This window comes from Rattus norvegicus, chromosome 8 (genome assembly GCF_021556685.1).
Source record: "Rattus norvegicus strain SHRSP/BbbUtx chromosome 8, alternate assembly SHRSP_T2T, whole genome shotgun sequence".
Taxonomy (NCBI): Eukaryota; Metazoa; Chordata; class Mammalia; order Rodentia; family Muridae; genus Rattus; species Rattus norvegicus.
In genome coordinates, this window is record NC_141541.1 from 31,233,406 (window position 1) to 31,367,132 (window position 133,727).

At 43.6% G+C, this 133,727-nt stretch overlaps 1 long non-coding RNA gene across 2 annotated transcripts; it reads right to left on the reverse strand.

The window, feature by feature from the left end:
• Positions 1-7,908: 7,908 nt before the first annotated feature.
• LOC148004000 (uncharacterized) lies at positions 7,909-67,321 on the reverse strand. Of its 2 annotated transcripts, XR_015627085.1 has the most exons (6): positions 67,190-67,321; positions 42,074-42,142; positions 38,929-38,986; positions 36,910-37,039; positions 24,874-25,017; positions 7,954-8,870 (listed from the first exon to the last, which is right to left on the reverse strand). It is a non-coding gene; the product is annotated as an uncharacterized LOC148004000 (long non-coding RNA). The 2 variants fall into 2 exon arrangements; XR_015627086.1 differs by lacking the exons at positions 36,910-37,039; positions 38,929-38,986; positions 42,074-42,142; positions 67,190-67,321 and adding an exon at positions 26,697-26,879 and having other exon boundaries at positions 7,909-8,870.
• Between the last annotated feature and the right edge of the window lie 66,406 nt (positions 67,322-133,727).

The window sequence follows — 133,727 nt, forward strand, 5'->3', positions numbered from 1 at the left end:
GTCTAATTGGGTGGCTGTATATGTATGGGCCACATGTGGGGCAGGCTCTCAATGGGTGTTCCTTCAGTCTCTGTTTTAATCTTTGCCTCTCTCTTCCCTGCCAAGGGTATTCTTGTTCCCCTTTTAAAGAAGGAGTGAAGCATTCACATTTTGATCATCCGTCTTGAGTTTCATTTGTTCTAGGCATCTAGGGTAATTCAAGCATTTGGGCTAATAGCCACTTATCAATGAGTGCATACCATGTATGTCTTTCTGTGATTGGGTTAGCTCACTCAGGATGATGTTTTCCAGTTCCAACCATTTGCCTACGAATTTCATAAAGTCGTTGTTTTTGATAGCTGAGTAATATTCCATTGTGTAGATGTACCACATTTTCTGTATCCATTCCTCTGTTGAAGGTCATCTGGGTTCTTTCCAGCTTCTGGCTATTATAAATAAGGCTGCAATGAACATAGTGGAGCACGTGTCTTTTTTATATGTTGGGACATCTTTTGGGTATATGCCCAAGAGAGGTATAGCTGGATCCTCAGGCAGTTCAATGTCCAATTTTCTGAGGATCCTCCAGACTGATTTCCAGAATGGTTGTACCAGTTTGCAATCCCACCAACAATGGAGGAGTGTTCCTCTTTCTCCACATCCTCGCCAGCATCTGTTGTCCCCTGAGTTTTTGATCATAGCCATTCTCACTGGTGTGAGGTGAAATCTCAGGGTTGTTTTGATTTGCATTTCCCTTATGACTAAAGATGTTGAACATTTCTTTAGGTGTTTCTCAGCCATTTGGCATTCCTCAGCTGTGAATTCTTTGTTTAGCTCTGAACCCCATTTTTTAATAGGGTTATTTGTCTCCCTGCCGTCTAACTTCTTGAGTTCTTTGTACATTTTGGATATAAGGCCTCTATCTGTTGTAGGATTGGTAAAGATCTTTTCCCAATCTGTTGGTTGCCGTTTTGTCCTAACCACAGTGTCCTTTGCCTTACAGAAGCTTTGCAGTTTTATGAGATCCCATTTGTCGATTCTTGATCTTAGAGCATAAGCCATTGGTGTTTTGTTTGGGAAATTTTTTCCAGTGCCCATGTGTTCCAGATGCTTCCCTAGTTTTACTTCTATTAGTTTGAGTGGGTCTGGTTTGATGTGGAGGTCCTTGATCCACTTGGACTTAAGCTTTGTACAGGGTGATAAGCATGGATCGATCTGCATTCTTCTACATGTTGACCTCCAGTTGAACCAGCACCATTTGCTGAAAATGCTATCTTTTTTCCATTGGATGGTTTTGGCTCCTTTGTCAAAAATCAAGTGACCATAGGTGTGTGGGTTCATTTCTGGGTCTTCAATTCTATTCCATTGGTCTGTTTGTCTGTCTCTGTACCAATACCATGCAGTTTTTATCACTATTACTCTGTAATACTGCTTGAGTTCAGGGATAGTAATTCCCCCTGAAGTCCTTTTATTGTTGAGGATAGCTTTAGCTATCCTGGGTTTTTTGTTATTCCAGATGAATTTGCAAATTGTTCTGTCTAACTCTTTGAAGAATTGGATTGGTATTTTGATGGGGATTGCATTGAATCTGTAGATAGCTTTTGGTAAAATGGCCATTTTTACTATATTAATCCTGCCAATCCATGAGCATGGGAGATCTTTCCATCTTCTGAGGTCTGCTTCAATTTCCTTCTTCAGTGTCTTGAAGTTCTTATTGTACATATCTTTTACTTGCTTTGTTAAAGTCACACCGAGGTACTTTATATTATTTGGGTCTATTATGAAGGGTGTCGTTTCCCTAATTTCTTTCTCGGCTTGTTTCTCTTTTGTATAGAGGAAGGCAACTGATTTATTTGAGTTAATTTTATACCCAGCCACTTTGCTGAAGTTGTCTATCAGCTTTAGTAGTTCTCTGGTGGAACTTTTGGGATCACTTAAATATACTATCATATCATCTGCAAATAGTGATATTTTGACTTCTTCTTTTCCGATCTGTATCCCCTTGACCTCCTTTTGTTGTCTGATTGCTCTGGCTAGAACTTCAAGAACTATATTGAATAAGTAGGGAGTGGGCAGCCTTGTCTAGTCCCTGATTTTAGTGGGATTGCTTCAAGTTTCTTTCCATTTAGTTTAATGTTAGCAACTGGTTTGCTATATATGGCTTATACTATGTTCAGGTATGGGCCTTGAATTCCTATTCTTTCCAGGACTTTTATCATGAAGGGGTGTTGAATTTTGTCAAATGCTTTCTCAGCGTCTAATGAAATGATCATGTGGTTTTGTTCTTTCAGTTTGTTTATATAATGGATCACATTGATGGTTTTCCGTATATTAAACCATCCCTGCATGCCTGGGATGAAGCCTACTTGATCATGGTGGATGATTGTTTTGATGTACTCTTGGATTCGGTTTGCCAGAATTTTGTTGAGTATTTTTGCGTCGATATTCATAAGGGAAATTGGTCTGAAGTTCTCTTTCTTTGTTGTGTCTTTGTGTGGTTTAGGTATAAGAGTAATTGTGGCTTCGTAGAAGGAATTCGGTAGTGATCCATCTGTTTCAATTTTGTGGAATAGTTTGGATAATATTGGTATGAGGTCTTCTATGAAGGTTTGATAGAATTCTGCACTAAACCCGTCTGGACCTGGGCTCTTTTTGGTTGGGAGACCTTTAATGACTGCTTCTATTTCCTTAGGAGTTATGGGGTTGTTTAACTGGTTTATCTGTTCCTGATTTAACTTCGATACCTGGTATCTGTCTAGGAAATTGTCCATTTCCTGAAGATTTTCAAGTTTTGTTGAATATAGGTTTTTATAGTAAGATCTGATGATTTTTTGAATTTCCTCTGAATCTGTTGTTATGTCTCCCTTTTCATATCTGATTTTGTTAATTTGGACGCACTCTCTGTGTCCTCTCGTTAGTCTGGCTAAGGGTTTATCTATCTTGTTGAATTTTTCAAAGAACCAACTTTTGGTTCTGTTGATTCTTTCTATGGTCCTTTTTGTTTCTACTTGGTTGATTTCAGCTCTGAGTTTGATTATTTCCTGCCTTCTACTCCTCCTGGGTGTATTTGCTTCTTTTTGTTCTAGAGCTTTTAGGTGTGCTGTCAAGCTGCTGACATATTCTCTTTCCTGTTTCTTTCTGCAGGCACTCAGCGCTATGAGTTTTCCTCTTAGCACAGCTTTCATTGTGTCCCATAAGTTTGGGTATGTTGTACCTTCATTTTCATTAAATTCTAAAAATTTTTTAATTTCTTTCTTTATTTCTTCCTTGACCAGGTTATCATTGAGTAGAGCATTGTTCAATTTCCAAGTATATGTGGGCATTCTTCCTTGATTGTTATTGAAGACCAGTTTTAGGCCGTGGTGGTCCGATAGCACACATGGGATTATTTCTATCTTTCTGTACCTGTTGAGGCCCGTTTTTTGACCAATTATATGGTCAATTTTGGAGAAAGTACCATGAGGAGCTGAGAAGAAGGTATATCCTTTTGCTTTAGGATAGAATGTTCTATAAATATACGTTAAGTCCATTTGGCTCATGACTTCTCTTAGTCTGTCTACATCTCTGTTTAATTTCTGTTTCTATGATCTGTCCATTGATGAGAGTGGGGTGTTGAAATCTCCCACTATTATTGTTTGAGGTGCAATGTGTGCTTTGAGCTTTAGTAAGGTTTCTTTTACATATGTAGGTGCCCTTGTATTTGGGGCATAGATATTTAGGATTGAGAGTTCATCTTGGTGGATTTTTCCTTTGATGAATATGAAGTGTCCTTCCTTATCTTTTTTGATGACTTTTAGTTGGAAATTGATTTTATTTGATATTAGAATGGCTACTCCAGCTTGCTTCTTCCGACCATTTGCTTGGAAAATTGTTTTCCAGCCTTTCACTCTGAGGTAATGTCTGTCTTTGTCTCTGAGGTGTGTTTCCTATAGGCAGCAGAATGCAGGGTCCTCGTTGCGTATCCAGTTTGTTAATCTATGTCTTTTTATTGGGGAGTTGAGGCCATTGATGTTGAGAGATATTAAGGAATAGTGATTATTGCTTCCTGTTATATTCATATTTGGATGTGAGGTTATGTTTGTGTGCTTTCATTCTCTTTGTTTTGTTGCCAAGACGATTAGTTTCTTGCTTCTTCTAGGGTATAGCTTGCCTCCTTATGTTGGGCTTTACCATTTATTATCCTTTGTAGTGCTGGATTTGTAGAAAGATATTGTGTAAATTTGGTTTTGTCATGGAATATCTTGGTTTCTCCATCTATGTTAATTGAGAGTTTTGCAGGATACAGTAACCTGGGCTGGCATTTGTGTTCTCTTAGGGTCTGTATGACATCAGTCCAGGATCTCCTGGCCTTCATAGTTTCTGGCGAGAAGTCTGGTGTGATTCTGATAGGTCTGCCTTTATATGTTACTTGACCTTTTTCCCTTACTGCTTTTAATATTCTTTCTTTATTTTGTGCGTTTGGTGTTTTGACTATTATGTGACAGGAGGTGTTTCTTTTCTGGTCCAATCTATTTGGAGTTCTGTAGGCTTCTTGTATGCCTATGGGTATCTCTTTTTTTAGGTTAGGGAAGTTTTCTTCTATGATTTTGTTGAAGATATTTACTGGTCCTTTGAGCTGGGAGTCTTCACTCTCTTCTATACCTATTATCCTTAGGTTTGATCTTCTCATTGAGTCCTGGATTTCCTGTATGTTTTGGACCAGTAGCTTTTTCTGCTTTACATTATCTTTGACAGTTGAGTCAATGATTTCTATGGAATCTTCTGCTCCTGAGATTCTCTCTTCCATCTCTTGTATTCTGTTGGTGAAGCTTGTATCTACAGCTCCTTGTCTCTTCTTTTGGTTTTCTATATCCAGGGTTGTTTCCATGTGTTCTTTCTTGATTGCTTCTATTTCCATTTTTAATTCCTTCAACTGTTTGATTGTGTTTTCCTGGAATTCTTTCAGGGATTTTTGCGATTCCTCTCTGTAGGCTTCTACTTGTTCTCTAAGGGAGTTCTTCACGTCTTTCTTGAAGTCCTCCAGCATCATGATCAAATATGATTTTGAAACTAGATCTTGCTTTTCTGGTGTGTTTGGATATTCCATGTTTGTTTTGGTGGGAGAATTGGGCTCCGATGATGCCATGTAGTCTTGGTTTCTGTTGCTTGGGTTCCTTCGCTTGCCTCTCGCCATGGGATTATCTCTAGTGTTACTTTGTTCTGCTATTTCTAACAGTGGCTAGACTGTCCTATAAGCCTGTGTGTCAGGAGTGCTGTAGACCTGTTTTCCTCTCTTTCAGTCAGTTATGGGGACAGAGTGTTCTGCTTTCGGGCGTGTAGTTTTTCCTCTCTACAGGTCTTCGGCTGTTCCTGTGGGCCTGTGTCTTGAGTTCACCAGGCAGGTCACTTGCAGCAGAAAAGTTGGTCTTACCTGTGGTCCCGAGGCTCAAGTTCGCTCGTGGGGTGTTGCCCACGGGCTCTCTGCAGCGGCAGCAACCAGGAAGACCTGTGCCGCCCCTTCCGGGAGCTTCAGTGCACCAGGGTTCCAGATGGCCTTTGGTGTTTTCCTCTGGCGTCCGAGATGTGTGCACAGAGAGCAGTCTCTTCTGGTTTCCCAGGCTTGTCTGCCTCTCTGAAGGTTTAGCTCTCCCTCCCACGGGATTTGGGTGCAGAGAACTGTTTATCCGGTCTGTTTCCTTCAGGTTCCAGCGGTGTCTCAGGCAGGGGTCCTGCCGCTCCTGGGCCCTCCCCCATGGGAGCCCAGAGGCCTTATACAGTTTCCTCTTGGGCCAGGGATGTGGGCAGGGGTGGGCAGTGTTGGTGGTCTCTTCTGCTCTGCAGCCTCAGGAGTGCCCACCTGACCAGTCGGTGAGGTCTCTTTCCCACAGGGTCTGGGAGCAGAGAGCTGCTGCGGGCCGGGATCCGCGGGCGTGGGACCTCCGGCAAACACAGGACGTGCCCGGTCCTAGATGAACTCTGCCTCTGTGTGTCCTGATCTCACCAGGCAGCTCTCTTGCAGCAGACAAGTTGGTCTTACCTGTGGTCCCGAGGCTCAAGTTTGCTCGCAGGGTGCTGCCCATGGGCTCTCTGGGGCGGCAGCAACCAGGAAGGCCATTGCAGTTTTTATTGAGAGTTCCAGTGGCTCGTCACTTTGACATAAAGATGTGTTTAGATTTCTTGTGTTAACCTGCTGTCTTGTAAACTAGCTGTAACCGTTTCTTAGTTTCAGGACTTTCTGGTTACCGATTCCTTGTAATTTTCTACATGGATATTCGTGTTAAATATGGATGAAGTTTCATTTCTTACATATATATATATATATATATATATATATATATATATATGTTTTCTATCTTTTTTCTTGTTTTATTGCAATGAGATTTCCAGTGCAGTTTATTGTTATTGTTACTTTTGAGACCAATTTTTAATTATATTTCTTCTTTTCCTTTCCTCCTTACAAATCTCCCCATACTATTATTTCAGGCATATAAGTATTTGGATTTATATACATGTCCCCAAATATAACCTGTTGAGTTACATAATGTTACTTGAACCTATGTTTTCAGAGCAAACTCTTTGGCAGTGGAAAACCAATTGATGTGATCTTCCCTCGGGACGGCCATCTCTCCCATCTCAGCTTTACTCAGTGCCTGAAGTTCTTTGTGTAGGGTTGATGCCTTGTGGGATTTTTCTCATGAAGTTTGGCGTAATTGTCTTCTCTTTATTCAGCTCACATTTCGTTGGTCAGGTAGGTGGATTTTACAGGTGCAGCTTCGGATGTTACTAAGAGATACAATCTCAGAGCAAAACTCCTGATCCTCTGGCTATTACAATCTTTCAATCCCTCTTCTTTGATATTCCCTGAGGCTTAGGTGTGAGAGTTTTCTATAGCTGTATCTGTTGGTACTGCACTCCATAACTCTGCATATTGGTTATAGATGTTTAAGTCTTCTCTGTTGCAAAGAGAAGATTCCTTGATGAGAGATGGTGACTACACTTAGCTATATGTATTAAGACAAATCTTAATAAAGTGTTGTTAAAGATTATGCTGGTTTAGTAAATTAGTGATTGTAGATTATCTTCCAATAATCATGATTTCATTAACAAGTGATTAATTAGCTAAATTTCCAGCACCAGACAGGGTTTCCTGCTTGTTGAGCAGATCTTAAGTCCAATTAGAGATCTCTTGGTTCCAGTGCACTGTGAAAGCAGTAGTGGGAGAGACATTTTACTCCTGCTCCTGCTACTAGTAAAAAACCTTCAAATTTATCATCATTGCATGGAATGTTGACAGTGGGTTTTGTGTCGTGTCCTTGACCCCATTTAGGAACTTCTTGCTATTCTTTATTTGGTGAAGATTTTTATCATGATGAGATATTAGATTTAGTTAAATTCTTTTGTTTGAATATTTACATAATCATATGAATTTTCTTCTTTGGTACTGACATGATGAATTCCACCCATTATTGCCACATGTTAAACCAACCTTGCATGTATGAAATATGTTCAGATTGGTCATGGTATATTTTTCTCATATATTGCTATATTAAATTCATTAATCTTTTTATTGAGAATTTTTACATGTATATTTGTGAGGTGTACTGATCTGTAGTAATGTCTTGTAATATATTTATCTGGTTGAATATTAACACGATGCTCTCATTGTACAATGAGTTAGAAGTACTCAGCCCTCATGTTTCTAGATTCCACGTGTATGTGTTAAGCTGAACTTATCTTGAAAATATATGAAATGGGCTGGACAAATAGGTCCATGGTTTAGATCACTTGCTGCTCTTACAAAGTAACCAAGTTCCATATCTAATACCTACCTACATAGTAGCACAAAAACAAGTATAACTCAAGTTCTGAGGGATCTGAGGCCTTCCTCTGACTTCTGCAGTTACCAGGCATAGACATACATACATACAGGCCAAACACTCGTGCACAGAAAATAAAATAAGTAAGTCTTTAAAAGATGAAACAACGAACATTCCGACTGAGCTTGTACAGGTGCATTTCTTGTCATTTTAAATATCACAGCACAAACAGCTCACATGGCATTCTGCTACACTTCTCTTTGTCTTCTTTGTTTGTCTTCTACGGGTCATGTGTTAGTAGCATGGTCCTAAATATTGAAAGAACCCCTGTAGTCATGGAGGAGGACACTGCCTTTGAAAGTTAAGGGAAATAATTTGTTATAGAGTTGCTAGCCTAGCTAATCACACTCCCTGGCTCTCCTTGTCACCATGTGATCTTGTTTTCATATGAACAGTTACCATGATATAACCTGACATGAAAAGCAACCAAGGAAACCCTCACTAAAAGTACGACCATGCCTTTGAAAACTTAGTCACTACTACTTTGAGCTAGACAGAACTCTTTTCTTTGTGAACCATCCAGCTGTGGGTGTTTTATTTATTATGGTGAAAAAAAAGTGTATATTTAGAATTAGCCATCTGGACTCACTTTCGATGATCCCAATCTTGTTGACAACATCTAGAGCATCATAATCAAGGGCCAAGTGAACATGTCTTCTTCTCTCCATCAGGCCTTATCAGGGTATTGACTTTGGCCACATCAAGGTCATAGAGTTTCTTCATGACCTGTTTGATGCTTGTTGGCCTTGACATCTACAATGAACACAAGCGTGTTGTTGTCCTCTATTTTCTTCATGGCTGACTCGGTGGTCAGTGGGAATGTGATGATAGCATGGTGGTCTCCTGGGTGCATTCTTTCAAGGATATTTTGGTTGCCTTCAGTGCCGCAGGGTCTTGGGCCACCGGAAAGTGGGTGACGTTTGCATCTTCTTCTTTTTGTGGCTGTGGATGGCTTTCAGCACTGCCTTCTTAGCTTTGAAGGCCTTGGCTTTGACTTTAGCTTTTGAGCCATCTTGGCGAAAAGCTGTGGGTGTTTTCCTACACCAAAATAATGTATGCTGCATTAGTAAGGGTTCTTACAGCAACACACACACACACACACACACACACACACACACACACACACAATCTTTCTAGTAAAATATAGTGAGAATTTTTACATGTGTATTTGTGTGGTGTGATGGTTGTAAAAGCTAAGACTAACATTCCAGGGAATTAGAGGAAAGCCAAATATACATTGCAAAAGGGTATTTATTAGACTGGCTTATAGTATATGGTACAGGCAGTCTGATAATGGTTGGCTCATGACAGAAAAGCAAAGTGTTCAATAGTTGTTCAGTCCACAAGGCTGGATGTCATCATGAATGTGGATAAGGGGTCATCCATTGCTAGAAGGACTGAAAATTGGTACAGCCCCTATGGAAATCAATAGGGTTGTTCCTCAGGAAAATGGGATGATTCTACCTCAAGATCCAATTGTGCCAACCATTCTTTGGCATATACCAAAGGATCCTTCATCCTACTATAAAGACACTTGTATAACCATGTTCATTGCTGTTCTATTAAAAATAGCCAGAAATTGGAAATACCCTACATATTGGTCAATAGATGAATGAATAAGAAAAATGTGTTATATTTACATAACGGAACATTACTCAGCTGTTAAAAAATTAAATAATGAAGTTCACGGGTAAATGAGTAGAACTAGAAAAAATCATCCTGAGTGGGGTAACTCATATCCAAAAAGAAATATGGAACATTTTCACTTACATGTGGGTCTTACCTGTTAAGTCATTGATAAGCAAGCTATAATCTGCATAATTACAGAGGTTAGGTAAAGAGCAAGAAACTGTTTAGGAGGGAGAGATATTTCTAGGAAGGGGAAATATAGTAGATAGTTATGGATGGATTTGGGGCAGGGGCCTGGAATTGGAGGCTCAGATAAGGAAGGGGAGGAAAGATGGGAATGAGGGAGGGAATATAGGGAGGGAGAGCTAAAATTAAGGGGCATTTGAGGGATCATATCAGAACCTAGTAAACTAGAAGCTTCCTAAAATGTATACATTTATGGACTATCTAAAAGAAATTGTCAAATAATAGGGTAACATATCCCCAACTGAACATCTTTCAGCACAAAATGAAGCTTCCAATACCAGCCCCAAATAACCCAAGTTATTGCCTAGGCTATTGAAAGCTCTTCACAAACTAAGGGTAAGGCCCTATTACTGGAGGCAACACCTACACAATTCACTGAACATGAAGAAGTCAAATTGATGCAAACCTTCACCCCTACTGACCACTTCATGGTACTGGAAGGTACTCTGCATGCTACCAAAGGAGAAAAGTAAACACAATCCCAGCTACACACCCTGTGATCTACAACAGTGACTTGACTGCAAGATATGTCAGTAATCATGGCTAAAGATTGTGGGCGTGACCAATCAATATCTGATTTGACTTAAGGCCTGCTCCATGAGAAAGAAACCATAGTCAATACTGCTTGGGTATCCAAGCATCTAAGACTAGATAGGCCAGGGAGTCAGGGGGAAACAAAGTACTACTGTTTTACTAAAGGAACATAGCAATAAAGTTACTCCTGATGACGTTTTGCTGTATTCATAGATCAGTTCCTCGCTCAGCCATCATCAGAGAAGCTTACTCCTGCAAAAGATGGGAACAAATATAGAGATCCACAGCCAGACATTATGCAGAGAGTGAGGGACCTTGGAATACTCACTCCAAAACGGGATATTTGCATTAAATTCCTCCCATCAGGGCTCAGGGTATCTTGTGGAAGAGGAGACTCAAAAAGTATAAGAGGCAGAGGGAATAATGGACAGCAGGGAAACAAGGCCTTTTAAACCCTGCAGGACTGATGAGCATGTGACCTCGTGACATCTATAACAGCATGCCTAGGCCCTGCACTGGTCTGCACCAGATGGATTCATAGAGCTAAAAGGAGAAGTGGATGCATGCCCAGAAGCTATCTCCAATTGATAGCCACTTGCAAATGAAAAGAAAAAAAATTAGCCTTCTCCAAGGAAGTCTCAATGGGGAAACAGAGCAATCTTAAGGCTAAGCCCCACACCCAGCAGTAGATGGCCAACACAACAGCATCTTTCGAGGATCTTTGTCTCATAGTGTTAGTGAGGGCACTGAGTACATAGAACGGCTTCGGGTTTTGTGTTTTTATGAGATGTCTCTGTGTGCAAATGTGTGTGTCTCTGAATCTCTATGTGTTTCGTGAGCTTTGGCTGTTGTTTGGCTCTTCTTTTTGTTTGGTTGTTTTGTCCTATTTCAATCTGTATATCTTCATTTTATTTTATTTTATTAATATTCCTTGGATGCTTATTTATTTTCTGAAGAGAGACAGAATGGGTGCAGATACAGACGAAAGGAGTAGGAGGAACAGGGACTCTATTCAGAATATACTTCACGAATATATATTGAAAATATTTTTAATCATATTATAATAATAAAAATACTGGATGTCTCATTATTCCCAGCGGGGCACTTTGAGAAGACCTGGAGATCTTCAGTCTATGTTGAATTCCCTAAGGTCAAGGCAAGTAGGCAAAAACCAAAGTTTCTGTCTTGTGTGGCATTTTATCTGAGCTGCAATCACAAGGTAGCACCCACACTTAGGCTAGGCCTTCATGCTTCAAATAGTCTAAGAAAATATTTGGAGGAGTGGCCAGTACCTTGGGTTTTAGTTGATTCCAGATACAATCAAGTTGACAATCAGGATTAGCCATCACGTAGATGATACTGGGTATTATAAGTGACCTATAGATGTTCTGAAGTGCATATAGAGATGTAAGTTATATAAATTATTGTACTGTTCCATGTAAAAGGTATGAGCATCCATAAAATCACTCCCACATAGCCTCACTTCCTCTCATGATAACTGCTCTAATCCTTTCTGAGAGTAGCATTCACAGTGACCACGTGACCACAGTCAAGACTAAGCTTCCAACATTAATGTTAGAGGACAAATAACATCTCAACCATTTATATAATTGTAATACTCTATAATATAGGATGTGTCTTCTATATAAATGCAGTTTTGTCTCAGGTTCATGTGTATGAAACACACACACACACACACACTGTCTTCTATATAAATGCAATTTTGTCTCAGGTTCATGTGTATGAAACACACACACACACACACGTTCTTATCTGATATGAGGGATTTGTAACTATTCTGTTTCTCTTAGTTAAACTAGGAGCATATTTATCAATTTCATTGATCCTGTGTGTGTGTGTGTGTGTGTGTGTGTGTGTGTGTGTGTGTGTGTGTGTGTGTGCAGGGATCCTAGAACCACCACTAACTCAATAGAATGGGCATCCAGATTTATTTCCTAGAAAATATTGCAAAGACCTAGGATGATTTTTTTCTTAAACATTTTGTATGTTTCCCAACAAATACTCTAAGCTTTGTGCTTTCTGTTTGAGGCAGAAGGCATAATTGTTCAGTTCTAATAAATATGTACCCAGTTAAATCATCCACTTCTTCAGGAATTTGGGTAAACTCTGTATCTCAATGGCTTCCTCAGTCTTACTTGCCTTTTCAAATTTGATTATCTTTTAACCTTTAAATTTTCAGGGATGAATACAAATGGTTTCCTGCTCTTGTCTGATATGAGGGATTTGTAACTATCCTGTTTCTCTTAGTTAACCTAGGAGTGTATTTATCAATTTCATTGATGTTTGCAAAGAGCTGTCTTTGGTCCTGTTGGTTGTCTCTATTGATTTCCCACTTTAAAAATCGTCGAGTCTTGTTTTACTGTTTACACTTTGCTGTTAATTTACTTTGAATTTTCTCAATTTATTGTAGCTTCCTAAGGTAGATGCCAAATGTATTAACCTTGAACTTTTCTCTTGAACTAATGTATTCTGTACTAAAAATAACTCTCTAGCCATTAATCCCACTGGATCCCACAGATTTTGAGGAATGGTTTTAATTTTCATCACAATATCCCTTGGAGACTTTTTCTTGAATCCTGAATTGCTTAGGTGCATGTTTTTTAATGTTCAAGTATTTATGAAGAGTCCAGCTACCTTTTGTTGTCTTTTCTAGTTCTTGCTTGATTGTCTGAGATGATGCTTTGCATGGTTTGGTATCATTTAAATTTAGTGAGGTGTGGTGCTTCTGAAAGCACACAATGTTTTCTACCTGGGTACTCACTCCATTCAGCCTTGAGAGGAATGTGTACGTTGATTGAAACCATCTCCTGATGTCAGCTCATCAGATCTACTTAGCCAGTGGTGTTGTCTCCACATCCTCACTAGTCTCCTGCTATTAGATATGTCTATCGATGATCCAGAAGTACAGCCATAGCCAGATGCAACCTTTTCCCCTTGTACTTCTTTTCAAGCTTTATCTCCTTTTGTCACTGTTGTTAGGCACAGTCATTAAGAAGTATTATGTCCCCTAAGAGAACCAAGCCTCTTATCATTCCTGATGAACTCTTTTATCCCCATCACTTTGCTTTCTCTGTAGTCTGCTCTTCTGTTTAGAACAGTGTCAGACAGCCTTCTTCAGATTAATGTCAGCACATATCTCCATTCCTTTATTTTTAATTTCTCTGTGTCTTTAGAGCTAAACCATATGTCATAGAAAGTGTACCAACTTGAGCCCTATACTATTTTTATCTACCCCGACAGGCTTTGTCCTTTAATGGTACAGTTAGGACATTAATGTTCAAATGCTTCCTGACATTTTTATTAAGTCCACTATCTCTAGTGTGGGTGTGATCTTGCATGACTGCTATCTGAGCATTAGCAGGGAGAATATAGAAAAGTCAGCCAAATGAGCTATTATTTATCTGTTTCCTTGCTAATTTTTCTTAGTTTGGGATGATTTCTTGCCGTTAATTCATTTATTCAAAACATTTACCTGTCTCAGAACTTTAATTCTTTTCTCATTTAAAATATTTTATTTAGCATGAGTTAATAGTAGCACATGCCTTTAATCCCAGCCCTAGGAAGTCAGAGGCAGGTGGATTTCTGTGAGTTTGAGGCCCACCTGGCCTGCAGAGCAAATTCCAGGATAACCAGGACTACACAGAGAAACCATGTCTCAAAAAGCAAAACAAAACAAAATTTTAAAAAAAGATAGATAGATAGATAGATAGATAGATAGATAGATAGATAGATAGATAGATAGATAGATAGATTAGGACATCCTTTGAGTCTTGGATGCCAAAAGTAGGTTTGCTTGTGCAGACATGAGAATGATAGACAGAGTATATAGTGGATAAGAGACACTTTCAGGAGTCACTTTCTAGCGTGTTCAGGCTGAATATCTCTTGTTTCTCTAACATGTGGTACTCTAGTGTACCTGGCCCCTAATCTGGTTGATACTCCTGTCTCCACATCCCTTCTCCTGTAAGGGCACACTGGAAGTACAGAAGCTTGAGCTATGATACTGACTTTCGACATGGCTTCTAGGAGAGCTCAAGTCATCGTCTTTTCACCTTAAGCACTTGCCAGCCAAGACATTTCACAGACCCATGGGGTTTCTTGTTTGCTTGTTCATTTTGGTTTATTTGTTTGGTGCAAGGTCTACCGTGTAGTGCAGACTGTTCTCATACCCAAAGCAGTCCTCCTTCCTCAACTGCCTGAGGCTGGGATTATAGGCATGAGTCATCTTATGCCTCTTATTCTCTTTTTATACCCTTTCTAGTTTTGATAGTACATTCTGTATGGTTACATTTTTTATCTTGAAACTTTAATTATACTTTCAAACTTTTTATCATCTTATTTTAGACGTAAGATTTTTTTTGAGTCTCCATTATGCATTTATAGCTAGTTCTACCCCTTTCTCAACTTATGCCACTGCACAAGTTGTGCAAGAGCATTATGCAGAACATTCCCAATTCCTACTGGCATCCTGTCCCTTATCTGTTTGTGCATTGCTCACTTCTGTCATTCCAGTGACAAAGTACCTGACAGAAGCAACTTAAGGAACAGGGGTTTATTTTGCCTTGTGTATAAAAGGGACTACCATCAATTATGATTAGAAGAATAGGACGGTCTGAGTGTGAGGTGTCTGGTCATATTGCAGCCACAGGGATGGTGCCACTGGTGTCCAGCTGGTTCATCTCCCCTCAGTTACTCATATCTAGAAAATCCACCATATACATACCTCTAGTATGCCCTGGCTTAAATCCAGCCAGATTGACAATGAAGAGTTAACCACTACACATTGGTCTCATGCATTTCACTTATTCAGTGCTAGAACTATCAAATACATCTGTTGCTGTCATTAGTTTGCCTAAAGTGCTATTTATCTCATTAACTAAACCTAGGAGAACAAAAGGACTCTTTTACACATTCACTATTTATGTAGATCAAGCTCTCCGACGTTTTCTTTCTTTCTGAAACTTTTCATTTAACATTCAGTACAAGACAATCTAGAAATAAAAGCTTCCTTCAATTTTTTTCTTTGAGGATTTCTGTCCTTCTTCTTTTGAAGTAGTTTTTGCTGGATCCAGGATTCTAGGTAGGTGCTTTTCATTCGGGGCCTTAAATATATTGTTTTACTCTCGTCTTCCTAACACGGTTTCTGAAAAGAAATTGTGATGGTTATTGCTGCCAACTTGATATATCTCTAATCAGCTGGCAAGTGTCTGCCTGAGGATGTCTTCATTACATTAACTGACGGGGAAGACCCACCCACTGTGGTCAGTATTGTTCTTTGTCTGGGATGCTGGACTCCATGGAGAAAGAAACTGAACAGTAGCATGCATTCATCATTGCCTCTCTTCCTGATTACAGATGGGATATAACCATGTCCCTCACGCTCCTGCCACTGTGACAATCCCACCATGATGGACTGTAATCTGGAACAGTCGCCAAAATGAAACTCTCCATTAAGTTGCTTACTGGAGTATTATTACAATAGCCAGATGCTCCAGGCATAATTAAAATAGTTCTCTCCCTCCTTCTGCTAGAAACATAAATAGACTTTTCTTCTATCTTTACCCTAAGAATTTAATGGGCTTTTGGAACCAAAGAAAGTGCATCACCTCCCTACAACTATTCCCTAGTGCTGGAGACTTACCCCCTGACAGCAACCATACTAAACGCCAGCAATCTGTCAGTGTAACTCAGCTGTCTGCCTTCCACAGAGATTTGTGCCCTGCAAGAGCCTATCTGGATAGCATGGGTACACAAGTTTGTGTCCTCAATTCTTTGTTGGATCTAACAAGAGTCATAGATTTGATGTATGGTCAATTGTGTTCTTGTTAGGAGAGAGTGATGACTTCCAAGCTCCTTACGTATGAAAACAAAATTTGAAAACTGTTTAATAGATCTTTTATTGTAGAAGAATTTTGGACATGCAGACAAACCAAAAAGACTATGCAATAAGTTTCCATATACTTCACACCCCTGGTGTCCTCTTTGATATTCTCAGCTGTTACTATGGTTTGTGTGACATACAAATGACCTAGTACCAATGCATTACTAATCATAATTTCATAATTTCAGTTCACTCATAATTCCTCAATTCTCTACAATATTCTTTTTCTGTCCTAGAATCCCATCTAGTATGCTATATTACAATTTGTCTTCATATCTCTTTAGAATGCTTTTGTCTATGGAAATTTCCTAGATTTTCCTTGCTTCAGATTGCTTTAACAATCTTGAGGAATCGGACTCCAGTGTTTTTGTTGCATGGGGGTTTGTCTGGTGTGGTTGTGATGGTTTACCCCGGTGAACTTAGATAGAAGGAGTGCCACAGCAGTGGGCACCATTTTCCTTCTACTCTATTCAGGGTGCAGGATCTCAGCGACACCTATCAGTGTCTGTGCCATGTTGATGGCCTGACCAGCTGCAAAGAACACATCATCTTCTTTCCCCTCTTTAGAATAAAGTGAACGTTTGTCAAAATGATTTTCAACTGAGATCTGACCCATGTAGAGGCCTCTGTCCAGCTGAGACACAGAAAGGTGTGCATGTGAAAAGTCAAAGGCTGGGCAATGAAGAGCACCTAAGGTGCCCTCATTTTCAGCTCCCCCATCTACCTTCAGTGGACTGTGTTTCAATAAACTTTCCTCAATGCAGGGTCAGATCCCACATCGTATCCTCTGTGTCTCCAAACAGCTCATTGACAGAATCAGGGCAGCCTTGGAAATTTTTCATGATTCGTCTGGGGCCATCAAACAATCCCGTAGGCCCACATTTCTACATCTCTAAAGAAGGTTGTATTTATAGAGAGGGAAAGGGTAGGAGGGCTAAGATCTAGAAAGGCAAGGGAGCTGAGAATGAGCAGTGACTTCAGTACCTGACCAAGGACGGAGAAACAGCCTGGGAGCTGGGAGGACCGAAGCAGAAGCAGATGCTGTTGGAGAAGTAGGTCAGATTTCAGTCTGTGGGCTCATCATTTAGGCTCTGGAGATCTTTACAAAGCTGCAGTTTTCCAGAGCAAAGTGCAGGCAGCTACTATCCAGTTATACATGGCTTTGAGATACAGAGTACTTGCATTTGTTCCACACAGATACCTGGCTGGCATATCTGGGCTTACAAGCTTCATGGGTTGTATCTGGGACCCAGAACAGCCCCAGGTAATGAGAAAGTGATCAGGGAAGGAAGAGTTTTCCAGAAGTTGACCTTCCTGTAATGGAAGCAGTGTCACTCCATCTGAGACCCAGGAAAAGATTCAGACTCCTGACTTCAGCTCATGGACAGCTAGTGTGCCTCTATAAGGAAGCTCTGTGCTCCTTTCCATATTTCCCGAGGATCAAAATCTTTCCTGCCTCCTCCTCAATTTCCTCATGAAAAGACCCACCTCTCATCATTTGGTTCTGCTTCCTAAGAATGCGTGCATGCATGTACATTATATAGCTCAAGACATACATACACATACACACTCCTGACTCCAGATGTGTACCAACATGGGTGCTCATTGGCATGTGTTCGCATATCTGTACTGGCTCATCCTCATAACACTGTATGTAGCATTTTCTCATTGACCCAAGTCGCATTCAGCATCCTCTGCTACCATTTAAGGATCACTGGGAAACCCATAGCCCGCATCTGACATTGATAGATTAACCATATGTGTAAGACCTATTTTCAGTCCCAGATGAGACCAAAGGAATGGAAAAGTGTATACAGCAGGCTTCCTTAGGTTTACTCTGTTTCTGAACAAATGCCTTTACTCTATGCTCATGTGGTCCCTGGGTATCATCAAAAGAAAACCATGTTTGTTTGGTTTTGTTTCTAGAGAAGAAACGACTTCAAAGAAGGATTCTCTCTGAAAGAAAAGACCACCTCCCACTGCCTTGTTCACAATGTTACATTACCATGATCTGATCAAGAGTCTAGATGAAGTTGTACAACCATGTAGTTGTAAGCTTATAATTCGATGAAAACTTAGAAATCTCTCAGACCAGAGAAGCCTGAAGCCAGGTCTATACTACATTATACATGTGTTATGTGACTCAAGCTAGTTTCTTATATAAGTGTTTTGTGTTACTCTACAAAAACTTTGAGACTGGATGTGTTAGTCAATGTTGTATCAGTAAGATAAAAAAGAAAAAACAACAGCTTAAAGGAGAAAAACATTTCAGCTCATAGTTTTGGAGGTTAAAGTTCAAGGTCACTTGGACACATTGTCCAATGGCTTTTGCAAAGAAGAATGGCATGGTAGAGGGCATATGATGTGGAAAAGACTGCTCACCACAGAATGGCTAGGAAACAGCAAGAGGAATAAGGTAGAACACAACATTCATAGACATGACCTCATTGACCTCTTTCTTCTAACTGGACCCCCAGCCCTAATGTTTCCATCAGTTTCTAGCAGTTCCACCAGCAGAAATCAGCCTTTAACATATGATTCTCTGAAGAAAAGTCCAGGTCCCAGCCACAACCCTGGATGACATAGAGAGAGGTTTATTTTTTATACATCTCTGAAGAGTTAAGAGCATAGCACCAGTATCTTTTTAGCTCCAAGAGCATCCTGGCCAACTGCATCTCAGTGTAGAGATCATGTAGAAGGACTCAGGGTAGACGCTTGGCTCCTTTACATCAATCTATTCTCAAAACAAATCCAAATGCTGCAAAACCTGCACTAATCCCTTCCGAGGAGGAGGCCTTCCTGAACCAGTGACCTTCCACAAGGCCCTACCCTTCAAAGGTTCCACTACCACATGGGCAAAGTTCCTAGCATAGAAATCTTTGAGTGGCTTGCACACTGAGAACGTCCTGCTTATCATTTCTGTGTTTAAGTTCTTCATGTATAGTTAAGTATGCTCTTGTCATCCCCAAACCCAAATGAGACTTAGAAAAATAAGTCACACTCAAAACATGAAATGCAACACCTGTAACAGGAAATGTGCAGTTATGGCTATTGCTACATATCCCTGGTCACTAAACCCGGGAGTAGAAGCCAAGTCTTCAGAGCCAGATAATCCCAATAACCTGCAGTTCCTGCCCAGCCATAGTGGGCAGTCAGTTCTGACTCACACATCCTTTAACTGTCTATACATATGGTGGGGGGGGGGGAGACAAGTTAGCCTTACTGTTTCACTTTAAGCAAGTACATTAACCTCAATTTCTTCATCTTTAAACTGGCCTTATAATAATACTTCAAGGGTGTTTTAAAAGGTAAATTATGTATAGTGTGCCCAAAATGGTACTTTACTAGATAGCATTTCTAGAGCTAGTATGGAGGTTGACCACTGGGGTCTTTCTGAGCTTCAACAGAAAACTCTCCCCATCTCTCCCAAGCTTGCCCATCATATAATAAGGCAGCATTTCCCTTCCTCTTCCCTGTCCCATCCTCCTTCAGTAAATGTTAATTATGCATGAAGGTTCCCTGCAGCAGAAGCGCTATAATTAATTTATGTTGGGACCATAATAGATTCCAACACAAACTCCATTTCATTGCATCCAACTGTACTGAGTGTTGTTGGCTTCAAGGCATAATTCCATAATTCAGTGTGAAATGTTCCCCCCCCCCTGCAGCTTGCTCTTCCCAGAACTCAGGAAGAGGAACCAACAGAAATGGAGGAAAGCCTCCAGGCCTTCTTTCTGTGGATACGAAGGTTCGCCACCCTTCACCCCTCCTAGTGGTCTCTGCAGCTACAAAAATAAGAGGTTACCCTCCTGGTAATAACTATGTGACATGCGGCAACCACCGACTCCTTGAACTGCAGCTTTCCTGATGAAAATGGGAAAATACAAATATATATATATATATATATATATATATATATATATATATATATATATATATCTTAAGGTATTTGTGAAATTTTAAATGAGACAGATTTTTTTCAAAACACTTACTACAATATAGGGCTCAGTTAGTGAGCATCCACTGTGTTTCCACCAGTGAGCAGTCTCTTTCTATCCTAGGACACCTGTTGGGGTGGGAGGTGGGACATCCTGATTGGGTGGTCCTCTTTCAGGAAAGAATCTATTAAAAGGGAAAACCTAGAAGAGGACAGAATCTGAGTTCACAGTCTAGAAATGCTCCTGGATGTTCTGCCCAAGATCTTTTCATGCATCAGGGGCAGAGGAGGAGAGGATGTCCCTCATCTGGTCTCAGGCACGCTTCTTGTCCCTCCCAGATAACTAAGAGCTGGAAAAAACTAAAACTCAGTCTGTGCTACACAGAGTCAGAAAATTAGCACCACAACATTCTTCTGCCCTTTCTTGCCTCACTTAAAGTTTTTTTGTTTTTTGTTTTATTTTTTGTTTTGTTTTAGAGGCAATGACATGCATGCATGCAACTGGAATTGCCTATGCTAGCAAGATCTCTTTTAGTCTCCTTCTAAGTGGTCTGACTAAAGTTGTTTTATGCTAGTGGTTTTTATACAAGTATAAAAAATATACTATAAAATAATGATAAAGGTATAGTCTAGTGAATATATCAACATAGTGGCTTATTACATTATTCTGTGTTATATGTAGTTGTATGCATTATGTTTTTATGTAGCTGGCAGCACAGTTTGTTTATGCCAGTAGTGGCAGACATGTGAGTAATTCATTGAACTGTGGCCTCACAAAGTTAAGGTGGTTGCAGTGTCACTGGGTGGTAGGAATTTCTCAGCTTCATTATACTCTTTATGAGGTCACTATTATACATGCAGTCCACCATGGACCACAATGCTGCATGATAGCATGTGACTGTTCTTAAACACTGCCTTTACCAATCAGTGAAATATATCATCTGGATTAGTTCTGTCTAAAATCTCCTTTCAACTGTATCTCTAGAATGTCAACCAATGTCAGGAGTGTGACAGATTTTTCAATGAATACAGAAATGTTACTGTCCATCTGTCCACAATGAAGCCAGTAAGAAACAAAAGTACATGCACACATACACATGAAGATGCTTGCCCATATATGTGGTTTGGGGTGGGGAGTCACAGAATGGAAAGCTTACCCTTTTAATCAATGAAAAGCATGTGGGGAAGGAAAAAGATGCCACATGCTATCCACAGGGGGACCTGCCAGAGAATGCTGTCCGGCCTTGTACTCTGAATGTCTGAATGACATTGAGGCTGTTTGAGAGGTTCCTAGAGGGACAGCGAGCCTTGAAATCCGTAGCAGGGAAGGATTGCAGTTTCCCCTCCCTGATTAGCCTTGTCGGATGAGGTGAGTGAGGCTAGCCAGCAGAGGAAAGGGGAATTAACACATAAGGCCTAGACCCAGATCTCTGTGGCTGCTCAGGACTATAAGGCTTCTCTACACAGGATGGGAAGGGGACTGCACTTCTGCAGGTGAGTTGAGCCTGATGCTTTTCTAGGCTACTTGCTGGAGTTGTAGGTCCAGATTGTGAGAGACCCGAGGATGCCTTAGATCTTAACATTGCAAGTCCTAGATTTGCCATTGAAATGAGCAGTGACTTCCCACAAATTTAATCAGTGCTTCTATGCCCATTTTACCTGGATGAAGATGTTCAGCTTCCCTGGATTGCTCATGAGAGACATCCTGTGTCCCAAAATAATTATCACTCAGACTTCACCTCACGTGTGTATTCTGTCTTTCTGGTAAGTTAATCCTTACCAGACTAGTTAATCCTTAGAGAGCTATTTTAAGGGGAAAATGGCCAGGACAGCACATGGCCTGTAAATTTCAGTAAGTGCTCGCAGGAACTATTAAACACAAACCCATGTTTGCATCCTGCCTTCTTGGCCAATGGTACCAAGCTGCTGCTCCCTTTGTCCAGAATGCTAGACCTCTTGGGCCTTCTCTGATTGCATAGGGCTCTGGGTTTTCTCTTCTATCCTCTTTCATGAGGCACATCTGGCCCTGAGCTCAAATCTATCTGAGCAATTGAGGTCCGTGAAAGGAAGGTGTCACCTGCCCAGAATGCAGTGACTTCTGTGACATATGTTATCTTGTCCTGGCCGCACAGTAATGAACAACTAAGACCAGTTTGGAAAGTATTCTCTTATCTCACTCCAGTAAAAGGTCCCTCTTCCTCTCTTTAAGAAATGGGCAACTAGCCCACCTGGGAGCTATGACCACTTTACACATAGCTGCCACTGAGGTTAAGGGATGGGGCTTCTTCCAAAGAGAAATTTTGCTAATGGAAGCTTGTTCCTTGATGCCTTCCTGCAAGGAAGCACAGACTGCTGAGATGAAACCAAAAGAAAGCTTTCGTATAAACATTTTATTCTTCAGCCAAAGGAGGCTCCATTCAGGCATCGAGGCCTTGGCTGGAGGGCAAAGAACTAACTCAGAGCCCTATCCAGAAACCTTTGCATGTCCCAGGCTTCCCTGTGAGGAAATGAGCATCTCTGAAGGCAGCTGAAGGAACAATGAGGCAAAAACAGAAATAAGGGCAAGAGACACTTGAGAATGCTGTGACTCCACAGGGCTCCTTGGCAATCTACACCTCTCTGGTCTGTGCTAGCGAAGCCTCTGCCCACAGTTTCACATGCTGAGAGTTGAGCCAGAGCTAGCCAGATTCCATCCTGTTTCAGACACATAGCCAGGCCAAGCATGCCTGGCAAGATTAAGAAGGTGCTTATACTAATTTTAAAAATGATATATTGTTTTCAGTGACCTATCTTTAACTGGGAAACCTGGATTTCTCAATAAGCTTCTCTAAATAAATACTGCTGTGCCCAGCACTTGGAGTACAAAAAGATATTTCAAAGAATGCCTTTGTCGCCAAGGTATTCCAAGCTTTTACAAAAGCCCAACAGAAAAGAGGAGGCATGATCTAAAGAGCTCAGAGAAGGGAACCCCAGAGCTCTGGGCACATTAGGGCATGGGTCACTCTCTAGCCCAATATCAGACCCTGGACTTCTTGCCAGAAGCAGTGAGAAGGTCTCAGAGAAAGAGAAGGCTATGAGGATGGGGTGGGCACAGTGAAACACAGAGACCTCACCCCTTTTTAGCCAGTGTCTGTCCTCTGGGCCTCTCAGTAAGCAGTTGGTATAGTGTGTGAGACCACAGAGAATGGCCTGAGCTCAGCCACGCACTCACCCACACAGGGCCACAGACAATCATTCCGTCTTTTCATCAGAACTAGACCTATTCCCAACATCTGTGCACTGACTAAGTGGGATTAGGACAGTAGACAACATTCCCCATGGTGACATCCCATTCCATAGTCTCTGGTCACCCTAAACCAAGGATTGTTCTGAACCTTTGTTTATACATATTAATCACAGAAAGAGACAACTAGCAAACATCAATAATAAAATGTAATGATTAAATAACACTAATGAAAGTTGTTTTAAACTATCCAATTGTTGGTAACAATCTGTCTGGCCTTGGGTAACTATAGAGTGAACCTAGAGAAAGGTGGGCCACTAAATACACAAGAAGCCCAGAGCATGAAACTCTCCAATGCACTGTCTCCATAGATCAATGGCCCCTGCCTGAGATGCATTATATTATACGTGCTTAGCCTCCATGGAGACCACATCCCACATCCTCCCTAATTTTAATTCTGAGGCAATTGCACCACTGGAAAACACCTCTTCCAACGCTCCTTCTAAGCTCCCACTGATTGAGAGACTGTCTCATGCTTCCTGAGTGTCTTCTAACTCCTCTGGTGTATACCTTCTCTCACTCCCATCAGAGTGAGAAAACCTTCTTCACTGCCCTAAGTCAGCAATTTAAGTTGCCCATTAATGTTCTAATAATAGCATTAGCCACATTCACCTTAGAACTTCATTATTTCAAACTTCCCCTCCTTTTCTCCCTCTTCTTCCTCCTCTACTTTCTTTCCTCCTCCTCTTCTACTCTCCTCGCCACCACCATCCTCCCCCCGCCCCCACATTGTGTCACACTGCCGTGTCCTTCCTTCGGCTTATGAGCCTTTTTGCTCCTCAACAGTTGCCACTCATGTTCCATGATCCAGCATTGAACCTAATTTCCAATACCGTAGAGCCTTGTGCTAATACGTGTAGTTGACTGAATGTGTTCGACGGTCTTTCTATGGGCTGGAAAGCAGCAGATCATTTTCTTTATATCTTATACATTTGGTCTTCGTTCTGGCACACTGGAGCATCCCATATGTTGGGTTGATTCAGCTTGGAATTCCCAGATCTATGGAGGAAGAATTAGTTCCCACTCCAAACGCAGGCATGGCAGAGGTTTAGGACACATATTATTAAGGGAGAGGACTCCCACCCAGAATTACAGGCTGGGCTGGGCTATTTTCTTTTCCCTTAGTATTGGCAGGTTTTTTTACTCCATTCTTTGTGTCTTGCTTTATCCTGGTAGTTCCTTTTCAAGTCTATAACTGCACATGTGTCCAAATGCATACTCATACATGCACATACACACAAGTACACATTCATCCACGTGTGCATATAAACACACACATGTCATTGCTAGCTCACATTCCTATGGTGCTTGCCTCTAGAGCCTTTCTACCACCTGCAATGTAAGAGTTCAGTCTCTTGTGTGTGTGTGTGTGTGTGTGTGTGTGTGTGTATGTGTGTGTGTGTCTGAAAATGTGCATTTAAAATGTGTTTTCCTTACTTCTCATCAAACCTGACAGCATGCACAAGGGAAAAAAAACAGCTCTTAATACCACCTTCCATAATGCCATTACCTGAGTGATAATGTGTCCTGTGAACACATATGATTTGTTCCTCCCTCAGAAGGTCACAAAGTAGGGCAATGACTTCGTGGTGTCCCCACACCTCTTTCTTCATCTGATGTTTACTGGAAGACGCTTGATCCCAGAGTTCCTCCCCTGTTAAAAGAAGAGAACAGGATACATAGGTGTATCTTCCATTTTGAGTATTGGCGCAAAGGCTTTCCATGACATTCTCTGAAGCTCCAGCCTAGTATCTATGCGTTGGGCCTGGCATCTGGGACTGATGATCAACAGTTAGAATTCATACTACAAAACAAGGAGCGTGAGCATGGTGTATTCTCCACAATATCTGAGAAATTGAGGATACTAGAACCTGAGCTGACTATAAAGAGGAGCTCCTATTGCCCTCTAGACTCTTCTTTGACCTGACCTCAGACTCTAGAAACTATTGTCAGACTCTACTTGCTTTTCCATTGCTGGGTCCTTGAGGCTGGGAATAGTGTAGCTTCGACATTATCTGGCAGTCAACTCAGTCTGGCCTGGTCTCATATAGCAGAGCAGCAGAGTGAAGACACTCTGCCACCAGCAGAAACAAGGAATAGCCCCTGGGCAGTCAGATGAAACTGACCAGTCTGTGAAATACTGCAGTGTCCTCTGTAAAACTGTCCTCGTGACCCCACACTCACCTGCTCCTGGGAACACAGAATCTGTTCCCAAGGTTGGGCCACTTCCCAACCATCCTGTCACTTCCTGCACGAAAGTTAGCCCAATTGACCTGATGGCAGCCCAGTCATGCCAAGAGGAAGGGCATCTCCTCCACCCTGACAGGAAGGAATGAGCCCACAGTAAGGGTACCCTGAGAAAAGCATGGGACTCTGCCATGTCAGCTGCTTGAAACAACATGGTGAAGAGTCTCTGAACTAGCTTACCCCAGCCCTGGAACTGCCTTGGACTAACCTCCTGGATCCACCAAGCACCTCAGGGCAGCCACTTGCCAGGGTGCAGCCACCACATGACATGCACATCCATGTGCACAGAGGCCGTGTCCCCCACTTGTTCTCAGTAGCAGGGAAAGGCCCACCTACCCCTTTCTTCTTTCTGCCTTCCCTTTCTTTTCCCTTCTTTGTCCCTTCCTCCACCTGGGTACTCCATCGCCAAAGGTGTGATATCAGCCCGGTGGGGGGAGGTGGGAGGGGTACAGTGGAAAAAAAAGAAGCTTGTCCGTTATTAATTCCCCCGAGGACTTCAGCACCTCCAAAGCTGATTGAATTATTCATAACAGCCTTAAATTTGGCCCAAATTGAGAGCTGCATGTCTTGTTGGTAGCTAACTCGGTTTTTTTCCCCCTCCCTGCAACACTTCCTGTTTCCTTAGAAGAGACACAGGCATTTAACAGAGGATTAGTCTGCACCTTTCTCTGTCACTAGCTCCTGCACAGCCACCCACCAACGGTGTCACTTCACCTCCTCCCAGCAGCCAAAAGCAGCAGACGTTCATTCACCCCCTCCGCTAAGCCCACTAGTTTACAAAGAGCACAGCAAACTCATTCCTGCTAGCATGCTGGGGAGAAATTCAGGTTACCCTGGTGACTTTGATTGAACCCCCTGAGCTACACAACCCTGCAGTTCTGACGGCTGCCATCACCCAGGACTGGCCTGTACTCTGGAAAAAGCAGCAGGCTAGGTATAGGGGGCCCTGAGGTCCTAGCCTGGGTGAAGAAGGAAGGATAGAGCCAGGAATTGGTTGCTATGGAGATTTTCTTCCCCAACAAATTGAGTAGTTGGAGCTGTAGCTGGAGGATTGCACCATGATCTAAAGAAAGGACAGACGCAGACCTGTGCAGCACAGGAGACGAGAAATCTCCCCTTCACCTTCAAGGCTGTGGCAGAGCAGCTGCAGGAGGCAGGAGTGGGCAAGGGCAGTGAGACTGCTTTGACAGAGCTGACCTGGCTTGGGAAACACACACTGCATGGCCAGATCAGTGAGTGTTTACCCCTCTGCCCCCACCAAGCTTCTGTGAAGAAAATCTCACTACTTTCAAGATACGGAGGACACTCAGACCTTGAAAGTCTTATGCAAACCCACAGACCAGGAAATCCAGGACTGAGATTTGAATCCAGATTTTTCTAGTTCTCAGGTCCATATCCATTCTTGTGCAGCGTGATTGTGTGATTGTGCCAATCAACCTGAGGACTGGCTCCCTGGTACAGGCTCCAGAGGCTTGGGATTCTAAAGTAAGTCTGACGGGAAAGGTTTTCCAAACTGTGATTTTATCTATTTCCCGGTGACCTCTCTCAAAGGTGCTCCAAGGCAGAGGTCCTGTGGTCGAAGACACCCGCCACAGAGCCTCCCTTCCTTTCTTTTAATCTTGGCCTTTCTACCTTTCTGCAGGCATAATCTATTTCATCACTAAGGACCCTTTTCAGTCCACCTCCAGAGTGGGATAGTTTGCTCTCAATTACCATAACAAAATAGTTGAGGAAACAAAGGAAGAGTGACACAGTTTGGGTCATGATTTTGGAGGATTTCATCCTTGCTCGGCTAGCTTGACTGCTTTTGGGTCCAAGGTGAGGCTCAACACCATGGCCAACTACACAGAGCAAAGTAAAGCACCTCACTTCCTGGTGTACATGACACAAGATACAGAAAGAAAAGAAGACAACTGAGATGAGACATAGGCCAAGTACATACCGCAAGGACTCTTCAATGAGGCCTTAATCTCTTCAGTTTCTTATCACCCCCAGTAGCCCACCAAGACGTTAATCCATCACTAGATCTATCCATTATTGAGGTTAGAGAAGTCCTGATCCAATCTCGTTTCCAAGTCTTTAGCCTGTGGCCTTTGGGAGACACTTTATATTAGCTTACACACACGCATGCATGCACGCACGCACACGCACACGCACATGCACACGCACAGCCTTCTTGGGATAACATTACTCACAGTATTCAGACCCTCCACAGGAGCTCAGGGTGTTCAGCTCTTTCTGATAAGAACATTCATAATGTTCACAGCAAAGGACTCAGATGGACCAGCCAATGGTCATGGGGTAGGTCCTTAGCAAAGCTGAGCATCCCCAGCCTGAAGTCTGATAAGGGAGGTTCCTCCTACCATCTGTGCACAGCTCCATGAGAAAGGGCCTTGCCTGTCTCTGGTGGGCTGTCTGTAGGTTCTAGGCAATGTGGTCTTGTCTGGCCTTGCTTCTATTTCCTGGTTGAAGCAGCTGATGTCCACTGAATACGTGGATACTGATAACATGTGATTGGTGCTATTTTTCTAGATAGAAGGTAGGCTGCAATGGAATCTTTTAAGCTGGGGTCTCAGAAGAACTGAGCTTCCCCAGAGAGAGAGAGAGAGAGAGAGAGAGAGAGAGAGAGAGAGGGAATAAAATGTTTTTTTAGATACATCAGTGATTCTAGCAAAGCATTTGTCTTATGATATTTGTGTTGGAACTGGACTTAGCTTTAGGATTCCCACAAAGATTTGGAAATATGGATGATAGTGGATAACAAGTGGCTTTCTGATACTAAACCACAAGATGAAGCCCACAGCATTCCACGGTACTTTCAAAGTGCTAACTGACATTCACAATCTGCCATGTTCATCTAGTGCAGTGGTCTAAGGACATGGCCCTACCAGCTACAACCCTACAAGTCACTATACATACATCTATGAGGGGGGTTGGGGATTTAGCTCAGTGGTAGAGTGCTTGCCTAGCAAGCGCAAGGCCCTGAGTTCGGTCCCCAGCTCGGAAAAAAAGAAAAAAAAATCTATGAGGTATTAGCTCTAAGGACTTGGGGTTTTATTACCCCCCAATCAGCCAGAACCTGAACCAGAACCCAGAAGAAATTGCTGAAGTGTTCAGATCTGACAAGTATCAGGCCTCTTCTGTCAATCACTCCATTCATTTATGGTGCTGAGGAGGTAAAACAGATTAGGGAAGGCAACATAGAATGCAAGTTTTCATTAGGAGCTTAGGAAGTTCTTCAACTCCCATTGGTTTTGGCAGAAGCTGTAAACTTGGGATGAAGACAATTTCTGAACCCAGGTAAGGCCTTCCCATGTTTGGAAAATTCCTCATCTTGTAGCAGCTACAGTGGAAGCTGAAACCCAGAGTAGGGACTAGGTCTGACTTTGGTAAGGCTTACAGACATGTGGAGAGTTGCAGAACTCAGAGAGAACATGGCACAACAAGGCAAGAGGTGACATGGGGCTACACCTGACCCTCAAAGGAGGATTTGAAATAGAGTTGTTGGCACTAAGTACCAATGGACACCTCAATCCTATTACAACACAATCCTTCACTGACCATGACAAATGCCACCACTGATAAAAAGCAGGGAGGGACTTAAAATTTAAAAGGAAAATTCAACCAACAATCTAACAGGTGTTCAAGTCCTGGCCCAGTCAGAAACCATATGAAAAATCTACCAAGACTTGTCTGTTCCAGAAATCACTAAGTCCCACAATAATGGTGTCTGAGAGACAACCTGAAAGAACTTCCAGACAAACGCTTCAAAAGAGTGATCATTAAATGTGTTCAAAAATCTCAAAGAAAATGTGGATAAAAAGAAAAAGGACAATGTGAGCATGAAACAGGAACCTTTTGGTCACAACAGCAACATGTGAGGAGTGTGACACTTACTTCAGAAAGGTTGTAGGGGACACCAATCCACAGTGCAGCAGAGTACTGTCCTGCACAGGGCTCTTGTCTCCACAGCATCATCACAATCCCAGGACAGGGGAACAGATGGTGTTTCCACCTGAAGGAGGGATGGTCTGCCCTGCCTGAAGAGTCAGGACTTTCCATTGGCCCCACCCTTATAAAGATTAACCTCCAGTTTCCAGGAGGCCAGGAGCCTGTCTATCTCAGGGACTGTATTCTACAGACTGTGTTGTTCTGCCTCAAAGGCTTAGTGTATTCAAGCAGCTGTTTCTGCTGGCCCTCTCTGGGTAACTGTCCTGCCCACGGTAGCCCTGCTGGAGTGCTCCTGTAAAATGACATTTCATCTGCACTCAGACAGGCACAACTTCAAATATATGTGTTTTTCTGTACATAAGCCCAGTTGATTGTTAGGTATAGATTGGAAGATGATCAGTGATGATGATGAGGATGATGGTAAGAATAATGATGATGATAGACAGATGACAGATGATCAATAGATGATAGATAATAGACAGACAGATAATAGCTAGATAATAGATGCTTGATAGATATATGGTAGATAAATAGATGATAGATAGATGAATAGATTGATTGATGATAGATGATAGGATGGATGATAAATGATAGACAGACATGATAAATAGATAATAGATGATAGAGAGATAAGATATAGGATAAATGGTAAGCATACACAAGAAACAGACATTTAATAAATATATAATTTGTATATAGATGATTCAGAGATACATATTAATGAGAAATTCATAATAAATGATAGATAATTAATAGAGTTCATGAATAGATAAGTGTTGGATTAAGAATTAATTTTAGAGAGTTAATCAAGAAAATAGCTAGGCTAAAAGTAATAAAATCAATGGAAATTCAAGAAATAAATGAGAAAGTGAAACTCGACACGGATATGAGTTTAAGGGGGATGACTTTTGAAATATCGTGGGACTAAGCAAGCAACTGGAGGTGGATGACTGGAAAAGCAGTAGGCCAAGGTGAGAAAGAGGCAGATGACACAAGCACAGCCCTCTTCTCTTTCACCCTCACAAGCCTATAAGGTGGTTCTCAGCATCCTATCTTTTCACAGGGTCTATGAGAAGAGGTACAGTCTGAGTCCAGGGATGGAAGAGAAGTCAGAGGCTTCTGTTTTGTTGTCCCCTCTCCCTGGGCACAGAGCTGGAGATGGACAAGTGCTAGCAAAGGACAGACACAGAGGAGCATTTCAGCCACACTGACCTGACTCCCAGTTAACCCTCAAAACTCCACAGTAAACTTCCAGTCCTGGACCTCCACACAGAAGGACTCTGGATCAACCTGAGTTCTGCAAGGGCAGAGAGCCCAGCGATTCCCAGAGGCTCACAAGAGCACCTGATCAAAAGGATACATTGCCAAACTCTCAGCTCTGCCAGCTTCAAAGAGAATCTCCTCTAACTCTCACTTGGGCTTGCTTTAGCTAGATAGATGCTGATGCCAGGCACTGCCACAGAAGCAGGCAAGGAAACTCGGGTTTGAAATTGGACAAACTCCCCTTCAGCTGGCTTCCTCTCACATAAGCCCCCTGAAAGCAGCCAGAGGAGGAGAGGATGACCTTAGAACAGCATACCAGTGCCCCCACCCTTGTCAGCAGCTGTCAGGGATAGGCCTGGGGAGAGTAGACCATCTTCTTGTCTTTAGACGATGCCCTATTCCAAGTCTTCCCTCTTCTGCCGCCAGTGTTGCTGACTAACGTACTGTTAAGTCTCTGGTAAGAGTGTAAAAGTCAGAGAAGGTAAGATGGCGATGATAACCAAAGAATTAGCACTAGGGATCAATGCTCTGGGTGTGAAAGTAAAGAAACTGAGGCCGGGAGGGTTAAAATATGTTGCCAAGGGTAATCTCATCAAATCATTCATCCACAGTGAAAAGTGTAACCCATGCTCCAGAGTCCCCAACAAGGACTGTGTTATACTCTGCCAACTTCTCTCTCCTGGCTCATGTCTTCACAATTCATTCAGCCCTGCTCTGTTTGCAGATGGCCTCGGAACTTTAATGTGAGCTTTAAAACACTATCAATAGAGAAGTGAATCCTCTTCAAACCCAATACATAAAGCATTTCCCAGCCTCTCCCTGGATTTCTGGGTCTATGTGGTTCTGACTGGGGATGTTGGGCCTTCCTCCTTCTCCTTTGAAATCCCTTTGGGGGAATCAAACGACCCTTTCACAAGTGGTCACATATCAGTTATCCCACATATCAGATATTTACGTTATGATTCATAACTGTAGCAAATTTACAGCTAATTAAGTAGCAAAAATAATTTTATGGTTGGGGGGGTCAACAACATGAAGAACTGTATTAAAGGGTTGCAGCATTAAGGAGGTTGAGAACCACTGTAAATAATCCAATCTCAACAGCAAATCAATACTGGTAAAAAGTAGGGGAAAAAAGTTTGTTCTGGGCCACATTTGCAAGAGTGACAAAGAGATGAACTGGCTTCTACTCTCCAGTTTCATCTTCAAGATCTCGCTTAAGCAGAGGCCTGAGTTTTACATATCTAAGAAGCCCTTGTAAAGTTGTGTTCCTCCCCCAAATGAACCCAACCTTGACTCTTCTGTAAGGTGACCTTACAAGTTGTAAATTTGTTTCCTGGAGAAAAGTTTCCTTTTTAGCTGGCACAGATTTAGGCTTCCACTTCTCCCAGCATAGGATTCCTGGGGGGAATCCATTGTCTTGGGGACCACTGTTTCAATAGTCTGATGGCCAAAGCCAGGGACATGAGAGTCTACAGTTTGTTTTCCTCTGGCCAGGTGAGATGTATCTGTATTTCCAAGGAAAAGCCATTGGCCATTATTTGCTGCCAACAAGTCTTCCAGGGCCAGAGAAGTCCCTTTACAGACAACTACAAGGAAGCCATATAAACCACCAAAGATCAGAGTCACTCTGCTCGGTGACCTAGAGTGAACTTTGCTCATTATAATCCATTTTAGTGGTAGTTATAAGGCAAAATTATATACACTAAGTGTCTCCACATGGGCGTTTCTGTCTACCATTTTGGAGCATGTGATGCCTGAAGTAGCATGGCTTCTAATTGAGCATTCTTAGGAATGTGCCCAGCCTCCTGCCTGGGACCAAGACTCTTTCCAATAAGATCTTCTGGCCTCATGCATTACTGCCTTGAGAATTACCCCAGTACACTCCTTTTTGCTGTAAGCAATATACCTGTATTACTCTTGTCTCCTGGCTATGCCTATGGGCTTTAACATTCACTGTTTGGTCCATTTTTGCATTGGAAATCACCATCATTCTTAGCAATAACTTAGGACTCAGCAATGACTGGATGGGGCCCTGGTGAAGTTTATCCTGCTGTGAGAGGAAAGAAGCAGGTAGGGATGCTGGGAGAGTAGACCACGACGAAGAATACGGACATATCACTAATCTTGTCACTTTACCTACACGTGCAACACTAGAAGAAAATGAGACTTAAGAAAAACAAGTAATTTGCCCAAGGGTCCACACCCTAGGAGGTCAAAGATGACTTTGTACCAGTTTACCCATTCAATATTTTAGGATCCCCCAAAAGAAGGTTGTACAGAGCTGTGGTGAGGGGCACAAGTTCCAGGCTAGCTGGATTTTAATCCTTCTCTGCCACTTTGGAGTGGGGGACTGTTGCTCAAGTAATTAACCTCTCTACACTTTTTCTCACCTGTAAAGTAAAAACAATGGTGATTCCTTCACCCAATAGGGTGTTGCCACAAGCGAACATGTTGGAAGCCGGCGAGACCTAACACACACTGACAAGCGCAAACTACTGTTGGCACTCTCTCTGCATCTCTCTTTACCTGGCAAGGCACTGTCCCCAAAATTAGACCCTCAGCTGTGAGGGCCTCTTTTGTCTCCATGGATCTGGGTCTAAAAAAAATTGGCTTGTCTGCTGGTAGTGGGGATAGGAGCCTCCCATACAAGGAGGACTGCCATAGCTGCAGCCACATGTAGAGACAGGCAGGGAGTCCCCAACAATTAATTGCTCAGCACCATGTCACTGCTGGTGACAAATTTGCAATTACTGTCTTTCAAAGAAGAAAAACATCTCATCGTCTCCCAGTTGTGGTCCCCCTCCCTGCATCCCTCCCCCACCTCCAGCCTCTAGCTTAATTTACATGGGATGCAGTGCCTGCCAGTTTCAAAGGGGAAAATAAGCCCACCCTAGGAGACGGACCCTGGGCCTCAGTGACAGGTTGGCTTTTCCTGCCTCAGTGATGAAGACTAGCCAGCTGGCATTGTTCCAATTAAAACTTGAATTTGAGTGGAGGCTAAGGAGCAGAGTGCAGAATGAGAGAAAAAATGGACACCGTTTCTTCAGACATGAGGGCCTATGCCAGTAATCCCAGAGTTCCAGTCTGAGGCAGGAGTGTAGTGAGTTTCTGGACAAATATCTTTCTCTCTCTCTCTCTCTCTCTCTCTCTCTCTCTCTCTCTCTCTCTCTCTCTCTCTCTTTCTCTCTCTTCCTGGTCTGTCTCTTCTTCTCTCCCTCCCTCCTTCTCTGTGTATGTATGTGTGTGTGTGTGTGTGTGTGTGTGTGTGTGTGTGTGTGTGTGTGTGTCTTGTTGAAGACAAATCTAGCATGTCTGGCAGGTAACATTGCCTAGGCCGTGTGTTTTTATCTTGCCTCAGACTTTTGCTTCAAAGAGTCTGAGAATAGACTTGAGAGAAAATGTTGAGTAAGGGTGAAGATCTCTGCTGAACAAGCACACATACAGACTTTGCTCTCTCTTGTGAGAGAGAGAGAAAGAAAAAGACACACACACACACTCACACACATACACACACACAGAGAGAAAGAGAGAGACAGAGAGAGACAGAGAGAGAGAGAGAGAGCTTTCACAAATGGATTATAGTTCAAAATGTGAAATACAATATCCTAAAACCTCTAGATGACATCATAGAGAAAAATCAAGGTGATTAAAGCATCAAAGCATAATCCAGGAAAGAATAACTCAACTTCAACATCATTAAAATTAAATGTTTGTGTTTGAGCTCTGACTGTGTCAATCTTGCAGAGAGCACAGTGGAGTAAGCAGTGACCCTCTCCAGTCCTTAGTCTACAACAGGTCGGGTTTGACTTGCAAACTCTTTCCATCCAGACCCCAGAGCTGAGGCCAGAAGAGGACATCAGATACTTGGAACTGGAGTTTCAGATGGTTGTGAGCTGCCCATGTGAGTGCTGGGAATGGAACCTAGGTCCTGTAGGTAAACAAGTAGTGTTCTTCACTGTTGGGCCATGTCTCTACAGTCTAGAAAGAAAAAAAAATTCTTAACATACAATTTTTAACTATGAGTCTCTCTCCTCTCTTTTATCATCCCAGAAAAGGACACAAGGTAAAGAAGGAGAACCAAGTACAAATGAGGTCAAGAGAACCAAGAGAGAAGGGACTCTAGCACAAGAAATGCCAAGAAAGAGAACACCTTGAGCGACAAGTGCTGGTGCTAGAGTACATTGTCCAAACCAGGGGCTGGCAGGCCAGAGATCCTGGCCAAATCCCCCATGCTGAGTCAGGGATCTGCATCTGCTGCTCAATGTCTGCTGACGCTGAAAATGCTATGCAATAATTACCCACCAAGTGCCAGGTTATTTCTGTCTCCAGCAGGAGGACAGAGCAGGAGAGACAGAGTCCAGAAATAGCAAAAGCAATTAGCTGGCTGGCTTCAGAGGACATAATTACTGTGTAGAGATTGGACCTGGCCAGGGGAATCTCAGCCTAGTTACTTGGCCCATGAGAAAAGGGCATCAACCAGCCCTTCCTGACCCTAACACCCAAAGGATAGGCTGGACATTAGCAATCAAGGTATCTCCTTTTTCCAGGAACTTTGTGAACCCAAAGCCCAAACAACTGAGGAGCCATGCCTGGTTAGTACCCCATGACCCTTATGATGGTCTTGGGGGACTTCAGAGAAGTATGCCAAGTAGCTATGGCCATCACAAAGAACTCATGTAAACTAGAAGAATGCAGTCCACATGGCCACTGCTTTCTTTTGTGTGGTGAGTCCTTCTTTGCTGTTCTTGAATAAAAGTGAACTTCCTAGATGCTGAGTCAATGAGGTGATAAATTGGCTGAGAGCATTTATGCAGACACTCCTGCGGACAAAGGTGTGAGTGAGAAGCTAGGGTAAGAAAGCTCAGTTTTCCCTCATTTCTCCCCAGGAGCGATAACTTTTCTGCTGAGGAGAGTCACTGTAGACTCTCAGTCAATCTTATTCAGCGTCTGTGGACTATGAAGAGTCAAATACTTCCTAGGAACAAGCCCCTGCAGAGCAAACCAGAAGTTCCCAGACTATGCTTCCTACTTGCTCTTAGCCTGATTCTACTCTTGCTTCTGCATCTTGGAGGCATGCAGAACTCCAGTCTGCCCAGCTCTCTAGACCCTTCCATGAGTGTCCCAAGGTGAGAGACAAACCACCAGTCAAGGCTGTGCAATAGCTTCCCGTCTAGCTCCCTCTGCCAGTGTTGGACATAGTGGTTGAAGGATGAGGGAAGACAGTGTAGATATGGAGTTAAGTCCAAATTCATCCACGGACTACTGTCTGGACTCACCCATTTGGGACATGCCTGATGCTTGGGTTCGTCTATGAACAGGTGGAATTTAATCAGGATAAAGGCAGACATTTGTCTCAGCACCCTGATGGAGGCTATTACCCTGATGTCCATCTGTCCCACTCAAGGCCAGTCCTGGTGATACCTTCCTCAGTGGAAGTCCAAACTCACCTCACTAGAGACTTGTGTCCATGTGGTCACTGTCCCTAGACACCCAGGCATCTTTAGCCACTCTAGGTCAGAAGACTCCAAATCCCTACCCGAAGCTCACATGCTTCTCAATTGGACACTATTCCAAGGAATGAACAAGGGCCAATGTGCAGTCATAAGGAACTAGAGCCAATATGCTGTGAGAAGCAGATTTGAAGCAGGATGAAATATGGAGTTCCTGAATTCTAGCCCTGATTCTGCTAGTTTTGTGATACCCCATGTAAAACATCTCACATCTCTGAAGTTAGCATTCTATGTCTTAAATGGGACATGATAGCTTGCTACAAAGAAAGTGTTTTCTACTCATTTCCCACCCTAAGCATTATCCCTAAGCCCTTAGCCATAAATAAGACCAGGCACTCATAAAGTTGTAAGACCAACGTGCCACAAACACAAGGAACTGTGGCTTGTGAGACTTTCTGGGCCCTTTTCTTCTTACTGACATGCCAGTCTTGGAAAGACTATCTTCACTCCTCTGCCCCCAGATGAGCCAATCTCTCTAGCCCAAAACAGAACATCCCATATTCTGCCTGCCTGCTGGAGACACTGTGAATAATGGAGTGCCATGTTTGTCTAATGGATTTATCACTACTTACGAATGCAGCTTCATCAACAATAGCAGGTGGAAATCGATGTCAAGGCAGCTAAGTGAGCTGCACACTCCCACTCAGCTTGGCATATATTGATGGTCTTTTGTCCACTTGGCATTTTGAACCCAATTTGGATCTGAAAATGGAAATAAAAATTCCCCTGGTTCTTCTAGTAGACAATCCTTTGGCCTCTTCTCAGGGCAGGGTATGTGAGCTAAGGCCACCCTATCAGCACTTAGAACTCACAGGAAATTCCTCTTAAGAATGGAGGGAAAGGCTCCTTTTGGAGACCCTGATTGGCTCATACAAACCCAACCCAAACCATCCCATGCAGATTCTAGGGACCAGTCACCCTATATTGAACTAGAGAAAGGACAGTTCCTTCCTGAGCATGTTGACGTGTGTGTGTGTGTGTGTGTGTGTGTGTGTGTGTGTGTGTGTATGTGTGTGTGTGTGCATGTGAGCATGTGCATGAGCATGTGTGCATTTGGTTGACATTCTTTTAACATGATATAACTATCCCATTTTTTAAAAAAATATGTGTCAAAGTCCACTGATGAATTATTACCCCTTTAGGGTCATATAACTTAAATATGATAATACAAATTTAGAAAGCTTAGCCACTGATACTATCTCAATCATTGTTATATTACATAGTAAAAAAATGGATGAGAGAAAATGAAAATATCTGCTTAACATATATGTATACATGCACAAACATGCTAATAACAATAAAAGAAACAGAAACATTTACATCAATTGCAGTTTTCATTTCTGCAACTAGTCGTGTGCATTTATCTGATACAAATTTATAACTTCCCCTTTCTCCCATATATTCTGTATTTCTTCCACCCTCTGAAAGTACCAGAATGAGTCTTTATTCTTTCCTACATAGGTGAATGTGAAGGTTTGTGTATATTTGGCCAGCGAGTGGCACAATTAGAAGGTATGACCCTGTTGGAGTAGGTGTATCACTGTGGGTGTGGTCTAAAAGACCCTCACCCTAGCTGCTGAGAAGTCAGTCTTCCACTAGCCGACTTCAGATGAAGATGTAGAGCTCTCAGCTCTGCCTGTACCGTGTCTGGCTCGATGCTGCCCTGATCCCACCTAATGATAATGGACTGAAACACAGAACCTGTACGCCAGTCCCAAATACATATTGTCCTTTTTAAGATATGCTTAGGTCATGGTGTCTGTCCACAGCAGCAAAACCCTAACTAAGACAGTGACATATATTATTACTGCTGAAGGCTCTGGGTCCTTTGCCATCTTGTCTGGATTAGGTTTTGTAGATTCCCACTGAACTTCCAAGATATGTGCGGTGGTAAAATAAGAATGGCCCCATAGGTTCATATGTTAGAATGTTTAGACCTCAGGGAATGGCACTATTTGAAAGGATTAGAAGGATTAGATGGTATAGGCTTCTTGGAGAAAGTGTATCACTAGAAGTGGGCTTTGAGGTTTCAAAAACCTATGCCAAACTCAGTCTGTCTGTCTCTGTCTCTGTCTCTGTCTCTGTCTGTCTCTCTGTCTCTCTGTCTCTGTCTCTCTGTCTCTGTCTCTCTGTCTCTCTCTCTCTCGCTCTGTGTATGTGTGTGTGTGTGTTTATGTGTGTGTGTGTATGTGTGTGTGTGTCACTCTCTCTGCCTGTGGATCAGGATGTAGCTTTCAGCTACTGTTCCAGTGTCAGACATGCTATCCTGCCCCCTGCCATGATGATAATGGGCAAAACATCTGATACTGAAAACAATAGCCAAAATGCTTTCCTTTGGAAGAGTTGCCTCGATCATGATGTCTTTTCATAGCAATAGAACACTGATTAAGACACTATGGTAACATCAAGAAATACAAAAGGATCTCTAAAGGATCTCTTGAATTCCAGACATAATCTTCTTACCTCCATTGTAGAGAATAAGTTTAATGTCCTCATGGCAGTTTGAATCAGAGCTACTTCCCACTCACTCTGAAACTAGAATATCAAGGCCAGCAAAGCATAAAGTCAGAGAATAGAAAGCAAAAACTTACCAACTGTATCATTAGGAGTGATAGTGATTCACCCCCTTGATTCCTGGATCAGTGCAGCCTGGTTTTAGGAGAAGTAATAACATATATGAGATGATGATTCAAGGCACACTGCCATCTGAAGAGCCCCGCCACAGCCCTCTGGGCTGGTGCCATTTAATTGGCACTGTATCTGTGTCTTTACAAAGTCATTCCATCATTTTATCAAGTCGTATGCTCAGGATAGTGGTGGACATGACAAGACCAGTGAATTCCATGAACATGAGCCTATTGCTGTACATCTTTGATTATGAAGTGAGTTTCTTGGTCAGAAGCAATGCTGTATAGTAATATATCACGATGGTGGATAGAACATTCTGTAAGCTGAGAGATGGTAGTTTTGGCAGAAACATTACATGCAGGAAAGGCAAATCCAGAAATAGAGAAAAGTGCTTATTTTGGAAGATACAAAAATTTCCATGATAAAAATTATCCAATGTAATAAATCTACCACTAGGTCACTAGTTAGTAGGTGGTGCCACACTGGGGGCTCAATATTGGTTTCTGCTGTTAGCAAATCTGTTATTAATGAACAACCATAACCAGGTCAGCTTTGGTAATACAAGTCCCATGCATATTATCTATTTCATGGCTACTTTGTTTATGAGGCCACCAGAGAAAGAAGCCAACTGTCCACTGAATGAATAATCCTATCTACTTGATTAATGAACTCCTTCTTCAATGAAGTCAAATGAGTATTTACATTGGACATAATTGTACTCTTACGCTTTTTTCATTTGGGGAACTCTAGATACATATATCTTACCCAAATAACTCCCCTACCAATTTTCTAGTCATGTACTTTCCAAGTATTTGACCATCTAACAAAACCATTTTATATAGCCCATGACTCAATATATAATCACATCTGGAAACTTCCCCTTCCAAGAAAAATGCATGACCATGAAGTTATTGCCACTGAGGAGAGTTTCCCTCATCACTGTGCTTCAGGATTGTCACAGAAATTGGTTGTAATGCTATCATTACCTACTCCTGGGTGGTTCTTGCATGTGCACAATAAGCCATCTATAAACCTGGTCCTAGACTTCTTTTCCTCCATCAGCTAACCATAGGAAATACACTATAAGATCAGATAAAATTTGAGAGCAGAAGGCATTGTAACTTGGTAATGACTACAGATACTTGGGCAAATCCTTTATCTTGTTTGTGCCTTCATGACCTGCTTGAGTCTAATCATGTATATATATTTCCATTTGATGACTGATCACTTCTGTGTCGATCACACTTTATGGCTTGGTAGGTTAGATAACAGCCAGCTGATGGGTGGGCAGCTCAGGTCACATGGTAACTTTTTGCCTTATTGTCAAGAATGTAGTATTTATCAAAGTCATGAGGTAGTTCAAGTACTATCTTTCAAAGGAAGAGTTGTCTTCAGATGAGGGGAGAGCCTTGTTCCAAAATTCCAAGAGTCCCTGTTGTGATTCATCAATAGGGACTTGCCATAAGCTCCAAAGAACATCCTTATCTGGTACTGAAGGTCTGGAGAATTGCTCAATTGCTGGTATCTTCAGTTCATATTAGAAATCTGAAAAAAATCTGGCTCTAAGAACATCAAGTGAATGCCAGAGCAATGGGATAGAACAATTCATCAGGGAGAGTGAAGGCAAGCCAACAAAAAGAAAAATTCCAATCCTTAATGTCATTTTATCTAAGTTGCCACTGGAAATTGCCATCCACACATAGGGTGGGCTTCCCATTTCAAATAATCTGAGCAAGAATGTCCCTTACAGGCATGCTCATCAGCAGCTTACATTGCTGTTGATTCTAGATTTAGTCTCGTTGACAGTCAAGATTATGTGTCTGGGTTGGAAGGCTTTAATTCAGTTTTAAATACAATATTTTTGTTTATTCTTTGAGAATTTCATACAGCACACAATGTACTTTGACCATATTTACCCCCACTGTTCTCCCTAACTCCTACAGAGATTACCCACAATCTCTTCCCTACTTTATATACTCTCTATTTTTTGACTATTGTTTTTTTTAAGACTTACCCACAAGTCCACATTTTTAAACCATATATTTGTGGAGGTGAGTATATTTGCTGGAGCATTTTGACATTATCAAGGATTACAACTTTAAGAAAACTTGATTTTCTTTTCTCCGGAAGCCATGTTATTTCTCACTCTTTCCGTGTGTGTGTGTGTGTGTGTGTGTGTGTGTGTGTGTGTGTGTGTGTGTGTGTGTAAACCTATGAATGTCAAAGGATAACATTTAGGAGTTGGCTCTCTCCTTCCTGCTTCCCGTCATCATCTGCATGCTATCTAAAACACCAAGCCATGAATATGATGTGCACAGATGCAATCAAGTAAACAAAAGTAGTATATACATAATTGTGTCCAAGCAGGTCCTGAGGACACAAGCAAGTTTCATGAAGAAGTTTCCCATGTGCTTCCTACAGTTTCTACTCCTGTTACAATGCTCTCTTTTCCTAAGCATTTATCTATGGCCTCATAGACTATGAAATATGATCTGGGGAAGAGAAGACAGGGGCTTGGTTTGTCAATAATTCTGCACACTATGCAGATACCATCCAGGAGTAGACATTTGGGGAACTCTTTACAGTGAGAAAAACTTTAGACAGTACACATCATTTACATTTTGCTTGGAAGGAGAAACTGTTATTTATCGTGTGTATGTATGTGTGTGTGTGTGTGTGTGTGTGTGTGTGGTGTGTGTGTGTGTGTGAAGGAGAGAGAGTCTGTCTCTGTGTGTATATGTCTGTCTGTCTGTGTTTGTGTCTGTCTATCTTCGTCTCTGTTTGTCTGCATGTTTGTGTGTCTGTCTGTGCATGTCTGTCTGTCTGCCTTTGTGTACTGAGCATGCATGTGCATGCGTTCCTGTGTGTGTGTGTGTGTGTGTGTGTGTGTGTGTGTGTGTGTGTGTGTGTGTGTGTGTGTGTAGGCACTCATGCCATGGCATGGCCAGATAACTTTCAGGAGTGAGTCATTTCCTTCTATGTGATTTCCAGTGAAGTGCCCTTTTTTACTTACTAAACCATCTCACCACCCTAGGTTGGATGTTGCTTTGAAAACCTGCATTAGTACATAGAAAGGCAAAGGGGGAAAGAAAAGCTGTGAAGCCTTACAAGTTATTCATTTCTGCTTGTTCAAGTATGTTCTCCACACCCACTGCAGCTCTTCAATGTGCTCAGTGTCTGTTGGGAAACATAAGAAAGACAATAATGATCCCTTTGGAATCCGCTGCAGATGGCAAGCACTGAGGATGCTTCAGATTAATTTTATTTATGAAAAATCATCTATTATAGGCAAGGTATTATGAGAATATCTGGGGGGAAAGGAGGTAGGGATGACAGAGGGCTTCCTCATTTCTTCTTGTTTTGTAATAGGTACCTTCATCATCGATGTTACTTCCAACTCTAACAATGACCCCCAGGGTTGAAATGAGAAAACAGGAGCAAGACTCCCTAAACTCTGCAAGCAGCAAAGAGCTAAGTTGGAATTTAAATTTAGGCTTGTCTAGCACCCACGCTCAAGCTCTTTGCACGCTGAGACGCAGCAAGGCAGATGTTAGTACTGCTCCACCTGACAACTTGGAAGATGTCCACAGCCATTTCTTGCTATGATCAAAAGGTTCTCAAACACTGGCATGCTGGATGACCTCCTGGAGGCTATCAGTCACAGAATGCTAGCCCCACCTAATGTGTGTCTTCTCCAGGACCTCTGGAATAGGTCTCAAAGACATAGATTTTTAATAAGTACACAGGTGGTGCTGATGTTCTTTGGCCAGGAACCCTGTTCTGAAAGTCATCGCTGCAAATGCCACATCCTTGTGCTTAAGAACTCAAGACACCCCACAGCAGTTCAGTGAAGTTGCCACAGAAAGTTTCAGGGCATCACCGGAGGGTTTGTCCCATCTCCCTGGAGCCCCCACTGCCATCTGGTAGGAAAATGGGCTCTGCGCCTCGGTGCTCTCAAAATTCATGAGCCCCATAGGCTCCCTCCATGTGAACCTAGCTGGGTTCTCTCTGCTGCCCTCCCTTTCTTGTTCTTAATTAAGATTCCTTCCTTCCAGATGGCAATGTGCCTTACTCTTCTGTCTTCCTTGCTTCTCTGATGGAGGCAGAGTGATGATTCTGTCTTATTTTAAAAGGTGTAGGAGGGCAGGGTGTATATCTGTGGGAATATCTTGTTGCTGAGATCACATTCCCCAAAAGTATTCATGTATATTAAATAGATGTACAAGAAAGGAATGGAAGGCGCTATTCCCACTTTACAGATGGGGATTTGAAATCAATTAAACCCAGGTTTAACACCTATAGTAATACTACTATTGACAACATTTCTACAAATGAATGCTTACTGTGCTATCATATAAGCACAGGTATGTTTCATCTGATGCTCACACAACCCTTTGAGGTATTAGTCATTATTAAGTTATCACAAATACATCATAGCCTCATACTTTCTGAGCCCTGTCACTGCCTTATCTCATTTAATCCTCCCAAATTCCCCATGGGTATCACATAGGAAGTCACAATATCAGGTGTAAACTCAAATCCATGATTTAATTACTGCACTCCCTGTGAGTATTGACATTGTAACCTCAGACTTCTAGGTTTCTAGGATGATGGTTTCACCCACTCCAACCTCTGACAACCTAGTGGTCCCAGCATGCTGTAAGACACACAAAGCATATTGTTGGTTCTGCCGTTAAATACTACAACCTTTGGGGCTTGGGTGTTCCCATTCCCCAGGTCAATGTGATGAAAACATAGTCTCCAAATTAATTTCTTAATGGAAGTTGGAGCTGTGGCCTTTTGGGTGCAATTAGAGCTAGATGGGGATATGAGAATAGCACGGCCATGAAAGTTTAATGGGTTAATCAGAAAAGGAAGGGTGATTTGTGCTATCATGCTTTCCCTGCTTCACCATGTGATGCCTTCCACCATGTTATGATAAGACTCTCAGGATGGACTTGTCTTCGTATTAATCATTATATTAATGGGTTTATCTGAAAAGGGAGGTTGACTTGTGCTGCAATACTTTCTTGGTCTCACCATGCCACATTATAAAGCAGCAAAAGAAGCCCTTAACAGATGTTGACACCTTCATCTTAGACTTTGAGCACCCAGTATGGTGAGATATAAACTCCTTTGTAATTCACACTGCCTAGAGTATTCCGTTAGTCACTAAAAACTAAACTAGGTAATCTCCTGCTTTCCCATGAATTCTGGGGACTGATGACATTTTGAAAGGATTCACAATCTAAGTTGCATTTGAGGAGAATCCAAAACTATAAGTTGTGGTTCCCTGTTGGTCATTGCTTTCAAATGGGCCAAAGTAGGATGACCATAGAACAGATCTCAGGGAGCCTTCCAGGTCTCTGTGGGTCTGCCTCCTAAGCCCTTTGAACATTCCCAGAGGGAAGGGTGCTTCTCAGAGCACTGTCACAGACCTCTTCTTTTTGCCTTTGGATTGTTTTCTGCAAAAGGAATATACACCCAGACAGCCCTGGGCCACCATGTCCTTTCTGGAGAGCAGGGAGTGATGGTGAAAGGGAATTCAGGAAGAGTATTGACTGGCAACTCAGAGGAACAGTTAGGGTATGTGGGAAAAAGATAACAAATCCTGGCTGAAGGGTGCCATCTTGGAGCTCCCTGACAACCAACATGCTTCTTTACTACTTTCAGGTGCTCAAGTGAGGAGAGGCAGGATGGAAAGAGAGGGGCAGGGAAGAGCTGTCCATCATCCTTAGGGATGCCCTTGAGACTCTGGGCTTATTTCTCAACCTGTGGGCACTGTGATCATTTTAAGACAGAGGTGGGTGAGCTGCAGACGACAAAACTGAGTGCCAATCTCCTTCCAGCCACCCAAAGAGCCTGATGCCAGAAGGAATGGAGGAGGCACCATATGCTTGGTGCAGGCTCTTCAGCTTGCTTCATTCTCCACAAGCTGCTTCCTTGACAATGTGTGTCTGCCTGTCTCTTTAGGAGACTTGAAGAATGAGACTCATATCCATTCATCTCTCAGAAAGGAAAGGGAGCCAAAAACTTGCCTGCAGTGGCTCACCCGCTCCAGAGAATCCATCCTTCTAGCTACTAGAAAACTTAGCTTCTCCAGAAGCTGGCTACTTCCAAGGGAACAGGTAGGTAGGAATGAGGAAGGTGCTTGATATGACCCCACTAGTGATTAATGACAAAGGAAGCTTCATATAAGATGGCGTCACAATGCACAGCCTGTGGAAAGGGTCGTCAGGCCCTGTTCTCATCATCTTCTACCTCTCACTGGGTGTGTGAATACTGTATAAGCAAGACTCGCAGTTTTCTGTAAGATTCTAGAAGACGAAACAGCAGCCAATTGGTTAAAGACTAAGGAATGTAGTTATTGACTCAGTAAAAGAAATCACAATTATACTCTGAAGTGGTGAGAGATTTTCAACTCAAAAGTTTAAGCAGTGATGTGGACTGTCAGTCAGGAAGTGATGGGCGAAACAGGATGCCTACCCAAGGGGAGACTGCTCAAGATGAGTGTGAATCTCTCCATCCTAAAACCGAGCTTCAGACTCCAGTCCCTATGACTTGACTCAGGTGAGCTAGTCCCACTGCTTACCTGTGACCCATGAACTAGCTCAGAAGCTACTGCAGAGAACAAACATGTACCCTGACAAAGCCTCATCCAAGCCCCTGGCTGAAATGAGCACACAACAAAGCCAGGATTTATGACAAACTCATAAATGATTAGAGGCCAACAACAGTGATCTCTCAACATGGCCAGTATGTCAGGTACACACCCAACTAAGTGCACCATACTGGGATTGTAAAAAAGTGGGGAGGTGGGCAAGAGCCATCTTCATAACTGATCTAACAGGAACATGCATCCTATCTAGATTGTTAACAGTTGTGTGAGGCGGGTAAGAAGTCTTAAAATACTAAAGAGGCTGGGCATGGTTCACTCCTTTAATCCAAGCGCTCAGGAGGCAGAGGCAGAGGATCTCTATGCCTTAGAGGCCAGCCTGTCTACATAGGGAGTTCCAGGACAGCCCAGACTTCATAAAGAGACCCTTTCATTAAGAAAAGAGAGCCTTAATTTCTGACAGTAAAGGCTGACATCTACTCACATTTCAGAGCTGTTTCTGCTTCATTTCTTGAGAATTATCTTTTTGTTTCCTTGGCTGTTTTCCTCTCAATTGTTTTTTTTTTCTTTTTTCTTTTTGGAGCTGGGGACCGAACCCAGGGCCTTGCACTTGCTAGGCAAGCGCTCTACCACTGAGCTAAATCCCCACCCCACCCCCCTTTTTTTAATAAGGGCTCTTAGGGAAAACTTTGACCTTCATCAGCCATCAGAATTCCAAATATCTTCCCTGATTTTGTTGCTTGGATTTATTTGCGTATGGTAGGATTTACTTCGCAGTATTCTTTTTACTTCTTACATAATTCAAATTGCCAAGACTGAAGATTTCTAGATTTTATTTGTTTATTGACTGTCATCCTTAGAAAGTCCTGCCCATCCGGAGACTGCAAATAATTACCCATGTTTTAATTTTTCTTATAATTATATGGTTTCATATTTTAACCTTCAAAATGTTGATCCATTTGGAGTGTGTATCGAGATGTCTATTAATACCCTAGTTGTAGTTTCAACAGCAATTTTCTCAGTCAGTTGCGCTATTATGCCAACACCACTTACTCAATAAACCATCCTTTTTCTCGCTAATTTAAGGATAGTGGAGAGAGTTCCTTCATGTCACTCTGAATTTCTCCCATGCATCTGGTGCTATTTTGAGACTTTACATCCTGCATTGATCAGACTTCCTATCCAGGCACCCACACCACACCTGCTATTTCTTACAGCCTTAAACTCGAAGTGCAGTCCTTACCACCTGCCACTGAACATCTGTTTTCAGATTTTCTTAGATATCAATGCTTGTTTATTTTTCCATGTGAATCTTAGGTAATTTTTCAAACCAAATCTCAAAACATGCCATTTTGTTAATCCATATGAGATCAAACAGGTCAACAAGAGACAACCTACCACTTCGTAGCAAGGCTTACATCTGCAGTCATTAGCAAACGTGTCCCGTGGTAAAGCTTGCATGCCTGGGCTTTTCCACGGGCAGGTCTGGCGAGCAGCAGGCTGAGGTACCTGGCAGCACACTAGGACCCTGTGGGTCTAAGTGGTTTCTGTCTTTCTCCTCTGCCCTTCTTGGAGCTGGCTCCCATCCTCTGGGTCACCCCATCCAAAATGTGCAACATTGTATACCCCTGACATCCCTATTCCAGTAAGGAAGACAGTAAAAGGCAAAGTGGCCCTGTGCCAGTCACTTGACTCCCCCACTCCCACCCCTGCTTTGAAGGAGATTTCTTGGAAATCTACTTACCAAGTGTCACTAGCATAGCAAAAGTAGAGTCTCCCAGAGAGCTGGAAAATGTGGTCATTTCAGCTGGGCACACCATGCTGAAATCAGATTGTTCTTATAAGAAGATAGAAGGAAGCTGAAGAAGCAGGCTGCAGACTCTGTTCCCTGCAGTAGAAAATAAGAGCCTTTGCCTGCTCTCCAGGTCTAGGACTTCTTTGGCACTGTCTTGCCTTTGTCTCTTCACCACCACACCCCTGAAACTGCTATCGATTACTACCTTTCCAAATTGACCAACCAGAGCTGGATGTGGACACACTATTGCAACACCTCAGCAGGCCAACTGTCAGATCTCCTTTGCAAAGCCTTCTGTGGTGTGGTCTAGGACACTTGGGTTGCCTTCCTTTGACCTGACCAGCTGCTCCATCCCATTCTCCTTGGCCCTTACATCCGCTTGCTCTGTTTAATCAAACTTGCTATAGTTTGGATTTTATATGTCTCCCAAAAACCCATACGTTAAAACCTTGATCTCAGAATGGCACCATTAGGAGGGAGTAGAAAATTTAGAGGAAGGACCTAATGCCTAAAGGAAGCTAGATAGGGTATCAAAGGTACTCTTCAAGGAGTTGTGGGAATCTCTCTCTCTCTCTCTCTCTCTCTCTCTCTCTCTCTCTCTCTCTCTCTCTTCCTCTCTCTCTCTCGCTCTCTCTCTTTCTCTTTCTCTGTGTGTATGTGTGCGTGTGTGTGTGTGTGTGTGTGTGTGTGTGTGTGTGTGTGTGTACATGTGATTGTTTTGCTCCAGGAAAACTCATGAGATAATATACATCATCAGCTACCTTCACCACCGGGACTGAGCTAATGCAGGTGCCCCGCCCTCAAACTACCAAACTTCATGTCAAGTGTTTTCTCTCTATTGCTTTTGGTGTCTTAGATATTTTTTACTGTAGTAATACAGAAGCTAACCCAACTTTCTTTGGGGTACAAACAGTCCCATGAGTGTGTATGTACTTATCAACACTCTTCAGATATAAGTGTTCAGCTCTACATAGCTCAGAGTTGCCTAGTGCTTTGAAGCCAGCACACCAAGTGCATGCAAGGCTGCTGAGCAGCTGCATCTCTCACAAGCTGTGACAAGAATGCAAAATGATGCAAACACGTTGGGAAACAGCTTGTCGGTTTCATATAAAATAAAACACACACTTAACCCTAACTCAGCAGAAACATATGCATCCACATAACATTTGTATATAATTTCTAAAAATAGCTTTATTCATAAATGACAAAAAAACGTCTGTGAGGAGGAAATTCCAAAAGTTCTAAAGGCAAGTTGACAATCACATGCTGGTATAGCCATATAATGAAATACTACTTGGCAATATAAAGGAACTCCTGTAATATGGAATTCATCCTAGTAAATCATGCTAAACAAACAGAAAAACGTTGGCTCCCAGACCAGATCTACTCAGTGGGTATGTCTGTGTGATATGTGTGGAAGATGCAGGCCATAGAACCATGAAGTAGAACAGTAATTTCCCGTAGCCGTGGAAGAAGCAGGGGAAATAACCACAGTATCACAGGATGTGTATTTGACAAAATTCATAGGTCTTGATGCTCAGAAAGGTATGCAGTTAATACATTATTAACTGTAAAAAAACAATCCAGCCTTCATTTGCTTCCTGGACTGCACATTCATTTATCCTTCCTTCTGAGGCACAGGACTCAAAATAGGATCTATTAGTTCATTCAGAGACATCTCCATTCATGAAATTCCTATGAGAATAGTGTATGTCCTTAACAACGCTTCTTGACTGATCTTTTTCACCTGTCTCCTTCTAATTGTTCAATCTTCTTGTAATCTGTGTGTTAAAGGCCCTCCCCATCCTGTCCTGGCTATTGACAGTTTTGGAGACCTTTGCTCTATCACTGGGCAGCATCCATAGCCATGGCCCAGCCATTTAGAGTTGGCTTCTGATCTGGCTGTAATACCATCACTACACCTCACCCCTATCCCTGCTGTGGCCCAAGTACTTTCCCTGTGTCTGCAGTGGACTGCTGTGGTCTATTCCACCAAGTGTTCGTGTTTAACAACCAACATAGTCCAGATCACTGGAAATTCTCCGTGTCTGAATCAAGTCCATGCTCTCCCCAGACCTCATGGAAGGCAGGCTACCTATACCCAATGTCCTGCAACTAGTCCTTGTGAGTTTATATTAAGATTATATGCCTTTCTTGCCATCTGTAGCCCATCTTTTTTTAATCCCTGCACATATATGTAGCTGTCATGTGTTTTAGTCTTCAATACAACTTTCATTGTCATTTCCACAAAGCCAAGTCATCTCAGCAGCTACTTTTTATTCAAACAAGTCTAAAATAAATGCTTCTGGGTTGACATTCCATAAGCTCTACTGTTTCCCCCATGCCTAGGAAAACATGTTCAAGCGATATCTCAAGTTACATGCATGCTCTGAGTCACTAATGATCACCGAGCAAGGTGAGCCTGACTCCTTTCCCTATTCCCAATCCATACCCTAATCCCACTCAGCACACAGACCCACTGGTGACTTGGAGATACTGGGTTCATCTGTGGTCTGCAGCTCTGTGTGCTCACTCTGCGTTCCTCAAACCTTTCTGACCTGTCTTCCCATCTGTTTTCAGTTATCAAAAAATGCCTGGAGGGAAAGGGCATAATCTAAAGAGAAGTTTAACGTACAGAGAAATCAGAACTCAGCTTACAGCCCTAGCACAGGGCTGTGTTCTCAGAACATCTGTAGCAGTTCAGTCAAAGCAGCTTTGGTTAACAGGTGGTAGAGACCATTGAATGGCACTCAAAGGCTTTCTCTTAAAACCTACCAGAGCTTTTCGGTTCTCTAAGGAGCACAGGAATGAAACCTAACTACTCAGTTCTCCAGGACAGTTTCCCAGAATTGGAAGCACCTTATCCTAATGCCCTGCAATAAAGTAGGCTGAGGGTTGTGTGACTCCCTGAGACTTTACACCCTACTTCAATTGCTCATTGACTTATTCTCCACCCCATTAATTCACTTGACAAACATTAATCTACTGTCTATGATGGCTGGTATCATTCATGGCAATGGGAGATCACTAAGCATCAGACATCAAAAACACAGCTAACCTGTGTAACCTCCCCAGTTCCCCCATGAGCACTGGGTGCCCCTTACCCCATAAAACCTGCCTGATCTCCATCTGAAGAAACTGTGCCTTCTCTTTCAGGCTGGCTCATTTGTCCTGACTTCCAGACTGCTCAAAATCACCTAACCGCTTTTCCCCTTCCCTGTGCCCAGAGGTGGAAATTTCTCAGGCCCCTCTTATAACTGTGAGAGGACTAGACACAGCAGTGAGGGCAAAGCAATGCTGGGCAATGAAGCAAAGACCACTGAGGACACCGACCAGAGGTAACACCTCCTCCCCACCTTGGCAGCCAGCTTCCCTACTATCATGTTAGCCCCTCCTCTTCACCCTCTCATGCACTCCTCCTGATTTAGCACTGGATGGTAAATTAAGTAGAAGACTCCCAGTTGGGCCCTCAGCTGTCCCTTGGTCTGTGCCTCTTCATCTCTCTCCATCCCTATGCCTGTGGTACCCTGGGGAGATAGATCAGCAGGTGTCCAACCTCAGTGTTCATTTAATGCACTGAATAAAACATTACTCACAGATTAACGGAGCCGTTTTAAGTGAACAACCATTTTCATCTGTTTTAAATTTTCATGGGTACTTTTCCGAAGAACAAGTACATTGTTAATAATTGAGGGGAAAGAGGCCTTGTTAATCTTTCTGTATTTTAATAAGGTCCTACTGTGCCCCCACCATTTTATTAAAACAGCTTCACTTTCCCCTAAGGTGGTTTTCTTTAAGGAATGCTGGTGGGGCAGGTGGGTGGGGTTGTTGGAGATGGAAGAACATTTTGACTTTCTGTTATGCAGAGTTCAAGCCTACAACAGAGCTTTATCACACTGGGCACTTGTTAGATCCGGGCTGTCAGCCACCGAGATATCAGGAGATGATGCCATTGCAAGATACAGAAGTAAAAAAACGATGGAAAGTAATCTGTGGATAAAGGGGAAGATGGACTGAAGGATTGAGGTGGGAGGAGATACAAGAAGCAAACATTGTGCCTCCATTTGCAATCTCAGGGCACGGAGTGAATTCCTGTGTGTTTTGAGGGTCAAGCACTTCTCTAAGCCACATTCTTAGAGGCAATCAAAGCAGTAGCAATCATTGACACCTGTCCCTGTATACCCATCATGTCACATACTCCCTGTGACAGCACTGAAGCACTGAGGTCACCACTTTACAGCAAGAAAAAAAAAAGCCACCTGCTTAAGATGACACACAAGAATAGCACGACTATGCCTGAATGATTGTCTGTTTAGCTCAACATTGTGCAAATCTGGGAGGAGGAGCTGCCCTAATCTGTGCTGGCTTTGCCTGTATTTTGGTTTCTAAGTCCAGCTTTCAGGTTGAGATCTATGCCCATCATCATAGGGTCTAAAGAAACCACAGCCACTCCTTCTGTCATTTGCCTACTCTACCCAGCACACTGTCTTTCATGCAGTGGCAGAATCCTGCCTTCTCCATCACTGGACAACCACTACCCTGGAGCCACCCACTTCCTGAATGTTTACAACACTTAGCCACTCAGCCTTCAACTCTGCCAAAAAGTAAGGCCCTGAGTACCTTGCAAGATTGACAAGTGCACAGCAGTGCTAGGCTTGGTGGCGGGGGACACATGTGAGGAAGGAGAGAGCAATAGAGACTGGTTCAGATGGCACAGCTTCAGCCTGCATTGAAAGCCACTCTAGTGAGTGATTTCGTGCAACAAACTGTTAAAACATGCTGTGAGGGGAGCTTAAAACAGCTCAGCATTAAAGCCTTACTCTCCTGCGAAACTTTGCTCTCCCTATTTATAAGCAGAAAAACAACAGCCCTGTTTGCTGGGAAGATTAGATGGACGTTTCTTGGGCTGAAAACTAGTGAGAGGCAAAAAAAAGAGCAGGGTTTCTTGCTCACACAAAATACAGTTGTCAGGCCAGGATGGGGCATCACATCTTTTATACTCTGGACAGAAAATCACCTCTAGGCTCACAAGCAATATGAGTGATGGGTCACTTCTGTAAAGTTAGACCTTCAATAAGATAGATACAAGATACCAAAGAACTCCCCTCGTGATATGTCCCAAATTTCTCCCCTTAAAGCTAGGCCAATGTCCAGGATTTCATCATTATGGGTTTATGATGAATAAACGCCCATGCCAAAGGAAATCACCATGGCTGTACTATATCCCAGCAGCTGCAGCCTCCTCTCTGTACTTTCTGTATCCGCTTCCATCTGCTCATCTAGAAACTAGAAAATAATTGAATCTTTGAAGAACCTCCAAAATGAATGCCAAGTGTAGCCCACATGAAATGCAGGCAAATGTACAAGCTTGTGGTGCTAAGAGACTAGTTGGGAACTGTAAATACACGCAGCCTTATTTAAGGCATCCACACTATCCTGTTAAAAGAGTGAAGGTCTTGACCTATCATGGTATCTCCAATGGAGCAATACTGACATTTTCTTTGGGAGATAACCAATAACTGTGTAATTGGACTTAAGGACCGCTCAATAGAGGAGAACTCATTCCTTATACTACAAACTTAGCCAGCTACTCATGGCTGGCTAACATTTTCCTAAACTGACAAAATTTCCAACTGTATTCTAAGTACATACTCTCATATCCAAAAGTGCAGCTCTTGTTCCTCATCAAAGAAGCTTCTTGCTTCTTGTTTACAGCAACAAACTCTTGTTTACAGTCTGGTGAGTATGACAGAGAGGCACAACTGGTCAAAATGCAAAGAACAGGTGACCATGAGGTTCCCATCCCAACTGACATCTAAGGCACAGGGGAAAATCACAGACATGAAGACAAAAAGATTAGAGGAGAGCTAGAGAACCAGGATACCTACTGCATGAGAGCATCAGCTAAACATGACAGGGGTGTCGCATCCAGAAAATCTTAGCAAGACCTGCACAATGAGAACACCAGCTGACAAGCCAACATGAATGGAGAGAATCTCATGAGGGCCAACTCCTAAATGGAGAGCTACAGACAGTCAATAGCTACAAGGGGAAAAAATCCCTTTTCTCCAGGGATGAGTCCTCTGTTAGGTTATCAAATCTTGAGGGCTCAGCCCTAAACACACATACATGCAGTCAATACTAAATGGACTCCATTGGCTTTATACATAACATGAATTTGAGAGGAGAGTAGGGAATGAGTTGGAGGAGGACGAAGGAATGGTAGAAATGGTAGAAATAGAGTGCTTGTGTTTGAAATGCTCAGAAATTTAAACTAAAAAGTAGGGAGTTGGAAGGGAGGGAGTATTGACAGATTGGATACAAACACAGTCTATACATGTATAAAATTCTCAACAAATAAAGATATATTTTTAAACAGTTTAAATGTGTTGGTCTCTGCCCCTGTCCAGAGCTGGTTCCCCTTTGCATTCAAGCCTTGATTTTTAAAAAAGAGGAATCCGAAAGCCACCAAGTGAAATCCACACAGCTCTTAATACATGGTTGGCAATCCGTTTCTTGTGTGACTTAGTCCTGTCATCTTGGCAAACCCTCTCAATTTTATCTGCCCCTTGCTCCACTCCTCTCTAGCAGTGTACAAAGCTCCACTCACGTAAGTTCAGAGGGATTTTGTGACTTGTCCTTGATTAAGGACTCTGCAAAGCTGGATCACACATACCTCCCCTGGTATGTTCTGCATGCCCAAGCATCTTTGTTTCCTGCAACTGGTGTCCTCTCTGTCTAATCTTTGTAGAAGAAACTTCTATGTCCTCTTGTTATGCAGTAAATTGTGTCCCCCAGGGTTTAGATACTAAAATTCTGACACCTGGCACTTCCAAATGTGACTGCTTTTAAAGATAGGGGGCAATAGAGGTAAACAGCATCACAAGAATGCACACCCCCTTACACAACACAATTGACATCCTTAGACAAGAGAGGATTAAGACACAGAGGGATGACCTTGTGAAAACAAAGAGAAGATGTAGTCTTCGAGTCACAGAAGAAGGCATCAGCAGATGTCAACTCTGCTTGGCTCTTTATCTTAGACTTCTAGCTCCAAGACTAGTGGGAGAATTCATTTGTTAGGTAAGCTGCCTCTTTTGTTATGACCAACTCACATGCCTCAGACGTTGCTGCTCTATCCAAGAAGCAGGTGCCGGGTTCCCTCAGTGCCTCGTGCTCAGTTGCTCCCACCTTTCCATCTGCTGCCTTCTCGTCCTCACCTTTGCCATTTCTATCCTTTCTTGCCATTATTAATCAGTCCAGTTTTTGTTTAGTGCCTTACAAGGCCTCCTCCAGTGGGTGATATATTTGAACGACCCTGACCCAGCCTTCTCTTAGCATGGTGTGCACATATTCCCTGGTGTGTGGTTATATGTTCACCATGTCTTTTATCCTCCGTTATGTGATCTACTACATAAGGCTAGAGCTCAGATGGAGACACATTAAATACCAAGGCTTGTGGGACTTTCAGATTGATTATGCCAGGATATTGATTATATAAACAAGACAAAGGCCTGAAGTCATGCTACTGGTCAGAGACAAAGTGAGTATGACTACCTTGAGTCATTGAGTCACCTTGCTAAGTCATATTTCTGTCCCTTTTCCAGCACCCCATCTCTTCACACACTCATCTCCAGTCATCTTTCAGGCCCAGCTTTCTTCTCTGTCACCCTCTCTAATTATAAGACATACTCAAGCACACATAACAGCATTGACATAGGAGGAAGCCCCTTGATGTGTAAATGCTACCTTCAAATATATATCTACAGAAAATATGTATATTACACAAAAGCATATGGCAAGAAAAATCTCACTATTACTATTTTGCACACATTCCGCATTTGCTCATTGTTACTTGAATCTATAGACTGAAAAAGAAATAATAAGATCAGAAAATGTGTTGGTTTTCCCCAACTACCTTGCTGGGTCTTGCAGGTAGAAGCCCATTCCTAAAATCTTAGTTGGAAAATTATGCTTTATATGCACTACCGTGTATGGGAAGCAGGACTTCTGTAGATGTGACTTCATTGGAAAGATGCATGGGACACACACCAATGTGTTCAGAGACAAATACCTAGGAGTACACACAGCACACACTCTCTTCAGGGCACACAGAGATGCACACACACTGTGCAGTAAGCATAGTGAGACAGATATGGTCCTTCGTTGCACAGATTGTTCTCTTCTTCACTGAAAAATGAAATGAAGCTCCTATGGAGTTTTATCAGGCTAAACTGTGCTTCTCAAAAGCATTTGACTACAGGGCCTGCTATTTTTCACCCATAGTCCTAGTGAGCTATAGATCCTATATGACCCAGGAGTAGGCATAGAATGCCCCATTTGCCTAGGCCTGGGACTCATCTCCCACATAACTGAGCCCTCTCCTAGGCAAACACAGAGGTTAAAATGAATCTATCACCTTCATAACCCCTGAAAAATGAGACAAGGAGTCGAGAACACCAGAAAGTGTAAACTCTCTGCCCAACAAATCCTGTCTTGCAGTCATACACTGCACTCATGCATAAATTTACAAACACATATGCATAGATCCCTCGAGGGGAGCAGTGGAGAGAGGTACGAGAGAGTGTGTGTCGGGTTAATATGATCAAAATACATTTTGTGCCTGGGAAAGTATCATAATTAAGCCTATTGGTTTTTACAAATAACATGTGCTGGTTACGAAGGAAGAAATTGGGGCTGAAGAAATGTCTCAGTGGTCATTTGTTACTCCTGCAGAAGACCCGAGTTCATTTCCCAGCACCCACACTCATACTTACAGCTCATGACTGTAATCCAAGTTCCTGGAAATTCAGTGCTTTATTCCTGACTCTGTGGATACCATGCACACACATAGTATACACACACACACACACACAAACACACCACACACACACACACACACACACACACACACACACACACAAATGTGTGTGTGTATATAATGATAAGCATAGAATAAAATAAATAAATCTTTTTAAGGAGGAGAAATCTTATTCTAGAAGCCATAATGAAAGCAGGGAGAGAGCAAATGAAAAATTTCCCCAGACTCTTGGCACAACCCCAAGCCCAGTGTAAGGGAGCTGGAAAATTTTCAGGTATGAAGGTAGAGCCCATACAATGAGAGCAGGGGACACGGCATCCCTCCTAGGAATGGTGGTGAGAGTTGTTTCCAAAGCAGAAAGTAGCTCTTACCAGACACCAAATCTGCCAGCACCTGACCTTGGCCTTCCAACCTCTAGAGCAAAAAGAACTTGAGGTTTGTTATTTCAGACATCCAGTCAATTGTGTGCTGCTCCAGCAGCCCAGACTGAGTAGGATAATGAGTAAGTCAATGTATTGTATTTCAGAGAGCTGTGAGTCCACTGGAGAATGGCTCAAAGGGGGAAAGGGAGAAAGAAAGGAGCTAGAATTAGGAGAAGAACATAGCTTACATAAGCTATGAGGAGGGCTTGCTGTGTGACCTACAGTTGCTAGAAAAGGTGAAACTGTACTCCTTCGGTCAACAGGAAGAAGGACTTTCAAGGACATGTTACTAAAACTATCTATAAGGAATTGGGGAAGGGGTTGCTTTGCTCCATGGGACTATCATTAATGAGGTTGGAGGGGTTGTGAAAAAGGAAGTTGTTCTGTCACACAAAGAGAGATTCTTGAGCAAACTGGTATTATGGAAAGGTTGCTTTGCTTTGCGGGATCGTCAGGGTGGGGGTTTCTGTGTTCCTTGGACTATTACACAGTGTTGAGGAACAGGAAAATGCAACAAGGACTTGAGAGAGTCCTAGTTCAGTCTCCTTGACTAGTGGTAGTGAGTAGTGCCCAGGTGAGATCAAAGCCAGAAAGAGATGACATTGGTCAGAGATGTGTGAATGGAATGTACACCCTCACTCATAGACAGCTTTTACAGTAAATGGTGGCTCTCTGTGCTGAATGCAGGGTGTGGGTTCCCTTGAGCATGTGGAAATACACTTTCCTGGCCTGAGAATGTCACATCCTGTCCTGGAGGGTGGGGTGGTTACTTCGACACGGTGCTGTCTCAGACACTCCCGACTGGTGAAAAGCTAAGGAAAGTGAGGCATCAACCACACAGAGGCAGTGTGTTCCAGCCAGAAATGGTAGCATGTACAAATGTCCTGGGGCACAGATATGGCAAGCAGGTTCACGGGGAATAAAAGCTGAGTGGTAGACTGGAGTAGGGGAACAGCAGAGGTCAGGAGGCTGAGGCTGAGAAAGTCACTGTTAGATTTTTTAACTCAAAGTGACAGGGAAGCTGCCAGAGAGTTGTGAACACGGACAGCACGTCTGGGCTATTTTACAAAGTACTGTTCATGAGTATCAATTACAGACAATAGTGACTTTCCACAATACATTTTCATACATGCACATCTCTTAATAATTTCCATATACCTCTAAATACCTTAATTTACCCTTCTCTCCACATTTGATATTTATCTAAGTATTTCATTTAATACGATCATTTCACTTCCATCCATTTTCTTTCAAATGGCAGGCTTTCATTCTTCTTTATAGCTGAATAATACTCCAATTTATAGGTATAACCATGTTTCCTTTATTCATTCATCCATCCATTCATTCTATAATGGGCATCTAAGTTGCTTCCACATTTAGCTGCCCAAACTAGACACTCTGTGCCATGCTACCTTCTGTCCCTATTTAGAAAGGGTGTAACTGAATAGATATCAAAGAGTAGTTCTGTTTTTAGGGTTTGAGACTGCAGTAATTTCTCCGGTGGCTGAACAGGTTTTTATTCCCATAGGCAGTGTCTGAGGGTTCCTTTTCCACATCATTGCCAGCATTTGTTATTTGGTTTTGTGGTAATGGCCCTTTTAATTCTGCAGCATTTTCAAATGGTTCTCTGGTTGCAGGAGACATGGTAGGACTGATCCCAAGGGAGAACCCAGTTGGCAAGCACACGGGTGAGAAGAAGCCAATGCTCACAGCAGGCGAGCATGGAGGGAATGAAAACTGGCTCAAGGGGAATATCCAAGATGATGGTGCTGGGGCCCTGGGAGAATGAGTCTGGGAAGGGCCATGAGCAGCTCCTGTGAAGATGGTCCAGGCAGCTGCACAGAGTAACTTCTCCTGTAGAGAGCTGTGTGGACAGCCTGTGAAGGACAAGATGAGCTAGACTGGGAAGAGAGTTCTACGACTCTACACAGGCAGTCATCCCAGCCTAGAGAAAGACTGGGGACAGAGGAAGACGAGGCCACAGTGGGCTTGTGATCTGTGGATCACAGCTGACAAAGCATTGTGGGTGGCCTGGAGCAAATGCCATAGCAACAGCCAGGAAGTGGCCATATGGAGGAAGAATGGCCATTCTTCTCTGTGCTCAGGCAATTTCTCTGAACTCAGGAGCTTCCCCACTCTAGAAGGAACCTGCTATAAGGTGACACACTGCTATAAGGAAGAGAAAATAGAGTCCTGTCAGAGGCCTGCGAGGCAGAAAAGGCAGGAAAGGCCTTCGAGAGAGCCCACTCACAGAAAGCTTTGCTGTAAGGGGATGGGAGCCCTAGTAGACACTTATGATCAGAATTATTTTGGAAAGAAAATCCTGCTATGAAGTATTTATGGAGAGGCTCTTGGGATAAGCCCTAGAAACCAAGCATCAGCTGGAAATTCATAAGAGTTACCCAACCAGCACAGAGTGAACCTTCATTCAGGTGGTCACAGAGGCCAGGAACAGCACTGGGCCTGGAGCTTAACAGCTATGCTGATGAGTCACATATAAACATGTGAGACATGTCATATAAGAAACACTCAGGAGAGACACTTGAATCTCTCCCAGTATGCCCAGTAGCACTTGGGCATGCTGCTTGGTGGACAGAAAGATCAAGGTCACCACACAAAGTCATCTCATTGCTGGGATCTGTCTGTAACTCCTCCCTTACATACAGTTGGTACTCAGCAAGTACTTCTTGGGAGCCCTTCTATTCCAGATTATTCCAGATACCACTAACAAGTACAGGCTCCTCTGAATCTAGACAGTTTTATCAATCTTTTAACTGTTCTCAGTGCAACATCATCTGGTCCCCTCCTGTCTTATCCTGTATCTACTTTTCAAATCCAAACCTTCAGCTCAGAAGTCCTTATAAGTCCTCCTGAAGGTCGGGCCCCTCCCAAGACAAGCATTTGAGGTTCTCAGATTTCACCCTTCTGGAATTATCTTTAACTCAGTGGCATTAGACTTGCATAGGCCTTTGCCACCCTTGGGACTTTGACCACCCCCATCCACCTTTCTACTGCTGTGCCTTTCATCCTAGCTCATCCTTTCATCCTAACTACTAATGTTCATCAAGTGTTGTGAGAACTTAAACAATTTTAGAGCAAGAAAATACACCAAAGTCATCAGGTAAGTTGATTTCCACACCCATCTAGGCAACTTTTAACTTTCAGTTTAGACTGAACTCAAATACTTGCTCTTTCCATAACCCGGTCTGGTCTCTGATGCCTTTCAAGGTCAGTCCTGAGATGTGCATTGACTTCCCATGGCATAGCATCTAGAGGTTCAGGATGAGGTAAAGCTCAGGTGAAAGAGGATGCATTGTGAAACCGAGTCCCTGGGATTATACCATGTGAGGATGCCTATACACCTCACATTGACTCGGGTAAGGGATAACCTCTCTGGAACACTCACTTGTTACCCAGAATGAAGTAGCCTTCCTAGTAACACACACAAATGATCTTTTAATCTGGACTACACCAAAGAGCGCCATAGCAAAATGTTAGCATGTTTTCTATTGGGTCTAAGAAGGAAGCCTTCAGAATACTTGAACGTTTTTGTTTCCCATCCTTGGCCTAGCAAAACAAGCTTTGTCTGCAGCAGGGAAAGCTGTAAGTGTGGAAACCCTGATGCTTCAAAACCAGCTATTCTCCTGAGAATGTACACTGCTAGGCCCACCAGGACCTGCTCCTCTGCTTTGGGGGGAGCAGTATAGAAACACTGGCCTTGAGCTTTAAGCTGATGCACAAATTCACTAAGGATCTTGAGCCAATATGTGCCACCTTGGAGACAACTCCTGATGCTTGCCACTGCAGTGAGTGATAAATTTAATGTTTGCTTCCTTCCTGGGTTTTGTTTCTCCATCTGTCCATTTCTAGATATTCTTTACTTTTCTGATACAATTTCAACACAATTAACCCCCAATCTATATTTATCAATAATCAACACTTTATACAAATACTAACATGAAAAGTACAGTTCTATTTTAGAAAGAGGGGTAGGACATAGCATACCCCATGCTCAAATTCCTTGCTTCACTTCACATACAAGCTCGCCCAGACAGAAACACTGTTCAGACATTTCAGCCACACTAGCTCTTCTCAGTCAATCACTGCTTCTAGAATGTAGAGGAAAAGCCCGTGTTCTGGGAGCTACTCTCACATTACTGGCCCCTGGAGCATGTTCTAGCACATATTATGTAAAATGAGCACCATTATCCTTATTTCATTGACAAGAAAACAGAAGCTCCAATCAGCTCATTAGCTTGCCCAATGTCTCACAGCAAGTACCTTTCAGAGATTGGAACCAGCTCTGAGCCATGAACCCCATCTCCCTGTTGCCCCTTGCCACCTCCCTGGAGAATCATACTCAACTTCCTGAATCCACTCGTTCAGAGGGTCCTTTGGTGACTTTTTCCCTCTGTTCCCTTCTCTGCTGTCCTTGTTGCTGTCCCTGCCTCTTTGTCTGTCTCCTTCTGAGATTGACCTACCCATGTGTTCAGCATCCTGCCAGGCTGAGCAGTCCCGACCTCACACAATATTTTTCCCTGTGTGAGGATCAGTTGTTCATGGGAGGGCTTGGAGACTGCAAAAAGGACGAGCGCACTGAGCCCCACAGCTTTATCAGAAGCCAGAGTCATCAGTGTGACCTTTGCACTCTCATCTTTCATCTTCTCTACTCGTCTGCATTAAACTGTGCCTAAACAGATAAAGCAGAACCCAGGTCTCTGGGCTCTATCCCTGCTCAGAGCCTGCACCGTGAAGGATGACATGGAAGGCTGTGTGATGGGAGGTGCCTGTTCTTTCACATCACTCTTCTTAAAAACATCAATAAATAGCTCCTGATGACTTTAATGGAGATTAAATTACTAGAATCGAGTTATTCCTCATTATAGAGTCGAGCTCTCCTCAACATTTATTGTACAAGTAACACAGGCCATTAGCGTGCAATGTTAGAGGTCCAGCAATTGAATCCAAAGTTGTTTCTGAATATCTTGCAGAACCCTGAGATTGGAAGGAAGGACAGCATCATGTGACGGCAATTTCTCCTCTAGTGACTGGTGTTGGCACAAAGGATGGCTGACAAGCTCACAAGGTCTTCTAGGTGGCACCTGACATTTCCTGGAGCTGTCAAGTTCAGGGGAATGCACAGGCTTCATTAGTCCTTGCAAAGGGCAGCTGAAATAGCTGCAGCCGCTGCTCCATTCTCCACATTCCCCAAGTCTCTTGACACCCGCTGGAACTTCATTGCCATTAATGGCTCTGTAAATTGCACCTTCAGCAAAATGCCTAGTAGGTAATAAACAGCTCCACAAAGCAAATTCCAGAAGGGGCCTCTTCTCTCTGGTTGATGGTGGGACCTGAAATTCCATGGCATCCCCACAGCTCCCAGTGATACCCACCTAAGGGCCCAGCTACTATACTCTAGACCAGCTGGGAGCAATTGCTTAGAAACAGAAGAGCTGCATTCTAGCCCAGGATCTCACTAGGTGACCTTGCAAAACTCACATAACCCTTCTGATTCTGTTTCATTACTAGTATCTTCTTTGCAGGCTGTCCTGGGGACTGTAAGTTCATCTACATAAAATAAGATCTTGTCACAGAACAAGGACTCAAAAAGAAGCTATCAGCACTGTTCTCTACCTCTGGTTTATGATTACACTGATGAAGTCCATGTCTCAGGGTATTAGAAGGTTTCAGCTCTCTGCAACTAACTGCCCTAGTTATTCTTAAACAAGAATTTCTTCCACACTCTCATCATTCTGACTTCTGCCCATGTTCCCAGCTTTGCTAGGATCCAACCCTTCTTGGTTCTACTCCTGATTCCAGAAGTCTCCAAGACTCTCTAGGAGCCACAGAATCCTCTGCACCATGGTCTTCCTGACTGCAGGATGGACACACCAGGGGAAAGGACATTTTGACAAAATGGTCTAGAACTCATATGTATCATGTCAACTACAGGTCTTGTAGAATCAAGCTGTATAGCCATGAGATGCCTTCAAGGGGAGACCACATCCCATACACTAAAGCCAAGAGACCAAAATACCCCCTGGGGAATTTGTGGTCCTCATCTAGGAGGCAGTGAGGAGATCCTTCCTGTTATCAGAAGTATCTCTTCTTGGGATTGAGTCACTGTAGATTTGATTTGTAGAGCTGCCTGGCTGCTGATAGATAGCCTGATGAAATGAGAGATATCAGTTGTCACCCTTTTCAATAAAAGATGCTGTCACTGCAGCATCCTTCTGGCTAGACAGAAGAGCAAGAGAGGACAGAGTCTGGCTGCCTGCTGTAATGGGAACCAACCATTGTCTGAGCTCATTTCTTGGCTAGTCGAGCAGCACATGCTTCTTCCTTGATAACCTCCAGGTTTGTGCCCAATAGTGGCTTTACTAGGTGGCATAATGAACAGATACAGTGGCTTCAGTGATCTGGATTCACCTCTGGAAATTACGAGCTCTTTGGCAAGATATGATATTGACCATGAGTATCCTACTACACATGGTCATTGGCTTACAGAATCAATATATGGATATGTAGAAATGTAAAGTATTTTCAGTATCAACAGTTTCAATGGGGCGAGACTATCTGGGAAATAAGTGGCTTCTGCAAAGGGATTCAAGGGTTTTTGATTAAATGCCCCACAATGTCAGGGGAAAGAGTGGGTCTCTAGCATCTCAGGGGCCATGTCTTTATGTTGACCTGCTGTCAGGCTGAGCTCCCTATGATCATCCTAGGTCTCACACAGCTCTGAGCTCACATCCACCGGTACCATACTCAGGAAAAGAAAGGCAACCTCTTTCTTCTGTCCCTTTTAAAGAGAACCCTCAGAGCTTTCTCACTTCGTTTGAATCATCCCATTGTCAAAGATAGTGTTCAGGCTCTTACTCACATTTATAACACAGACAATGATTGACAAGGTCAGTACGACCATGATTGCTATGGCTGTCTTCCTTTGAAGCACATTATTACACAGAGGGCAGCATACTCCTGGTCAGATCAGAAATGAACGAATAGAGTTGGTAGGTGAGCAACAGTCTCCAGAAATGATATTTAACCCTCCTAATGCTGTGACACCCATGTTGACCCCCCAACCTTAAAATTAAATTTGTTGCTACTCCATAACTTACTTTTGCTATTGTTATGAATCATAATATGAATATTTGTATTTTCTGATACTCTTAGGTAATCATTCTCAACCCATCACCCCTAACGGTATTGTGAGGCCCAGGTTGAGAATCACTGGTCTATAGGGTGTCAGGCTTTAGGTGGTCACACATGGGTGAGAGCCTTTTTATATTTTGTGTCTTCACTGTAACCTCACACTGTAAAGTGTTAGGTTTCTCGTAAATATGGCAATATGATCCAAGCATCCCAGTATGTTCTTCTGTTTGAATATGCTTAGAACTAAGTAAATTATTTTAAAATAATTTGGAAAGGACACAGGCAGAAGCACATACATAAACAGAAGTAACAAGAGCAGAGTCTATCACTGGGAGTTATTTCTCTCCAGAGCCAAATCAAAGCAATTAACTAATACAAATAAGCAACCTCCATTTATATAAGACACACAGTGTGGGGATGCATCTGGAAGAATCAAGCACATAAGTACCTTTCGATGTGACTCTAGACACAAATCATGAGATTTCAACCTCTGCCCTTAGCTTTAAATTAGCTGAGCTTTGTTTACAGGTCCAGATAGGGCCCTCCACTGTAATCCCTCTTGACTATTTATTGGCTCACATCTCCTCTAGCTTGTCTTACTGCAGTGCCATCTCCTAACTCGGCCAGATTTTTAACAACTTCCATGGGCTGATTTTCACTTATCCTAATTAAAGAGACTTACAATACAGCCTGCCTCCTACATTTTCTTGCACACTCTCGTTTGGCCTGGCCATATCCAAGCATGTGACAGCTTCCCTCAAGGATGAGTTTCCTTCCTTAGGTTTCATTCTCTTGGGCTCCTCATCTCTTTTAGGAATGGGGTAAGTGTACATATCCATGGGTTCTCTACCTGTGGATCTAGCCAACTTTGAATTGTAAATACTCAGAAAATAATTTGCACTTGTAGTTAACATATACAGACATTTCTCCTTGTTATTATTCCCTAAGCAATACAGTCTAACAGCTATTTGCATAACATTTACATTGTATTAGGACTTATGAGTAAGCTAAAGATAATTTAAAGTTTCAGGGAGGATGTGCATAGGTTATACCCAGTATTATAGTTTTACATAAAGGACTTGAATATGGACAGATTTTGGCATCTAGGGTGGGAAGAGACTAAAGCCAATCCCACATAGATAGCCATGGCTTCCTGTCAGTCAACTCCATTTAACGCCTTAAGAAGTCAACTGAGGTTTGAGAATTAAACTTTACTTCTTGATACATGGAAGGAAGAAAGAAAAACAGTGTCTATGTGTGTGCCTTCATGCTCTCTGAGACCACCCCTCAAGGCTCTACCCCTGAATGCAACGTATGGAATTAGGACGTAGCCAGAAAGATAGACCGGGACTTACTGGAGGTCTGGCTCAGCCCTTTCCCAGCCACCAACACAGATCCCCAAAACTGCATCATCAGGAGGGTCAGCAGCCACCTATGGCAGGATATTCTTAGCCGCACAGAATCTGTTCCTACTGGTGTTTCTGGAACGAACCCTGACACATGGAGATAACAAGGAATTACACTTCCCCTCCACACTTTCCTCCGTGGCTGTTCGCTCCCTACTGATGCCACAAAACCTCAGCCAGCATCTGAGTGATCATTATATATAAGCAGGTCTTTAAACCAGGAGGTTTTATGGACCTGCTTTAATTTAGTTTTTAATTGCAGATTCAAATTAGATGCATTGTTTCTCATGGGTGTATCCATTCTCTTTCAAGAAGGATAAAATGGCCACTCTACTTCAGGGCAGAATGACATTCAATCAGAGATTAAGACTTTCATAAATCAGTGTTTCAAGGGTTGGCCATGCCTGGCTACCACTACCTTCAATTTGATCTCCACCGAGGTCGTTTGGAACCACTTCTCCCAATTTAACAAGCAATCTCCGGTGTCAAGCGATTCTTGGAACTTAGAATTTTCTTATGGGATATAAACTGACTATCTCACCATGGAAGGTAACTAGTCCTGTATATCAAAAGGAGCAAGGTGGCTTCAACTGTTATATGATCCTTCAACATTAAAGCATGAAGTGAGTGACAAAAGAGGACGAAAGCAGCCATTCCAGTAGCTATCCCTGTTGTAAGGGTCTTTTGCCTTAGATGGAGAATATCCTTCCCTAAGTCCTATTTTCTATTCACACTACCCCTTCCATTTCTAAATAGAAAGGAACTGAAGTGGTCATGTGGAAAGGAGCACATGTATTTTACTAAAGGGTGTGGGGAGTGTTGGCAAGATCTCATTACATCCAGATCATGTCCTCGGAAACTAGCACAAGGTCCATGGGGGTCCCTGCCATGGTGGAGAGTTGGGACACACAGCCATTGGAATGTGAAGGGATGCGGGAAAGCAACTCAATACTAAGACGATAGGTTGAAGGAATGTAATAGTTGAACTGGCACGGCATTAAGGCAAAGGCTTCCTGAAACAGACGAGAGCCAAGGATGCTCCAGATAGAGGAAGGAGAGAGGGGTCCTAGCCTGAAAGAAGACAGAAAGCTATTTCCTTGGGTTCTGGAATGGGGATGTTGTGATGCCTAAGTTTTAGTGTCCCAAAGAGAAAATGTCAATGGAGACAACTAACCCAATAGCATATGGTAGCTGTACTTGGTCATCAACTGGACTACACTATTTTTAAAAATCCCATAGATAGATAGATAGATAGATAGATAGATAGATAGATAGATAGATAGATAGACAGACAGACAGTTATTCAGTTATTCTATTAGTGCTGTTCCTCTAGAGAACTCTAATACAGCTCAAAAAAATCGTTCTAGACAGCTTTGATCTTTGGCTCTGAATCATGATGGGAGATGTGATGGAGAGAGAGAGTGGGAAAAGCTGAGCCCAATCTGAATGACCTGAGTCCTGGATCCATCAGTGATGTGGAACTCTTCTAAGAGCAGATGTCAGAGCCCTAAAGAATATGTTGGAGGCCTATGCCTTAGCCCCTTTCCTCCTCTGCCTCACTCAGATCCTCTGTCTCCCCTTATAGTCAACTTTTTCCTCCCATACTCAATTCCCAGCCCACATCTGGAAGCAGCACCAGAGGCCCATGATCACCCATTTGCTTCTCTTCAAAGCTTCTTTCCCCCTTCCTTCTTCTCCTCCCTCTGTCCCCAGCTCTCCCCCTTCAATCTGTGATATTCCCTCGGATTCCTTCCCCTTATCTTTGTAAAGACTAGAAGCCTCCATTGCTCATCCTTCTGCTCTTTGAAATGTTGCCATGAAATTATCTGTCACACTTAAAGCACTGCTCGAAGTCCACCTCCTCTCAAGTCTTTGCCAGGGGCAGCTAAAACCTAAAGGCGGGCACCTAGGTTCAAATCTCAGCTCTCCCACTCACAAACTATGTGATTTAGAACAAAGCCCACAACCTCCTTGAGGCTAAGGTACACATCTTTGAAATAGGAGCTACTCACAGAATTTGCTAAGAGCATCAGGATCAAATGGCCAATTTCAGTCTGTTCACTCTGACTCCAAGAAACCCTTGACAGACATTTGTCCTCTGCCTTTCAGCTGAGCTGCTCCTGGACTGTGGTTATTTCCTAACTGGCTCCAGGCTTCTGCAGATCCCTGCAAACTGGCCCCCAAGGAACACTTTCCATGCCAACTTGCCTGACCCAAGCCAAGGAACAAACTGAGGGTGAGTTGTTGGCACTCCAGCATGTCCTTGTGCCAACTGCTCTTACCCAGAGTTGCCTCTCTGTTCTGAAGCTGAGAAAGGGGCACCTAGTCACAAATCGGAAATTTGCTGTTTTATGTAATAGGCAAGGAAGAGACTCAAATACCAACAACGGGGGCCTGGTCAGTCTGTCTTTTCTTCTGCTTTCTTCTCCCTTCCTTAGCACCATCCCAGAGCTACAGCAGGGAGCTGAATGAAGCTCTAGAGTGAGTGACTCCACATCCCATTAAAGGAATGGAACACGTTTGGCTGGCAATCAGAGCTCTGTAGGAGGCAAGCCTCAAGTTTCATTCTCAACTCCAGCCCACAGAAACCTCACACACTTGCAGATCTGGACCCTGACCAGGAGAACACACCCCTCTAATCTTTAGACTTGTTTTAGTCCTGGACTTCTGTTTCTCAGCCAGGCGACACCTTTGGCTTCCATGCCCGCCCTGATTTCTCTGTTCCCTGAGATCAGTTCTCGCGCTTCTGACTCTTTTGCTCTATCAATAACCGGATAGCACCCCACTCCAGCACACCAACCGGATGCTGCAAATAGAACCCATACTGCCTTTGCCTCTTTATACATCTAAGCCTTCCTGAGCCTTTGTTTAATACAGACACAATTCTGCTGCGTTCAGCATATTTGTCTCTGCCATCACCACCCTCTGCACATGCCCAGCACAGAGGTGGATTTGGCAAATGGAAAGAAAATGGCTGGGTTTAGGTGGCCCATCATGCCACTCTGGATCACTCTTCTGCTTGGTAAATATTTCTTCTTATTTTTAGGGGGCTTAGGACTACCACCTTGCTGTCATATCCAACTTACTAAGTCCAAGCTGTGGAGGTCCTAGGAACTCAGCCAAAAGAAAGACCCTAACATGCAATGTGTTCTCCAGAGAAGTCATCTGAAAAGGATTTTGGGCAGTTCCATCAGCCTTCGAGGAAGCCAGATCTTTCTTGGTACAACTACTTCCTACTGCCTAAGAGTCATCCTGATAGGCACTGAACTGCTTGTTTGGGGAGTATTTGCCCTTAAGAAAACAAAAGCAAGAGAAAAGATACCTCCACAGTCAAGCACATTGAGCTAGAGATCAGATAACTGACTTCTACCCATCCTGTTTGGGAGTGAACCAATCCGTCTGTCTTACTCTGTTTTCTAGTGCTATAGCAGAATATATGAGTATTATCAATTGGTAAGGAAAACACAGTCACTTGGTTTCTGGCTCTAGAGTGTGGGAAAACTAAGAACATGTCCTTGATCAGTGTCTGGCAAGGGCCTTCTGCTGCCTCATAACATGAGAAAAGCAAAACTAAGTACACTAGTCTGGATCTTAGCAAATCACTAATGCTATTATGGGAACCCCAGTCTTATCACCAACTTACCCAAAACTCCACCCTTGATCAACCATGTAAATACCACTAATCCATGACTTCATGATTAAATTTCCAACAGGGAAACTTCAGGTGACCCACTCAAACCCAAATGCCCTTTCTCCGTGTTCCAGATCTTTACTTATCAAATGGAGAACTGCAGGCTGCTTCTAGATCCTTCTCCAATGGATCTCTTTTGCTATCTGGACCTTATGGTGGAAAGAATTATTTACAGAACATTTTACTCCTTCACCTCTCCTTTTTAAAACAAACCAAAAGAGAGTTGCTGATTAAGTATGAGGTACCTACGTGCATGACTACAATTCAAACCTAGGTAAACCTGACATATTAGCCAGACTCTGAAGCCTAAAGGTGGGGGACAACACAGATTGCTCTGAAATATCCAAAAGAGACTCTGGAATTCCCATTGATGTAAAAGACCCCAAGGGCCCTGCAACTCTCACTGAAGAGCTCCCACCCCTTGATTTGAGACAAGATCATTTCAAGCATGGGATTCTAATGGCACAGGGAAGAAAGAGGTGGCATGTGGCTCTGAAGTGCTGCGCTTGACTCTCTAGACATTATTGCCTGGGGTCATGAAGAGATCATAGGGCACAAGAAGAGAACAAGTCTCATTTACAAGGACAGAGAGAAGTCTGTAGCTTTAATTATGATTCTGCCATTATTTGTGGCTCTTCTCAGAAGTCTGCAGGGATGCACACATTTCTGACTACCTCCCCATGGTGAATGAAATATAAGAGTCCAATGTTCTCTGCTTCCTTCCTCCTCTCCCCATGCCTCTTCTTCTCGTGCAGTTCTCAGAACAGAATGAGCTCCCAAGTCAGCATGGCAGAACTGGAAATGTGAAAGGGACATAAGGGCCTCCATGTTCATTGTGGTCGTGAGGAAACCAAAATCAAGAGAGATACGATGGTTTGTCCAGTGATGCGCACACACACGCGCGCGCGCGCGCGCGCACACACACACACACACACACACACACACACACACACACCCCTGAAAGGCAAAGCTAGAATCTGCATGAACTCCAGAGAAGACCGCTGAGCAGTGAAATCGCCCTGCCCAGTATCCAGCTAAGCTCCAAGGCCACAAACCTGGAACAAACTATCAGGTAGCTAATGACAAACGTGTGCGTGCAGGCCAAAAGGCCCCTGCATGACTATAATCTGCTCCATTCCTGTATCTCTCTTCTATGGGCACATGACACAAATTTGAAGGTAAATGTTAGTGAGATAACCTCTTATCACTCACCCATTCACAGGAGACAGACTGGCTCCAACTTTATACACTGCACACTATTGACCCTTAGACAAGGTGAAGAGGCTCGTGTCTAGTGAATCACACAGATCCGTGGCCTATAATGAGCAGTTGTACAAGGTGGTTGCAGGCATGAGGCAGAGGTGAATTTCCTGCGATGAGGAGGTCTGAGTGTTGATGGGAAGAAGAATGTGGGTGGAAAGACAGCACGTTGGCAAAAGGAACTCTGGTTCCGGTAGGTCACAAGTAGCTACAATGACCTTGCAAGGGTATTTTGCTTTGTTCTGTTGTGCTGTGCTGTGTTTTGTTTTATTTTATTCTGCTTTGTTTTGTTTGTGAAAAAGAACTTTGTAGACAGTAAGAAACTATTAAAGCATGTAAGCAGGGACATGACCTACTCCAAGTTTGAATTGAAGCTAAGTAATATTTGACAATAGAAGGATAGGACACTCTTGATTGACTCCTCAAGCAAAAATAAACAGCAAGGTACACAGAGGCAGCAAATGCTAGAGGAGAAAAAATTCAAAAACTCATCCGTAGGACCAAGGCTTTGACCTCACAACACGTGAGCAATATGCTAGATAAAAGGAAAACAAGACCCTTAAACTCACTAAGTGATACAGATTGAGCCTCACAGAGCCCATCAGGAAGTGGGTTGAATTCCAGTGGTCTGTTTCATAAGCAGTTGCTCCATGCTCTCTTATGGGCTTAGATGGGCAACTGCGTGCAGCTCTGCTTGTTTTGTTGCTCTCCTGGGTGGAGCTAAACCTGACCTCTCTCCCAAAGAACAGTTATAGATGAGACAAGTGCTGGACCATTTTGAATCCACAGCCCTCAGGGCACCCACAGTTAGACACAGGGAGACCTTGTAGAAGTTTGCCCAGATAGGCAAAGCCCAGGCTTCCCACAATGGTCTAGCTGAGACCTAAGGCAATGTCAATCAGACATCCCTGAAATGCTGGAGAAGAAGGAACCTGTATAAAACAGAAAGCACACTCTTCTACGCTGTAAGATTCTATCTGTGTCCGCATCCACAGAGAGCAGTGAGAAGGTCGAAGAGCACAGGAATAGCAGCAGTCAACTCAATAGCAGCCGTGATGGTTTTCATTTCCTCTCTGCACTTTTGGCACTTTATTTTATAATGATTTGGAAAAAAATTAAAGATCTTGGTAGCAATTGATGCTGTGAAATGGAATTTATTAAATAGGGCTTGGGCTTATCTTGGTTTGTATGTACTTGAGAAATGTTTTCGAGGCATGGCTTGGGGCTTTCTATCACGACAGTCCCATCTCCCTCCTCATAACAACAACACCCCTACCTAGGGCAGCCTGGACTGGCCAGAGTCTTCCTCTTCCTCCCCCTCCCCCCTTCTCCTCCTTCTCCTCCTCCTCCTTTTCCTCCTCCATCTCCTCCTCCCCGTTCTCTTCCCCCTAGCTACCTCCATGGCTCTGCTCCCAATCTACAGGGCTTCCAGCTTTCTTCTTTCTTAACAATCTGAATTATGGCATTCCAAGCCAGCTAATGACTTCCACAAAATGTCCTCCCATATGGCATTTCTGGACTCTTTTCTGCACAAGGCAAGCTGGCCAGAGTTCTGCCAGAGAGAATGCCTTTCCCCCAGTACCCCGTATAGCATACCTATCACCTCTGAGAGCAGATCTGTGATGTACTATGCCTCAGGGCTGTGCATCCCTGTTTCTGCCGCACTATACCCCATCTTCTATGTGACAACTCCCATGAGGAAAGACTTATGACCCTTGTAGATTTTTTTTCCAACCTTCTGACTCCATATGAGATGCCCCAACAAAACCAGTTTGTCTACATGCTTACCGAGTTTTAGAAGAATTAAAGACGCACTGGAAGAAGGAATTTATAAAGGAAGATTGAGAAGAGGCTTCAAATTGCTGCCTGTGCTTTATCTTAATGACTGTTTCTGTGTGCTGACTGAAATACCAACTCCACATTGTTAGCCCTTTGGATCTAGACACAGAACATTCTGCTTAAAATGCAAATGGACAAACACATTCGTAATAACATCAAATATTCATATAGCATTTTATACTGTATCTCACTTCATCTTAAAGCAGTCCCAACAGGCAAGAGAAGAATTCTACCTCTTTTCAGAAAGAGTCACTGAATGGTGTGGCTTATGGCCGGGGCTGAAGTGTGTACCCCAGTGCTCATGATGGTATTTGGTTACACAGTGAGTACTGGCTCTCAGCTGAGCCCCTATGTGTTTTGGGCAACTGATGTCGGATCTCTGTTAACGGAGAGATGAGATGTCTGACTGACAGCATTTCTTGTTAGGCAGGGGAAGTGCATGGCCAAGTTAGATGTGCAAGTAAAGTCCACAACTCTCAAGGGCAAGAAAGAAGTCGTCAAATTCCATAAAGAGGTTATACCACCAGGAATGTTACAAATAAAAACTGCCAGTATGGTCCAAATCATTCTTACCATTCTCCATAATTTTTTTTAAAAAGAGAGATGGACTTCAGATAGAACTAAAGGACATCTAGATGGATGGAAAAAGAAAATAAACATTTTCTAGGCTTCATCTTGTACAAATTGAAATTTTTTTCAAAAATCTAAAAAATTCCTCACTGCAGCTGGGTCCTAACTGAAACATTTATAAATGGTGGCTGTAAGGTGGGAACTCCAGCAAAAGACAGAGGTGTAACCACCAGATTTCATCCAGCACCTCTGTCTTAGTTAGAGTTTTACTGCTGTAAACAGACACCATGACCAAAGCAAGTTTTATAAAGGACAACATTTAATTGGGGTTGACTTACAGGTTCAGAGGTTCAGACCATTATCATCAAGGTAGGAGCATGGCAGCATATAGGCAGGCCTGGTGCAGGAGGAGCTGAGAGTTCCACACCTTCATCTGTAGGCTGCTAGTGGAAGAATGACTTCCCAGCAGCTAGGAGAAGGGTCTTAAAGCCCACGCCCACAGAGACACACCTACTCCAACAAAACCACACCTCCCAACAGTGCCACTCCCTGGGCCAAGCATATCCAAACCATCACAACCTCATATTAGGAATTCTCTAGAAACAGTGGGAGTTCACATACCAGCAAAGATCAGGTTAAAGATGCTATCATAGTTACTGTTTCATAAAGAGCTGAGAGGCCAGGAGGTGAACTGACAAGAACTGAAGCTTGGATCTGCACACAAAGAAGGCTGGTTATGGTTATTTTCATATTAAAATGATCACAGAATAGCAGACGAGAAGCCAGTCTGCATTGTGAAAGAACTGAAATTCTAAAGAAGCCTTAACTGCAATTCACAGTGAGTCAAGAAGACAAACATTTGAATAAGCTCTATGTCCCAAGACCTGCAGCTTACACTCAGGGCATCACCACAGGGCACTCTGCAGGACAGATAGATTCTTCCATGGCTACAGCAGAAAGGAAGCAGAGGGTGACTGACAGGAAAGATCATTCCAAAGATCAAGTCTGATCCACCAAGAACAGGGCCCAAAAACCTGAACCCTAGGATCAGCAGAGGAACATTCACATGGGTTGGCCATGGCCCCCAGTCTGCTGTTGGGACAGCAGCCTTACGCTGTTCCTGAAGAGTGCAGCTTAGCCATTGCCATAAGCCAGTGATTGCTGGGCTTTTCTCTCGTCCTTTATTCAAACAATTATTGGGGTCTCAAAACTTTTTATTGATCCTTTTGACTTTCACATCATGTATCCTAATCCCACTCTCCATCTCCTACCCCTCATAGTCACCCTCTGCCTTTGTAACCTCCCTCTTAAAAGAAAATCCAATAAGACAGACATACTACAGTTTCCATGACAAGATTTTTTTTATTTATCCATAATCTGGGGTCCAGCTTTCCCACCTCCTGTGGGTGGCAAAGGTTCCACAAAGATGTGTGGATAGCACATCTCTCCCTTGTCCATTTCACCTCATGGCAGACAAATGGCAGGCCAGCTCTCTGGTGCTCATGCCCTCAGAGCCAGCTCACCCACTCACCAGCCACACCAGGGTCAGCTTTACTGTGCTGCTCAGACAAGGTGCAGGGCCAGCTCTCCTGGGTGCATCAGCCAGTGAGGAATGATTGATTTTTTTTAAATTGTGGTTATTTTCTCTTTCCTTCACAATGATAAATTTTGCAGGTTGGGAGCAAAATGCTTGTCCTTTAATTTATAAGTCACTAGGTTGTAAGAAACCTTATCTGCAACTAAAGGAAAGATCTGATCCTAGAATATAGGATACGGTAATTGGTTAGACTGGTGGGGAGTGGGACAATAGTCTCAGAAATCCAAGATATGTTCTCAGTGTGGAAGAGAACATGGAAGTTAAGGGTCAACATGCCAGATGCCCAGACGTTATCAGTGACCGTACTAGTGTTCATGCCTGTCACAAGTATATAATTCTTCTATGCGAGATGGCAATATGCAATGCCACAAACATTCCCCAGCCCCCCTTTCAAGTAGTTGAAAATGTTGTGAATACAACTCCTAAGTGACAGGTAATTAACCATATTACCCATTACATCTACTCATTCCTTTGTGGGAAGAGAGATTTTTTATTTCATTTGAGATATTGATTTTGCATATCTATCTATCTCTATCTCTCTCTCTCCCTCTCCCTCTCTTTCTCTCTCTCCCTCTCTCTCTCTCTCTCTCTCTCTCTCTGTCTTTTTTTTATAAAGATTTATTTATTTTATTTATATGAACACTGTAGTTCTCTTCAGACACTTGAGAAGAGAGCATCCCATTACAGATGGTTGTGAGCCACCATGTGGTTGCTGGGATTTGAACTCAGGACCTCTGGAAGAGCAGTCAGTGCTCTTAACCGCTGAGCCATCTCTCCAGCCCTCTCTCTCTCTGTCTTACACACACACACACACACACACACACACACACACATACCCCAAGAGAAGAATATACTTAACTTGCTTAAGGTCACCACTTTCTCTGAGTCTTGGTAGCACTATCTGCAAAATGAGCTCTAAAAGCATCTATTTCCACAATATCCACACATGCCTTGTGAGAATCTAAATGTGCTAGAGTGATTTTAAAAACCAAGCAAAATCTGTCATCTACTCCTTGCTGAGCAAATGAAATTGTTTCTCCATTAACAACGGTTACCACCACTGTCACTATTACATAGTCAGTGACTAGTTCAAGCCAAAATGCAAGCATGGGCTCCTGAATGGCAGGGCCTGACTTTGCAGTCCATTGCCTTACAAGCATCAACACCTTGCTGCTACTCTAGACTCAACCCGTCAGAGCAGAGAACAGGAATATTTGAGGCCATGTATGAGCAATGTTCTCAGTGAGCAGCAAAAAAGAGCCAAGAGCCAGGTCTTCTGACTTGTGATGTAAAAGCCATGTAGCAAATATGTAACAGTTTAGAGTGTTTCTGTCCATTACCACAGTGCCCATATAATACAAAAGCAGTCATAGGTCCCATGTAGAGAATTGAGAACAGCTATGTGACTATGAACGTTGGTTTAGACATATAAACAATAGGTTGGCATTGACCTGATGGCTCTGGTACACTGACTTCTGGCCTGGAGGGACCTGTCTGAAGGGTGCCAAGATCTATAGAAGCCTGTCTCTAGGCCCGAGGAAAGCATGAGTAACCTCTGCTTATCTCTTATTTGGCATGGCATGTATACATACGTTTCCTGGGGCTTTTAGAGTAAGCCACGCTCTGAGGGCTCATCCTCACCATGACCATAAATAATATATGGAATACAACTTTCTCATCCTTACACGATTTAGCACTAACTCCTATTCAAATGCAGTCCCAGCCAATCCACCCAAATACCACACCTTTCAGCCAACCTCCAGGGCCCCTGTACAGAAAAAGGGCCCGGTAGGTGCCAAGACTGTAACCATTGTCAGTCAAATTATGCAAAGAGCTCGATTTTAAGCCAGAGCTTAGGATGCCAGCCATATGAGGCAATTGTGCATTGGGGGAGGGGTGGCCAACCCAGCTATGAATTCCTCTCCTGCTCTTCTACCTACCCAACCCCAGTTCCCAGTGGGCACTCTGCCAGGAGACCACATCACCAGCAGGCTGTTAACCTTGGCAATGAAAAGCACATCTTTATGAGCACAAGAAATTGGCTAAAGTCATTAATATTGCTCATAATAGAAAATTAATTCTTGAAATGAGGAAGCCAGCAGCAGCATAGACTGCTGGTTTCATGCACAGACGCGGCACAATGACCCCCTGGCTCTGAGGGGTATTTCCCTCCATTCCATTGTATCTTTTAAATGCGGCTTTATTGTGAGGGGATGTAAAAGCATTATCTTCTTCCTTCAGGGTTTCTCCTTTTGTTAAGAAGAAGAAAGCGGGGCTAACAGAGCCCATGGTATGCACCCCCACATTCTCTGGCTCCCATAACATTTAACAGGAAGAGATGGGGGTGTCATGGCTATGCTTAGGTAACTAAAAGGCTGCTGTTTTGCCTTCCAAGGTACTTTCCACAAGCCAAGGAGGTGCCTTTTTCTCCTGCCGTTCTAACCCACAAGGCAGCCTTGTGGTTTATAGGAAGTGGGATGGAGAAAACAGAAATAGAGAAGACAAGAAGGGAGAGGGGAGGGGGAAGACACATGGGACAAGGAGCAGGGTTGACTCCTGGCATAGTGCATAGGGTTGAAGGACCGCCACACCCACCGCTCTGTCGCTGCATATCTGCAGCAGTCATCTGAAGACACAATGGTTTCTCTCTGGTGATGGAGGGAACCAAGCCTCGGGGAGATGTGCTTTTCATTGCCAAGGTTAACAGCCTGCTGGTGATGTGGTCTCCTGGCAGAGTGCCCACTGGGAACTGGGGTTGGGTAGGTAGAAGAGCAGGAGAGGAATTCATAGCTGGGTTGGCCACCCCTCCCCCAATGCACGATTGCCTCATATGGCTGGCATCCTAACCTCTGGCTTAAAATTGAACTCTTTGCATAATTTGACTGACAATGGTTACAGTCTTGGCACCTACCGGGCCCTCTTTCTGTACAGGGGCCCTGGAGGTTTCGAGATGTATTATCAGACCTAGGCTCATGTTGTTTCAAATGCCACAGTGTCCCCTCTCCCTTCTCCTGCTGTCCCCACTCTGCTTGGCTCTGATATCCAGGCTGAAGTAATACTACACATCAAAAGCAATATGTGAATTCATGATTACGGATTAAGGAGCTAACTGGATACCTATTATAGACATCAAGATGGACAGGTTTTTTTGGGGGGGAGGGGGTTGGTTTGGTTGTTTTTTTTTTGTCTTTTGTTTTTTTGTTTGATTTTTGGTTTTTTGAAAATTAAAAAACAGAACCATCGATGACCCAACTATACTATTCCTGGGCAAATACCCAAAGGACTCCTCCATATTTACTGCTGCATGATTAACAACAGCAAGGAGATATAATCAGCCTAGACTGTCTAGTCTGCCTCAACAGATAAATGGACATTGGTAATATACGAGAATTTTATTCCACTGTAAAGAAAAAAAATGAGGAAATTGGTGGATCTAAAAACTATTTATATTAAGCAAGGTAATCTAGCCTCAGACAGGTAAATATTGTACGACTAGGAAAATGGCTATGGATAAAGTACTTGTTCCATTAGTGTGAAGATCAGAGTTCAGATCCCTGGAACTCACATGAAAGCCAGGTAGGCATTGTAGCCACCTGCAGTCCTTGTACTCAAGAGAAAGTGGCAGGGGATCCTGCTAGCTAGACTGCCCAAAGTCAGTAAACTCCAGGTTCAGGAGTAAGAAGTAGAACCCTACTTCCTACTTAAGAGATAGGATGACCCTACCTCACAAAACAAAGTGAATAGTGATCAATAAAGAAAAGTGGAGTCAATCAACGATGAACTTCCACACACATGCTCATCCAAAGGTGTATACAACCAGGCATGCACATTTATGGGTGCATACACGCACACATACATGTACATAAGCACAAGTGCATGCATATGTATATACATACATACTCATGCAAAAATAAAAATATTGAGTGTTTTATTTCATATATTGACCCAATTTTCTTTTGTTTGATGTGTGCGTGAATGTGGGCACAGGCTATAAAACTTTTAAAAGAACTTACTAAGGGGAAAGGTAAGTGTGAATGAAATGGGAGGACAACAGCACAATAGCAAACATGTCACATAAAAGGGGGCTATTAGGTGTGGAAGGATACAGGTGGGGGCAGGGAGATGGGGAGTGCAAGGGAGTAGTCAGATACCAAAAAGGCTAATAGGTGGTCTATGAAGAATCTTTGAGCCTTCCCCATAAACCTACTAAGCCTTCCCTAAAGGATCAGAAGCCACAGGACCTCCTGTGACATAGCATAACCCTCCTTCATTTAAGATGAAGCACCTTGGTTCACAAATGGTGTTTTAGATTCCACACATATTTACTGGGCTCTGAAGTCAATAGTTTCCTGAAAATAGCTGAAGTTGATAATTCCAAGACCCCATGAACCTACAGCAGGACAGCATGAGGTGACCAGTCACAGTGTCCCAGGGGAGAGGGAAGTATGTTTTAAACTTAATCGCTTCCAGAAGACTTGACCTACTGTCCACCTTTGGGAATAAGCATGAGGAGAATGTGGTCAGCTATGGGCATGGTCAGCTATCTGGCAACTGTGGCCCTGGAGGGTGAGCTAATCACATAGACTTCCATTCTGGAGGGACCACTCCAGTTACATTCTGTCCTTCATTGCCTTTGATCAAGACACAGTCTCCAAACCTCTGTACCACATCTGGGAAATGAAGTAGTACTCGAGTCAGTGTGAAGACTGAAGAGAGAAAGGGTGGGTGGAAGAAACTGAACTCTTAGTAAGCCCCACCTCAAATAAGCAAGTGTTATAGTGTAGAGAAACCAGAATCCAACTTTAGGGAGGAACCACGACTGCTGGTGTACTAGGACCTGCATTACTTATTCTTTCCCTACAACAATTCTATTTCATCTCTCCTCAGGGCATCACTGAAATACAGCTCTTTATCTCCAGATCGAGAAAATCTGGATCCATAGAGAGTCCTCGGTTAGGTACAGGCATAGAGTCAGCTACAACTTCTCTCCTGTTCTTCACCAAACCCACATCTCCAGCAGGTCTCAAAAGTCATGACTAACAGCAGCATTTGAAAACGGAAGCTTTCAGAAACACCAATAGTCTGGACCAAACGCCTGTACCCAAGGCCAGTAGGATCCCATCCCAGACACAGGAGTGTTTTCAAACTACTCACTTGTTAGGAGGTTCGAGTGCTTGGCTTTTGATCACACATAACATTTCCCTTTTGCAAGTGAATTGGTATCTTGAATGCAAAGAAATAATGTCCAGTCTAAAAGCTCCTTTGAGCCTAAGCAATCAGTTGACAACTTCCTGTCATCAAGTTATTCCAGCAGCAGGAATGTAAGAGCTCAGGCCCCCGGTGTGGAATGACTAGAAGCTTTTTAATGAAAAATGGCCAACTCTTCTGTGAAAGTCAGAGAGTAGCCACTCATTCACAGTGCAGCCTCCAGATGTATACTCACTGGGATGACTTTGAATAAATTCTGAAAAACATTGCTTCAGCTAGTCAGACATGTCAGAATTCATTTCCACCATGAACGCTCCTCCCAAGCCTCTTGATGCAGACCTTCTCAGTTAGGTCAGCCAAATCACCAAAGAAACCTCCATACTTCCTTCCATACTTCCTTCTAAATGCCATTCACTCTTCCACGGGGCTTCTCTAGCCATAGAATTAGTTCTGTGTAATCTTAATTAGCAAAGTGAGATTGTAAATCCATGAGAGCTTGACCCTATTCAGATTTCTGACCAATATAGGAAATCCTGTGTATTTTGTTTGGTAGTTCTAATTTTGAAGTCCTGAGAATAGGAACCATGACCTTCAACCAGGCTAGCGAGTGCTGGACCACTGAGCTGAATCCATTGTGAGAATCTTGATGACCTGCACTGACTGGAGTAGACTGAGCAGAAAAATGTACCTAGGATTTGTTTCAGTTGGTATGGTTAGGCCAAAACTCAAGAGACAATCATTATTAAAATGTAGTTTGTTGCTCACAGTTCCCGGAAAGGAGAGGAAAGAACACTATCTAGAACCACAAAAAAAAAAAAAGCACTAGATTGGTCAGGACTGAGAGGAAAGATGGACAAGTCCACACCTTCAGTGTGGTTGTCCTGGAATGAGCAGGTCAGGCAGAGTGCAGCTAAACATGCTTGGGATTCCAGAGTTTATGAGTCTCATTGAATATCTAGTTGAAAGTTGGCATGGGTATTCTGCAGGAACCTAAATATAGGAGGTTGTGGATATGTAGACTCAGGATCTGCTGATCTGTATATCAAAGACCTATTAATAGGGATGTTGCTTGATTTCTCCAAGAATTAGCTAACCCGGGGGCTGGGGATTTAGCTCAGTGGTAGAGCGCTTACCTAGGAAGCGCAAGGCCCTGGGTTCGGTCCCCAGCTCCGAAAAAAAGAACCAAAAAAAAAAAAAAAAAAAAAGAATTAGCTAACCCTCAGACTGGGAGATGCTCCATAGTTGTGAGCATTTGCTGCTCTTCCAAAGGACTCATATGACAACTCAAGCAACTGTAACTCCAATTCCAGGGAATTAGATATCCTCTCTAACACCTGTGGGCAAAAAATGCACATTTAGTATACAGACATACGTGCAAGCAAAACACCCATCCACAAAACGTAATAAAAAATAATAGCTAATTCCAAGTGGGTAATTCCTCCATTTCCACAGGTCCCGAAGTAGCAAAGTATGAAATTTTTTTTTAAAAAAAGGATTAATGTAACTCTTTGCCGTGGCTATTTTGTGTTTGAGCTATAAAATATTTTATGAGTCTTGTTATTGCTCTTTTTGTCTACAGCCTTCTTGTGAGTCATTACTGAGATAATATTTGATTCACCCAAGAGGAAGCACTAACTTATTCTCCATGTCAGCTTTGTCAGACATCCTTTCATCTGCTTTTCCAAGGATGCTCAGAGCAAAGCTCTACTAGGAAACAGCCTGGCCCTCTGTCTGGGCTCTCTGTATTAGCTGGAACCACTCGGGATAAACACACAGTATCGCTTATCAAGTGCCTAGGATAAAGGGAAGAGGAACTAGAGAATGAAAGACATGAGTCTGAGTGTTAATAACACATATTTCAACATCACAAAGCTTGATGATCCAATCTTTCCCTCTGTAGGACATTCATTTTCTTAACTTCTGAATGAGTAAGGGCAAGATTGGTACTCATGGAGACCAGAGGCATCAGATTCCCCTGGAGCTAGAGTTACAGAGACAGTTATGAGTAGCCTCACATGGGTGCTGGGAATTAAACTGAAAACCTCTGCAAGAGCACTGCATGTTCTAACCCACCGAACCATCTCTATCACCCAAGACCAGGTCTTTTAGCGCACTCCAATGAAAGTCCTTTGAACTTGAAGAGACATTTTATTCATGAAACAAAAGTTACATAGAGTCCTTCTGTACCCACAGCTCTGCTTCGGCAGAGTCAAGCTATGATAAGAAAAATGTGTTGTCCAAAACAGCATCTAATTGGAACATGCATAGATTGTACTTGCCATTCTTTCCCCAAACTATACAATATATATATACAATGTATATATACAATATATAGCATTTACATCGTGCTATAATGTTGTGAGATAACTCCTTCAGAGAACACATGGATTCTCAAACCCAAATAGAAAGTCTTTAGAGCCGGCTGGCAACTGTAAGGTGACTCCCCGAAATCCTGCATCCCTGAACCTCACTCCTCTTGCATTTTGAAGCACAAAAGCTCCATCCTTTGTTGACACATTTCAGTTAACAAGAACAGTCAGTGAGATGCAGAACAACAGAAGCTGAAAAACAAGGTTAACATGTTTCCGGACTTTCCCAGCTGCATCCTGGGTCTGTCAACTTTGTCTGTGTTCGTGTTTTGGCAGGAGTGGTTGCGCATGTGCTGGGCTCCGAGGCATGAATGGGCTTTTAACCATGGTGCCAGTTGTATTAAGTTGGGGGAGTGGGGTCTACTGAGGCCTGGGTGGGGCCTGTTACAATAACATACAAATAAACCATACAGAAGGATGGAGGATAGGTTTCACCAAACTGATGTCATAACTAGAGGCAGATATTAACCTGTAGTTTTCAGGCCCTTTCTCTGAAGCCTCCCACAAGACTCAAAGAGAAGCCACACCCAAAATCTTATTGTCTAATTTTAGACTAAGTATCTTTACTCTTTTTATGAAAATCACACTTTTCAGTGTCACGATTCAAACCATATGGCTTTTTGTATAAAACAGTGACAGAATCCCCTAAAACCCTGAATATCCACCGCTTGCTTTCTGATTTTCCCCTCTCTGAATGTCTTACATATATACACACCCCATATGTATCTGTTGTAGCTAGGGTTACTATTGCTGTGACAAAACACTGCAAGTAACTTAGGGGTGGGATTTATTCTCACTCCCACTTCCATATCACAATTCATCACTGAAGGAATTCAAGGTAAGAACTCAAACAGGGCAGGAACCTGGAGTCAGGAACTGGTGCCGATGTCATGGAATGGTGCTGCTTACTGGCTTGCTTCTCCTGGCCTGATCTGTGTTTTCTTACCCCTAGCCCAAGAGTGGCACCACCCACAACAAACTGGACCCTCCCACTAATTAATGGACCCTCCCATTAACCATCAACCAAGAAAATGCCCTACAGGCTGTCTACCAGCCAACCCTATGGATAAAGTTTCTCGATTAAGATTCCTTCTTCCCTATGACCCTACCTTGTGTCAAGTTGGCATAAAAACTAGTCAACACAGTTAGAGATGTATAGTCTAGAATACAATGCCAACCATTTTATCACCTTGTCTCATGGCAAAGGTAATCCAGGTCTATGCACTTTAGGTGCCTTTTTAAAAGTCTTACAGCCAGGTTGTGATGGTGCATCCCTTTAATCTCAGCACTCAGGCAATACAGGCAGGCGGAGCTCCAAATTTAAGGCTAGCATGGTCTACAGAGTGAGTTCTAGCACATCTAGGACTATGCAGAGAAACCCTTTCTCAAAAAGAAAAAGAAAACATTATTTTGTTTTAGGCTTCTGCCACATTTTGTATACTTGTCCACTACTGAGGGAACTCTGGTCGGTCCCATTGTTTTGTGATTGTAAGCTATTACTATGGGCATCCTGATAGCATACTATCTACCATAATCTTCTACTCACAGTAAACCTGCAAGCAGGCTAGCTAATTCAAGGGATAAACATATTTATAGTTAAAGCGTTTTCTCTGCCTTTTAAGTATTTTTCTAATATTACCATAATAAAATTTCATTGTTGCCATTTGAAGCTCTTTAATTGTTAAATAAAATGGAAATCTTTCCATATGTTTATCATCATCATCAGTTTTATATCTTGATCAAAGTTTCCTCCCCCCTCCTCTCTTTCCAGTCCCTCTACCCAACTTCTCCCCTCTGCTCCCCCACTTTTATTCAGAAAAGGGAAGGCCCATCATGGATATCAACCAAACATGGCATATCGAGTACAACTGGAGAGACAATTGGATTGCAAGGAATTCCCCAATAATCTACAAGAATGACTCCTAGTAATGGGGGATAGAGAGCCTGAACTGTCATCTCCTGTACAACAAGGCAAGAGTTTGAGTGAAGGAACTGGGACACCAACCCAGTTACAAAACCTTCAACCTACAATTTGCCCTGCCCACAAGATATACTGGAGTAAAGAAAGTGCACACATTATGAGGGTGGACAACCCATGACTGTTCTAGCTTGAGACCCATGCCTTCCCTGACACTGCCTGAAGGCCAAGACCCAATAGTCCAGAGACCATAAGTTTATTGTGGTACCATATAGCCTATAAGTATATGCAGTATTCATGCATGTATGCAAATATGGTCTCATGTGTAATCAAATTACTTGTGCAAACTCTGCAGTCATTTTTTGTTGGGCCCTCTTTTATCTTTTTGTGTTGATTAACAAGGTACACTGATGTTAATTGCTGATTATCAAGCTGGCAAGGTTCAACCTTGCTCCTCTCTCTACTCATGATAGTAGTTGGCATATAGAAACATCCAGAAAAATCTTGTTGATGGTCAAGTTAAATACAAACATTTTGACAGTTGTTTGACCGGGGTCTCAATCAGTTAAAATGAAATTGGCAGTACCATTGGAGCAGTTTTCTAAAAGCAGCATTCTAATCAACCTGTAAATCACTGCACTGAGCTGGTCTGGTCTAGAGGAGTTCATTCCTGCAGTGTGGAGAGTTGATGTAGGGTACTTAGTGAAGAATGGAGGCTGGATAGAAGCTGAGAGAAGCATTTTTTTAGCTGCCAACCAGTATTCAGTACACTGGGACAGCACTGGCTTGTAGGCTGGCTGCATTGACAGTAAATAATGTGTAAAACCAAGGCCTTACAGGTTCTAGGATCTCTCCACTTTATTTACCATTTTCCAAAGCATTGAAATTTTAGGTGATTACCTTTTCCTTCGTCTTTTTGAAAGGTCTGTCTACTCAAAGATTATGCAAATACCCACCCATGACTCCTGGACCCATTTAAGATATTATCTTTAAAAGCGAGTTTATATTTTTCTGTTGATGTTCCTTTTTTATTAAAACAAATCCATTTTCCTTGCCAGAAATTAATCCTATTGGCTATAATTCAATATATGTACACACATACACACACACATACATACAGAGAGAGAGAGAGAGAGAGAGAGAGAGAGAGAGAGAGAGAGAGAGAGAGAAATGAAGGTCTTTCCTTGTCCTACAGTTTCTGTAACACAGGTATAGCCCAGAGCTGGCTGCCTACTCAGCTGACCCCAAGTCACTAAAAACACAATTCCATACTAATTACTTGAGTACTCATTTGATTGGTGATTCTCTATCATATACTTCAATTCCGATGAAAACAAAGATAGAATCTGTACTCAACACAGCACTCCAGTCCTCAATGACAAACACTGGGCCTGAAGCAAATAAACGTAGCACAGAAACATATGGAAGGAGTAAGTATAAGAGAACACAGCATTCAAGCAAAGTCCTACAGACTAAACAGGGGTGTGTGTGTGTGTGTGTGTGTGTGTGTGTGTGTGTGTGTGTGTGTGTGTGTGTGTATGTGTGTGTTTGTACATATACCAACATTTTTAAAGGTAGGCTATGCATTTGAAAGAGAGCAAGAAGGTGCATGGGAGGGTTTGGAAGATGGATAGAGATGAGAGAAATGTAGTTATAACCTCAGAAAGACATTTTTTAAAAGGAAAGGAAAAGAGCAACAGCCAAGAAGGATGAGGAAAAAGATGAAAAGGCAAGGGATAGTGGGAGGGGAAAGGAGAGGGAGAAAGGGCAAAGGAGAGGGAAGGAAAGATGGTGGAGGCTAGGGGGAGGGCAAGAGGGAGGAAGGCCAGCCTGTGTTAATCTTTGCAGGCTTTTCGACTTCGCACCCAGCCCCCATCTCTCCACAGTGCTTTCTCAGCACAGATGGTGGAGCTGAATTGAAGACAGCTGAGTGGAAGGTGCCGCCTGCCTCATGGACTCAGAGAACAGAGTACTCTGTGATTGACCTATGCTGTTTTGGAATCAAATTACTTGTACTTGTGCCTCTTTTGCTCTCTAGACTCGAAACTCCTCAAAACAAGGACCACCCTTTTCTTCCCAAGCTCCTTCTTCTGAATTTGAGAGCAGACCGTTTGGGATATCTCTGGGTTCTGATGTTATGCCTTGCACAGCAAATAACAGGAACCTCAGTATCCAGGGATGCTAGCTGTAGGTTGAAGGAAGGTGGCTCTTTCTGTAGGTGGGCATCCATAACTCCAAGGTACCAGCGCCAGCATCCCACATTAGCTATAATTACTTGATGTATAAATTACCACCAACAAAATGACAACGACTCAATCAGAGAAGAGGATTTAAGTCAAAGCTGTTGCCACAGAAAGAAAAAAGGAAAAGAAAAGAAAGAGAGAGAGAGAGATGAGAAAGAGACCTCATCAGCATCATTCACAATGGCAAACACTACAGCGCTCAGCCGGTAGGACTCCTTCCTTCAGCCCCAGACTGCCATTTGGACCTGGATGATCACCAGGATGCTAGCAACTGGGGCAGGCAGAGGTCCTACCAGGCTTTGGGAGACTAAGAGGAAGGAACACTTCATTTAAGCTACCTCTCCAAAGTCCTCTAGGAAAGTAAATTCTGAGGAAGGCGCAGAGAACAAGCTAGTTGAAGGACATACCCCAGAGCCTGAGTTGAGGTAGGCTCGGCACCCAGGAACTTTTCTAGGGCTCTGAACAGAACACTGAGCAAGATGGATACCAGGAACTAGCTGGTGCTAAATGCCGACCCAGTGTCTGCTTGCTTCCAGTCCTCTTATGAAATAGAGCTTTTCAAGAGAACAGAGCACCTTGTGTTTGTGGAAAGCACTGAACTTCTGGCTTTGATGCTAACCAACCCTGGCTGACTGGCACCTCAGATAAGGCTCTCCTCTTACTCAGCCTCCATTCCTTTTTTGTCTTTCTCATTCTGCAACCGAGAGCAGGATCCTTACCACTCTTCAAATGTCTTCTGCACCACCCACTACTACCATACACAGCACAGCCTTCCTAGATTGGACTAGAAGCCACTCACCTTCATAGTTCCCAAAAGGCTTCTCTCCCTCACCACTCTCTCCACGAGGGTCCGTGTGCCAAAGAGGTAGGCCATTTCTGCTCATCACATAACTCTGATGAGTCCTAAAGCGTTAACTGATTTCTTTATATGTGATCTCATGGGGCATCTTACCTAACAATTCTTATGCTGCTTTTTATACCCTGTATTTTTGCTTTGTTATATTTTACTACCTGGTTTGCATGTTCCTAGAAAGCATTTCTTATTAAATTTAGTCATATATATATACATATATATATATATATATATATATTAATATTACTCGGTAAGAGTTTTGGAATGGATGACTAAATGCACATACATTTTAAAAAATGAACTTATCCATATCTGTAAATAGAGAATTATAGTTGCTGTCTCTGAGAATTGATGTCAATATATTTTTATAAAAGTACTACAAAATTTGTAAACTGTTATTCAAACGTGGGTGAATCTTGAGTTTATTCTATTGGTTCATATGTGAGATGAGGTGCAGAGAGACTCAGGGAAGATGATCCCGGTGCTGAGATCCCAGCTAAGGATATTAGAACAGCATCTCTCTGAAAGGCCTCAGGGACAGGGTAGCCATCTGTGTGCTTTGTCAACTTGACACAATCTAGAATTACCCAGGAAGGAAGACTCAATAAGTGATTGTCTATATTAGGTTGGCCTATGGTCATGTGGGTGGATGCATCTTGATTATGTTAATTTAAGTAAGAATCCATGCCCTCTGTGAGTTGAACCACCTAAGTAGGGGATTCTGGACTCTGTGAATGAGAAGATGAGTTAAGCACTAGTACACATATATTCATTCACTGCTCTCTGCTAGTCGCCGGGGATGTGACGTGACCATTTGCCTGAAGTTCGTGCCCCTCCACTTCCCTTCAATGATCTATCATTGTTAACCAAATAAACCCTTCCTTCTCTAAGTTGCCTTTTGGCTTAGCAACAGGAAAGGGAAACTAAGATACCCTCTGAAGTCCAAGTGAGTCCCTCTGAAGCAGTGTTAGGATTTTATCTTTGTTTTGGGTTGTTTTGTTTTATTGTTCCTAATTTTTTTCCAGAAGATTTTGTATGAGTTTTTTTCTTTCCCTGCAGTCAGAGATGCTGTAGATATCTTCGTTCTTCTCCTGTCCAGGGAGCCCTGGAAAGTAGGTCAACTAGAAATCTGGGGATGAGTAACAGGAGGATGAATTAACAGATCAATGCCCAGGCTGCAGCTACACTCTTGGCGCTCCTCCAGGGAAGTGGCTTGTGGTAGACAATTATAGGAAACTCACACATCATGAGGAAGGGTGGCCCTCCACTAGCACTAATTTAAGACTTTGAATGCCCACCCCTCCTTTTTGCCAATATTGTCTTTGAAGGTCTCCTCTAAGCTATACAAATAAGTACTAGAAAATGGGGGAACATGTGAACAAATGGAGACAAGTGACCATACAGGGTATTATAGTTCAGATCTTAAAATGTTCCCTATAAAATGGCCCAGTTACTAAGTGCTTTGTCTCTAAACTGATAGTATGGGAAGGTAGTGGAATCTTTACAAGGTAGAGTTCAATTAGAGTTTTAGTCATTACTGCTAAACCCTTAAAGAAGACCCTGAGACTCTAGACTCCTTCTCTCTTCTGCTTTTCATCCCTAAAGTAAGAGGTTTTATCGTGGCTACCCACCATAATTCTCTGCCTTGCCTCAGGTCCCAAAACAAAAAGCCAACTGGTCCTGGACTGAAACCACTACTGGTATGACCCAAGATATATCTTTTTTCCTAATAAATTTATTGTATCAAGACTAGAATTTGAGTCCTTTAAACACCCAAGATTCCTGATAAAAAGTAAAGAAAATCAGAAAAGTGAGACCATTCATTCACCCTAGGTTGCATTAGCTTTAAAGCTATCTATTATCAAAATATCTACCTTCTGGGAAAACACAATAGAATCTATTCCAGAGCCTAGAGAGGGAGATTTATTTTTCTTCTAAGATACTTCAAATAATGAAGGACAGAAACTAGATTGTAAGCATAATATTTGCCACTCTATGGAGCTTCTTATTCCCATAGGAATGTGGGGAAATTATAAGTATCAAAACAGGAAGATACACTCTCACAGATATAACTGTAAGGACCATTTCTGTATCTAGCAAACACCTCTGAACATAGGAAAAGACCCCTGTCCCTTATTCATCATGTCTCTTCTCTCTGACATCACGTTAAATTGAGTTTCAGGATAAATGTTCAGAAACAAATTGAGGCTCAAAGGAACTTCTAGAAGGCAATGCCCAGACAAGTTTATCTTTGCTTAGATTCATAGGAAAGGGGCTCTATTTGATGCTTAGATGGCATCACATAAGTGGACTTTGCCTTTGATTTGAATCCAAGTTTTTCCCCTAGTTTTCTTTAAAAAGAAGACCAACTATCCCCTATGACAGACCCTTAGTTATAAAAGCAACCTTGCAAAGTAGAGGTAGCCATTCATCCAACAGCCACACAATAACAGGATTGGAAACTGGGAGGCCCTGGCATGCGCTATAAGATTGTCAGTGTTGGAAAGAAAGGTCACTGTAGTATCAGGCTGGAGAGATTGTCACTGGGGAGCAGAGCAGCCTCTGCAAACATGTCACATTGATTCTGTAGACAGGTTGTTCACGCCCAACAATGTATGTCAATATGGAAAAAAACATTGAGTTCAGTCACACGGTAAAGGCAGAAGATGCTGTGGCATCTTTCAACATTTTTTTAAAAATAATCTGTAAGTAGTCTAAAGTATGCAGTGATTCCCCTGAGAACTGAATATTACTGCACTGCAATACACTGATGGAGAACGCCCTTTGCTCCTACTGTAGAAAAGGCAGAGCCATAAATTAACCTTGGTCTACTCAAAAGGAAGCATGACGTCTTGGGTAAATTCTTACTACTGTATCAATCAAAGGCAATTTGATGTGCATTTAATGTGCTGTGTCATTTAGCCCCTGAAATGAAATTAGCTAGCATACCTTACATCATGGAATTTCCTTGGAAGCAAGAGAATGCAGTAAAGCTCACCTGCTCATGGACCCTGTGTGAGCCACACCGCTTGGCCTTGTGAGGCTTGTGGAGTCTCGTAACCCATTTATGAAGTGGGTTACTGAGGAACACTAGGGCTAAGGGCTAGCAACGCTACTGACCTCAGAGCCAATATAGTTAACAGGGGAAGCTACTTCCCAAAAGAACCCTAAACAGTAGGGTAAAGGGCTTGGGGACTTGTAGGCTGAGAGGTCATGTTGCCAACTATCTAACACAAAAAGAGATTGTGGCACTCTGCAGGAGATGCATGGGACTCAGAGTTCTCTGCCAACCTGGGAGACCAGAGAGAGAAGAATGGTGTTAAAGTTCCAGTTGCAACCATGCAGAGCCTAGGAATTTGTCTTGGGATTCATCTTGCAGGCAGCAGGAGGTTGAGAAAGGATCTAGAATAAAAGGATAATAGGAGCAGATTGCAGGGCCTTTTAAATGTATATTTATAAATAAATATATTTAATATATAAAGATATTTAATAATGCTAAATAAAACATTATTGTTTTTCTTTATTATGTACATGTCTGTGAATATACCCATGCAATACAGAAGAGCACCAGATTCCCTGGAGCTGAACTTGCAGATGGTTGTGAACCACCGAACCCAGAAGCTGGGAACCAAGCCCCAAAAGTCCGCAAGAGCAGGAAGCACTAGAAACCATGGAGCCATGGCCCCAGTTCCATGTTGCACAGTTTAAATGAACCAAAAAAAAGTTTAAAGAAAGTACAGCAGAACCATAGGGTGAGATAGGAACCTGCCTCAATCAGCAGGGAAAGAATAAGGTGTCTCAAACGAAAGCAGTAAGACAAGGTGGGAAAATACTTAATGGACTGTAGAACATTTGGGATGTAGAAACAATGTGTGTTAAAGGGAGAACAGCAAAGCAATGCCACTGGTAAGCAGAAAAACAAGGAGGAAAAGTGGAAAATCCATTTAGGATTTGCCTATGGGGTTTAGAGTGCAGTAGAAAAAATACAACACAAATGTGGTTTCTCCAACTCTGTGCTCACAGCGTAGCTCAGGTTTTGTACTCCAAAATGTGCAGGAATTGTTTCTTACTACATACCAGGGAAGCTACCTTGGGATCTTCTAGTTTAATTAGCTGAGCAGAAGAGATCTCAAACTAGGATCTCAATCAAGAGATCCCAAGCTAGGACTCAATACCTATGATTGCCCTTTGCCGTTCTGATGTCCAATCTAAAGCCCCAGAGAGTGACCTGAACTCTTGACTAGCTAGCAGGATGCCGCATCTCCTCAGGTCTGAGTGAGTCATAGGTGATGGAAAGCATGTCTTAGGCTTCTTGGTTTGCTATACAGGATAATACCAAGCACTCAGATGAAGACATTGTTGTGTGATATTATCCCTAGGAGATGATAGCAAATGTCTACTGCCCCAGGAGAGGGAACCAATGACAAACCAAAATAAGGATGCCCCTGAACTCCAAGTTGGTGGACTAATGACTTTGGTCATAGTTACTTACAGACGTATGTAAAGAAGTGATAGCTTGTTTAAAGAAGCAGATATGATTCAAAGACAGCAGCATCACCATAATCCACTCCAGCATGGCTCATGACTCAACATCCACTAAACCTAGAATCCTGGAGTTCACTGCTCAATGTGCAGAAATCAGCAGGTTAAAGAGTGGCTTCTTCAGGCAGCTTGACTGGTCTTTGCTTCTTTAGTACTTGGCAGGTCTCTGTTTCTTCCCTGCAGATCACCTGGTCTGTCTCTTCTCTCAGCAGCTCTAACAGTATCTCTCAGGAATCCTGATTACCTATGTTTGGAGAGAGAGGGGTTAGTATATCTGATCAGTTTCAGCAACTTCCTAAAGTCTTTGAATTGTCCTGCGCCTAAGATTCCCTGCAGAATGCAATGTTTTACCTTCCTTTAGAACATTCTATGTCTTAAGCTTCTCTCCCAGATGGTGTGATGGTTAACATTACATTTAATGTTTAGACTTAGTGCTTGAGAAACCAAACCGCAAATAGTCAATCCCATAGCTTGTATAGACTGTACCCTGTCAGCCCATTTCTCTTTTTTCCCTAGACATTGAAGACTAGTCTTACATTGACTAATCTTGTAAAATCTGCTGTCCAGCAAGATGGTTGGTTATTCATAAGACTAACTGCTATTTCTGCTTTTGTAATCAAAACTTGATTACTCTGCTCAGTGACTAGGACAACTGCAAGACATACATGTTAAAAATCAGACCTTGCCAGTAAACAGAATAGATGTAATCTTGTGGGGTTTTTGAAATGTAAGCCTTGGGCTGATATAGCCAGAAGTTGCTACATCTCAGGAGTGTTCTCAGTTGTCCCAAGCACCTATTTCACTGCACCCAAATCCAGCAACTCCAGGCTCATGAATAACTTCTAGTCCTCCTAACACACCCTGGTGTTTCTCCAAGTGACTAATCCCACACTGATAGTGGGTCCTGCAGATGAAAATTGAAAAGAAAGGAAGCTCAGCAGCTCCATAAGTAAGACACCCAGCATGTCTCCAAGATCTTCCCTTCAGCAGGACTTCCACATGACAGACAATAGGCATCCTAAAATCAACACAGTTTGACTTTGCTCTCCTGCTCTCTCTGGGCCAGCAATAAGAACCAAATCCAGATGTGCACACACACATACTCATGCAGCAGGCACGGCTTCTCTTCTGAGACACACAGCAGCTCTGTTGTGATTCCCTATATATTCTCCACTTAATTTCCTCCTCCCTCTCTTAGAATCTCCAAAGTTGATGCCTCAAACATCAGGAACAGAGAGTTCAGAATAGAATGATGCAGCCTTTTTTTCCTTCTGAGTGGGCATGCCCATGCTCAAGGGAACACTCCCACCCTAGAGACCATAGTCATATTTTGCTCTTATTCTGATCTCTTAAGATGAAAAGATGCTTCTGGGAGCTCCCTACTAATAATGTTGAGTCATCCGGGCCCTCCTCACTCCTGAGTTGGCTAGAGAATGCCCATGCAGATGAGCTCTCAAGTCCTCAAATGAATTGCTGCAGGGAAATCAGATTAATCATGCTGCTTGGCTGCCGGCTACTACAGCGGAGCTCACAGGAGCCAGCTGGCCAATTTGGCTGGACTAGGCCACTGGTTGTCCTCTCAGCAACTTGAACCATAATTTGATGCCTTTCTTTCTGCAGCTCTCTCAACTCAAGGCTAAAAACCTCTGCTGAGAAGAGGTCTTATTCCCTTCTCCCTCAGGCACAGATGCAATTCATGAACCTGCAGGACAAGCTTTCCCACATGCCTGGTATCCCCAGGGGCAGCCATCTTTATATAGCCAACCACAGAAACCTGCCTGACAGGAGTTCACTACCAGGCTTCACTATGTAGACCCAGAAGGGGATATGTTTCTATAAGATGCACCAGGGGGGCATCTTTTCCAGTAGTTAGGAGAATGGAGAAGGTCTCTAAAAGTCAGAGCAAACACAGCCTCTATCCAAAGACAAGGCAATGGAGATTGCTTGCGTTCACATACAACCTTCATGGGCAAATCTGAGCTTATTCCTCAGCAGATGCTGCCATTTTCAACAGAATCTGCACAGCAAAGCTCGAGCTACACAGAGTAATTCTGCATCATGATGTCTTTACACAACACAATTTGGAAATGGTCTGAAATGAGATTAAGCGGCTGTTTGGTTATACTTTAATCACCGCAGGCAGATCAAGATGCCGCCGCCGTGATTACGACAAAGGAATCTGTATTTATTGTCTTGTGGAGATTTGTTTCGGAGATACAGTGATCTCTCTGCAGTCACCCAATTTATTCATAAAGATGTAACAAAGCATTGCAACTGTTAGTGAGTCATTTAGTGTGACTTTCTTCAGCCTGGCAGAGCCAGGGTAGGGACGAGCTTGTCCATTCATCATGGCTGTTTGACACCCAACACTAGCCTGTAGAATCAAGAAGGTACTGTTGGGTAGGAGTAGGGTAGGGCAACCAGAGTCACTAAAAAGTTCATGCCTTGCAAGCACCAGGTTGCCTGTCACAGGGACTTAGAACCCCAGACAGCATGGAAGAAAAGCCTGTACCACATATCCAAGAATCAGGTAAAGGGAAGATTAAAGGCATTGAACTTTCCTACTTGGTGCCCACCTGTGACTCATGATTTACAACCTCCACACTGGAAAGGCATTCATAAAATGCCAACCCGTGTTGGGCTGTGGATAAAGAAACTATGCAAGGGTGGAGAATGCAGCTGCAAGAGGTTAAAACGCCACCCAGCAGAGAACCAAGATGCTCAGGGGCTTGCGCAGTCTAAAACTGATGCATCAGGGGCCAGCAAGGCAGCCGGGTCCAGGACTGACTCTAGACTTGGTATGGGATACTTGTAAACAACTGAGAAAGGGGCCATGCTCAACTCCACCATGCTTTAACGAGTGGGAGCAGGGTGAAGGCATGATTATGCAGAGATAGCCAACCAGCCAGGCAACCTAAAACGCCCGTCTCTGTCCTTCCTCGGCTACACAGCAGACTCGAGCCTGCACTGGAGAGCTGACTGCGCACTCTACCACATACCTGATCTAAGAATGACCCATGAAGAGACTATCACCACCTAAACTAGCAAACACTACTGCTATCCTTCATAAAGCTCCCTTCCGACGTCTGTGTAGATAGAAATTGAATTGCTACCGTTAAGGAAGTAAGATGAGATGTAGGAGAACTGGAACTGGGCTCTAAAATCTACTTCCATGGAGGGACAGGTACGCCTGCTTTGAGAGAAAGGGGTTCTATCTGCGGTGCCCACACGTTCTCTTCTCCTGTCACATGATAATACAACCCAAAGGCCCTCCCTCATCAGATAGAACCCCTAGAGCTCCTGATTTTGTTCTCTTTAGAGTCCTGAGCCCTACTCTACTCACCTCTATTGTTCAGAGATAACCAAGCCTGTGCTCCTCTGTTAAAGCAGCAGAAAACAGGTATAACAATGACAACCCAGGCCTTTGGTCCCTTACCATCTGATAAGCTTTACCAGCACAACACAGCCCCCAGACCTGAGTGGTCAGAATAAGTGGAATCTGGCTGTCCTTTGCCTGTGTTGCCCATTCTGGTGCACACTGACTCCAAAGAATCAGAATTTGATTAAGTAACAGGAGGTTTAAATCTGATCCTACCTAACTTCTGAGATAGTCACTTATATGGGCTGGGGGATCTGAGATTAACAAATGCTAAGGACCACATGAGGCAAGCCTCACTCCCTCTCTCCCTCCCTCCCTCCCTCCCTCCTCTTCTGGATCTCTCTCTCTCTCTCTCTCTCTCTCTCTCTCTCTCTCTCTCTCTCTCTCTCTCTCTCAGAAAAAGAGAAGAAAGAGCCGGGCGAGAATACATATTGACTGAGTCCTTTCTTTGTTTAAAACAGGAGCATCTTTCATGATTGACGTGGAACATTCATAGTTATAGTATTTATTGTACAATGTGAGAAATACGTGGATCCTTGCCCATTTTGTAGACAGGGATACTAGACTAAGCACCCTGGCTTCTTCTCATGTTTAGTAACACCTGAGCTTTTCTCTTGGGGATTCCATGGAAATTGTCTTGTGGGAACAGAGGAAAAACTAAAAGCATGCTACCAACAGAAATACTACTGTGCCTCTGTCCATTCTTTATTAAATCCATTTATATTACAAAACAGCCCGGGTAACGTATACTGAGCAGAAAGTTATTTTGGTTCATGGTTTGTGAAACTGGGCCACCCACAACTGCAACTAGAGACAGTCTGCTGACTGCATCCTGGTTTGGATATGGGTAACATATTCAGAGAGAGAGAGAGAGAGAGAGAGAGAGAGAGAGAGAGAGAGAGAGAGAGAGAGAGAGAATAGAACAAACACATGATAACTCTACTTAGGACGAGCTCCTGTGACCTGGGATCCTCCCAATTCGGCTACATTGAAGAATAAGTTTCCAAGTATGGAGAACACATACAGACAGTAACAGCATGTCTTCTTTATAGAGACACAGGTACCAAGAAGCTGGGCAACCCCAATTCTCTCAGAGCCAGCATCCCAGAAACCCCTCCCCTACACACATGTTCCCCTCAGTCCCTGGAGTGGAAAAAATACTCACATAATGAAAACAGAAGAGTGAAAACCAAGGACCACTCTATCAAAGTCAAGGGCACTTGTCACAGGTTGCTACTTCTATCCACAGTTGAGACATGGGGCTGGAACCCAACTTCAGGGGCAACCAGACTGAGAGATTTTGAATTTGCCAATCATCTACAGTTTAGAGGGGCCAAGAAACTAGAGATCTCCTAAAGACAGTGAAGGACTCACTGACAGCAGTTGAGCCTCCAAGAGAGTTGCCTGTGCTTAACTGATGTAATATCCCAGAACACAAGAATCATGGCATGCTGGAAGGTAGGAGTTAATGCCCCTACCCACATAAACACTGAGTGGGGAGAGGATGAGACCTTTGCTTCTGAGGCCCATGTTAACTCAAATTTTGTGAGCGATCCTCCCTCTGTCACAGCCACAGAAGAGCTTAGAATTGATTCCCCAGGCAGAGAGCACCTCTTGTTGCTTTGGGCAGTAGTGAATTCCCTTCTCCAAATGCTGAGTTCTGCTCCCTCCTCTTTTAAGATCTACTTTAATATTTATTTATGAGTATGTGTGAATGTTTGTCTGTGTATGTGTATATGCACATACAGAGGCCAGAAGAGAGGGTCAGATCCCACCCTGGAACTGAAGTAACAGGCAGTTGTAGGTCACATGACTTGAACCCTGAAAATCTATGTGCAGTCCTCCAGAAGAACAGCAAGTGCTCCCCACTGCTAAGCCATCTCTCCAGCTCCAACTCTCTTCTCTTCTATCTCCCACCCATGCACAGATAGAGAGATTCCACCACACAGATGTTATTAAGCTATCTGAAACCATTCGGCAGAATTACTGGCTAAAGAGTACTAAATGGGATTCAGAAGCCAGACACTTAAGACATCCAGGGTGATGGGAGAGAATGAGCTGTCTGGTCTGTTGTTTAGCAATGGATTGTAATTCTAAACACGATGTTCGTTATTCCACTGTGTGGATTCTAATTAACTGCCAGAAACGCATTGTTGAGGGGATGATGGATTATGCCAAGGAAACTATTAATACAATTCATTCACTTCTGCCCACGTGCAGCTCAAGCCCTGAGCAATTGAATCTGGAGAGGCTGAGCTTCGAAGAGAGAACTGGAGATGACTGTTTCATGCCTACAATGAGGACATAATTGGTGTCACCACACTGGCACCTGCAAGGGCAACGCCTCCATCCATCCAGGTTCTATAATTGCAGCTGAAAGGTCCTTCTCTGATGGTGGGGCATCAGAAGACACCCCATTGAGTGCTAAATAGCACACAAAAATTGACGAAATTTAGTGAAGTGGTAATTACTTGAGACAAATATAAATTCCTGTATGAGTCAGCCAAAATTAGTCATATGAGGCTACTGAAAATGTGAGGCTCACAGATAGGCATATGTTAAGTGTCTGCCATCCTTGGAAGGTCTCCTTCTCTCCTCTGGTGCCTTACTAGCTACCTAACCTGTGTAGTTATTTGAAGTGAAACACACCTATCTAAAGCTTAAAGGTTCACATGCACATAAAAGAGAATTCATGCAATATTCGTGTTTTGAGTCTGGGTTACTTCACTGAGTATGATTGTTTCCAGCACCCTAATAATTTCATGATTTTATTTTTCTTAGCAGCTGAATAATATTCCATTGTGCAAATGTGCCACATTTTCATTACCCATTCTTCAGTTGATAGACATCTAGGCTGTTTCAAATTTCTGGCTGTTATGAATAGAGCAGCAGTAAACAAGGATGAGCAAGACAGAGAAAGATTCTAAATTTGGTGGTAAGGACGGTAGGGAAGATCTGGGAGGAGTTGGGAGAGGGGAGAGAATATAATCAAAATATATTATATGAAAAAATTTTAATAAGCAGTTTTTGAAAAAACGTTCACCCCTCTCTAACAAAGCTGGGGTCGGAATAGAGTATGTTGCAAAGGGCATTACCTCAGCATGTGACTGTGCAAAGCTAGTATTCTCAGCCTTTGTGCTTCTGTGCTCTTTCCATGCAATAACCATCTAGCAAATCTTCAATGCTTACATTAGGGTCCTCCAGAGACGCGGATTGCATACGGAACTGATTCAAGTGATTACAGAAGCGGGAAATGCCAAAGACTTTGGAACAGGTAATTCAGGTAAAGTTGACTTCCTTCCTCCTTGGGAAACTTCACTTTTAATGTCAAGGCCCTCAATTAGTTGGATGGATTCTCAGCATGGACGATAATCTATTCTGATGTGTCTAGTCATCTGACTGCCAATGATAATCATATCTACAAAATACCACCATGGTAACATCTAGACTAGTATTTACCAAACGACAGCTCCACACTTCACCAAGTTGACAAAAAGAAAAAAAAAAGAAAAGAGAAAGAAATCAACTGTCACAAAGAAAATCTGATATAACAACCTGAAATCATTCGGATGGGAGAAAACACAGCCAGATGGCTATGTCACGTGAGGTATACTTACAGGAACCAAAGGTGCTTGTGTCTTACCTACTGTGTCTCACATGCTGTGACTCACTAAAGCTAAGACACTTATAAAACTATTGTATTTATTATTATGCATAAGACATATTAAGAAAAAAAGACTGCCAATTAAACTGAAGTACCATGCATTCTTAGGACATACTTTTTATTTGATATTCATTCAAAGAGCTGTTGAGGCTTATTTTTGCCAATGCTTTTTTATTATAGATATGCTTTTACATATGTAAAAGGGAAAATCAGTGAAGTAAATTAAGATATTCTTAAAAACCTCTTCACATTCAAATTCAACTCCTCTGTATCACTTCTTAATTCACAGCTTGTGATGCTCAATTTTTTCCACATAATATTACCTCCGTGCATAAAAAGGGGGTTGATACAATACTTTCATAGGGAACTATACAATATCTGCAAGCCTGTGGGAGCCCTTAAGTCAGCTTTGCAATTATGTACAGCGAGCCTACTTGTGTCTCTTGTTCCAGGAATGCTACTAAGCATGCCCAGCCCACTGATTGGGAAGTCTTATTTCTGCAGACCTAGAAAAGCTATCTAGGCTGCCTCGTTGGTGTGTTTCTGGGCCACAAACTCCCAGTCTGCAGGTTCTGAAGCTGGAGTTTGAGAAGCCAGTATATCCACCAGCCATGAGCACCATGCAGCAGTCAACACTCCATTGGAGCCCTGGTGGTAAATCTAAGCATATTTCAATTTCTGTTTCTGTTGTAAACATAGTGGGATGCACGAAGGAAGTGTATGTTTCAAGTCCACAAAGTATTTTTATATTAAACAGTCATCAGGCTCTGGCAGTGTAGTGGTCTCTAGTTCAGGAGCCCCACACATTTCACTTCACTGGGTGGGCATACCAGTTGTCCTAAGGGGTACTGTTGTGCTCCCTGTCCCACAGATAAGTAAGGATCACGGGAGTCTAGCAACTGGCCCTGCTTTATAGACTTGACAGGTGTGTCCAAGCCAGGTCTACCCAACCAAAGGTACATGTGCTCACTCATAACCAATTCCATCACCTCTCAGAGATGGCAAAAGAGAGTAGTAAATGATTCAGTGTCTCTCAAGAGAACAGTTCTGATAATTCTCCAAAATTTGATGGGGAAATTGTAGGTTCCTCAGAACAAGGGACATTTTAGGAGGGCCAGTCTGAGGATAAAGAGCAGCCAAGCAGCCATCCCAACACTGTTTCTACGTGTGCCATTGCACGACCAGGCTTCCAAATGTTACTGCCCAGTGGCAGCAGTTAGAAAGTGAGACAGCAGGCATTTGTGGAAGAGCAACATTGACACAGCTCTGAAACAGGCCATAATGAAGTCCCAGGCAGAGGAGTCTGGAACAGCTGCCGATGTTCCCTCTCTAGGTGGAGGAACACTTTGACAAGGAAACTGATACATGTGTGTGTACACACACCTCACACTTAATAAGGCAGTGCACCATGTCAACAGTAGCAAAAGAAAGTCAAAATCTCAACTCACAAAAAGATTATTAACATTTTATTCCCCTGGATAAACATCATGAATCCCTTCCTGATCTCAAATATATTATTGGACAAATATTGCATCTTTCGGTAGGCTTTAAGCAGCCTTTTAAAATGTTGCTAACTGCACAGAGTTCATCTCCCTGCTACTCACTGAATAGCAGTAGGCCTCCACTCTCCAGCCTGAAGGTTGTAAGGCCTTCTCTCCCCAGATGATCACTAGGGTGTACTCTGAAGGCTCTCAGAATGAATTCTGTAGAAGCCAGAGACCTATGAAGGTCCCCTGTACAGGATCTGGGAGGAGGATCCATAACTCTGACTGGGAAACATAATTTGACTTCTTTCTTCAAGCACAGCCCTCGAAAGCGACAAGGATTGGCTTGGGAATTCTGAGTATTGGGCTGAGGATGCGGCTCAGTGGTAGAGTGCTTGTCTATCATGTGAGAAGCCCTAGATTCAATTTGCAGTATGACAACAGCAACAACAACAATTATTACTCTGAATTGTTCCCCTTGTCTCTTGATTGACTTATTGCAGTAAAGCATCAAGCCGAGGTATCTAGATAAGAATAACTGGAGGGATTTCTTTTGACTGTCCCGTCATCCAGTAGAACACACCCAAGAACTGCAACTCTCTAGTGGACAGAAGAAAAAAACAGCATGAACTCTAGGTCATCTTTTACTGGTCTTTGTTGTCTTGAGATGACTATGAAAACGGCTATAGAAAGCAGGGGACTAATATGTGGGGGATAAAAGCCGGTGATACACTAAATTTTAATTCGATATATAAAATAAACAGCAGCAGGTGGTGGTATATACCTTTGATTTCAGCACCCAGGAAGTTGAGGCAGTTGGATCTCTATTTGAGGCCATCCTAGGGACTCCAGGGGAGAGCCAAAGACTTTACTGATGTTCAAGCTCTTACTGAATGGAATATGCAGTAATTTATGATAGGGCTGTATGTCCAGGGAAGCAATGAAGACACATAGTGGGCTTTGGTGACAGTTACAGTTCATCAGTGAGAAGATAGAAGTTTTCTTTTCTAGCTGAAATCTCTTCTGAGACCCTGTGCATATAAAGGGGTCTCTGATTTGCCCTGAACCTTTCTGGAGTCCCAGGCTATCTGTACTGTGCTACACGACCACGTCTTCCTATCTTCTCCATGTGTAGACTCGAATTCCAGCTGGCAGGCACCACCAAGGCCTTAGTAACCCATGGCAGCCCAAGGCCTAGTAATGCCTTCCATTGAATTCCATGCTGTGATTGTGTGCACCTGGACTGAGCACACTGATGGTGGGCCTGTGGTCTTATGGAATCTGCAGGTCTGATGAGCTAAACAAGTGCCACCCCTACTATTACCAGTACGACCTGCTAATTCACCTGACTACCTCTGGTTGGTGGAGGGAGTTCCAGAACCAAGGCTAAGAGACTTTAACTATTGGCAGTGGGAACTTGGGCATGCCACTTTCACAAAGTAAGAAGTCAGATTTTCTTCTCTATGCCCTCTCATTTCTGTGACCTAAGGTGAAAAGGGTCCCTGTGCTACATTTGATGCTGCTAGGATGTCTAATAATTTATTTCTCACACTATCTACCTGGACTTGGTATCTCATCACACACATGAGGGTCCAGTTCCTAGGATTGCCTCCCCCGGTGCACATGCCTGGGACAAGCTCCATGCTGGTGTTTGCACTAATGGTCCCTGTCCATAACAGTCTCAACACCACGGGATGCTACTGTGCTGCCTTTCTTCTTGGGACCCGTAACACTTTGTTCTGTTTACCACTTTGCTCCGCAGTCCACAGATGAGCAGCCAGATGAAGGGACATTGGAGAAGTCAGTTCCATGCCCCTGCTTCCCTTCTTCTCCCATGTGCCCAGCCACAGGATGCTCATCAAGCCTTACTGTTGAAAAGGGCGTCCGGCACTGATCCCTAGTCTGCTCCTTGCAGAGACCTCATAGTGGGGCTCATTAATACTCCAGGGGCCATTCTCCACTTTCCTGTCCCTTCTTTCAGGGAACCCTTGGGGAGATCTAGCAGAGGGTCCTAAAGCTCCAGGAGCTATCTTGGTAATGCACCCACGGAGAAGTGGCATTTTATACCTGTACCAGCTTGGTTACTCAGTAGTATGTCCACTACACAAATGGTACCCAGGCCCTGCTTTAGGGTAAGCATGAGACAAGACTTAGTCTGCTCTCATTTTTGGACTTCGTATGCTGAGTAGTAAAGGCACCAACCATTGATAGGGAGAGCAGCTAGCAGAAGACAGCTTGTCTGCTTAGTCCTGCAGTGACCCTCAGTTAGCTGCAGAGAGAGAAGATGCCAACACACACACCTTCCAGAGAGGACATCACCAGCCTGGGTGCCAGACAGATTAGTTCAGCTTCTCTGCCTGGGAGGCTGATGGGCAGCAGGGCTGTGAGCTGTTTCTGGAGATTTGCATTTGATCCAAGTTACTGATCCAGAAAACAGGCTCTGGTCACTAACCTGTTTCCCTGCTGCTTCTTAAACAGACATAGCATATATTTCTACCAGCTTTGGAGGCTCACCACCCTCAAATGGCGAGGAATAAAATCCAAACAGGAACTCAGAATGTTAGGGATGACTGCATAGGTTTTTCCCTGAACAGGAGCAGGGAATAGGTCCCATGCCTCTCCCACTGCGCTCCACTGTCTGTCCTGCTGCAAAGGTCTTTGTTTTCCATGCCTCTGCTTCCAGCAGAGGTAAAAGGAGCTCCCCCCACCCCCATGACTACGGAAGGAGCCAGGGGAATAGACTGCTGAGACAGGGCGGAGAATCAAGACATGAAAGGCAATCGTCAAGGACTGCTCACGCAGAGAGGAGACCAAGGAAATGCCATCAGGCTGGTGATTATGTCTCTGGTGACCTTTGAGAAAGCCATTTCGGCTGTGTGATGATGCAGGATCCAGATGGTATGAAGCTGAAGGCTGAGTGGGCAGGGAGGAATAGGAGAATCCCAGGAACCCATGTTCAGCCTGGCCAGTCAGAGAAGAAAACATCAGAATGGGGTAGGAAAAGAGGACAGCAGAGGTCTCAGAGTGAAGAGAGTCGCAGGCACAGCGTTGGGGTAGCGATGGAGAGAAGTGTGGGAGATAATCTACTCAAGGAGAGTAAAAACCCACCAAAAAAGAGACTGTCCTTTTCTTCATCTCTGCCAACCACACATGCGCAGTGTACGCACTTACGGATAGAAATAGAAGGGACATGATAGATGGACTAAAGGCAAGGTAGTAAAATCCAGATGAAATGAGAATTAAAAGGTGGATTCCTCGGGCAGAAAGCTTCAAGCATGAACAGGAAGTAAGAGGAAAGGGAAATGAGGGAGCAGAGGAAGGCATAATAAAAAATGAAGGGTGTGTGAAAAGGGTAGGCAAAAAGCCTTTGGTTTTGCAGCCAAAGAGAGAATACTATTCAAAGGGAAGACTAGAACACATCCAACATAAAAGAATAAATGGGAATGATGGGAGTTAAAGGTTTATGCAGGAGGCTTAAGCGAGCTCGGGGAGAAGGAAGTAGAAGGATAACAGGTTAGGTTAACCAAGACTAAGGGGGTAGGAAGAAGCTTTATGGAAACCCACTTATTGGAAAGTTCATTTAAAATACAATTCAGAAAAGGAGTTGGAACTGAGGAATCTTTCATGGATGGACAATGCTGTTCCAAGAAGACATGACTTTCTAAATGAAAATATCAGTGCCAGGCATGGGACACTTCCCTATGAGACAGTTGGGCAGGGAGACCCTGCGAGCTCTCACGACAACACAGGCTACTGCCACTGCTCTTGGTTGCCCACGGCAAAGCCCTAATGCTGAGGAAATGGCACACTTCGGCAGATCATGGAGAAGTTCATCTCGAACTGACTGGGAAACTCTCTATATGATGGCCAGTTTTTTACATAGTTAGAAGGTAGTACACAGTTAGCTACAGGACAAGCAGGGGGTGCCATCAGTGACCCTATTGGGTGCAGGCTCTTGTATGCTACCATAACAATCTGCCAGGCAAGATGTACCCACTGGTACAATCATGGCAAAACAGCTATGGGATAAAACCAGTGGGTTGGGGACTTAGCTCAGTGGTAGAGCGCTTGCCTAGCAAACACAAGGCCCTGGGTTCGGTCCCCAGCTCCTCCAAAAAAAAAAAGAAAAAAAAAAACCAGCAGCATTCTCTGGAGGTCTGTTTACAGGAGGGATTTTGTGCCTAGTATTATAAGCCTATTCAAAAACCCATGTCTGGGTAGTTCACAGGCCCTAGGAAATAATACTGGTGTTGTCTTCTAAATGGTCATATTATCAAACTGCCTTCCAGATATTATTTTTATACCCATAGATATGTGTTGCTCTCACCCTCCATCACAGAAGCTTCCTTCTGTAGTTGGAAATGGTTAATGCCGAGATCCATAACTCTCAGAGGGCTGAGAATAAGTGACTGAGGGTTCAAGTACAGACAAGTCGCTTGTATTGATGTCCCCACACCAAAACTAAAGGAACATTGCAGGAGATAAGGCAGATGGAATGTAAGGGCAGAGGGACAGAGAAAAGATCTATGAAGTGCTGTCCTGGCATGTCCATGACATGACATGATGTCCATGCTGTCCACAACACGATCATTGCACACATGAACTCAGCAGCTGTGGCTACTTCCCAAGACCTGCCTAACATCAACCAGCAGGGATTGGGGAGGGGCTCCTAAGTCTCTACCCTTAAATTGGGAGCTATTGTCAATTGACGGCTGGCTGCTGAGAGAAGGAGATCGCTTTAAGGAGGGGTGGGTAGCCACACAGAAGTTGCCCATGCCCCAGTGGACAACTGATGATTGCCCCCATGTGATTATGAGTAGCACTCATTGGATTTCATGGGTTATTAATTATTTAAAGAGGAAAAAGGCATGAATTTGGGGGAGATGTGTTTGGGAGTTACAGGGGGCGCTGGAGGGAGGCAGTGGGAATGGATATGGTCAAAACAATTAGAGACTTACATGAAATTTTCAAAGAATAAATTTTAAAATACTGCTAAAAAATGGAAGAAAGAAAAAAGAAAGGGACAGTGCATTTGAAATATAAGAGAAAGGAAATTAGTGGTCTGTGGAAAGAGCTCTGCTTCTTCAGCCAATGAGGAGCAAAGCTCTCGTCTGCTTCACATGCAGCAGATGGAGGAAGTGCTAGCGGGGTGATGGCACAGGGAGGGTGGAGAACTGCCACCATGCACAATATGCTAACCAGCTTCTCACAGGGTGGTGGGACAGGTCAGTGGTCCAGGACAGCTGACAGTCAGTCCCGAGGACAGATGACCATGTTAGGCCAGCAGCTCTGAGCTTCCCCCTATGGTTTCTCAGGGTGGCTCAAGTCCAGCAGCGTGATACTGGGAGTATGACCAAGGAGCTCCCAGGCTTCCTGAGGGCTAGGCCAGGACTTGCTGATGTTGGCTACAGACTGAGATCAGGAGATCTGTGTGACACACCTGGGACTGGCTGTCCATCTCCACCCAGGGGTCATGTCACTGATCATTAAAGCTTGTCAATCTCCCTAGCAGTACACAGACCCCCGGTTTTTCTAAGTATCTGCTGTGAGAAAGTATAGTAAGAAGTCGATTGGTATGACTGCAAGGTATCCAAACATTACTTTTATAGGTGGAAGAAAAGGAAGGACTATTTGAGACTTTAAATATAATTTCAGCTGTTGTAAAATTCGGAATGGCTGTAAAAATGGTTTTAAAACTTTTAACACCTTTTCGTGTGAACAAGTTTCTAGTCTCAGGTATCCGCCTGAAATGTGAACAAATGATTGCTATGTCTGAGGTTAGACACTAACATATATACAAAAGGCTGTGCTGGCGAAAGACAGCTCAGCTTTCTCACTTAAGAGGTTTTATGGATTTCTATACATTGTTATACAAATGCTTTGTGTGCAATCCTTTATTAGTCTAATATTAGTTAAGCTTTCTTAAAACTGTATATTTTGTTACATCTCCTAGACATTAGGCAGTGTAAGAGATGCAATGAACATTTCTGTCAAGTCCCATATATACACCCTAAGCCCGCCCCTATGAATCATTCAAACATTTTCATCATGACATGAAAAAGTCACATGAACAAGAAGTCCTATGGAAAAGCATCAGAGAAAAATGAATAGGGGACGCTGCAAACAGGAGCATGGTACAGAGCATCCCTCCAGCTAGAGATAGCATCATGCACCACAAAGGAGCCTTTCCAGGCCCAGACCCAATGTGCAGCTACAGTCAGATGCAGATCAGCTGGGCCAGCCTGGAGTTAGCATTCCCTTCCTGGGTCTGGATTTGAATTCAACTCTAATCCACTGAAGATTTATATGACTGACTGCATTTACCTTTCCCTTTCCACACTGCCCTGTGGATAGCCCTCCCAGACTTCTTACACCACACACACGCACGCACCCACGCACATGCCTGCACATGACCCATTGCCACATTTCACAAGTGTGACAGTTTCCATCAGAGAAATGTTCTCTTTCATTCAAGTTTTCAGTCACCTGCAGTATTGCTGGGCCTCTCTTTTCTAGTAGTAGCCACATGTGGACTTTTGAGTCATCTCCTCACAGACATTGAGCCTACACCCAGAAGTCATGGGTAGCAACCACACACAATGGGAAACACTCTGGACAGAAAGCCCTCTTTGGTGGAAGAGGTCTGAACACTGAGAATAGTTACACCCAGAATGCCAGAGTAACCCCAAGGAGTCTCCAACTCAATTCAGGACAGAACAGAACGGGCTAATACCCTGTTGGAGGTTCACTTCCTATGGCGAACCTCCAGCTCTTAATACCATCTCTGTCCTCTGACCATCTTCTCCACCATCATTTTCCACTCAAAACAAATGCTTGTGTGTCTACTATCAAGGTTCATCACCACCATACAACTCCAGAGAGCTCCACCTATATTGTGGTCAATGTGTCAGGTTATCTGGTGGCAAAGTCTATGGATACTGTAACCGGGGCAAGAAACCCGGAGCAAAGGACAGTTTCAATACTTATAGACCAAGACATGGGATGGGGGGAGGCAGGGTTGCAGCAAATGACAGCTATGTATAGTGAAGAAGGTTTCGACCCTGAGTCTCCCCTCACCCCTCATCACCTTGTGTATTTGGCAACATCACAGGCAACTGTGAACGTACGTGGCCCAGACATACCCTTGCAGTAAGCACCAAGTATCTTCTGCAAAGCCCAAAAAGCAGGTGTGTAATGACTCAGAGTTTTTTCAACCACAGCATCAGAAGAAAAAAAAAAGCAGCCTGCTGATGCTGCTGTCTCTTCTCTTGCAGAACTAGGTCAGTCCATCAGAGGCAGCCAGTCACATGCCATCCATCAGCAAAAATCTGGATCCCCATGTCCCTGGCTCAGGTGCTTTCAGAGCCTATGGAAAGTGACCAGAGCCCTGGACATGGGACAGCTACTCTCTCACCCACTGCACTGTCTATTTGAACAGACCCAACTCCCTGAGAAGAGGAGCATCTGTCATCTCCTGAGAAACTGCCTCTCAGCTTACCTCCAACCCACATTCTCTCCCTTCTCATCACCTCTTGTAAACACAATTCACAGCTTAAGCAAAGCCAATTTATCTTGACTCTTACCCAGACCAATGCCTGTTTTACTCTACGAAGTTCTAGTTAATTATTTAATGGCATAGCAGTGCCAGCTCACTGCACAGGCTAAGGCTGTAGCACATGAGCCCAGAGAATCAGCCTCCTCTACTATTCCTGCAAGGCAAGAAGGTTCAAACCTGCCCTGTCCTGCCCTTGACACGGATGCCCCTGGGCTAAGTGCACACTTGGAAAGGCTGCACTTCTTGTAGTCAGCATCTCGCTCCTGTGACAATGAAAAAGAGCTACAAATCTCTGCCAAAATTAATGGCTACATTTGTTCCTCCCATAACGTGGAGAAGGGAAGCAGCCTTCTTCCTCTGAGCTCTGAAGGTGAGAGGCAGAAGGCTTATTCCATTCACATCCTACCACAAATGGAATGCTTTCATCAGGGAAGGAACAAAGACAGCACATTGTCAAGTTAGGGCCAGTGCCGGTGTGAATCCATGTGAGCTCAGCCTAACACAGGCAGCATACACAGGCCAGGGGAGCGAATTTTCACTGATTAGACAGACTTCCCCAGTAATCTACAATCACCATGCACACCTTAGGGGTCAGAGAGAGTTTCGAGTTGAATCTGTGTTCAAAAGCATGCAGACCAGTTGACAAAGCACATGTTATACACATGAGTAGACACATATACCATGATGTTACTGCTCATTAACAAGGAGTCACATATAAAGTACTGAATATACCATTACAAGCAAAATCCTTCAAGGTCTTAGGACAAGGAAGCCATGGTGTGCTTTGCAAGGCACACCAGTAGGTCCAGGAAAAGGCATACTATATATCCAGGCCAAGCATAGATATGCCAAGTGGGCAATGGCCGCCACCTCCTGACTAGAAGTGACTTCATAGACACCATAAATGTGGACCTTCAGGGCTAGTGACAATTTTGATGTGCTGCACTAAAAAATCTGTAAAGATGGTTAAGATTTAGCATGACTGACTGCCTAAATGCTTCTTTTTATGTGTCTATAAAAGGGATATCATCAAAGCAGCGCCTTGGGATGATTAATCTGGCTGAAGCCTTCCACGAATCTAGTCTTATGGCTGAGGCTGGGTGGTACAGCCAGGTGCCTGAATCACAGGCAGGGAACAAGAAAGGAAGTGAGAATGTGGCCCCTGCCACACATAGACATCACACAGACCTGGGGGAAGAGAGAAGAGCTGAAGAGCTGGGATGAGATGATTCTTCTTTTGAACATGGTCAGTAGAGGCAGAGGTCATCTTGCTCCTCAGGAGAGATGGAGTTTCCCAGCATTTGTCTCTTAGTTTGAAAACCAGTGTCATATAGTCTCTTAGTGGGAAGTATCCTGGTATTTTAGGGGGCATATGAGCTCTGTGGAGACATGGATGATAAGAGGTCTTTGGGGATGCTGCCCCTAAAACCAGGGAAGAAAAGTGACAAACGGAAGCCTCTCCAGGGAACAAACCAGGCAGGTAATGGCTGTATCTGCTGTAAGATACACCTGCGTGAGTACCTCAGGCCATAGCTGCATCTGATACAAGATGCACCTTCATGAGTTCCTCAGGCCACAGCTGCATGTGCTGCCTGATGTACCTCCAGGAATGCCTCAGGCAAGGCTACATCTCCTGCAAGATGCACCTGCATGGGTGTCTCATGTAAGGGCTGCATCTGCTACAAGATGCACCTGCATGAGTGCCTAAAACAAGAGGCTTGTCTGCTGCAAGGTGCACATCTGTGAGTACCTCAGGGGTGTCTGAGGCATCTGATGTGTCATCTGCTTAGCAAAACAGCTCTTCTATCTTCAGAGGGACATGAATAAGTGTGGTTGTCTTCTCTGGTGCTTTATGTCCTGCCTGTGTGGGGTAGGCACTAGAGCTTACTCCACGTCCAGTGTTTATTCACTTTTTGACAAAGCACATTAGACATTTAAAGGCTGTGGTTGGCTTATAACATCTGTCTCTTTTTTAGCCATCCCTTAAGATCCTCTTCAGGGCACCAGAATCCGCTGCCATCGCCATAGTCAAAGAAGAAAGCTAGCGTAAGTACTGAGAGAAACTGGAGGAACAGCAGCATAAAGGGGTACAGGAGGCTGCCCTTCCTGAGCCCAAATGAAAGAGAACCCAATAGACATTCAATGAAGAAGATGTAGGTTTCTTCCCTAGGCCCACCAAATCAGTTCACAAGGTTTGTCCATCTTTGCGAAAACTCAAAAGGCAGAAGGGCCATGATCATAATGATTCGTTCAGAAAGCTGCATCTTTCTACTGGCCCCTGGTCCCGATAATGAGCCGTATAATAATAGTTTGTTTGGAGCATTGAGATAGAGCAAATACACAGTCTCCACTCCCCCAGGAATTTTCAAGAACCATTGCAGGTGTCCCCTTCATTTTACATCCCCAATACTTGGCTCCTTCACAGAGCAGACTTCTTTTTTTTTAATTTATTTAATACTTAATAATAATTCTTTGGTTTCCAGGCAAACATCCCCCTCTCCCCTCCCCTTCCTTATGGGTGTTCCCCTCCCAGCCCTCCCCCCATTGCCGCCCTCCCCCCAACAGTCTAGTTCACTGGGGGTTCAGTCTTAGCAGGACCCAGGGCTTCCCCTTCCACTGGTACAGAGCAGACTTCTTGCTGATTATTTTTAAATTGGGATTTAAATTCAACATCTCTCCCTCCTTTTCTTCTCTTCACACAGCCACATGTACCACTACCTGCTCTCTGAACAGACTTCTGAAATCAAGTCCTATTGCATATCACTTATGGGGTTTTACGGCCACCATGATGAACAGCGAAGCCTTTGAGAAAAGCAAAGGTCAGATCTAGAGGACCCAGGCCTTCTTATCCCTAGGTGAAGAGATAAAATGGCTGGTCACTTATTGGTGGAACTGTAAGTCAACACTGGGCACACAGACCAAGCTTGGGAGACGAATGTGATTTTTCTTTTTGCATATTCCAGACTCTCAATACACATCCATGCTCCCAACCCATGGCCCACCAGACCAAGTCCTGACCACCACAACAGGGTTTTGGTCATCTTCTCATGATCACTGACAGTACAGAAAGTGTAGAGCAGAAACATCATGCCAATGTCCCTAGCTTCCCTGGGACCAGGGTTGGCCTTGCCCACTGTGGACACCAAGACTTCAGGGACAATATCATAAGCAAAGCAACCACCAGGAAAAAGACACCGAAGGTGGCTAGGCCTGCTAACATACCTCAGTTCACTGCTGAACAAACAGAAACCCTGAGAGGTTAGAAGGTTTCCCAGGACATGAAGTACAAGCCCTGTTCTGCTGCAGGCTAATATAATGGTGAGCTCCCCACAGGAAGACCATAGCTCAGAAACACTTTTTCTAGGCAAAATCCCCTAGGAGATTTAGTGCTGTCTCAGAGGATGATGGAGGCTATAGGATTTTGTGCCTTTTCATATGCCTCCTGATAGGTCATGGAAGGTAAGCCTCCCTCACCATACCTGCTTCCAGTATCAGCCTGGCCCATCTAAAAAGGAATAGAGTTCCCTTCCTATTTCTGGAATGCTTTGAATCTTCCCTGACCCCAAATGGTCTTTGCCATTGGCCTTACTGTCCAGGATGTATACTAAATACAAGAAATAGAGGTGTGGTCTCCTGCTTATCCCTAGACCCACAGCCAATCCCCTTCTCTGAATGGCCCTGGATGTTTACCCAAATCCTTTACCAGCTGAGTCAAATCCATCATGTGATCCCTGTGTCTAGAGCTGAAACAGGCAGTGAACCGGAACCAGTCTGAGAGGCAGTGCCCACCTTACCTCTATCTTATGACCAAGCATGGCCCTTCTCTGGAAGTCAGGAAGCAGAGGCCTGGAAGACTTGTTTTCAGCAGAAGCTATTCTCTCTGTGAGGTGGGAACGCTCCATAGCCACGATGTCTCCGAAACTTGAAAAATTAATTACCTCTGTGCCATGCGCCCCGGCAGGTGTTGGGATCAAAGAACGGCTCTACTAGGGGAGAACAAAGAATAACAATTGTCAAGGCAAATGCAGCCACTGGGACAGCAAGACTCTACTGGGTTTGGAGCTGGTGTCTGGGTTTTCCCTTTTTCTCTTTCTAAGACACAAATTGCACTTGCTGTGAGGCCTACCTGTGAAGCATGATCATCCCTGTACAGAAGGGAAGAGGAAACTACTTAAGGTTCCGGCTGTGCTGAGTCTCTGTAACCTGCTAGTGCTGGACCTGGGCCCATAGCTCTGAACTCTGACTCCATAGAGAGTCACAGAGACAATGGCACTCTAAATGGTTGTGGGCTCTAACCTTCTGGGGTATTTTGATTACTGTCCCACTCCTGGCCACGATGGAAGTGAGACACAGGTGGCCAGCCTGGAAGAAGAGAAGATGTGGGCACCTGTTTCTGTCACCTGTCTCTTCACATGACACTGGGGCCTATATAGATATCATATTCCCATGGATGAAAGCGGGTCCTGAGCCTACAACTGGACCCAGACAAGAAACCCTGCCCCAAAGGCAGGAGGGGCAGCATTTAAATTCAATTATTACTAAACACAAAGTAATCTCAGAGGGATCGGCATGCTCCAGAAGAAAGTTTTCTTACCCGAGGAAGACAAACTAATGGATCAAACACATGCCAATCGGTGACAGATTTTTGGCTGGAGATGGCAGTATGGAATGATAATGTTAATAATAATGTAACAATAAGTATGCGGCAATACATGTTTGTTAAACACTTGTTATGAGCATAGTACTCTAAACATTATGGGGGGGGAGCCTAACAGTGCTAACCTACAACCCATAATACAGCCAAACAGACCTTCCAATCGCCTACCCATCCTCCTGTTCTCATTGGCTCCTCACCGGATCACGTGGTTCTTTAAGCCTCTCTCACTGAGCTAGACACCACAAAAGAAGCTAAGAGAAATCAGACAGTTTCTCTTTCAGGGAACACTCTCTGGGTAATAGAAAGAGTGGGCACCCAGAACAGACTTTTGCGCTGGACCTCCTGAGAGTAGAAAGAGAATGCGAAACTTTTCAGTAAAGAGAATGATGTTATGGCCACATAACAGCAGAGATATGAATACCACAAGAAACAACTAAAGGGCAAAATGGAAAATGCCAGCTGGACATTTCTGATGCCAGACGGCATAAAGAAGAGGCACCTGTTTGATTTGGGGTGATTGGGGAAGATGTGCAGAGAAGAGCTGTTTTACGGGGCTCTAGAAAACTGGGCAGGCTTCTCTTGAGTTGCAAGGGGGCTTTTCACCAAGAGCATCCTTCATCCAAGTGTGAACAGCTTTAAGATGGTTGGTCCATGACAAGAGCAGGAAGCAGAAGATGGAGAGTTGATTAATGCTAGGGGCCAGGTCCACCATGCCTTCGGGAAAGGCAGGCAGTTGGGGTGGGGAGGAGGGATCAGACTTAGAGAACACACCCATTGCTTCAACCACCCAGAATACTACCCTCCTTCCATCCTCTCCAACATCACACCACATGGGGACACTCTTGATTTAGGGCAGTTTTTCTATCAAAAACAAAACAGAAACCTCCAGGTCCCTGAAAAGAGCTTATCTTAAATTGCCATCTCCCGCTTGCTCTCTGTGGGTGTCAAGGGCTCCCTTCCTATCCATCATTGCTCTCGGCAATTTGCTAATGCAGTACATGGAACCCAGATGAGCAAGATGTGTTCTCTGAGTTTTCATACACCACTGACACACTGATAGAGCAGAGGACTCATGCTTATTAGTGCACAAGAAGAAGGGAGCCAACCAAACCCCAGGCTTGACCTCAGGAAAGGTAGTAAGGTAGGAACTTAACCAACTACATGTAATGCCACCATATATTACTGTCTGCACTGTCTCTGCTTTTGTGTCATTGATACCCCAATGAATGATAGAGCATTTTCTGCCCTTTGTGCACACTGTCCCAAATAGTCTGCACAGCACTTCCTTCTCCCTCTCCCTCTCCCTCTCCCCCCCTCTCCCTCTCCCTCCCCCTCCCCCTCCCCCTCTCTCTCTCCCCCCTCTCCCTCCCCCTCCCCCTCTCCCCCCCTCTCCCTCTCCCTCCCCCTCCCCCTCCCCCTCTCTCTCTCCCTCTACCTCTCCCTCCCCCTCTCCCTCTACCTCTCCCTCTACCTCTCCCTCACCTCTCTTTCTCCCTCTCCCTCTCCCCTTTCCCTTTCCTCCTCCCCCTCCCTCTCTCTTTCCCTCTTTTTCTCCCTCTCTCTCCTCTACTTGGTCTGTCCTCCTCCTTTTCCTTCTCTTCTCTCTCCTCCTTGATTTCTTTTTGTTTCAGTTGCTATTGGCAGTGATCTGGACAGAATCCAGGACCTTACATGTACCAGAAAAATGCTCTACCACCGAACTACACCCTGACTCTCTTTCCTTCTCTTTGTACCTGGCACATTCCTACTTGTTGTTAAAGACAAACTTGGAGAATGCTAAAGTTTGCTGTGTAGGTTTTATCCACAAAGATTCACATGTTAGAAGCATGGCCCCAGAATAGCTATGTTGAGAGGTAGTAGGGGAGTTTAAAGAGAACGGTGGTGAGATTACTAAGGGCACCTTCTCCCCCTCTTCTTCTTCCTCATCTCTTTCCTCCTCTTCCTTCTTCTGTGACTTTTTTATTCTCTTGTTATTGACTTTGGTTTTGTTTTATTTTTCTGATGCTAAGAGTCTAGCCCAGGCCCTGTGGGTGTTAGTCAAACGCTCTGCCACTGAGGTTCACCATGAGCCTCGCTAAAGGAATGAATGCTGGTCTCTACAGGCAATTATGCTGAGGGAGTTTATCATGAAATCACATCCCCTCTCCCACTTCTCCCCTGGCTTCTGTCTCTACATGGTCTGTTTCCACACATGTCTGTTCTCACATGATAGCCTCTCACTTCAGGCCAAACTAAAGATTATACTCTCTTGGATTTCCAGTCTCCATAAGTGTGGGGTAACCCAGATTCAATTGGTTTCTTGTAATAGAAACCAATTAGAGCATCACAGATAAGAAGACTCTTTCCACCTGCCTGCACACCACCCATGCCTTTCCTATAGACTGCTTGGACCTTGTACTTCTCTTACAGTCTTGGTCAACGATATCCTGATTTCTTAGTTAGAACAGCTTAGTTGTGTTAGAACTGCAAATGGCTTGATATCTGAATCTCCTCTCATTGTCATCGCTCCTGTGTCTACTAAATATTTGATTGACATGTGTCAGAAGAGTAGATATCATTATTCTTTCTTAAACTTTATTTTTCATAGTCATACAGTACTTTTTTAAGGTTATAACACATTTAGCATAATCAATAATACCAGCACTCATCAGTAACTATTGAACAATCATTTAATTGTCTAATTCATTTATTCCTTATCTTTCCCCATTAAACTGGGAAATGGAAACCAGATTCCTACAATGCATTAAGAACACAGACCATTGTGATTTCCACTAACCAATGTGTCCCCAACAATTAGTACATTATTTGTAATAATTTAACAGACCTTGACAGTTGTTACAAGTTTAAAATAAAAGAATTAATGGCATTGAGAATTTTTCAATATGTCATCTTTATCAATAAAGTATAAGAAGCTAGAGACGTAGCTCAGCAGCTGAGGACTTATTAATACAGGTTCAGTATTAATATCAGCTCCCATATCAGGAGGTTCACAATCACCTTTAACTCCACTTCCAAGAGCTCCGATGCCTTCTGGTCTCTTTGGATATCTATCAGAACACATATGTACAGAAATACAAGCATGTACACATGCACATAAATAAAAACAAATCTTTCAAGTCACCATGATAAACATTCCCATGTGACTAATAAACACAGATTATCTACATTGAACATGTAGAATGGTTTCTGTTACATGTGTACACAGTACCAATTTATTCTTCAATCATCCATCATCATCTGAGAAGGCTATTTGTCATGTCCTATACACACCGAAGCACAGAAAAAGAGTACCTTCTAAATTTTTGCCAGTGAGGCAGACGAAAATGGAATTTTTGTTTTTGCTAGTTTGCATATATTTTCTGTCAGGAAAGAATTAACAAATTTAACTTTTCTGTCATTTATCCACTTGTCTATTTCTGACCTTTGTCCATTTTCTTACTAGAGCCTCCTGGGTTTTGCTTCAGTACAGATGAGTTATTCAGAACATTCATGCTTTGTCTCTGATAGCTGCGGAATTTGCCTTTTCATTATAGGCTCTTTTGATACACGAAGATTTTTTAAATAGTCAAATCTGTTGTTATTCATCCCATTACTTTTCTGCCTAGAACATAATTTTTTATTTAGAGGCAAACACAAGCTTAAATTAGTTTCTAATCTTAACAAGGCTTCATTTTCTTCCATTCACATTTATCCCTCTTACTATAGAGCGAAAAGTGAGGTTTAAAAAATTTACATTTTTCCCAATCCTGATTATATCTGCACAGTAACCTACCCTTCCTGGCCCTAAAATGGTCCCTGTCAGGGTTAGCCCAATACAGTAGCTACCTCCACTCCTCCATCTCACTCAGCAGTGACTTGTGCTATGTCCTAATACACAGAAGAACGGCTACACTCAACAACTTTGTCATGACTCCAGGCTATTTTCAATTTTTGATTTTTCAGATAAACTTTAACATTATTTCAGTCTTCCCCTCATCCCGAAAGGCTTTGAGGAAAACAAATGTGTGGGTTAAAATGAAGAGAGTCAATTTATGTATATGTTAATATGAGGAGAATACATTTCTTCCTCAACTCAGTTTTCCTACTGGTCTTTCCTTTGGCTCTTTACAAGGATCCTGGTGTCAGTGAGTGGATGTGGTGGGACCAGAAGTGCTCCGCCCTCACGCAGGCACCTTCCATGGCAGGCCAAGTGATACCCAGGCAGGCTCAGGCTCTCAAGCTATGGTATCTCAGAAGGAAGTGCTCCTGTGAGGTTCATACAGCAATTATTCAGCTAATTTACAGCTCAAATGAACATTGTGATCTGAAATCATTTGGTTAATTGGGCCAAAATTAAGATGAGATATAGGATTTAGAAAGCAGCAATAGCAGGACACAATTTTAGAAAGAGGGAGAGAACGAAAGACGGAGGGAAGGAAGGAGGGAGGGGAGGGAAGGAGGAAGAAGAGAATGTGGAGGAGGAGGAGGAGGAGGAGGAGGGCAAGGAGAGAGGCATGGAGGAGGAGGAACAATGAAGCAATCCTGTCGATCTGGCGGGAGGCAGGTCTGTCTCCTCCCCTCTAAGGGCTACAGTGTCTTCCTCTGGGGGTTAATGGAGGACCAGATCATGTGACATTCCTTTCTTCAAGAGTTCTACTATCCATTTCCCATGCTGCTCATGCCTGTCCACTCACTCACTCATTAACAAATTTTGGAAACTCTCATTTACCGGCCCTGCACCAATTATACAAACTGCAATTTTCTTTGCATCCCCATCTGTGACTACACAGATAGGACACTGCAGGACAGTGGGACAGGGGACACTGAGGACCCTCCCATTAGCTACCTGACTTTGAGATTAAGATGGGATATTAACTCTATAGGGAGTGTCCCTGACTCCGAGGGTATTCCATCAGCCGTCATACCTGCAGAGACTACAGGGCAACTCATTCCCCCAATGCCTCACCACCACAGACATAAATTCTGATTCAGGGACAGACTCCAACCCCAGAGGACAAGGCTTTGCAGAGAACCCAGCACATATGCTACCGGCTAAATGAAGTCACTGAGTCCCTCTGCAAAGCATAGTTGCACAGATCCAAGGGTATATACTGTTTCAACCCTCACAGGTAATGACTGAGAAGAAAAGCGCAAGTACCTGAGGACATGCTAGGAAGAGGAAAGACATAGGAAGACAGCTCTGGGTCAGTTCTCATCACTCATCTCAGCACTGAGCAACACTGTGCTATAACATCTCTGAGCTGCGATTGCTTCGCCTATAAATGGGCATGTTGAGCTTGATGGGTTAATACAAGGAATGTGCTTCCCACATGGAAATAACAGTGTTCTCTCTTTCCTTCCCCTACTCCAGAAGGAGAAAAAAATAATTAAAAAATAAAATAAAATAAATCCCTGATCTCTATTTTAACGAGGCAAATTAGACCCTCTCATTTTTTTCTCTTCAGACCAGTCGCATAGCAGTAAGAACATGCACGACAAATGACCTAATACTTGTGAACATTCTTCATCAGGCAAAACACATCCTAACGAGGTAGGGTGCTAATGTTTACAGCATAGAGGAGAGAGAAGCTGCCTAGTGTGCCTACAGAGGCCACTGTTGCTGGGTGGTGGGGCACAGGTCAGGTCGGAGGTAATTAGCCCCTGATTCCCATCATTAGAGCAGCTCCTGAAGGCCACCTGGGCCTGGAAAAGGGCCTTCTGTCTGCTGGTGCTAATGATGATGTTCCTGCGTTAACCTTCCCCCAGGGTGTTCTCTATCACTGAGCAGCTAGAAGATGAGTGATTTCCTGGCTTGGCTTTGCCTTGCACAGCTGGGCAGCTGCCTCTGGGCTGGAACCAGGGACTCTTCTAGGGTGATTTTCTTTCACTGTAATGGTATTTTCGAGGAAAATCGGATCCGAGACTTCAGATCCACTCCCTGGGTCTCTAGAAAAGGTCCAGTGTAGGTAGTGAACTATGGGTGCTTTCAGTTCTGGTGGCTGCCATTTCCTGCATGCAAGATGCTTTCCCCAGTTCTCTCCTGTCACCCTAATCCTCCTGTGACGCCCAGCACCAGGGGCTTGACACCCTCTGCCCCTGTCACCAGGACATACGGATTCTGATTACTTTTGCTCCATTTCCTGAAAGCTCCTGAGAAAGGACCACATCCTGGGAATGCCTTCAGCATACGACCTGGTTAAAACAGACTTACTGAGGGCCCTACTGGAGAGTGAGGAAAGCGCTGGAAGACAGTGAAGATGGAGGGCTCCCTAAATTATCCTGTCACATGGGAACACCAACCTCGCTAGAGCCATGACAATCGGAGTTTTGATTTCTTCCTAATGTGATTCATTCTTTTCTTTCTTTCTTTCTTTCTTTTATTTTATTTTCATTTTATAAATCCAAAATTGGAAACTGGTATTCCACTAAAAAGTCCATTATGTGAGAATAAATGCAAATGTGAGAACTCAAGATACGTTGTGAAATCCAAGACCACTTTTGACAACAGCACCTAGGGAATGGACACTTAACTTCAGGGAGCTGGAAGCGAAGGTGCAAAGTGCTGATCTTAAACAAAGCTGCTAAAATACTTTGCAAACTGATGTCATGAATGGTGAGCCCAATACCATTGGGTGGGTCCCTGTGCAGCCCTGCAGCCCAACACCCAACAATGAGGATTGGGTGCTACAGAGGTCTGACAAGAGGAGGAATATCATCTGCCCTTCAGTTCCTCCTTGGTAGTTAGACCTAGCAGGATCACCTCAAGGACTTCCTTCGATGGCTCCACAAAGCAGGTGAGCTCTAGTGAGGCCACGGGCACATAGGCAAGTTGCACTCAAGACTTCCTTCCCTCCCCCCAGAAAGGAAAGAGACAGGCTTACTCCCTTAAGAGATAACCATCTTTGAGATTTATTCCTTCATAGAGGAATAATTGGAAAGAAAGAATTTATAATCTCCTAACATTGTTATTAAAAAGCACCAGTTAATCCCATTGTACAGAGCTGGGGTTTACTTCGTAGGAGTTCAGGAGGCAGGAACTGGAGCTCCCAGCTGCTAACAGGATACATCGCTGTCCTGCTGATACTGTCAGGACTCAGAGAAGAAAATAATCACTGCCTTTGCTGACCCTCCCTTCGGCATCCCTTGTGAGAATCAGCATGCCTCACCCAGTGGAACTCTCATTTTGCCTGGGAAAGAAAAGGGATTCAGTCCTCTTTCAGACAATTGAGTGTTCAGCGTACATGAAGGTTCCCGCAGGTAGTGTGCAGCTTACAGGGAGGACTACCTCCTGCAGACCCCACGCACACCATCCTGCCATCCCTTCATCCCACCAATCCTGCCCTCCCGCCATCCCATCATCCCACTCTCCCTGACAGCCCTGCTTGCCTCAGTCTGCATGAACTCATGCCTCTTTTCCAATTCTATTCTCCTCTAATTCTGGAACCCCCATATACTTGCTCTCATGTACAGATTTGGAAGCCCCAATCCACAGTGCAGGTCCTGTCTCACAGCTCTCTGGCCTCCCTGAGAGACGGCACCAGGTGCATGAGTATTCACCTGCTAACTATATAGGCTCTCCTTTGATTCCAGACTTTGGCCCTGTTTCTATCTTCCCATCTCCCAATAGGATAGGACCTAGCTTACCTCTGCCGTGTGCGATGGGTGCAGAAGAATATGCACTGCTTCCTTAAGGGAGAGCTTTCTGTGTGAGCACCAGCAACTGCTCCTGACTGTCATAATTTGGGGCTCCCCTGTCTCTTTTGAGCTCTGTGACCCAGCTCACCCCCTACTCACACCTGCTCTGGTGGTCGGCCTACACAATTCTGTGTCTTGATCTCCTCATCTCTGGTACATTACTGCCTAGTGAAGTTCAGGTTTGGGGGGCAGCGCTACCTGGGAGTCTGTCTGAACTTCATTAAACTCTTTGCCATCCCTGATTTACCTGAAGTCAAGTTCTTCCTTGCAATGATACCAAACTGACATGGCAGGATTACTAAGAAGAAATGGAGATTGTCCCCGCCAGCGGGGACCCAGTTATTCAGGGTCCCGAAGGGGCGCTACCCTTGGGCCTAAATGGGGGGCGAGAGAAGAAGGAGACCAAGCAAGATTCTATTGTCAAGGTCTCATTTATTGGGATGAACGGTACAGCTTTTAAGGCTTTCAGGTAGGGGGAGTGTCCTTTGTGAAACACAGAGGAGGGGGAGGTGCGGATATAGGCACTGATAGCTGGAGGCAAAGAGGTCAGGCGGTAGACGATGAGGTCAGGTGGGGGAGACATCGGGTGTTGATTCAGGAGGTAACAGGTATCTGCTAAGGGAGCTGAGGCATCCCTTGAATGTTATCTTCCTGTGCCGTAAATTCATGGGAGAGGCTTTCATTCAACAATCTTAAGACTTATGGCAGTCATCTTAGGGGTGAGTCTCTGTGGCCAAACAGCCCAGAGTCACCTAGTCACTTTGAGCCATGCAGTTCAAAAAGCGGCTAGGCCCAAATCCAATATGGCTCCGTGCAGGAGATGAGAGATAGACATGAACACAAATTAGATACATTTGGAGTTTGAGACTTCCAGCTAGCAAGTTTCGCCAGGCTCATTTCAGTGTTTAAAGTCTCAGTGTCAGCAAAGGGAAGCAGTTGCCGGTGGTCAACAACAGGAACTCTCCTAAGGAAGCAAACTATATCCTTCTGCAACCACAGCCCATGGTAGAAAGTAGCCTTGGCCCCATCCTATTGGGAAACAGGAACAGAACCAGAGGTGAGAGTTCAGCAACAAGAAGATGAAATGAATTCTTGAGCAGCACAGCTTCTCTGGACCATTTGAGCACCCTGACTGAACTTGTGGCCCAAGAGAGCAAAGGAAAAGTCCGAGATATTTGGTCTATGCTACCAGAATCTCAACGCCCTATATTTTCTGTTTATGAGGTAGTTCTCACAAATTCCATTCAGCTGCCATAAGTCAGCTCAGTGTCATCAGCCAAAAATAAGGATAGATCTGGGTGCTTGAACTTCCAACCACTCTCTAACTGAGGGCCTAGGGCTGTTTTAGGAGGAAAGAATGCGTTCCTGTAGGCCATGCAACACCAGCTGCCTGCCTGGCCCATTTAGGGTTACATCCCCACAGACAGATGAAGGTGAATAGCAGAAGTGGTGGGAGTAACGCCCCGCGTTTCTGTCCTTTTCCTTGTTAGGGCCTCTGAACCTAGGTAGCCCATGTCTGTGCGGTTCTGTTTGGGCTGTGGGATGAGGAGGAACCTGAAGCTTACACGACAGAAGGATCCAGCTCAATCAGCAGCTTGTACTGAAGAGCTAAACTGCACGTAATTCAGTTAAAGAAGGAAGCAAACCTCATCACAACAGTTGAAAACACGAGAACAACAAATAAACAGCTGCTTTGAGTCAGAACAAGGAGGCCAATTTGAGCCTTACAGAAGGAAAAGTGCCCTTGCGCATGTGCCTGTGCGAGCCCGAGTGCACATGCAGGGAGGAGCGTCTCCCGTCAAGCAGCTGCAGCTGTGAGGACAGCATTAACCAAGTTCCTCGAACAATTTGCTAGATTAGAACTATGCCATTCACAGCACGCAGATTCAGCTAAGCCTCAATACTAACGGGCTGCCTCTCCCACACTTGCCTTCCATGTACTGCCTCTGGGCTACACAGGGGGAAATATTTGTTCTCTGGGAGCCAAGAGCCCTGAATTTGTAAATGTCTGCCACGCCCAGTAGTCACTGGTGGATATGTGGCGAATTACAAGACTTTGCCCATTCTCTGCATAACAAGCAAACAGGCTGTCCCATAACTGTAAAAAAAACTAACTTGGTCTGAACTTAAGTAGACCAGAATCTCCTAGGGTTCTATGAATTGGTGTTTTAACAGGAACCTAGGGTGATTCTCTTGCACATGAAAATTGAAGTGTAAGTAACATAAACTCTCCAAAAACATCCATTCTTATAACTCCACATAACAAAAATAACCCACACCATCTCAATGGTGAGAAACAATGGCCATTTGCTCCCAGAAATCAATGGCTGGTCAGCAGAGGCCTGCTGTAGACCTAGACGTGTTTGAGAGGGCAGGAGTGGGAGTCTGTTCCTCATGTACTTGCTTATGCAGTGCCCAAGCTGAAAGTGCACTAATTAACTCTTCTCACAGCCACAACCAAGGTAGAAGAAGACAACATGTAGATTCACGCAGTTCCTTGAGACCCAGTGTCAGATTCAGTTCTTTGATACGTCACCCCATTTAACGTCCAAAGGAAGTTACATTAACAGACCCAGAGTAGAAAGATGAATAACACACTGCCTACAATGAAACCACAACTAGGATTCATATTCATAGAGGGGTAAAACATTGTAGCCATCTGGGCCTTACAACTATTTTCTTTAACAAGAGCCTCAATTCTCCTGACCATAAAATGGGTAGAATAAGTCATACCCTAATCTATCTCCTGCCAGTATTGCTAACATGTAGTGAGCAGTTGTATTTGGCAGTAGACTCTAAATGATGTGTTAATTTACTGACATGTCATATCATGGGAGCCTTGCAGGTTGGAAGATCATGGTAGACCAGATGACCTTATGTCCTACTATGTTTTCTTTTTTTTATTAACTTGAGTACTTCCTATTTACATTTCGAATGTTATTCCCTTTCCCGGTTTCCGGGAAAACATCCCCCTAACCCCTCCCCCTCCCCCTCTATATGGGTGTTCCCCTCCCCATCCTCCCCCCATTACTGCCCTACCCCCAACAATTACGTTCACTCGGGGTTCAGTCTTGGCAGGACCAAGGGCTTTCCCTTCCACTGGTGCTCTGACTGGGCCATTCATTGCTACCTATGAGCTTGGAGCCCAGGGTCAGTCCATGTATAGTCTTTGGGTAATGGCTTAGTCCCTGGAAGCTCTGGTTGCTTGGCATTGTTGTTCATATGGGGTCTCAAGCCCCTTCAAGCTCTTTCAGTCCTTTCTCTGATTCCTTCAACGGGGGTCCCGTTCTCAGTTCAGTGGTTTGCCGCTGGCATTCGCCTATGTATTTGCTGTATTCTTGCTGTGTCTCTTAGGAGAGATCTACATCCCTACCATGTTTTCTAATTCATATTGTTAAACTATATTGTATATCACTGCATACTGGTACCCATCCATGAACCATCCCTCCTTGTTCACATCTCTTCAGCACAGCACAGAGGTCAAAAGAGGTCATCCTGAGGCAAGCACATGGTCTCTGTGGGAGAGACCATAAAAAGCCAAACAGCTTCTACTAAATGTTTTTCATATTCAATGAACTGTTATTATTACCATACATTTTGTTTGTTAGTTCTGCCTGGTACCTTAAAATTAATATCAGGGGCATTAAAAACCGATGCTCTGCTGTCTCCATACCAGTACCTTCACTATGACGACCCAATGGTGTGAGATCATAGCCCAGTTTTTAACCATTACTTGCTCAGAGTTCTGTAATATTGGGAAACACTAGCATGTACACACATGGAAAGGAGCACACATGGTCTCAGGTGTGTGGACCATGTTCATTTTCTGGTGTAGGCTTGTAGAAAGGCCCTAGCCCCATGCTCTCCCTTTACACTAGTATGCTACACCTCGTTGTTCAGGTGCCTTCTGCCCAGCATCCCTGCATTCCAAGGATGAGCCTTCCCACAAATTCCACATTGAGCAACTGCCAAGGGAAATGACGTGCTTTGATCAAGAAACCTGTCTCTTTGGGATGGGGTGAGGGTGGTGATGACGATGATATATCCCTGAGCTCTTCCAAAGGCATGCCTGGGTAGGGCACTTTTGTAAGTCTCATCTATAACTTCTGACTTTCAATTTCTCTGGTAAAGTATTTGGCAAACCTAGATAGATAGATAGATAGATAGATAGATAGATAGATAGATAGATAGATAGATAGAGATAGATAGATAGATGGTAAATCCTGAGTTCATTCTTTTGTGGTTCTAAAGCTTCTCTAGACCCAAGAAGACCAGTTACATTCAGCTGTTAGCATCTCTCTTGAATTCTCAAACTAACTTAATGCCAAACACAAAACTGTTGGATTTTGCCCAAAAAAACTTATCATGATGTCATCTGTCTCTTTCCTTAGTCCACAAACTATGAGTTATCCTTTATTACATATCACTGTGTGCAACCAAAGCCATTACCACCATGTCCTAGCGAGATCTGTCCATAGTAATTTTGTTTTTTTATTAGGATATGCATTCCTACATTTTGACATTCTATTTCTAAATATTTATCAGACCTTTACGCAGGCAACCAATACATATTAAGCATCTACTATATCCAAGTTGTCAGGATAGGTGCTTGGAAGTAATGCTGTGCAGATCTTGCTCTTTGCTCTAAGGTGCTTATTGTATGGAAATGGGAAAGCATATATGGAAAGAGCAGATGCTGTGGAGAGTCCTGCGTATCATATGAGGATGAGAACTAAGTACCATGGGAGTGGGACTATTTTCTCTGAAATGTGTGAAAGGATCCAATTTCTTCTTCCCTCCACCTTCATTATCTCTTCCTCTTAAAGAGACGTTTCTAATAGCCTCTTTTGATTATGCCTTCACTGCAGATTTCCTCTGATAGCTGCCTCCTTCTTCACACACATCTGTCCAGCTCCAACTCCTATTCCCTGGCAGAAGCTACAAACTGCTATCCGGAACCTTCAGGAACAAGGTTAGGAGCCTCTTTCTGCGACTGCCTCCCACAGCGGCTGACACCATATTTTATCATCCTCCTTTGATCTTCTCCTCCTCCCCCCCCCAGTATGCAAACAGTTTCGGAGAAGAGGAACTAAGTCCCTCACACCAAATTCCAGCTTCAGCCTGCTTTGTCTCTATGACTATATGTGGCTCCTCTGACCTTTGTGGACCTCAGTTGCCTCTTTTGTAAAATGAATAAAATAATACACGAATCCTTTAGGGGGAAAGATTCCATCTAAACCTGGCATTCTGTGTACTTCTAAAACTCGTTTATTCTGCATTTAACAGAATGTATGCCTTTGATCCTGGTGAAGAAGTATAAAGGTAAGCGCCATACCATCTAACAGTGAGCACCATCCCACCTTCACACGGCCCACCTGTGCTTGAGAGATCTTGCTATTATTCCAAAGGACCTTTGTGGGACAGGGGCATCCTCGTCACTTTAAAAGGCAGTACGCTGGGGAATCCTTAAACCAGAATCTATACTTCAATTACATGCTATTCAGAAGATTCCTGGGTATTTTAACCTTGGAGGCTGTTCCCAAGATGACAAATCCCCAAGGCCCAAGGGAGGCAGGTTTCAGGTTGACTATGAAGAGCTTTCTTCTGTAGGGAGCAGACTGGAGCTGAAATTGGATGTGTGGAAGGCCATGGGGCCTCTGTGATTTGGTAGAAATGGAAATAGAGCCAGATTTTTTCCAGAGATGAAGGACAGAGAATCCACAGGGGTCTGGAAGCAACAAGTCATTCCTTTCTACTTCTGAGGCAGGAGGCTTCTTCCTGCCTTCTGCTACCCATTGCTGTGGTCTCATTTGGGGTGGCAGTAGGGCCGGAATTCATGACACTGCTGCTCTGAGCAGCTTTTGAGATACTGTTATCTGTCTCTGGATGAAATGGAAGATGGAGCCAGGGAGTAAACAGAGGGCGTGACCAGGCTTTTCCTGATTGCACAGTTCTGGAAAGTCCACGGACTTACTGAGAATCCTGGCAACCTCCTCCTTCCTCACTGAAGGACCCTTTCTCCCCTCTTGGTCAAGAGCCTGGATTCTCAATTTAGAAGCTAATTCTCATTCAAATTAGTTCATCTCACAGATAGAATTAGAATCTGGGCGATGATTTGGAAAATACAATCAATTTAGTCCAATTGTTCTTGCATGTCATCTCTGTCCAATAATGAAAAATTTGTTCCTCAGGCTCTAGTGCTGACAAGGAGCCATTATCCACGGGAGTGAGCTCATCTGCGAGGGCACAGGAGCTAAATGGGTGTGGGAATGGTTGTAGGCCAGAGCCATGAGGGAGATTGAGGGAGTCCAGTGATCAGATGCTCATGGGGAAGGGAAACTTGACCTGAGTATAATACATCTCCAGGAGGTCAGACCACAAGTCAAGTTCTATTTCAAGACAATGTCATTGTTTGCTTAGATTCAACGATGATGAGGTAACACTTGGAAACCCATTTTATAGGGTCACATTGAAGAGCAAACAATTTATGTTAAACCTCATTCATTCAACCATTTTAAAGTATTCACAACATCAGACATTCATTAGGCATATGCCAACCATTTTACTTGGTAAAAGAGCAAGACAGTCTACAGTTCTGTGGAACTTTTGTGAACTTATTATACACTGACTGTAAAAAGAAATAATGGGGGTGATAATAGTGGCATGGTGCTGATGATGACAATGACAATGACAGGCATTCACCCCCAGAAAACAGTGCTGGCTGTCAACTGATTTTAATGTGCAGTGAAAGATCGTTCCTCCCATTGCTCTTCTGGGCTATGAGCTAAGAGAGATTAAAATGCTCTTGTAGGAAGCAAACAATATGCATATTTCATGAAATACATTTCTCTGCCTGTTTAATTGTGGGATCCTCAAAAGAGGCAGGCAAATTTGCCGCTTACCACTGTGATGAATGGTAGGTTTTCAGCTTAGCCACTCAAGGCTCCTGACCCTGGGAGCACTCTGGCTTTCTAAGCCTGCCAAAATTGGTGCCTACTGAAGGTCGTGGCCATCGCATATGGCTTGTCAGTTTCCTTTCCTCCTTGTGCTTTGGTGTATCCAAATTATAAAATATCTACTTTCTCTTGTTTTTCACAAATGTATAACATGGAGATCTACAAGGATGATGGCAGTGTACCCAAGAAAGAGATTTGTTATAACTGCTACAACTGCAACTTCATAGGAAAGAGTTGTTTGGAGACACCCAGAAATAACTCAGAGTGAGTTACTTGAACTTTGGTCTTCCCACATGCTCACATATCGGGGTACCCCATTCTTGTACCTCAGTTCAGAATGTCAACATTTCAGACCCCCTTACCTCCCCTAAAATGGCATTTGCAGATCCAATGGTGATTTCAAACTAGGATGTGTTGTGCCTTTCTCTATAACACTCACCATTCTCTGCTGTCCAAAACCAAGTAGACATTAAATGCTTTCTGTAATCACACAGACTGCAATAATGAGCAAACAGCATGCACTGTTTTATCAGAATGCTTGTGCCCCATAGTGGAGGCCTTGCTCTACATAGCCACACTTCACTCTTAGAAATCCTCCTTCAGGGTTTCCACAGGCTTTCCATTACAGAAATGACCATAACTTGATCTGAATGCCATCATTTGCCCAGAATGTCATCATAACTTCTCTACCCCAAGAAAATGTCACAAAGCCTTCTAAGCACGGGTTTTATTTCACAGTGTTGTGTCCCTTTATTTGTGGACTCTAAGCCAGGGCTGAGGATAAACAGAATGTAGAGTCTGGTAACCTAGCAAGCACTCAGCAAGTGTTGATTAAATGAGCAGGGAAAGAAAAACACTGTTGGATGTGAAGGGCATACAATCCTCAAAATTAAATAGATCCTAGACATTTAGATTATATCACCTAATTACTAGAAATGGCTACATGACCCCCTCTCTGTCTGTCTCTCACATGCACACACAATTACCCTAATATCCCACTACCCAATCAAAGCGAACATCACTAAGCAATCACAGTTCCTGGTCCTGTTTGGCCCACGTATAACTTCAGAACATTTCACAGCATTTCATACTTTCACAACCAATTTACAGAATTGGCATCATAGTAAAATTGACTCTCTATCCTTAATAGATTGTTTAGCTTTATCCTGGCATCCCCTGAATACCGAATACCGTTCTACCTATAAAGAAGAGCCTATTGTTTTTCAATGGTGCACAACTGCCATGCCTAGAAGAGGCTTCATTTAATGTCAGTCTGACTTCCACAGAGTGATATCCTCCCGCTAAGCACAAGTTTGGCCCCCAGAGCCTGGAGCCTGCTTCAGTCCAGATGTGAGAACACAAGCTGCCTGTGCGTGGTGCTGACCTTGGTGCTGAAATACGGATATGTGTGTATAAGACCATGAAACCTGAAACCTACATTATTGGGGATTTAGGGTGTTTGCTTTTCTGAATGGAGGATTAGAGACCAGAAAGCCCAAAATGACCATCCATCTTTCAAAAAACAGAGCTGGAGAATTAAAACTGTCAGATATGGGCTCAGACCCAAGGGTCCTGATTAAAGCTCTCCCTAAGTCTATGGATCCTTTATCCCTCACTGGGTTATGTAAGGACAGATCACGAGCTCCCCACAGAGAGTTCAGGGTTTTTTTTTTCAAGCAGAAAGAAACTAGAAGATAAAATGCAGTTTTTCCAGTTCCCAACATGGGTGAAAACCAGAGATTTGGGGGAAAATTGTCTGGACAACCCACCCAGGACTCCAAGCTTTAGGATCTCAACAAAGAACTGACTGCTACATGATTTGTTGAAAATAGTTTTCAGAGATTTTCAAGTGGCCTTTCTGCATCTTGTCTCCCAGATGTCCATAGAAGAACAAGTCTGTCTCACAGCCAATACTCTTTCTTCTTCTTCTTCTTCTTCTTCTTCTTCTTCTTCTTCTTCTTCTTCTTCTTCTTCTTCTTCTTCTTCCTCTTCCTCTTCCTCTTCCTCTTCCTCTTCCTCTTCTCCTTCTCCTTCTCCTTCTCCTTCTTCTTCTGCTGCTGCTTCTTCCTTTTCCTCTTCCTCTTCCTCTTTCTCTTCTTCTTCTTCATCTTCTTCTCTGAAACTCACCACAGACTTGGGCTTGTCTCACAAAGTCAACAAGAGAATGGTCTTCAGTCTTTTTGAGTTCCTACCACCTTTGGCTGTCAGAGAGCAGCAGAAGCAAATCCCCACCCCCTATTTGGCACAGTACATATTTCAGACCACATGCAGGTAGTATAAAAGGGCGTCTATGATCTAAATGATCATTCTGTCCACAGCTTCTCAGCCCTCTTGGTTCTAGGAAAAGAAGGAGAATCATAGGCTCAACAAAGCTAGAGATGGAATGCAGTGACTGGCTTCCAGTGCACAGAATTGCTTCTTGAGCCTTTAAGAACAATGATCTTTTTCAAAAATATACCTAATAAAATTAATTCCTGGATGTCTGAAATTTACCTGTGTCTGTTATACGCATCCTTTCCTCCTTCTTCAGATACCTAAAATTCACTATATACCAAACCTCTACATGATAGCAAGAAGAACTTGGACAGCTTCCCACTGTTTGCCTCTGTTCCTCTCCCGTGTCTGCCTTCTGCTGCAGCCCCAATCTCCATCTGTATAACAACCTGCCCTCTGCCTGCCTCTTCCTTCATGCAGAAGAACTCAGTGGCAGGGCACAAGAGGAAAGGCAGATGGGGAAAGTGAGATGGAAAAATGCCAGGCTTAAAAGAACAATTGACCTGGAAGCAGATGCTAATCTTTAATTTCTGTGCCTCCAACACCTAAAATATTCATAGCTAGAGAATTCCTTCAAGTCAGGAAGGAAAGACTGGTGGTTGGATATATGGATGGATACTAGGTGAATGGATGGATAGAGGGAAGGATGGATGGATGGATGGATGGATGGATGGATGGATGGATGATGGATGGGTGGATGGATGGGTGGATGGATGGACAGATGGATGCTGGAGTTACAGTACCCATGAGAAATGTCTTCTAACTCCTTTCCTACATTTTCCAAGTCCCCAAAAGAAGTTGTACAAAGCTGTTCCTGCAGCAGCTGTGCCAACACCCAGAGGTCTAAGATCTTTGCTCATCACCCAGCTATGGAGAAGCATTTAGGCAGGAAATTAAACAACTACATCCATCATATTTATTGAACAGCTTTTCCCTGGAAGACACCAGTGTAGGATATCAGTCATGCTCAAACTCCAAAAAGAAAAAGAATGTCCTTTTCACTTCATACTTCATGGCGCTCTCTCTCTCTCTCTCTCTCTCTCTCTCTCTCTCTCTCTCTCTCTCTCCCTCCCTCCCTCCCTCTCTCTCTCTCTCTCTCTCTCTCTCTCCCTCTCCTTCCCTCCATCCCTCCTACCACCCCCACCCCCTTGTGTGTGTGTCTTTGTGTGTGTGATAGTCTCTGGTTCTCTCTGTGTGTCTCTCTCTGTCTCTCTCTGTCTCTCTCTGTCTGAATTCTTGCTCACTGCCTTACAACCTTCCTTGCCTTGATTGGTTCTTCTTCCAATACTAGTTTTACTGTTCTAGTCCATTGACCAGCCCCAAGCACTAGTGCTACACTCTGCTGGCCCTTCTATAAGTCTCAGATCAAATAAAACCTTCTCAAAAAAGAGCCTTTCCTTGGTCCCAGCATCCTCCCTGAACCCTGACTCCCTTATCCTCCTTCTTCAGCTTATTCTACATCCGTATGGGCCCTGGCCTCTTGGTTTTGGTACCCAATAGCACCCAAACTCCTGAGGTACTCTGATGATGAAGAGCTGAGTCTTGGAACTCAACTACCTGATTCAAAGCCAACTTTGTCACTGCTGAGCATGTGACCTTGATTAAATTGCCTAAACACTACGCCCTAGATTGCTGACCTATACAATGGAAATCATAATAGAGCCTTGTCATAAATGGTTCTTCATAAATAACGCCTTATGTCATGAAATTAGTTAATGCACACGGAGACTTAGACCCTTGCCTGGTTTATGGAAAGGCTTTATCAACATTGGCTGTTCTGGTGGCTGTCAATCTCTCCTAACTCCATGGACTGAGATTTGACAGAAGTTCAATAGAAATTAGGGGAACAAATAAAAGCATTTGCATCTAAATAAAAGTCACCAGAGGAACCTGGGTAAGTATAGCTGGGAACAGAGGAGGAGCAGCTCACACCTGAGACTCAGCAAAGGCTTGCAATAGTCATAGCTCATGTCCTGGTTGGAAGGAGTTCCAAGGAGACTCTAAAGAAACAGGTAGGAAGGTCATAGGCAACCCGGATTCTTCTCAATTCCCCAAGAACACAAAGAAGAGTCCTCATCTTAGCTCTAAGAGAGCTTCTCCAGGGGCACAGGTGCCTTCTCCATGGCCTCTTGTCTCCATCAGTCTCCAAATGTGAAAGACAGTCAGAACATTACAAAAGTATCCTGAAGCTGTGTACCTGTACTAGATCAATGAGTGGAATTCAGAGGGGGCAGGGATGGGGCACAAGAAGGGAGTTTGATCAAATGACCATCTCCAATTTGCTCTGGAGAAACTAAGATCCAAAACCAGAACCAATGTCCTCTTAGTAAAATGAAAAAGTGGGAAAGTGTGCTCGTCTTTCTCAGAGCCATGAACTCAAACACCCCAAACAGTATATCCACACAATTAGCAGGAAACTTCTAAGTACATATATCCTATGAAATTTCCTGCCAGACTTTGTAAGTATGACCCAACCCCAGGGATCCTAACCAACTGTTCAGTGAAAGGGAAGCTTTCCTCTCTCCACTGTGATCCTTGGTGAGGGCGCACTTGGGTGCCATGCACACATCTGTGTGTCCCTACCTGGACCATGGCAGGTGAGCTCATGCACTGGGGAATGAGGGACTCCTCACTGGGCTGTCCATTCATAGCAGCAAAATCACTACTGATGAATCCCAGTGTAAGAGAAGGGATAGCGGGTGACTCCCTAAAAACAGAGTCCCCAGCCACCAAATGGCTAAGAGGAGCTGAGAGGGTAAAGCTTGGGTCTGGGATGAGAGCATGGCTCAGCTGTTCTAGTTCCTTGCATAGTTAGCTGAGAAGGAAAGGGTGGCCTGGAAAGAAACCACCAATGACAGGCCTGGAGCACAGCAAAGCTACTGATGAAAGAGAGCCAAGCAGAGGGCCAGCTAGGGGAACAATGAGCCACCAAGACTAAACTAATTGCTAGTCATATAAAATTTGGGCACAGGTGATCCAGTCCCAGATGTTTTTTAGCTTTTGCACTGCAGATGATGCTTTTATGAGACCCTTCTGGGATTCAGATTATGGGAACTGTGCCAAAATCAGAGGATGGGGCAGGGCTTCTGTCCTTCTTAACTACACAATAAACATATAACAGCTTGTCCCAGAAGGCAGACAGGACCCGAGGTTTGCATACTAAATCAACATTCTAGTTCTAGTCATTGGGAGCCTCTGAGAAGAGGGGGTTATTTCCTCTTCAGAGGAGTGGGAAATAAGGAAAGATGCAACATTCAGGGAGATCTAGGAGCTGCTCCAGATGTTTGAAGCAAGGACCAAGTTGTGGGGGTGCAGGAAATCCAGATGTGGAAAGGAAACACTGCTGCCTTTCAACAGACAAAGAGCACAGAAAAGTGATTACTATGGTTCAGCCTCCTGGTAAAGGACTGGTGGGGGCATGCAGGTGGGAGCAGGCAGGTATGTGCACACATTCACACATGCGCATGCGGTGTACAAATGCACACTATTTGTATGCACCCATTTTACTGTGCTTACTTATGTATCTGCCTTTTGGGCACACTTTGTGTCTACATAGATACATATGTATCTTGGGGTCCACGCTTGTGGAATACTGTCAAATGAATGACAGGCTGTGGTGTCTTCATGAGCCTTCTCATGCTAATTTTAATATCACATTATTGTTTCAAGTTGGCTTTATAAATACTAAAAAAAAAAAAAATACCATAAACAGAGCCTGAGGCTAACTTACAAGACATGTTTTCAGAATGGCGTTTTATTATCACTGTTGTTCTCGCAAGAATGGTGAGATAAAGCTTGCAACCGTTCCTGTTCCGTCTGGTTGAACTCCAAGCTAGAGGAGTTAGAGAGGGAGCCACCCCACAGAACAACCAGAGGACAGCGGGGCCAGACAAGAGTCTGCTGGCTTGTTGAAAGCCATCTTATTACTGAAGAGATGGGTCAGAGGATGGCAGTCTCTGGCCAGGCTGTTTAGCTAGTGTCTGTAGGCTGTTCATTATCCCACCATTGTCCTGAACTCCTGACCTGGGGATCCGGCACAGTCCCGGGCAGAGATAAGGAGTGGGTGTGACCCCACACATGGATGCTCCTGTCTGTGGGCATCAGATTCCCTGTTGGCAAGAATCAACCTCCAAGATTATCTCTGCTCTGTCACTTGGTAATTGTGAGTGATACGGTTTACTCACGGAGATGCATCAGGGCAGCATGCCCTGAGCTTCCTGGGGTGAAGTAAGGGGAGAAGAGTCTGGAGGAAATCTCTTTCTAAAGACAGTAATTATATATGTTCCATGGGATGTTGTAAACTGTGGCTTCTACCAAACCTCAAAGTCTTGATTCTGGAGTCCCTGCACCACCCACCTTCACACAAGAGGAGAACCAGGCTTCATCCTGACAGGCAGAGGTGATGGTGAAGACCTATGAGCTCGGCCTCAGACCACAGTATAAAGTTCACTCTGATCCAGCAATGCCTAGCTGTGGACCTTTGCATTGAGAAAGGAGGTGACAGACCCTGGAGAAAGAAAGCACTGGCATTTACAGGAGCTGGCCTGTTGGAGTTTTGAAGAGGACACAGCTGGAGGCCCTGACCACAGGTGTCAGTGAGGACCATCAGGATTGTAAACCTGAAGGTGTGTGGATGTGTCTTAGGCTCTGGGAAGCGGACAAAATCATTTGGAAATCTCCCACTGGAGGACTGAATGGCCTGTACACAAACACACACACACACACACACACACACACACACACACACACAGAGAGAGAGAGAGAGAGAGAGAGAGAGAGAGAGAGAGAGAGAGAGAAGACACAGAGAGACAGAAAGA